Source organism: Carassius gibelio, chromosome B5 (assembly GCF_023724105.1).
Source record: "Carassius gibelio isolate Cgi1373 ecotype wild population from Czech Republic chromosome B5, carGib1.2-hapl.c, whole genome shotgun sequence".
In the NCBI taxonomy this organism is placed as follows: Eukaryota; Metazoa; Chordata; class Actinopteri; order Cypriniformes; family Cyprinidae; genus Carassius; species Carassius gibelio.
In genome coordinates this window covers 2,069,224-2,213,402 of record NC_068400.1, presented here as the reverse complement: position 1 = coordinate 2,213,402, position 144,179 = coordinate 2,069,224, and the positions used below count along the sequence as shown (strand labels likewise).

Genomic DNA, 144,179 nt, shown 5'->3' with positions numbered 1-144,179 from the left:
GATTCAGAGGAAAAAAGAATTTCCATTTTCTGGCTTACGGTTCAAAAGTTATTAGCATACAAACATTGAAAGTTTGGACAAGTGGTGGCGCTAGAGAGTAGGAGATAGAGACTTCAAATTTGCTATAGTTAATGTTGGGACTGTCCTCTATCAGTGTGCCAAATTATACAACTTTCCCGCAATCGGTTCTATGGGCTGCCATAGACTTGCGGCGGAAGAAGAAGAAGAAGAAGAAGAAGAAGAAATATAGCTGCAAGCAGCAATTACGGGGCCAAGCACTCCAACGGCAAATGTAGTAGCTAAGCATCGCATAAAGCATCACACCAAATACATTAATGAGCAATAACAGCAATTTTGGAATTATTGTATTTGAAATGGCAAAAAAAAAAAAAAACACCAATACCACCTCTAGTAGCATGATTACTTGGTTTATCAAGCTTGACCAATAGGTGACACTGTTATAAAATCAATTTGGTGTACTCTGTGTGTCTTTTCAATGACACACACAAAGTTTGGTGTCAATATGCCAAAGCATTCCAGGGATACAGCCTCAAGTGTCATTTTCTCATTGTGCCTCAAATTCGTCGATGTGGTATGCGAAAACGGTTTTGTCTATCGACTCAAAATCCATAACTTTGAATCAGTATAGCCTGAAGATCATTTGATTCGAATTTGGTGAAAATCGGACATACGGTTGATCAGGAGTTCGAAAAAGTATGTTTTCAACATAAATCAAAATGGCGGACCGGAAGTTCAGCTTACCGTGGTATATTTGGTATCTATGTTATCGGCATAAGCCAGGGAATATTTTGAGCCCAGTTTCCTTCAAATAGGCTAATGCATTAAAAAGTTATTAGCATTTTAAAAAGTGTAATTACTCATGGTTAATGAATGGTTTATTACTCTTGACCAATAGGTGGCGCTGTTACCAAATTTATGTGGCATGGTCAGTGTGAGGTGGCGATGACACATACAAAGTTTGGTGCAAATATGTCAAAGTGTTGCAGAGATACAGCCTCAAATGCATTTTGGCACCCTTCCAGCAAATTCGTTGATGCGCTAAATGAGAACCGTTACGTATATCGACACAAAATCCATAACTTTTTGCCAGCATGGTCTGAAGATGATGCACGTCAAATTTGGTGAAAATTGGGCTAACGGTCTAGGAGGAGTTCGAAAAAGTAGGTTTTCAACATTAAGCAAAATGGCGGACAGGAAGTAAGGCCAATTTTCACATTATTGGTATCAATACTCTCGGCATGACCCACAGAATATAGTGAGACCATTTTAATTTTAATAGACTAATTTATTCAAAAGTTATTAGCATTTATGTGATATTTCATTATAACTATTGGCCACAAGGTGGCGCTGCCACCAAACTTTTTGAGTACCTTCAGGGCATGGAGCCGAATATTTTTGTAATTATTTGTGAAACGATACGATGCTGCGTTCAAAAAATACAGCATTTTAAATCATAATTCAAAATGGCCGACGCCTAAAATGGCCGACACAGGAAAATTGGATATCATTTGACTCGACATGACTCACTGAATCTAAAGAGACCAGTTGTGTGATTTTTGGCCAAACCATTCAGTAGTTATAAGCCAAAATATGCATTTTTCATATCTCCTGACCACTAGGTGGCGCTGTGTCGAAACACTGCAGGTAGTCTCAGTTCATGCTTGTTATAACACACGCCAAGTTTGGTCTCAATATGACAAACCGTTGCCGGGATATAGCCTCACGTGCATGTTTGCGTGCTTTTCGTCACATTTGTTTACGTGTCATTCGACAACAGTTGGACGAATCAACTTGAATTCCATAACTTTTTGCCAGCATGGTCTGAAGATGATCTGAGCCAATTTTCGTGGCAATCGGACTAACCGTCTAGGACGAGTTCGAAAAAGTAGGTTTTTCGAATAATTGAAAATAGCGAAAAAACTAAACCTTGCGATTTTTGAATTTTGGTGTCCATTCGACTCGGCATGAGCCAAGGATTCAGAGGAAAAAAGAATTTCCATTTTCTGGCTTACGGTTCAAAAGTTATTAGCATACAAACATTGAAAGTTTGGACAAGTGGTGGCGCTAGAGAGTAGGAGATAGAGACTTCAAATTTGCTATAGTTAATGTTGGGACTGTCCTCTATCAGTGTGCCAAATTATACAACTTTCCCGCAATCGGTTCTATGGGCTACCATAGACTTGGGGTGGAAGAAGAATAATAATAATAATAATAATAATAACGCCAACAAACACAATAGGTGCCTTCGCACCTTCGGTGCTTGGCCCCTAATAATAATAACGCCAACGATTACAATAGGTGCCTACGCACCTTCGGTGCTTGGCCCCTAAATATAGCTGCAAGCAGCAATTACGGGGCCAAGCACTCCAACGGCAAATGTAGTAGCTAAGCATCGCATAAAGCATCACACCAAATACATTAATGAGCAATAACAGCAATTTTGGAATTATTGTATTTGAAATGGCAAAAAAAAAAAAAAAAACACCAATACCACCTCTAGTAGCATGATTACTTGGTTTATCAAGCTTGACCAATAGGTGACACTGTTATAAAATCAATTTGGTGTACTCTGTGTGTCTTTTCAATGACACACACAAAGTTTGGTGTCAATATGCCAAAGCATTCCAGGGATACAGCCTCAAGTGTCATTTTCTCATTGTGCCTCAAATTCGTCGATGTGGTATGCGAAAACGGTTTTGTCTATCGACTCAAAATCCATAACTTTGAATCAGTATAGCCTGAAGATCATTTGATTCGAATTTGGTGAAAATCGGACATACGGTTGATCAGGAGTTCGAAAAAGTATGTTTTCAACATAAATCAAAATGGCGGACCGGAAGTTCAGCTTACCGTGGTATATTTGGTATCTATGTTATCGGCATAAGCCAGGGAATATTTTGAGCCCAGTTTCCTTCAAATAGGCTAATGCATTAACAAGTTATTAGCATTTTAAAAAGTGTAATTACTCATGGTTAATGAATGGTTTATTACTCTTGACCAATAGGTGGCGCTGTTACCAAATTTATGTGGCATGGTCAGTGTGAGGTGGCGATGACACATACAAAGTTTGGTGCAAATATGTCAAAGTGTTGCAGAGATACAGCCTCAAATGCATTTTGGCACCCTTCCAGCAAATTCGTTGATGCGCTAAATGAGAACCGTTACGTATATCGACACAAAATCCATAACTTTTTGCCAGCATGGTCTGAAGATGATGCACGTCAAATTTGGTGAAAATTGGGCTAACGGTCTAGGAGGAGTTCGAAAAAGTAGGTTTTCAACATTAAGCAAAATGGCGGACAGGAAGTAAGGCCAATTTTCACATTATTGGTATCAATACTCTCGGCATGACCCACAGAATATAGCGAGACCATTTTAATTTTAATAGACTAATTTATTCAAAAGTTATTAGCATTTATGTGATATTTCATTATAACTATTGGCCACAAGGTGGCGCTGCCACCAAACTTTTTGAGTACCTTCAGGGCATGGAGCCGAATATTTTTGTAATTATTTGCGAAACGATACGATGCTGCGTTCAAAAAATACAGCATTTTAAATCATAATTCAAAATGGCCGACGCCTAAAATGGCCGACACAGGAAAATTGGATATCATTTGACTCGACATGACTCACTGAATCTAAAGAGACCAGTTGTGTGATTTTTGGCCAAACCATTCAGTAGTTATAAGCCAAAATATGCATTTTTCATATCTCCTGACCACTAGGTGGCGCTGTGTCGAAACACTGCAGGTAGTCTCAGTTCATGCTTGTTATAACACACGCCAAGTTTGGTCTCAATATGACAAACCGTTGCCGGGATATAGCCTCACGTGCATGTTTGCGTGCTTTTCGTCAAATTTGTTTACGTGTCATTCGACAACAGTTGGACAAATCAACTTGAATTCCATAACTTTTTGCCAGCATGGTCTGAAGATGATCTGAGCCAATTTTCGTGGCAATCGGACTAACCGTCTAGGACGAGTTCGAAAAAGTAGGTTTTTCGAATAATTGAAAATAGCGAAAAAACTAAACCTTGCGATTTTTGAATTTCGGGGTTCATTCGACTTGGCATGAGCCAAGGATTCAGAGGAAAAAAGAATTTCCATTTTCTGGCTTACGGTTCAAAAGTTATTAGCATACAAACATTGAAAGTTTGGACAAGTGGTGGCGCTAGAGAGTAGGAGATAGAGACTTCAAAATTGCTATAGTTAATGTTGGGACTGTCCTCTATCAGTGTGCCAAATTATACAACTTTCCCGCAATCGGTTCTATGGGCTGCCATAGACTTGCGGCGGAAGAAGAAGAAGAAGAAGAAGAAGAAGAAGAATAATAATAACGCCAACGATTACAATAGGTGCCTACGCACCTTCGGTGCTTGGCCCCTAATAATAACGCCAACGAACACAATAGGTGCCTTCGCACCTTCGGTGCTTGGCCCCTAAATATAGCTGCAAGCAGCAATCACGGGGCCAAGCATTCCAGCGGCAACATCAGGAGCTAAGCATCGCATGAAGCATCACACCAAATTCATTAATGAGCAATAACAGCAATTTTGGAATTATTGTAATTGAAATGGCAAAAAAAAAATCATAATACCACCTCTAGTAGCATGATTACTTGGCTTATCAAGCTTGACCAATAGGTGGCACTGTTATAAAATCAATTTGGTGTACTCTGTGTGACTTTTCAATGACACACACAAAGTTTGGTGTCAATATGCCAAAGCATTCCAGGGATACAGCCTCAAGTGTCATTTTCTCATTGTGCCTCAAATTCGTCGATGTGGTATGCGAAAACGGTTTTGTCTATCGACTCAAAAGCCATAACTTTGAGTCAGCATAGTCTGAAGATCATTTGATTCGAATTTGGTGAAAATCGGACCTACGGTTGATGAGGAGTTCGACAAAGTAGGTTTTCAACATAAATCAAAATGGCGGACCGGAAGTTCAGCTTACTATGGTATATTTGGTATCTATGTTATCAGCATAAACCAGGGAATATTTTGAGCCCAGTTCCATTCGAATGGGCTAATGCAATAAAAAGTTATTAGCATTTTTACAAGTGTAATTATTCATGGTTAATGAATGGTTTATTACTCTTGACCAATAGGTGGCGCTGTCACCAAATTTCTGTGGCATGGTCAGTGTGAGGTGGCGATGACACATACAAAATTTGGTGCAAATATGTCAAAGCGTTGCAGAGATACAGCCTCAAATGCATTTTGGCACCCTTCCAGCAAATTCGTTGATGCGCTAAATGAGAACTGTTTCGTATATCGACACGAAATCCATAACTTTTTGCCAGCATGGTCTGAAGATGATTCACGTCAAATTTGGTGAAAATTGGACTAACGGTCTAGGAGGAGTTCGAAAAAGTAGGTTTTCAACATTAAGCAAAATGGCGGACAGGAAGTATGGCCAATTTTCACATAATTGGTATCAATGCTCTCGGCATGACCCACAGAATATAGCGAGACCATTTTAATTTTAATAGTCTAAATTATTCAAAAGTTATTAGCATTTATGTGATATTTCATTATAACTATTGGCCACAAGGTGGCGCTGCCACCAAACTTTTTGAGTACCTTCAGGGCATGGAGCCGAATATTTTTGTAATTATTTGCGAAACGATACGATGCTGCGTTCAAAAAATACAGCATTTTAACACATAATTCAAAATGGCCGACGCCTAAAATGGCCGACACGGGAAAATTGGATGTCATTCGACTCGAGATGACTCACTGAATCTAAAGAGACCAGTTGTGTGATTTTTGGCCAAACCATTCAGAAGTTATAAGCCAAAATATGCATTTTTCATATCTCCTGACCACTAGGTGGCGCTGTGTCGAAACACTGCAGGTAGTCTCAGTTCATGCTTGTTAAAACACACACCAAGTTTGGTCTCAATATGACAAACTGTTGCCGAGATATAGCCTCACGTGCATTTTTGCGTGCATTTCGTCAAATTAGTTTACGTGTCATTCGACAACGGTTGGACGAATCAACTTGAATTCCATAACTTTTTGCCGGCCTGGTCTGAAGATGATCTGAGACAATTTTCGTGGCAATCAGACTAACCGTCTAGGACGAGTTCGAAAAAGTAGGTTTGTCGAATAATTGAAAATAGCGAAAAAACTAAACCTTGCGATTTTTGAATTTTGGGGTTCATTCGACTTGGCATGAGCCAAGGATTCAGAAGAAAAAAGAATTTTCATTTTCTGGCTTACGGTTCAAAAGTTATTAGCATAGAAACATTGAAAGTTTGGACAAGTGGTGGCGCTAGAGAGTTGGAGTTAGAGACTTCAAATTTGCTATAGTTAATGCTGGGACTGTCCTCTATCAGTGTGCCAAATTATACAACTTTCCCGCAATCGGTTCTATGGGCTGCCATAGACTTGCGGCGGAAGAAGAAGAAGAAGAAGCAGAATAATAATAATAACGCCAACGGAAACAATAGGTGCCTACGCACCTTCGGTGCTTGGCCCCTAAATATAGCTGCAAGCAGCAATTACGGGGCCAAGCACTCCAACGGCAAATGTAGGAGCTAAGCATCGCATGAAGCATCACACCAAATACATTAATGAGCAATAACTGCAATTTTGGAATTATTGTATTTGAAATGGCAAAAAAAAAAAAAAAAAACCAATACCACCTCTAGTAGCATGATTACTTGGCTTATCAAGCTTGACCAATAGGTGGCACTGTTATAAAATCAATTTGGTGTACTCTGTGTGACTTTTCAATGACACACACAAAGTTTGGTGTCAATATGCCAAAGCATTCCAGGGATACAGCCTCAAGTGTCATTTTCTCATTGTGCCTCAAATTCGTCGATGTGGTATGCGAAAACGGTTTTGTCTATCGACTCAAAATCCATAACTTTGAATCAGTATAGTCTGAAGATCATTTGATTCGAAATTGGTGAAAATCGGACATACGGTTGATGAGGAGTTCGAAAAAGTATGTTTTCAACATAAATCAAAATGGCGGACCGGAAGTTCAGCTTACTGTGGTATATTTGGTATCTATGTTATCGGCATAAGCCAGGGAATATTTTGAGCCCAGTTTCCTTCAAATAGGCTAATGTAATAAAAAGTTATTAGCATTTTAAAAAGTGTAATTACTCATGGTTAATGAATGGTTTATTACTCTTGACCAATAGGTGGCGCTGTTACCAAATTTATGTGGCATGGTCAGTGTGAGGTGGCGATGACACATAAAAAGTTTGGTGCAAATATGTCAAAGTGTTGCAGAGATACAGCCTCAAATGCATTTTGGCACCCTTCCAGCAAATTTGTTGATGCGCTAAATGAGAACCGTTACGTATATCGACACGAAATCCATAACTTTTTGCCAGCATGGTTTGAAGATGATTCACGTCAAATTTGGTGAAAATTGGGCTAACGGTCTAGGAGGAGTTCGAAAAAGTAGGTTTTCAACATTAAGCAAAATGGCGGACAGGAAGTATGGCCAATTTTCACATTATTGGTATCAATACTCTCGGCATGACCCACAGAATATAGTGAGACCATTTTAATTTTAATAGACTAATTTATTCAAAAGTTATTAGCATTTATGAGATATTTCCTTATAACTATTGGCCACAAGGTGGCGCTGCCACCAAACTTTTTGAGTACCTTCAGGGCATGGAGCCGAATATTTTTGTAATTATTTGCGAAACGATACGATGCTGCGTTCAAAAAATACAGCATTTTAAAATATAATTCAAAATGGCCGACGCCTAAAATGGCCGACACAGAAAAATTGGATATCATTCGACTCGACATGACTCACTGAATCTAAAGAGACCAGTTGTGTGATTTTTGGCCAAACCATTCAGTAGTTATAAGCCAAAATATGCATTTTTCATATCTCCTGACCACTAGGTGGCGCTGTGTCGAAACACTGCAGGTAGTCTCAGTTCATGCTTGTTATAACACACGCCAAGTTTGGTCTCAATATGACAAACCGTTGCCGGGATATAGCCTCACGTGCATGTTTGCGTGCTTTTCGTCAAATTTGTTTACATGTCATTCGACAACAGTTGGACGAATCAACTTGAATTCCATAACTTTTTGCCAGCATGGTCTGAAGATGATCTGAGCCAATTTTTGTGGCAATCGGACTAACCGTCTAGGACGAGTTCGAAAAAGTAGGTTTTTCGAATAATTGAAAATAGCGAAAAAACTAAACCTTGCGATTTTTGAATTTTGGGGCTCATTCGACTTGGCATGAGCCAAGGATTCAGAGGAAAAAAGAATTTCCATTTTCTGGCTTACGGTTCAAAAGTTATTAGCATACAAACATTGAAAGTTTGGACAAGTGGTGGCGCTAGAGAGTAGGAGATAGAGACTTCAAATTTGCTATAGTTAATGTTGGGACTGTCCTCTATCAGTGTGCCAAATTATACAACTTTCCCGCAATCGGTTCTATGGGCTACCATAGACTTGGGGTGGAAGAAGAATAATAATAATAATAAATATAGCTGCAAGCAGCAATTACGGGGCCAAGCACTCCAACGGCAAATGTAGTAGCTAAGCATCGCATAAAGCATCACACCAAATACATTAATGAGCAATAACAGCAATTTTGGAATTATTGTATTTGAAATGGCAAAAAAAAAAAAAAAACACCAATACCACCTCTAGTAGCATGATTACTTGGTTTATCAAGCTTGACCAATAGGTGACACTGTTATAAAATCAATTTGGTGTACTCTGTGTGTCTTTTCAATGACACACACAAAGTTTGGTGTCAATATGCCAAAGCATTCCAGGGATACAGCCTCAAGTGTCATTTTCTCATTGTGCCTCAAATTCGTCGATGTGGTATGCGAAAACGGTTTTGTCTATCGACTCAAAATCCATAACTTTGAATCAGTATAGCCTGAAGATCATTTGATTCGAATTTGGTGAAAATCGGACATACGGTTGATCAGGAGTTCGAAAAAGTATGTTTTCAACATAAATCAAAATGGCGGACCGGAAGTTCAGCTTACCGTGGTATATTTGGTATCTATGTTATCGGCATAAGCCAGGGAATATTTTGAGCCCAGTTTCCTTCAAATAGGCTAATGCATTAACAAGTTATTAGCATTTTAAAAAGTGTAATTACTCATGGTTAATGAATGGTTTATTACTCTTGACCAATAGGTGGCGCTGTTACCAAATTTATGTGGCATGGTCAGTGTGAGGTGGCGATGACACATACAAAGTTTGGTGCAAATATGTCAAAGTGTTGCAGAGATACAGCCTCAAATGCATTTTGGCACCCTTCCAGCAAATTCGTTGATGCGCTAAATGAGAACCGTTACGTATATCGACACAAAATCCATAACTTTTTGCCAGCATGGTCTGAAGATGATGCACGTCAAATTTGGTGAAAATTGGGCTAACGGTCTAGGAGGAGTTCGAAAAAGTAGGTTTTCAACATTAAGCAAAATGGCGGACAGGAAGTAAGGCCAATTTTCACATTATTGGTATCAATACTCTCGGCATGACCCACAGAATATAGCGAGACCATTTTAATTTTAATAGACTAATTTATTCAAAAGTTATTAGCATTTATGTGATATTTCATTATAACTATTGGCCACAAGGTGGCGCTGCCACCAAACTTTTTGAGTACCTTCAGGGCATGGAGCCGAATATTTTTGTAATTATTTGCGAAACGATACGATGCTGCGTTCAAAAAATACAGCATTTTAAATCATAATTCAAAATGGCCGACGCCTAAAATGGCCGACACAGGAAAATTGGATATCATTTGACTCGACATGACTCACTGAATCTAAAGAGACCAGTTGTGTGATTTTTGGCCAAACCATTCAGTAGTTATAAGCCAAAATATGCATTTTTCATATCTCCTGACCACTAGGTGGCGCTGTGTCGAAACACTGCAGGTAGTCTCAGTTCATGCTTGTTATAACACACGCCAAGTTTGGTCTCAATATGACAAACCGTTGCCGGGATATAGCCTCACGTGCATGTTTGCGTGCTTTTCGTCAAATTTGTTTACGTGTCATTCGACAACAGTTGGACGAATCAACTTGAATTCCATAACTTTTTGCCAACATGGTCTGAAGATGATCTGAGCCAATTTTCGTGGCAATCGGACTAACCATCTAGGACGAGTTCGAAAAAGTAGGTTTTTCGAATAATTGAAAATAGCGAAAAAACTAAACCTTGCGATTTTTGAATTTTGGGGTTCATTCGACTTGGCATGAGCCAAGGATTCAGAGGAAAAAAGAATTTCCATTTTCTGGCTTACGGTTCAAAAGTTATTAGCATACAAACATTGAAAGTTTGGACAAGTGGTGGCGCTAGAGAGTAGGAGATAGAGACTTCAAATTTGCTATAGTTAATGTTGGGACTGTCCTCTATCAGTGTGCCAAATTATACAACTTTCCCGCAATCGGTTCTATGGGCTGCCATAGACTTGCGGCGGAAGAAGAAGAAGAAGAAGAAGAAGAAGAATAATAATAACGCCAACGATTACAATAGGTGCCTACGCACCTTCGGTGCTTGGCCCCTAAATATAGCTGCAAGCAGCAATTACGGGGCCAAGCACTCCAACGGCAAATGTAGTAGCTAAGCATCGCATAAAGCATCACACCAAATACATTAATGAGCAATAACAGCAATTTTGGAATTATTGTATTTGAAATGGCAAAAAAAAAAAAAAAAACACCAATACCACCTCTAGTAGCATGATTACTTGGTTTATCAAGCTTGACCAATAGGTGACACTGTTATAAAATCAATTTGGTGTACTCTGTGTGTCTTTTCAATGACACACACAAAGTTTGGTGTCAATATGCCAAAGCATTCCAGGGATACAGCCTCAAGTGTCATTTTCTCATTGTGCCTCAAATTCGTCGATGTGGTATGCGAAAACGGTTTTGTCTATCGACTCAAAATCCATAACTTTGAATCAGTATAGCCTGAAGATCATTTGATTCGAATTTGGTGAAAATCGGACATACGGTTGATCAGGAGTTCGAAAAAGTATGTTTTCAACATAAATCAAAATGGCGGACCGGAAGTTCAGCTTACCGTGGTATATTTGGTATCTATGTTATCGGCATAAGCCAGGGAATATTTTGAGCCCAGTTTCCTTCAAATAGGCTAATGCATTAACAAGTTATTAGCATTTTAAAAAGTGTAATTACTCATGGTTAATGAATGGTTTATTACTCTTGACCAATAGGTGGCGCTGTTACCAAATTTATGTGGCATGGTCAGTGTGAGGTGGCGATGACACATACAAAGTTTGGTGCAAATATGTCAAAGTGTTGCAGAGATACAGCCTCAAATGCATTTTGGCACCCTTCCAGCAAATTCGTTGATGCGCTAAATGAGAACCGTTACGTATATCGACACAAAATCCATAACTTTTTGCCAGCATGGTCTGAAGATGATGCACGTCAAATTTGGTGAAAATTGGGCTAACGGTCTAGGAGGAGTTCGAAAAAGTAGGTTTTCAACATTAAGCAAAATGGCGGACAGGAAGTAAGGCCAATTTTCACATTATTGGTATCAATACTCTCGGCATGACCCACAGAATATAGCGAGACCATTTTAATTTTAATAGACTAATTTATTCAAAAGTTATTAGCATTTATGTGATATTTCATTATAACTATTGGCCACAAGGTGGCGCTGCCACCAAACTTTTTGAGTACCTTCAGGGCATGGAGCCGAATATTTTTGTAATTATTTGCGAAACGATACGATGCTGCGTTCAAAAAATACAGCATTTTAAATCATAATTCAAAATGGCCGACGCCTAAAATGGCCGACACAGGAAAATTGGATATCATTTGACTCGACATGACTCACTGAATCTAAAGAGACCAGTTGTGTGATTTTTGGCCAAACCATTCAGTAGTTATAAGCCAAAATATGCATTTTTCATATCTCCTGACCACTAGGTGGCGCTGTGTCGAAACACTGCAGGTAGTCTCAGTTCATGCTTGTTATAACACACGCCAAGTTTGGTCTCAATATGACAAACCGTTGCCGGGATATAGCCTCACGTGCATGTTTGCGTGCTTTTCGTCAAATTTGTTTACGTGTCATTCGACAACAGTTGGACAAATCAACTTGAATTCCATAACTTTTTGCCAGCATGGTCTGAAGATGATCTGAGCCAATTTTCGTGGCAATCGGACTAACCGTCTAGGACGAGTTCGAAAAAGTAGGTTTTTCGAATAATTGAAAATAGCGAAAAAACTAAACCTTGCGATTTTTGAATTTCGGGGTTCATTCGACTTGGCATGAGCCAAGGATTCAGAGGAAAAAAGAATTTCCATTTTCTGGCTTACGGTTCAAAAGTTATTAGCATACAAACATTGAAAGTTTGGACAAGTGGTGGCGCTAGAGAGTAGGAGATAGAGACTTCAAAATTGCTATAGTTAATGTTGGGACTGTCCTCTATCAGTGTGCCAAATTATACAACTTTCCCGCAATCGGTTCTATGGGCTGCCATAGACTTGCGGCGGAAGAAGAAGAAGAAGAAGAAGAAGAAGAAGAATAATAATAACGCCAACGATTACAATAGGTGCCTACGCACCTTCGGTGCTTGGCCCCTAATAATAACGCCAACGAACACAATAGGTGCCTTCGCACCTTCGGTGCTTGGCCCCTAAATATAGCTGCAAGCAGCAATCACGGGGCCAAGCATTCCAGCGGCAACATCAGGAGCTAAGCATCGCATGAAGCATCACACCAAATTCATTAATGAGCAATAACAGCAATTTTGGAATTATTGTAATTGAAATGGCAAAAAAAAAATCATAATACCACCTCTAGTAGCATGATTACTTGGCTTATCAAGCTTGACCAATAGGTGGCACTGTTATAAAATCAATTTGGTGTACTCTGTGTGACTTTTCAATGACACACACAAAGTTTGGTGTCAATATGCCAAAGCATTCCAGGGATACAGCCTCAAGTGTCATTTTCTCATTGTGCCTCAAATTCGTCGATGTGGTATGCGAAAACGGTTTTGTCTATCGACTCAAAAGCCATAACTTTGAGTCAGCATAGTCTGAAGATCATTTGATTCGAATTTGGTGAAAATCGGACCTACGGTTGATGAGGAGTTCGACAAAGTAGGTTTTCAACATAAATCAAAATGGCGGACCGGAAGTTCAGCTTACTATGGTATATTTGGTATCTATGTTATCAGCATAAACCAGGGAATATTTTGAGCCCAGTTCCATTCGAATGGGCTAATGCAATAAAAAGTTATTAGCATTTTTACAAGTGTAATTATTCATGGTTAATGAATGGTTTATTACTCTTGACCAATAGGTGGCGCTGTCACCAAATTTCTGTGGCATGGTCAGTGTGAGGTGGCGATGACACATACAAAATTTGGTGCAAATATGTCAAAGCGTTGCAGAGATACAGCCTCAAATGCATTTTGGCACCCTTCCAGCAAATTCGTTGATGCGCTAAATGAGAACTGTTTCGTATATCGACACGAAATCCATAACTTTTTGCCAGCATGGTCTGAAGATGATTCACGTCAAATTTGGTGAAAATTGGACTAACGGTCTAGGAGGAGTTCGAAAAAGTAGGTTTTCAACATTAAGCAAAATGGCGGACAGGAAGTATGGCCAATTTTCACATAATTGGTATCAATGCTCTCGGCATGACCCACAGAATATAGCGAGACCATTTTAATTTTAATAGTCTAAATTATTCAAAAGTTATTAGCATTTATGTGATATTTCATTATAACTATTGGCCACAAGGTGGCGCTGCCACCAAACTTTTTGAGTACCTTCAGGGCATGGAGCCGAATATTTTTGTAATTATTTGCGAAACGATACGATGCTGCGTTCAAAAAATACAGCATTTTAACACATAATTCAAAATGGCCGACGCCTAAAATGGCCGACACGGGAAAATTGGATGTCATTCGACTCGAGATGACTCACTGAATCTAAAGAGACCAGTTGTGTGATTTTTGGCCAAACCATTCAGAAGTTATAAGCCAAAATATGCATTTTTCATATCTCCTGACCACTAGGTGGCGCTGTGTCGAAACACTGCAGGTAGTCTCAGTTCATGCTTGTTAAAACACACACCAAGTTTGGTCTCAATATGACAAACTGTTGCCGAGATATAGCCTCACGTGCATTTTTGCGTGCATTTCGTCAAATTAGTTTACGTGTCATTCGACAACGGTTGGACGAATCAACTTGAATTCCATAACTTTTTGCCGGCCTGGTCTGAAGATGATCTGAGACAATTTTCGTGGCAATCAGACTAACCGTCTAGGACGAGTTCGAAAAAGTAGGTTTGTCGAATAATTGAAAATAGCGAAAAAACTAAACCTTGCGATTTTTGAATTTTGGGGTTCATTCGACTTGGCATGAGCCAAGGATTCAGAAGAAAAAAGAATTTTCATTTTCTGGCTTACGGTTCAAAAGTTATTAGCATAGAAACATTGAAAGTTTGGACAAGTGGTGGCGCTAGAGAGTTGGAGTTAGAGACTTCAAATTTGCTATAGTTAATGCTGGGACTGTCCTCTATCAGTGTGCCAAATTATACAACTTTCCCGCAATCGGTTCTATGGGCTGCCATAGACTTGCGGCGGAAGAAGAAGAAGAAGAAGCAGAATAATAATAATAACGCCAACGGAAACAATAGGTGCCTACGCACCTTCGGTGCTTGGCCCCTAAATATAGCTGCAAGCAGCAATTACGGGGCCAAGCACTCCAACGGCAAATGTAGGAGCTAAGCATCGCATGAAGCATCACACCAAATACATTAATGAGCAATAACTGCAATTTTGGAATTATTGTATTTGAAATGGCAAAAAAAAAAAAAAAAAAACCAATACCACCTCTAGTAGCATGATTACTTGGCTTATCAAGCTTGACCAATAGGTGGCACTGTTATAAAATCAATTTGGTGTACTCTGTGTGACTTTTCAATGACACACACAAAGTTTGGTGTCAATATGCCAAAGCATTCCAGGGATACAGCCTCAAGTGTCATTTTCTCATTGTGCCTCAAATTCGTCGATGTGGTATGCGAAAACGGTTTTGTCTATCGACTCAAAATCCATAACTTTGAATCAGTATAGTCTGAAGATCATTTGATTCGAAATTGGTGAAAATCGGACATACGGTTGATGAGGAGTTCGAAAAAGTATGTTTTCAACATAAATCAAAATGGCGGACCGGAAGTTCAGCTTACTGTGGTATATTTGGTATCTATGTTATCGGCATAAGCCAGGGAATATTTTGAGCCCAGTTTCCTTCAAATAGGCTAATGTAATAAAAAGTTATTAGCATTTTAAAAAGTGTAATTACTCATGGTTAATGAATGGTTTATTACTCTTGACCAATAGGTGGCGCTGTTACCAAATTTATGTGGCATGGTCAGTGTGAGGTGGCGATGACACATAAAAAGTTTGGTGCAAATATGTCAAAGTGTTGCAGAGATACAGCCTCAAATGCATTTTGGCACCCTTCCAGCAAATTTGTTGATGCGCTAAATGAGAACCGTTACGTATATCGACACGAAATCCATAACTTTTTGCCAGCATGGTTTGAAGATGATTCACGTCAAATTTGGTGAAAATTGGGCTAACGGTCTAGGAGGAGTTCGAAAAAGTAGGTTTTCAACATTAAGCAAAATGGCGGACAGGAAGTATGGCCAATTTTCACATTATTGGTATCAATACTCTCGGCATGACCCACAGAATATAGTGAGACCATTTTAATTTTAATAGACTAATTTATTCAAAAGTTATTAGCATTTATGAGATATTTCCTTATAACTATTGGCCACAAGGTGGCGCTGCCACCAAACTTTTTGAGTACCTTCAGGGCATGGAGCCGAATATTTTTGTAATTATTTGCGAAACGATACGATGCTGCGTTCAAAAAATACAGCATTTTAAAATATAATTCAAAATGGCCGACGCCTAAAATGGCCGACACAGAAAAATTGGATATCATTCGACTCGACATGACTCACTGAATCTAAAGAGACCAGTTGTGTGATTTTTGGCCAAACCATTCAGTAGTTATAAGCCAAAATATGCATTTTTCATATCTCCTGACCACTAGGTGGCGCTGTGTCGAAACACTGCAGGTAGTCTCAGTTCATGCTTGTTATAACACACGCCAAGTTTGGTCTCAATATGACAAACCGTTGCCGGGATATAGCCTCACGTGCATGTTTGCGTGCTTTTCGTCAAATTTGTTTACATGTCATTCGACAACAGTTGGACGAATCAACTTGAATTCCATAACTTTTTGCCAGCATGGTCTGAAGATGATCTGAGCCAATTTTTGTGGCAATCGGACTAACCGTCTAGGACGAGTTCGAAAAAGTAGGTTTTTCGAATAATTGAAAATAGCGAAAAAACTAAACCTTGCGATTTTTGAATTTTGGGGTTCATTCGACTTGGCATGAGCCAAGGATTCAGAGGAAAAAAGAATTTCCATTTTCTGGCTTACGGTTCAAAAGTTATTAGCATACAAACATTGAAAGTTTGGACAAGTGGTGGCGCTAGAGAGTAGGAGATAGAGACTTCAAATTTGCTATAGTTAATGTTGGGACTGTCCTCTATCAGTGTGCCAAATTATACAACTTTCCCGCAATCGGTTCTATGGGCTGCCATAGACTTGCGGCGGAAGAAGAAGAATAATAATAACGCCAACAAACACAATAGGTGCCTTCGCACCTTCGGTGCTTGGCCCCTAAATATAGCTGCAAGCAGCAATTACGGGGCCAAGCACTCCAACGGCAAATGTAGTAGCTAAGCATCGCATAAAGCATCACACCAAATACATTAATGAGCAATAACAGCAATTTTGGAATTATTGTATTTGAAATGGCAAAAAAAAAAAAACACCAATACCACCTCTAGTAGCATGATTACTTGGTTTATCAAGCTTGACCAATAGGTGACACTGTTATAAAATCAATTTGGTGTACTCTGTGTGTCTTTTCAATGACACACACAAAGTTTGGTGTCAATATGCCAAAGCATTCCAGGGATACAGCCTCAAGTGTCATTTTCTCATTGTGCCTCAAATTCGTCGATGTGGTATGCGAAAACGGTTTTGTCTATCGACACAAAATCCATAACTTTGAATCAGTATAGCCTGAAGATCATTTGATTCGAATTTGGTGAAAATCGGACATACGGTTGATCAGGAGTTCGAAAAAGTATGTTTTCAACATAAATCAAAATGGCGGACCGGAAGTTCAGCTTACCGTGATATATTTGGTATCTATGTTATCGGCATAAGCCAGGGAATATTTTGAGCCCAGTTTCCTTCAAATAGGCTAATGCATTAAAAAGTTATTAGCATTTTAAAAAGTGTAATTACTCATGGTTAATGAATGGTTTATTACTCTTGACCAATAGGTGGCGCTGTTACCAAATTTATGTGGCATGGTCAGTGTGAGGTGGCGATGACACATACAAAGTTTGGTGCAAATATGTCAAAGTGTTGCAGAGATACAGCCTCAAATGCATTTTGGCACCCTTCCAGCAAATTCGTTGATGCGCTAAATGAGAACCGTTACGTATATCGACACAAAATCCATAACTTTTTGCCAGCATGGTCTGAAGATGATGCACGTCAAATTTGGTGAAAATTGGGCTAACGGTCTAGGAGGAGTTCGAAAAAGTAGGTTTTCAACATTAAGCAAAATGGCGGACAGGAAGTAAGGCCAATTTTCACATTATTGGTATCAATACTCTCGGCATGACCCACAGAATATAGCGAGACCATTTTAATTTTAATAGACTAATTTATTCAAAAGTTATTAGCATTTATGTGATATTTCATTATAACTATTGGCCACAAGGTGGCGCTGCCACCAAAGTTTTTGAGTACCTTCAGGGCATGGAGCCGAATATTTTTGTAATTATTTGCGAAACGATACGATGCTGCGTTCAAAAAATACAGCATTTTAAATCATAATTCAAAATGGCCGACGCCTAAAATGGCCGACACAGGAAAATTGGATATCATTTGACTCGACATGACTCACTGAATCTAAAGAGACCAGTTGTGTGATTTTTGGCCAAACCATTCAGTAGTTATAAGCCAAAATATGCATTTTTCATATCTCCTGACCACTAGGTGGCGCTGTGTCGAAACACTGCAGGTAGTCTCAGTTCATGCTTGTTATAACACACGCCAAGTTTGGTCTCAATATGACAAACCGTTGCCGGGATATAGCCTCACGTGCATGTTTGCGTGCTTTTCGTCAAATTTGTTTACGTGTCATTCGACAACAGTTGGACGAATCAACTTGAATTCCATAACTTTTTGCCAGCATGGTCTGAAGATGATCTGAGCCAATTTTCGTGGCAATCGGACTAACCGTCTAGGACGAGTTCGAAAAAGTAGGTTTTTCGAATAATTGAAAATAGCGAAAAAACTAAACCTTGCGATTTTTGAATTTTGGGGTTCATTCGACTTGGCATGAGCCAAGGATTCAGAGGAAAAAAGAATTTCCATTTTCTGGCTTACGGTTCAAAAGTTATTAGCATACAAACATTGAAAATTTGGACAAGTGGTGGCGCTAGAGAGTTGGAGTTAGAGACTTCAAATTTGCTATAGTTAATGTTGGGACTGTCCTCTATCAGTGTGCCAAATTATACAACTTTCCCGCAATCGGTTCTATAGGCTGCCATAGACTTGCGGCGGAAGAAGAAGAAGAAGAAGAAGAATAAATATAGCTGCAAGCAGCAATTACGGGGCCAAGCACTCCAACGGCAAATGTAGTAGCTAAGCATCGCATAAAGCATCACACCAAATACATTAATGAGCAATAACAACAATTTTGGAATTATTGTATTTGAAATGGCAAAAAAAAAAACACCAATACCACCTCTAGTAGCATGATTACTTGGTTTATCAAGCTTGACCAATAGGTGACACTGTTATAAAATCAATTTGGTGTACTCTGTGTGTCTTTTCAATGACACACACAAAGTTTGGTGTCAATATGCCAAAGCATTCCAGGGATACAGCCTCAAGTGTCATTTTCTCATTGTGCCTCAAATTCGTCGATGTGGTATGCGAAAACGGTTTTGTCTATCGATTCAAAATCCATAACTTTGAATCAGTATAGCCTGAAGATCATTTGATTCGAATTTGGTGAAAATCGGACATACGGTTGATCAGGAGTTCGAAAAAGTATGTTTTCAACATAAATCAAAATGGCGGACCGGAAGTTCAGCTTACCGTGGTATATTTGGTATCTATGTTATCGGCATAAGCCAGGGAATATTTTGAGCCCAGTTTCCTTCAAATAGGCTAATGCATTAAAAAGTTATTAGCATTTTAAAAAGTGTAATTACTCATGGTTAATGAATGGTTTATTACTCTTGACCAATAGGTGGCGCTGTTACCAAATTTATGTGGCATGGTCAGTGTGAGGTGGCGATGACACATACAAAGTTTGGTGCAAATATGTCAAAGTGTTGCAGAGATACAGCCTCAAATGCATTTTGGCACCCTTCCAGCAAATTCGTTGATGCGCTAAATGAGAACCGTTACGTATATCGACAAGTGTAATTGAAACAGCCAGTAAAACTCCAGTAAAATGATGCATTATCATTTTTGGAAAATAGGTGGCGCTGTAATCAAATCGCTTTGTTGTGTTCTGTGGGAGGTGACAATGTTGTGGGCAATTTCTTTCAAAGTACTTACAGACCTTTAGGGCAATGAGTCGAACATGCCCACCGAGTTTCGTTCCGATCGACTTCCATTAACCTTGTCAAATAGGTGCTTAAAGTTGTTTGGCCAATGGCGGCCATGTTTTTTAAGATAAGTGAAATTCCTCATAGAGCACTTGTGCCACATTGGGCCATATCAATTTTCAAGTTGATTGGATCAACGGTTGCTTAGTTATAGCCATTTGATTTTTTTTCATCCTGTAGCGCCACCAAGTGGCAGATATGGAAAAAAAAATAATAATTTGACTAAAGTTTTTGTTCATGCATATGAGTTCTGAGTTTGGTGAAGAAATCTCATTTTGTTCCCGAGTTATAGCCTTTTTCGTAAAATTGGTCCACGAATTTGAATGTTTTGGGTCACCTGGTTTTTTGTTCAGTCTTGATCAAACCACTGCAATAATATTCTCTGGACTCTCTAGATCAATAATTTTCAAAAATATGTTGCATTTTGTCCTTTGGTTAGCTATAAGAGGTCATTTAGGAAAGGGCCGTGGCCACATGTAACCTAAAGCCTATAAAACTGAAACAAAAACTCAAAACTTTATGAAACTTGGTTATAACATGTGAAAGATGACCCACCAAGCATGCAAAGTTTCATTAAGATCAGAAAATAGCTGGTGCTATAACAGTTAAAATGGCCTAAAAAACTAAAGATTTCTGTTGTGAATGGCATTAAAGTGCAAAAAGAAAAGGGGTAATATAATCACACATGCATTTGATCTGTATTTTTTCTAAACAATCATGCAAAATTTAACAGATATTAGGTAAAAAAGAACACTGTAATATTTATAAAGCTTCAAAACCCAGTGTTGAATAAAAAATTGCAATTATAACCACTAGATGTCACCGGAAGACCACTAATGAGCTCACTAAAGACTAAAACATTACAGTTTATGGGCTTGTTGAGGGATTCATCTAGAAAAAATGTATATTACTATTATTTAATATTACTGTTCAAGCATTTCAGATCACATTGAGTCAAAGTTTAACAATTTATTCATACAGATATATCTAATGTTTATAATTATGCCAGATTATGATTGCAATGAAACCTGAAAAATGACATAGAAGCCCATAAAACAGAAGACTTGCAATAGGTTTTATCACCCATCATTTATTTTAATTATCTATATATATAACAAAATGTGTGCATCTGTGTGTGGGTTTAAGCATGCTTATTGAGTATTAATATAGTAGTTTAAACATTTCATGTTTGTGTGTGTCTGTAATTCTGTTCTATTCTTTTACTGTCAGCCATATCTAGGTTATTTAAAATCAGTGCAGTACTATTATCTAGACTGTGAAATTATACATAAATTGCGTATGCTTCTTTGGACTGTAATTAAGACAACATATAACAGTTATAAAGGTTAAAGAGACAGTGTTGTATGATAAATTGCATTTACGACCACTAGATGTCACTGGAAGACCACTAATGGGCTTTGCAGAGATATAGCCTCAGACTCATTTTGTGAAGATGCCTGACATCTGAAGCAGCGCTGTACAAAAACGGTTTCGTCTATTGACACGAAATCCATAACTTTTTGTCAGCACGGTCTGAAGATGATCTGATTCAATTTTGGTGAAAATCAGACAGACGGTTGAGGATGAGTTTAAAAAAAAAGGTTTTCAACATGAATCAAAATGGCGGACAGGAAGTTTTGCTTAATATGACATAATTGGTATGTATGTTGTCGGCATGTCCCAAGGAACATTTTGAGACATGTTTCATGATAATAGGCTAATGCAATCAAAAGTTATTAGCATTATTGGAAATGTAATAATTAGCGGTTATTGATTGGTTTATTACTCTTGACCAATAGGTGGCGCTGTGACCAAAATGATGTGGCGTGGTCAATGTGATGTGACAATGTCACATATTAAGTTTTGTGTAAATATCTCCAACCTTTGCAGAGATACAGCCTCAGATGCAGTTTGGCATCTTTACAGCAAATTCGTTGGTACGCTAATTGAAAACGGTTACGTGTATCGACACAAATTCCATAACTTTTTGCCAGCATGGTCTGAAGATGATCCAAATCAAATTTGGTGAAAATCTGAGTAACGGTCTAGGAGGAGTTCGAAAAAGTAGGTTTTCAACATGAATCAAAATGGCGGACAGGAAATTTTGCCAAAATTGACAAATTGGGTATCGGTGTTCTCGGCATGACCCAAGGAATCTATCAACATCAGCTTTGTTACAATAGGCTAATGTATGCAAAAGTTATTAGCATTTTTCGAAAAAATCGTTATAACTATTGACCACAAGGTGGCGCTGCCCCCAATTTTTTTGTGTACATTCAGGGCATGGAGCCGGACATTTTTGTAATTATTTGCGAAACGATACGGAACTTCATTCTTAAGATACAGCAATTTACAACTAAATCCAAAATGGCCGACGCCCAAAATGTCCGAATTGGGAAAATTTGGTATCATTCGACTCGGAATGATGCACTGAATCTAAAGACACCACTTTTGTGATTTTTGGCAAGACCGTTCAGAAGTTATGAGCAAAAACATGCATTTTTCATATCTCCTGACCACTAGGGGGCACAGCGCCGAAACACTGCAGGTAGTCCCAGGGAATGGTTGTTATAAGACCCACCAAGATTGGTCTCAATAGGCCAAACCGTTGCGGAGATATGGCCTCACGTTCACGTTTGCGTGCTTTTCGAAGAATTCGTTCATGAGCTATTCGGAAACGGTTTGAGAAATCAACTTGAATTCCATAACTTTTTGCCAGCATAGTCTGAAGATTATCTGATTCAATTTTCGTGACAATCGGTGCAACGGCCTAGGACGAGTTCGAAAAAGTAGGTTTTACGAACAATTGACGATAGCGAAAAAACTAAGCCTTGCGATTTTTGAATTTCGGTGTCCATTCGACTCAGCATGAGCCAAGGAATCACAGGAAAAAAGAATTTTCATTTTGTGGCTTACGGTTCAAGAGTTATTAGCATCAAGTTTTTGAAAGTTTAGACAATTGGTGGCGCTAGAGAGTTTGAGTTAGAGACTTCAAATTTGCTACGGTTAATGTTCAGACAGTCCTCTATTAGTGTGCCAAATTATACAACTTTCCCGCAATCGGTTCTATGGGCTACCATAGACTTGGGGTGGAAGAAGAGGAAGAATAAATATAGCTGCAAGCAGCAATCACGGGGCCAAGCATTCCAGCGGCAACATCAGGAGCTAAGCATATGTAGCATCAGACCAAATGCAACAATGAATAATGAAATTAATAATTGCATGATTGTAATTGAAATGGCTGAAAATCGTTAATAAAAGTTCCACAGCGAGGAGCTAAGCATGGCATGGAGCATCAGACCAAATGCAACGAGTAAGAAAAGCAATTATTGGAAGAGTGTAATTGAAACAGCCAGTAAAACTCCAGTAAAATGATGCATTATCATTTTTGGAAAATAGGTGGCGCTGTAATCAAATCGCTTTGTTGTGTTCTGTGGGAGGTGACAATGTTGTGGGCAATTTCTTTCAAAATACTTACAGACCTTTAGGGCAATGAGTCGAACATGCCCACCGAGTTTCGTTCCGATCGACTTCCATTAACCTTGTCAAATAGGTGCTTAAAGTTGTTTGGCCAATGGCGGCCATGTTTTTTAAGATAAGTGAAATTCCTCATAGAGCACTTGTGCCACATTGGGCCATATCAATTTTCAAGTTGATTGGATCAACGGTTGCTTAGTTATAGCCATTAGATTTTTTTTCATCCTGTAGCGCCACCAAGTGGCAGATATGGAAAAAAAAATAATAATTTGACTAAAGTTTTTGTTCATGCATATGAGTTCTGAGTTTGGTGAAGATATCTCATTTTGTTCCCGAGTTATAGCCTTTTTCGTAAAATTGGTCCACGAATTTGAATGTTTTGGGTCACCTGGTTTTTTGTTCAGTCTTGATCAAACCACTGCAATAATATTCTCTGGACTCTCTAGATCAATAATTTTCAAAAATATGTTGCATTTTGTCCTTTGGTTAGCTATAAGAGGTCATTTAGGAAAGGGCCGTGGCCACATGTAACCTAAAGCCTATACAACTGAAACAAAAACTCAAAACTTTATGAAACTTGGTTATAACATGTGAAAGATGACCCACCAAGCATGCAAAGTTTCATTAAGATCAGAAAATAGCTGGTGCTATAACAGTTAAAATGGCCTAAAAAACAAAAGATTTCTGTTGTGAATGGCATTAAACTGCATGCAAAAAAAAAAGGGGTAATATAATCACACATGCATTAGATCTGTATTTTTTCTAAACAATCATGCAAAATTTAACAGAGATTAGGTAAAAAAGAACACTGTAATATTTATAAAGCTTCAAAACCCAGTGTTGAATAAAAAATTGCAATTATAACCACTAGATGTCACCGGAAGACCACTAATGAGCTCACTAAAGACTAAAACATTACAGTTTATGGGCTTGTTGAGGGATTCATCTAGAAAAAATGTATATTACTATTATTTAATATTACTGTTCAAGCATTTCAGATCACATTGAGTCAAAGTTTACCAATTTATTCATACAGATATATCTAATGTTTATAATTATGCCAGATTATGATTGCAATGAAACCTGAAAAATGACATAGAAGCCCATAAAAACAGAAGACTTGCAATAGGTTTTATCACCCATCATTTATTTTAATTATCTATATATATAACAAAATGTGTGCATCTGTGTGTGGGTTTAAGCATGCTTATTGAGTATTAATATACTAGTTTAAACATTTCATGTTTGTGTGTGTCTGTAATTCTGTTCTATTCTTTTACTGTCAGCCATATCTAGGTTATTTAAAATCAGTGCAGTACTATTATCTAGACTGTGAAATTATACATAAATTGCGTATGCTTCTTTGGAATGAAATTAAGACAACATATAACAGTTATAAAGGTTAAAGAGACAGTGTTGTATGATAAATTGCATTTACGACCACTAGATGTCACTGGAAGACCACTAATGGGCTTTGCAGAGATATAGCCTCAGACTCATTTTGTGAAGATGCCTGACATCTGAAGCAGCGCTGTACAAAAACGGTTTCGTCTATTGACACGAAATCCATAACTTTTTGTCAGCACGGTCTGAAGATGATCTGATTCAATTTTGGTGAAAATCAGACAAACGGTTGAGGATGAGTTTAAAAAAAAAGGTTTTCAACATGAATCAAAATGGCGGACAGGAAGTTTTGCTTAATATGACATAATTGGTATGTATGTTGTCGGCATGTCCCAAGGAACATTTTGAGACATGTTTCATGATAATAGGCTAATGCAATCAAAAGTTATTAGCATTATTGGAAATGTAATAATTAGCGGTTATTGATTGGTTTATTACTCTTGACCAATAGGTGGCGCTGTGACCAAAATGAGGTGGCGTGGTCAATGTGATGTGACAATGTCACATATTAAGTTTTGTGTAAATATCTCCAACCTTTGCAGAGATACAGCCTCAGATGCAGTTTGGCATCTTTCCAGCAAATTCGTTGGTACGCTAATTGAAAACAGTTACGTGTATCGACACAAATTCCATAACTTTTTGCCAGCATGGTCTGAAGATGATCCAAATCAAATTTGGTGAAAATCTGAGCAACGGTCTAGGAGGAGTTCGAAAAAGTAGGTTTTCAACATGAATCAAAATGACGGACAGGAAATTTTGTCAAAATTGACAAATGGGGTATCGGTGTTCTCGGCATGACCCAAGGAATCTAACAACATCAGCTTTGTTACAATAGGCTAATGTATGCAAAAGTTATTAGCATTTTTCGAAAAATCGTTATAACTATTGACCACAAGGTGGCGCTGCCCCCAATTTTTTTGTGTACATTCAGGGCATGGAGCCGGACATTTTTGTAATTATTTGCGAAACGATACGGAACTTCATTCTTAAGATACAGCAATTTACAACTAAATTCAAAATGGCCGACGCCCAAAATGGCCGAATTGGGAAAATTCGGTATCATTCGACTCGGAATGATGCACTGAATCTAAAGACACCACTTTTGTGATTTTTGGCAAAACCGTTCAGAAGTTATGAGCAAAAACATGCATTTTTCATATCTCCTGACCACTAGGGGGCACAGCGCCGAAACACTGCAGGTAGTCCCAGGGAATGGTTGTTATAAGACCCACCAAGATTGGTCTCAATAGGCCAAACCGTTGCGGAGATATAGCCTCACGTTCACGTTTGCGTGCTTTCCGAAGAATTCGTTCATGAGCTATTCGGAAACGGTTTGAGAAATCAACTTGAATTCCATAACTTTTTGCCAGCATGGTCTGAAGATTATCTGATTCAATTTTCGTGACAATCGGTGCAACGGCCTAGGACGAGTTCGAAAAAGTAGGTTTTACGAACAATTGACGATAGCGAAAAAACTAAGCCTTGCGATTTTTGAATTTCGGTGTCCATTCGACTCGGCATGAGCCAAGGAATCACAGGAAAAAAGAATTTTCATTTTGTGGCTTACGGTTCAAGAGTTATTAGCATCAAGTTTTTGAAAGTTTAGACAATTGGTGGCGCTAGAGAGTTTGAGTTAGAGACTTCAAATTTGCTACGGTTAATGTTCAGACAGTCCTCTATTAGTGTGCCAAATTATACAACTTTCCCGCAATCGGTTCTATGGGCTACCATAGACTTGGGGTGGAAGAAGAAGAGGAAGAATAATAATAACGCCAACAAACACAATAGGTGCCTTCGCACCTTCGGTGCTTGGCCCCTAATAAATATAGCTGCAAGCAGCAATAACGGGGCCAAGCACTACAGAAGCAAGCTTCAGACGAACGGCAGGAATGAGTAATTAAGACAGTTTTAAGATTATTTTAGGCAAAATGGCTTGAAAACTATAAACACAACAACTAGTAATAGGATTTATTTGCTTATCACGTGTAACCAATAGGTGGCGCTGTTACCAAATTAGTTTGGAATGGTCAGTGTGAGGTGACGATGACACATACAAAGTTTGGTGCAAATATGTCAAAGCTTTGCTGAGATACACCCTCAAATGCATTTTGGAACCCTTCCAGCAGCTTCGTTGATGCGCTAAATGAGAACAGTTTCGTATATCGAAACGAAATCCATAACATTTTGCCAGCATGGTCTGAAGATGATCCACGTCAAATTTGGTGAAAATCTGACTAACGGTCTAGGAGGAGTTCGAAAAAGTAAGTTTTCAACATTAATCAAAATGGCGGACAGGAAGTTCAGCCAAATAAGGAAAACTTTGTATCTATGTTCTCGACTTGACCCAAGGAATCTAAAAAGACCAGCGTCATGTCAATAGCCAGATTTATTCAAAAGTTATTAGCCTTTATTTAAATTGAGTTATAACTGTTGACCACTAGGTGGCGGTGTTTCAAAATATTTTGAGTACCTTCAGGGGATGGTGTTGTTGGCACATTCTGAGTTTCGTAATATTACATCAATGCATTTGTTTAGTATTGCATTTTATTTCACAAAACTGTATTGAAGTCAATGATAATTTCATATTTTGTTCTATTATAGCGCCACCAAGAGGCTCAGTCCCACCATTTCTTTTTATGTGTGCTCAGAGTGAGCCCATACATATGTGTGTCAATTTTGGTGAAAATATCTCAATTCACTTCAGAGTTATAGACATTTATATGAAAAAGCACGTAAAAAATGACTGACTCTTGACTTTGATTGAATATTACTACACCTTACCATCAATATTTTGGCATTTGGGCATTGGCGCATAGCTATCGACCTATGTTTCCGAACTTCTGACGGTGGTTTCGTCTCGATCAGACAAGTGGTTTCGAAGATATAGCCAGATGTTTTTTAAGCGCTAAATCACAACGCTACACAAACCGTAAGGCGAAACCTAGCATGTTTGGTATCGTAGGACTCTGTAAGGTTTCAGGAGTCTAATTTGGTGAGTCTCGAGAAAATAAGTCGACCACACCCAAGGTTATAAGCATTTAAAAAAGGATGATCACCACTAGGTGGCGCTGTTTCGAAACTTCTCACACTCCTTCAGGACATTGTGCTGATGACCCATACCATGTTTCGTAACAATCCGTTGATGCGTTCTGAAAATACAGCATTTTAGCACAAAATTCAAAATGGCCGACAGACAAAATGGCCGAAATGGTAAAATTTGATATCAGTCGACTCGGCATGTTGCCCTGAATCTAACAAGACCAATGTTATGATTTTTGGACAAACTGTTTAGAAGTTATAAGCAAAAATAGCAATTTTTCATATCTCCGGACCAGTAGGTGGCGCTGCGCCGAAACGCAGCAAGTAGCCTCAGGTCATGCTTGTTATGACATGTACCAGGTTTGGTCTGAATACGATAAATCGTTGCAGAGATACAGCCTTACGACTGTTTTTCTAAGCGTTTCGTAAAATTTGTTTGAGCGTTTTTCAAAAACGGTTTGACGAATCAATTTGATTTGCATAACTTTTGGTCAGCACTGCCTGAAGATGATCTGGTTCAATTTTCGTGTGAATCGGACAAACCGTCTAGGACGAGTTCGAAAAAGTAGGTTTTTCAAAGAATTCAAAATGGCGGCCAAATTTCTATGACGGAAAATGACGGCATATGGTGCAATCGAATCGGCATGAGCTCAGAAATCAGAGGAAAAAAGAATTTTGTTGATTGGACTTACGGTTAAAAAGTTATTAACAAAATTAAAGTGAAATTTCGGACAGTTGGTGGCGCTAGAGGGAATGTCTTAGACACACCAAAATTGGTGTACTAAATGTTGGCACTGTCCTCTATCAGAATGTCAAACCAAAACAACTTTCCCGCATTCGGTTCTATGGGCTGCCATAGACTCCCAGTCGGAAGAATAATAATAATAAATATAGCTGCAAGCAGCAATTACGGGGCCAAGCACTCCAACGACAAATGTAGTAGCTAAGCATTGCATAAAGCATCACACCAAATACATTAATGAGCAATAACAGCAATTTTGGAATTATTGTATTTGAAATGGCAAAAAAAAAAAAAACACCAATACCACCTCTAGTAGCATGATTACTTGGTTTATCAAGCTTGACCAATAGGTGACACTGTTATAAAATCAATTTGGTGTACTCTGTGTGTCTTTTCAATGACACACACAAAGTTTGGTGTCAATGTGCCAAAGCATTCCAGGGATACAGCCTCAAGTGTCATTTTCTCATTGTGCCTCAAATTCGTCTATGTGGTATGCGAAAACGGTTTTGTCTATCGACTCAAAATCCATAACTTTGAATCAGTATAGCCTGAAGATCATTTGATTCGAATTTGGTGAAAATCGGACATACGGTTGATCAGGAGTTCGAAAAAGTATGTTTTCAACATAAATCAAAATGGCGGACCGGAAGTTCAGCTTACCATGGTATATTTGGTATCTATGTTATCGGCATAAGCCAGGGAATATTTTGAGCCCAGTTTCCTTCAAATAGGCTAATGCATTAAAAAGTTATTAGCATTTTAAAAAGTGTAATTACTCATGGTTAATGAATGGTTTATTACTCTTGACCAATAGGTGGCGCTGTTACCAAATTTATGTGGCATGGTCAGTGTGAGGTGGCGATGACACATACAAAGTTTGGTGCAAATATGTCAAAGTGTTGCAGAGATACAGCCTCAAATGCATTTTGGCACCCTTCCAGCAAATTCGTTGATGCGCTAAATGAGAACCGTTACGTATATCGACACAAAATCCATAACTTTTTGCCAGCATGGTCTGAAGATGATGCACGTCAAATTTGGTGAAAATTGGGCTAACGGTCTAGGAGGAGTTCGAAAAAGTAGGTTTTCAACATTAAGCAAAATGGCGGACAGGAAGTAAGGCCAATTTTCACATTATTGGTATCAATACTCTCGGCATGACCCACAGAATATAGCGAGACCATTTTAATTTTAATAGACTAATTTATTCAAAAGTTATTAGCATTTATGTGATATTTCATTATAACTATTGGCCACAAGGTGGCGCTGCCACCAAACTTTTTGAGTACCTTCAGGGCATGGAGCCGAATATTTTTGTAATTATTTGCGAAACGATACGATGCTGCGTTCAAAAAATACAGCATTTTAAAACATAATTCAAAATGGCCGACGCCTAAAATGGCCAACACAGGAAAATTGGATATCATTTGACTCGACATGACTCACTGAATCTAAAGAGACCAGTTGTGTGATTTTTGGCCAAACCATTCAGTAGTTATAAGCCAAAATATGCATTTTTCATATCTCCTGACCACTAGGTGGCGCTGTGTCGAAACACTGCAGGTAGTCTCAGTTCATGCTTGTTATAACACACGCCAAGTTTGGTCTCAATATGATAAACCGTTGCCGGGATATAGCCTCACGTGCATGTTTGCGTGCTTTTCGTCAAATTTGTTTACGTGTCATTCGACAACAGTTGGACGAATCAACTTGAATTCCATAACTTTTTGCCAGCATGGTCTGAAGATGATCTGAGCCAATTTTCGTGGCAATCGGACTAACCGTCTAGGACGAGTTCGAAAAAGTAGGTTTTTCGAATAATTGAAAATAGCGAAAAAACTAAACCTTGCGATTTTTGAATTTTGGGGTTCATTCGACTTGGCATGAGCCAAGGATTCAGAGGAAAAAAGAATTTCCATTTTCTGGCTTACGGTTCAAAAGTTATTAGCATACAAACATTGAAAGTTTGGACAAGTGGTGGCGCTAGAGAGTAGGAGATAGAGACTTCAAATTTGCTATAGTTAATGTTGGGACTGTCCTCTATCAGTGTGCCAAATTATACAACTTTCCCGCAATCGGTTCTATGGGCTGCCATAGACTTGCGGCGGAAGAAGAAGAATAATAATAACGCCAACGATTACAATAGGTGCCTACGCACCTTCGGTGCTTGGCCCCTAAATATAGCTGCAAGCAGCAATAACGGGGCCAAGCACTACAGAAGCAAGCTTCAGACGAACGGCAGGAATGAGTAATTAAGACAGTTTTAAGATTATTTTAGGCAAAATGGCTTGAAAACAATCAACACAACAACTAGTAATAGGATTTATTGGCTTATCACGTGTAACCAATAGGTGGTGCTGTTACCAAATTAGTTTGGAACGGTCAGTGTGAGGTGTCGATGACACATACAAAGTTTGGTGCAAATATGTCAAAGCTTTGCAGAGATACAGCCTCAAATGCATTTTGGCACCATTCAAGCAGATTTGTTGATGCGCTAAATGAGAACCGTTTCGTATGTCGACACGAAATCCATAACTTTTTGCCAGCATGTTCTGAAGATGAGCCACGTCAAATTTGGTGAAAATCTGACAAACGGTCTAGGAGGAGTTCGAAAAAGTAGGTTTTCAACATTAATCAAAATGGCGGACAGGAAGTTCAGCCAAATAAGGAAAACTTCGTATCTATGTTCTCGACTTGACCCAAGGAATCTACAAAGACCAGCGTCATGTCAATAGCCAGATTTATTCAAAAGTTATTAGCCTTTACGTAAATTGAGTTATAACTTTTGACCACTAGGTGGCGCTGTTTCAAAATATTTTTAATACCTTCAGGGGATGGTGTTGTTGGCACATTCTGAGTTTCGTAATATTACACCAATGCATTTGTTTAGTATAGCATTTTATTTCACAAAACTGTATTGAAGTCAATGAGAATTTCATGTTTTGTTCTATTATAGCGCCACCAAGAGGCTCAGTCCCACCATTTTTTTTATGTGTGCTCAGAGTGAGCCCATACATATGTGTGTCAATTTTGGTGAAAATATCTCAATTCACTTCAGAGTTATAGACATTTATATGAAAAAGCACGTAAAAAATGACTGACTCTTGACTTTGATTGAATATTACTACCCCTTACTATCAATATTTTGGCATTTGGGCATTGGCGTATAGCTATCGACCTATGTTTTCGAACTTCTGACGGTGGTTTCGTCTCGATCAGACAAGCGGTTTCGAAGATATAGCCAAATGTTTTTTAAGCGCTAAATCACAACGCTACACAAACCGAAAGGCAAAACCTAGCATGTTTGGTATCATAGGACTCGGTAAGGTTTCAGGAGTCCAATTTGATGAGTCTCGTGAAAATAAGTCAAACACACCCAAAGTTATAAGCATTTAAAAAAAGAAGATCACCACTAGGTGGCGCTGTTTTGAAACTTCTCACGCTCCTTCAGGACATTGTGCTGATGAACCATACCAAGTTTCGTAACAATCTGCTGATGCGTTCTTAAAATACAGCATTTTAGCACAAAATTCAAAATGGCCGACAGTCAAAATGGCCGAAATGGTCAAATTGGATATCAGTCGACTCGGCATGTTGCCCTGAATCTAACAAGACCAATGTTATGATTTTTGGACAAACTGTTCAGAAGTTACAAGCAAAAATAGCAGTTTTTCATATCTCCGGATCAGTAGGTGGCGCTGCGCCCAATCACAGCATGTTGCCTCAGGTCATGCTTGTTATGACATGTACCGAGTTTGGTCTGAATAGGATAAGTCGTTGCCGAGATACAGCCTTACGACTGTTTTTGTAAGCACTACATAAAATTTGTTAGAGCGTTTATCGAAAACGGTTTGACGAATCAATTTGATTTGCATAACTTGTGGTCAGCACTGCCTGAGGATGATATGGTTCAATTTTCGTGTGAATCGGACAAACCGTCTAGGACGAGTTCGAAAAAGTAGGTTTTTAAAGATATTCAAAATGGCGGTCATATTTCTATGACGGAAATGACTTCGTAGGGTGCAATCGAATCGGCATGAGCTCAGAAATTAGAGGAAAAAAGAATTTCGTTGATTGGCCTTAGGGTTAAAAAGTTATTAACAAAATTAAAGTGAAATTTTGGACAGTTGGTGGCGCTAGAGGGATTGACTTAGACACACCAAAATTGGTGTACTTAATGTTGGCACTGTCCTCTATCAGAATGTCAAACCATTACAACTTTCCCGCATTCGGTTCTATGGGCTGCCATAGACGCCCAGTCGGAAGAATAATAATAATAAATATAGCTGCAAGCAGCAATTACGGGGCCAAGCACTCCAACGGCAAATGTAGTAGCTAAGCATCGCATAAAGCATCACACCAAATACATTAATGAGCAATAACAGCAATTTTGGAATTATTGTATTTGAAATGGCAAAAAAAAAAAACACCAATACCACCTCTAGTAGCATGATTACTTGGTTTATCAAGCTTGACCAATAGGTGACACTGTTATAAAATCAATTTGGTGTTCTCTGTGTGTCTTTTCAATGACACACACAAAGTTTGGTGTCAATATGCCAAAGCATTCCAGGGATACAGCCTCAAGTGTCATTTTCTCATTGTGCCTCAAATTCGTCGATGTGGTATGCGAAAACGGTTTTGTCTATCGACTCAAAATCCATAACTTTGAATCAGTATAGCCTGAAGATCATTTGATTCGAATTTGGTGAAAATCGGACATACGGTTGATCAGGAGTTCGAAAAAGTATGTTTTCAACATAAATCAAAATGGCGGACCGGAAGTTCAGCTTACCGTGGTATATTTGGTATCTATGTTATCGGCATAAGCCAGGGAATATTTTGAGCCCAGTTTCCTTCAAATAGGCTAATGCATTAAAAAGTTATTAGCATTTTAAAAAGTGTAATTACTCATGGTTAATGAATGGTTTATTACTCTTGACCAATAGGTGGCGCTGTTACCAAATTTATGTGGCATGGTCAGTGTGAGGTGGCGATGACACATACAAAGTTTGGTGCAAATATGTCAAAGTGTTGCAGAGATACAGCCTCAAATGCATTTTGGCACCCTTCCAGCAAATTCGTTGATGCGCTAAATGAGAACCGTTACGTATATCGACACAAAATCCATAACTTTTTGCCAGCATGGTCTGAAGATGATGCACGTCAAATTTGGTGAAAATTGGGCTAACGGTCTAGGAGGAGTTCGAAAAAGTAGGTTTTCAACATTAAGCAAAATGGCGGACAGGAAGTAAGGCCAATTTTCACATTATTGGTATCAATACTCTCGGCATGACCCACAGAATATAGCGAGACCATTTTAATTTTAATAGACTAATTTATTCAAAAGTTATTAGCATTTATGTGATATTTCATTATAACTATTGGCCACAAGGTGGCGCTGCCACCAAACTTTTTGAGTACCTTCAGGGCATGGAGCCGAATATTTTTGTAATTATTTGCGAAACGATACGATGCTGCGTTCAAAAAATACAGCATTTTAAATCATAATTCAAAATGGCCGACGCCTAAAATGGCCGACACAGGAAAATTGGATATCATTTGACTCGACATGACTCACTGAATCTAAAGAGACCAGTTGTGTGATTTTTGGCCAAACCATTCAGTAGTTATAAGCCAAAATATGCATTTTTCATATCTCCTGACCACTAGGTGGCGCTGTGTCGAAACACTGCAGGTAGTCTCAGTTCATGCTTGTTATAACACACGCCAAGTTTGGTCTCAATATGACAAACCGTTGCCGGGATATAGCCTCACGTGCATGTTTGCGTGCTTTTCGTCAAATTTGTTTACGTGTCATTCGACAACAGTTGGACGAATCAACTTGAATTCCATAACTTTTTGCCAGCATGGTCTGAAGATGATCTGAGCCAATTTTCGTGGCAATCGGACTAACCGTCTAGGACGAGTTCGAAAAAGTAGGTTTTTCGAATAATTGAAAATAGCGAAAAAACTAAACCTTGCGATTTTTGAATTTTGGGGTTCATTCGACTTGGCATGAGCCAAGGATTCAGAGGAAAAAAGAATTTCCATTTTCTGGCTTACGGTTCAAAAGTTATTAGCATACAAACATTGAAAGTTTGGACAAGTGGTGGCGCTAGAGAGTAGGAGATAGAGACTTCAAATTTGCTATAGTTAATGTTGGGACTGTCCTCTATCAGTGTGCCAAATTATACAACTTTCCCGCAATCGGTTCTATGGGCTGCCATAGACTTGCGGCGGAAGAAGAAGAAGAAGAAGAAGAAGAAGAAGAATAACGCCAACGATTACAATAGGTGCCTACGCACCTTCGGTGCTTGGCCCCTAATAACGCCAACGAAAACAATAGGTGCCTACGCACCTTCGGTGCTTGGCCCCTAATAATAACGCCAACGAAAACAATAGGTGCCTACGCACCTTCGGTGCTTGGCCCCTAAATATAGCTGCAAGCAGCAATTACGGGGCCAAGCACTCCAACGGCAAATGTAGGAGCTAAGCATGGCATGAAGCATCACACCAAATACATTAATGAGCAATAACAGTAATTTTGGAATTATTGTAATTGAAATGGCAAAAAAAAAAATCATAATACCACCTCTAGTAGCATGATTACTTGGCTTATAAAGTTTGACCAATAGGTGGCACTTTTATGAAATCAATTTGGTGTGCTCTGTTTGACTTTTCAATGACACACACAAAGTTTGGTGTTAATATGCCACAGCATTCCAGAGATGCAGCCTCAAGTGTCATTTTGTCATTGTGTTTCAACTTCGTCGCTTTGGTATGCGAAAACGGTTTTGTCTATCGACACAAAATCCATAACTTTGTGTCAACATAGTCTGAAGATCATCTGATTCGAATTTGGTGAAAATTGGACCTACGGTTCATGAGGAGTTTGAAAAAGTAGGTTTTCCACATAAATCAAAATGGTGGACCGGAACTTCAGTAAACACTGGCATATTTGGTATCTATGTTATCGGCATAAGCCAGGGAATATTTTGAGCCCAGTTTCGTTGCAATAGGCTAATGGACTAAAAAGTTATTAGCATTTTTAAAAGTGTAAATATTCATTGTTAATGAATGGTTTATTACTCTTGACCAATAGGTGGCGCTGTTACCAAATTTATGTGGCATTGTCAGTCTGAGGTGGCGATGACACATACAAAGTTTGGTGCAAATATGTCAAAGCGTTGCAGAGATACAGCCTCAAATGCATTTTGGCACCTTTCCAGCAAATTCGTTGATGCGTTAAATGACAACCGTTTCGTATATCGACACGAAATCCATAACTTTTTGCCAGCATGGTCTGACGATGATTCACGTCAAATTTGGTGAAAATCGGACTAACGGTCTAGGAGGAGTTCGAAAAAGTAGGTTTTCAACATTAAGCAAAATGGCGGACAGGAAGTAAAGCCAATTTTCACATTATTGGTATCAATGCTCTCGGCATGACCCACAGAATAAAGGGAGACCATTTTAATTTTAATAGTCTAATTTATTCAAAAGTTATTAGCATTTATGTGATATTTCATTATAACTATTGGCCACAAGGTGGCGCTGCCACCAAACTTTTTGAGTACCTTCAGGGCATGGAGCCGAATATTTTTGTAATTATTTGCGAATCGATACGATGCTGCGTTCAAAAAATACAGCATTTTAAAACATAATTCAAAATGGCCGACGCCTAAAATGGCCGACACAGGAAAATTGGATATCATTCGACTCGACATGACTCACTGAATCTAAAGAGACAAGTTGTGTGATTTTTGGCCAAACCATTCAGAAGTTATAAGCCAAAATATGCATTTTTCATATCTCCTGACCACTAGGTGGCGCTGTGTCGAAACACTGCAGGTAGTCTCAGGTCAGGGTTATTATAACACACACCAAGTTTGGTCTCAATATGACAAACCGTTGCCGAGATATAGCCTCACGTGTATTTTTGCATGCTTTTCGTAAAATTTGTACACGTGTCATTCGACAACGGTTGGACGAATCAACTTGAATTCCATAACTTTTTGCCATCATGGTCTGAAGATGATCGGAGCCAATTTTCGTGAAAATCGGACTAACCGTCTAGGACGAGTTCGAAAAAGTAGGTTTTTCGAAAAATTGAAAATAGCGAAAAAACTAAACCTTGCGATTTTTGAATTTCGGGATGAAAAGCACTACAGAAGCAAGCTTCAGACGAACGGCAGGAATGAGTAATTAAGACAGTTTTAAGATTATTTTAGGCAAAATGGCTTGAAAACAATCAACACAACAACTAGTAATAGGATTTATTGGCTTATCACGTGTAACCAATAGGTGGTGCTGTTACCAAATTAGTTTGGAACGGTCAGTGTGAGGTGTCGATGACACATACAAAGTTTGGTGCAAATATGTCAAAGCTTTGCAGAGATACAGCCTCAAATGCATTTTGGCACCATTCAAGCAGATTTGTTGATGCGCTAAATGAGAACCGTTTCGTATGTCGACACGAAATCCATAACTTTTTGCCAGCATGTTCTGAAGATGAGCCACGTCAAATTTGGTGAAAATCTGACAAACGGTCTAGGAGGAGTTCGAAAAAGTAGGTTTTCAACATTAATCAAAATGGCGGACAGGAAGTTCAGCCAAATAAGGAAAACTTCGTATCTATGTTCTCGACTTGACCCAAGGAATCTACAAAGACCAGCGTCATGTCAATAGCCAGATTTATTCAAAAGTTATTAGCCTTTACGTAAATTGAGTTATAACTTTTGACCACTAGGTGGCGCTGTTTCAAAATATTTTTAATACCTTCAGGGGATGGTGTTGTTGGCACATTCTGAGTTTCGTAATATTACACCAATGCATTTGTTTAGTATAGCATTTTATTTCACAAAACTGTATTGAAGTCAATGAGAATTTCATGTTTTGTTCTATTATAGCGCCACCAAGAGGCTCAGTCCCACCATTTTTTTTATGTGTGCTCAGAGTGAGCCCATACATATGTGTGTCAATTTTGGTGAAAATATCTCAATTCACTTCAGAGTTATAGACATTTATATGAAAAAGCACGTAAAAAATGACTGACTCTTGACTTTGATTGAATATTACTACCCCTTACTATCAATATTTTGGCATTTGGGCATTGGCGTATAGCTATCGACCTATGTTTTCGAACTTCTGACGGTGGTTTCGTCTCGATCAGACAAGCGGTTTCGAAGATATAGCCAAATGTTTTTTAAGCGCTAAATCACAACGCTACACAAACCGAAAGGCAAAACCTAGCATGTTTGGTATCATAGGACTCGGTAAGGTTTCAGGAGTCCAATTTGATGAGTCTCGTGAAAATAAGTCAAACACACCCAAAGTTATAAGCATTTAAAAAAAGAAGATCACCACTAGGTGGCGCTGTTTTGAAACTTCTCACGCTCCTTCAGGACATTGTGCTGATGAACCATACCAAGTTTCGTAACAATCTGCTGATGCGTTCTTAAAATACAGCATTTTAGCACAAAATTCAAAATGGCCGACAGTCAAAATGGCCGAAATGGTCAAATTGGATATCAGTCGACTCGGCATGTTGCCCTGAATCTAACAAGACCAATGTTATGATTTTTGGACAAACTGTTCAGAAGTTACAAGCAAAAATAGCAGTTTTTCATATCTCCGGATCAGTAGGTGGCGCTGCGCCCAATCACAGCATGTTGCCTCAGGTCATGCTTGTTATGACATGTACCGAGTTTGGTCTGAATAGGATAAGTCGTTGCCGAGATACAGCCTTACGACTGTTTTTGTAAGCACTACATAAAATTTGTTAGAGCGTTTATCGAAAACGGTTTGACGAATCAATTTGATTTGCATAACTTGTGGTCAGCACTGCCTGAGGATGATATGGTTCAATTTTCGTGTGAATCGGACAAACCGTCTAGGACGAGTTCGAAAAAGTAGGTTTTTAAAGATATTCAAAATGGCGGTCATATTTCTATGACGGAAATGACTTCGTAGGGTGCAATCGAATCGGCATGAGCTCAGAAATTAGAGGAAAAAAGAATTTCGTTGATTGGCCTTAGGGTTAAAAAGTTATTAACAAAATTAAAGTGAAATTTTGGACAGTTGGTGGCGCTAGAGGGATTGACTTAGACACACCAAAATTGGTGTACTTAATGTTGGCACTGTCCTCTATCAGAATGTCAAACCATTACAACTTTCCCGCATTCGGTTCTATGGGCTGCCATAGACGCCCAGTCGGAAGAATAATAATAATAAATATAGCTGCAAGCAGCAATTACGGGGCCAAGCACTCCAACGGCAAATGTAGTAGCTAAGCATCGCATAAAGCATCACACCAAATACATTAATGAGCAATAACAGCAATTTTGGAATTATTGTATTTGAAATGGCAAAAAAAAAAAACACCAATACCACCTCTAGTAGCATGATTACTTGGTTTATCAAGCTTGACCAATAGGTGACACTGTTATAAAATCAATTTGGTGTTCTCTGTGTGTCTTTTCAATGACACACACAAAGTTTGGTGTCAATATGCCAAAGCATTCCAGGGATACAGCCTCAAGTGTCATTTTCTCATTGTGCCTCAAATTCGTCGATGTGGTATGCGAAAACGGTTTTGTCTATCGACTCAAAATCCATAACTTTGAATCAGTATAGCCTGAAGATCATTTGATTCGAATTTGGTGAAAATCGGACATACGGTTGATCAGGAGTTCGAAAAAGTATGTTTTCAACATAAATCAAAATGGCGGACCGGAAGTTCAGCTTACCGTGGTATATTTGGTATCTATGTTATCGGCATAAGCCAGGGAATATTTTGAGCCCAGTTTCCTTCAAATAGGCTAATGCATTAAAAAGTTATTAGCATTTTAAAAAGTGTAATTACTCATGGTTAATGAATGGTTTATTACTCTTGACCAATAGGTGGCGCTGTTACCAAATTTATGTGGCATGGTCAGTGTGAGGTGGCGATGACACATACAAAGTTTGGTGCAAATATGTCAAAGTGTTGCAGAGATACAGCCTCAAATGCATTTTGGCACCCTTCCAGCAAATTCGTTGATGCGCTAAATGAGAACCGTTACGTATATCGACACAAAATCCATAACTTTTTGCCAGCATGGTCTGAAGATGATGCACGTCAAATTTGGTGAAAATTGGGCTAACGGTCTAGGAGGAGTTCGAAAAAGTAGGTTTTCAACATTAAGCAAAATGGCGGACAGGAAGTAAGGCCAATTTTCACATTATTGGTATCAATACTCTCGGCATGACCCACAGAATATAGCGAGACCATTTTAATTTTAATAGACTAATTTATTCAAAAGTTATTAGCATTTATGTGATATTTCATTATAACTATTGGCCACAAGGTGGCGCTGCCACCAAACTTTTTGAGTACCTTCAGGGCATGGAGCCGAATATTTTTGTAATTATTTGCGAAACGATACGATGCTGCGTTCAAAAAATACAGCATTTTAAATCATAATTCAAAATGGCCGACGCCTAAAATGGCCGACACAGGAAAATTGGATATCATTTGACTCGACATGACTCACTGAATCTAAAGAGACCAGTTGTGTGATTTTTGGCCAAACCATTCAGTAGTTATAAGCCAAAATATGCATTTTTCATATCTCCTGACCACTAGGTGGCGCTGTGTCGAAACACTGCAGGTAGTCTCAGTTCATGCTTGTTATAACACACGCCAAGTTTGGTCTCAATATGACAAACCGTTGCCGGGATATAGCCTCACGTGCATGTTTGCGTGCTTTTCGTCAAATTTGTTTACGTGTCATTCGACAACAGTTGGACGAATCAACTTGAATTCCATAACTTTTTGCCAGCATGGTCTGAAGATGATCTGAGCCAATTTTCGTGGCAATCGGACTAACCGTCTAGGACGAGTTCGAAAAAGTAGGTTTTTCGAATAATTGAAAATAGCGAAAAAACTAAACCTTGCGATTTTTGAATTTTGGGGTTCATTCGACTTGGCATGAGCCAAGGATTCAGAGGAAAAAAGAATTTCCATTTTCTGGCTTACGGTTCAAAAGTTATTAGCATACAAACATTGAAAGTTTGGACAAGTGGTGGCGCTAGAGAGTAGGAGATAGAGACTTCAAATTTGCTATAGTTAATGTTGGGACTGTCCTCTATCAGTGTGCCAAATTATACAACTTTCCCGCAATCGGTTCTATGGGCTGCCATAGACTTGCGGCGGAAGAAGAAGAAGAAGAAGAAGAAGAAGAAGAATAACGCCAACGATTACAATAGGTGCCTACGCACCTTCGGTGCTTGGCCCCTAATAACGCCAACGAAAACAATAGGTGCCTACGCACCTTCGGTGCTTGGCCCCTAATAATAACGCCAACGAAAACAATAGGTGCCTACGCACCTTCGGTGCTTGGCCCCTAAATATAGCTGCAAGCAGCAATTACGGGGCCAAGCACTCCAACGGCAAATGTAGGAGCTAAGCATGGCATGAAGCATCACACCAAATACATTAATGAGCAATAACAGTAATTTTGGAATTATTGTAATTGAAATGGCAAAAAAAAAAATCATAATACCACCTCTAGTAGCATGATTACTTGGCTTATAAAGTTTGACCAATAGGTGGCACTTTTATGAAATCAATTTGGTGTGCTCTGTTTGACTTTTCAATGACACACACAAAGTTTGGTGTTAATATGCCACAGCATTCCAGAGATGCAGCCTCAAGTGTCATTTTGTCATTGTGTTTCAACTTCGTCGCTTTGGTATGCGAAAACGGTTTTGTCTATCGACACAAAATCCATAACTTTGTGTCAACATAGTCTGAAGATCATCTGATTCGAATTTGGTGAAAATTGGACCTACGGTTCATGAGGAGTTTGAAAAAGTAGGTTTTCCACATAAATCAAAATGGTGGACCGGAACTTCAGTAAACACTGGCATATTTGGTATCTATGTTATCGGCATAAGCCAGGGAATATTTTGAGCCCAGTTTCGTTGCAATAGGCTAATGGACTAAAAAGTTATTAGCATTTTTAAAAGTGTAAATATTCATTGTTAATGAATGGTTTATTACTCTTGACCAATAGGTGGCGCTGTTACCAAATTTATGTGGCATTGTCAGTCTGAGGTGGCGATGACACATACAAAGTTTGGTGCAAATATGTCAAAGCGTTGCAGAGATACAGCCTCAAATGCATTTTGGCACCTTTCCAGCAAATTCGTTGATGCGTTAAATGACAACCGTTTCGTATATCGACACGAAATCCATAACTTTTTGCCAGCATGGTCTGACGATGATTCACGTCAAATTTGGTGAAAATCGGACTAACGGTCTAGGAGGAGTTCGAAAAAGTAGGTTTTCAACATTAAGCAAAATGGCGGACAGGAAGTAAAGCCAATTTTCACATTATTGGTATCAATGCTCTCGGCATGACCCACAGAATAAAGGGAGACCATTTTAATTTTAATAGTCTAATTTATTCAAAAGTTATTAGCATTTATGTGATATTTCATTATAACTATTGGCCACAAGGTGGCGCTGCCACCAAACTTTTTGAGTACCTTCAGGGCATGGAGCCGAATATTTTTGTAATTATTTGCGAATCGATACGATGCTGCGTTCAAAAAATACAGCATTTTAAAACATAATTCAAAATGGCCGACGCCTAAAATGGCCGACACAGGAAAATTGGATATCATTCGACTCGACATGACTCACTGAATCTAAAGAGACAAGTTGTGTGATTTTTGGCCAAACCATTCAGAAGTTATAAGCCAAAATATGCATTTTTCATATCTCCTGACCACTAGGTGGCGCTGTGTCGAAACACTGCAGGTAGTCTCAGGTCAGGGTTATTATAACACACACCAAGTTTGGTCTCAATATGACAAACCGTTGCCGAGATATAGCCTCACGTGTATTTTTGCATGCTTTTCGTAAAATTTGTACACGTGTCATTCGACAACGGTTGGACGAATCAACTTGAATTCCATAACTTTTTGCCATCATGGTCTGAAGATGATCGGAGCCAATTTTCGTGAAAATCGGACTAACCGTCTAGGACGAGTTCGAAAAAGTAGGTTTTTCGAAAAATTGAAAATAGCGAAAAAACTAAACCTTGCGATTTTTGAATTTCGGGATTCATTCGACTTGGCTTGAGCCAAGGATTCAGAGGAAAAAAGAATTTCCATTTTCTGGCTTACGGTTCAAAAGTTATTAGCATATAAACATTGAAAATTTGGACAAGTGGTGGCGCTAGAGAGTTGGAGTTAGAGACTTCAAATTTGCTATAGTTAATGGTGGGACTGTCCTCTATCAGTGTGCCAAATTATACAACTTTCCCGCAATCGGTTCTATGGGCTGCCATAGACTTGCGGCGGAAGAAGAAGAAGAAGAAGAAGAAGAAGAAGAAGAAGAAGAAGAAGAAGCAGAAATATAGCTGCAAGCAGCAATTACGGGGCCAAGCACTCCAACGGCATATGTAGTAGCTAAGCATCGCATAAAGCATCACACCAAATACATTAATGAGCAATAACAGCAATTTTGGAATTATTGTATTTGAAATGGCAAAAAAAAAAAAAAAAACACCAATACCACCTCTAGTAGCATGATTACTTGGTTTATCAAGCTTGACCAATAGGTGACACTGTTATAAAATCAATTTGGTGTACTCTGTGTGACTTTTCAATGACACACACAAAGTTTGGTGTCAATATGCCAAAGCATTCCAGGGATACAGCCTCAAGTGTCATTTTCTCATTGTGCCTCAAATTCGTCGATGTGGTATGCGAAAACGGTTTTGTCTATCGACTCAAAATCCATAATTTTGAATCAGTATAGCCTGAAGATCATTTGATTCGAATTTGGTGAAAATCGGACAAACGGTTGATCAGGAGTTCGAAAAAGTATGTTTTCAACATAAATCAAAATGGCGGACCGGAAGTTCAGCTTACCGTGGTATATTTGGTATCTATGTTATCGGCATAAGCCAGGGAATATTTTGAGCCCAGTTTCCTTCAAATAGGCTAATGCATTAAAAAGTTATTAGCATTTTAAAAAGTGTAATTACTCATGGTTAATGAATGGTTTATTAATCTCGACCAATAGGTGGCGCAGTTACCAAATTTATGTGGCATGGTCAGTGTGAGGTGGCGATGACACATACAAAGTTTGGTGCAAATATGTCAAAGTGTTGCAGAGATACAGCCTCAAATGCATTTTGGCACCCTTCCAGCAAATTCGTTGATGCGCTAAATGAGAACCGTTACGTATATCGACACAAAATCCATAACTTTTTGCCAGCATGGTCTGAAGATGATTCACGTCAAATTTGGTGAGAATTGGGCTAACGGTCTAGGAGGAGTTCGAAAAAGTAGGTTTTCAACATTAAGCAAAATGGCGGACAGGAAGTAAGGCCAATTTTCACATTATTGGTATCAATACTCTCGGCATGACCCACAGAATATAGCGAGTCCATTTTAATTTTAATAGACTAATTTATTCAAAAGTTATTAGCATTTATGTGATATTTCATTATAACTATTGGCCACAAGGTGGCGCTGCCACCAAACTTTTTGAGTACCTTCAGGGCATGGAGCCGAATATTTTTGTAATTATTTGCGAAACGATACGATGCTGCGTTCAAAAAATACAGCATTTTAAATCATAATTCAAAATGGCCGACGCCTAAAATGGCCGACACGGGAAAATTGGATATCATTTGACTCGACATGACTCACTGAATCTAAAGAGACCAGTTGTGTGATTTTTGGCCAAACCATTCAGTAGTTATAAGCCAAAATATGCATTTTTCATATCTCCTGACCACTAGGTGGCGCTGTTTCGAAACACTGCAGGTAGTCTCAGTTCATGCTTGTTATAACACACGGCAAGTTTGGTCTCAATATGACAAACCGTTGCCGGGATATAGCCTCACGTGCATGTTTGCGTGCTTTTCGTCAAATTTGTTTACGTGTCATTCGACAACAGTTGGACGAATCAACTTGAATTCCATAACTTTTTGCCAGCATGGTCTGAAGATGATCTGAGCCAATTTTCGTGGCAATCGGACTAACCGTCTAGGACGAGTTCGAAAAAGTAGGTTTTTCGAATAATTGAAAATAGCGAAAAAACTAAACCTTGCGATTTTTGAATTTTGGGGTTCATTCGACTTGGCATGAGCCAAGGATTCAGAAGAAACAAGAATTTTCATTTTCTGGCTTACGGTTCAAAAGTTATTAGCATAGAAACATTGAAAGTTTGGACAAGTGGTGGCGCTAGAGAGTTGGAGTTAGAGACTTCAAATTTGCTATAGTTAATGCTGGGACTGTCCTCTATCAGTGTGCCAAATTATACAACTTTCCCGCAATCGGTTCTATGGGCTGCCATAGACTTGCGGCGGAAGAAGAAGAAGAAGAAGCAGAATAATAATAATAACGCCAACGGAAACAATAGGTGCCTACGCACCTTCGGTGCTTGGCCCCTAATAATAATAACGCCAACGATTACAATAGGTGCCTACGCACCTTCGGTGCTTGGCCCCTAATAATAATAAGAACGCCAACAAAAACAAGAGGGTCCTACGCACCTTCGGTGCTTGGCCCCTAATAACGCCAACAAACACAATAGGTGCCTTCGCACCTTCGGTGCTTGGCCCCTAATAACGCCAACGATTACAATAGGTGCCTACGCACCTTCGGTGCTTGGCCCCTAAATATAGCTGCAAGCAGCAATTACGGGGCCAAGCACTCCAACGGCAAATGTAGGAGCTAAGCATGGCATGAAGCATCACACCAAATACATTAATGAGCAATAACAGTAATTTTGGAATTATTGTAATTGAAATGGCAAAAAAAAAATCATAATACCACCTCTAGTAGCATGATTACTTGGCTTATAAAGTTTGACCAATAGGTGGCACTGTTATGAAATCAATTTGGTGTACTCTGTTTGACTTTTCAATGACACACACAAAGTTTGGTGTTAATATGCCACAGCATTCCAGAGATGCAGCCTCAAGTGTCATTTTGTCATTGTGTTTCAACTTCGTCGCTTTGGTATGCGAAAACAGTTTTGTCTATCGACACAAAATCCATAACTTTGTGTCAACATAGTCTGAAGATCATCTGATTCGAATTTGGTGAAAATTGGACCTACGGTTCATGAGGAGTTCGAAAAAGTAGGTTTTCCACATAAATCAAAATGGTGGACTGGAACTTCAGTAAACACTGGCATATTTGGTATCTATGTTATCGGCATAAGCCAGGGAATATTTTGAGCCCAGTTTCGTTGCAATAGGCTAATGGACTAAAAAGTTATTAGCATTTTTAAAAGTGTAAATATTCATTGTTAACGAATGATTTATTACTCTTGACCAATAGGTGGCGCTGTTACCAAATTTATGTGGCATTGTCAGTCTGAGGTGGCGATGACACATACAAAGTTTGGTGCAAATATGTCAAAGCGTTGCAGAGATACAGCCTCAAATGCATTTTGGCACCTTTCCTGCAAATTCGTTGATGCGTTAAATGACAACCGTTTCGTATATCGACACGAAATCCATAACTTTTTGCCAGCATGGTCTGACGATGATTCACGTCAAATTTGGTGAAAATCGGACTAACGGTCTAGGAGGAGTTCGAAAAAGTAGGTTTTCAACATTAAGCAAAATGGCGGACAGGAAGTAAGGCCAATTTTCACATTATTGGTATCAATGCTCTCGGCATGACCCACAGAATAAAGCGAGACCATTTTAATTTTAATAGTCTAATTTATTCAAAAGTTATTAGCATTTATGTGATATTTCATTATAACTATTGGCCACAAGGTGGCGCTGCCACCAAACTTTTTGAGTACCTTCAGGGCATTGAGCCGAATATTTTTGTAATTATTTGCGAATCGATACGATGCTGCGTTCAAAAAATACAGCATTTTAAAACATAATTCAAAATGGCCGACGCCTAAAATGGCCGACACAGGAAAATTGGATATCATTCGACTCGACATGACTCACTGAATCTAAAGAAACAAGTTGTGTGATTTTTGGCCAAACCATTCAGAAGTTATAAGCCAAAATATGCATTTTTCATATCTCCTGACCACTAGGTGGCGCTGTGTCGAAACACTGCAGGTAGTCTCAGGTCAGGGTTATTATAACACACACCAAGTTTGGTCTCAATATGACAAACCGTTGCCGAGATATAGCCTCACGTGTATTTTTGCGTGCTTTTCGTCAAAGTTGTTTACGTGTCATTCGAAAACGTTTGGACGAATCAACTTGAATTCCATAACTTTTTGCCTGCCTGGTCTGAAGATGATCTGAGAAAATTTTCGTGGCAATCGGACTAACCGTCTAGGACGAGTTCGAAAAAGTAGGTTTTTCGAATAATTGAAAATAGCGAAAAAACTAAACCTTGCGATTTTTGAATTTCGGGATTCATTCGACTTGGCTTGAGCCAAGGATTCAGAGGAAAAAAGAATTTCCATTTTCTGGCTTACGATTCAAAAGTTATTAGCATATAAACATTGAAAGTTTGGACAAGTGGTGGCGCTAGAGAGTTGGAGTTAGAGACTTGAAATTTGCTATAGTTAATGTTAGGACTGTCCTCTATCAGTGTGCCAAATTATACAACTTTCCCGCAATCGGTTCTATGGGCTGCCATAGACTTGCGGCGGAAGAAGAAGAAGAAGAAGAAATATAGCTGCAAGCAGCAATTACGGGGCCAAGCACTCCAACGGCAATGTAGTAGCTAAGCATCGCATAAAGCATCACACCAAATACATTAATGAGCAATAACAGCAATTTTGGAATTATTGTATTTGAAATGGCAAAAAAAAAAAAACACCAATACCACCTCTAGTAGCATGATTACTTGGTTTATCAAGCTTGACCAATAGGTGACACTGTTATAAAATCAATTTGGTGTACTCTGTGTGACTTTTCAATGACACACACAAAGTTTGGTGTCAATATGCCAAAGCATTCCAGGGATACAGCCTCAAGTGTCATTTTCTCATTGTGCCTCAAATTCGTCGATGAGGTATGCGAAAACGGTTTTGTCTATCGACTCAAAATCCATAACTTTGAATCAGTATAGCCTGAAGATCATTTGATTCGAATTTGGTGAAAATCGGACATACGGTTGATCAGGAGTTCGAAAAAGTATGTTTTCAACATAAATCAAAATGGCGGACCGGAAGTTCAGCTTACCGTGGTATATTTGGTATCTATGTTATCGGCATAAGCCAGGGAATATTTTGAGCCCAGTTTCCTTCAAATAGGCTAATGCATTAAAAAGTTATTAGCATTTTAAAAAGTGTAATTACTCATGGTTAATGAATGGTTTATTACTCTTGACCAATAGGTGGCGCTGTTACCAAATTTATGTGGCATGGTCAGTGTGAGGTGGCGATGACACATACAAAGTTTGGTGCAAATATGTCAAAGTGTTGCAGAGATACAGCCTCAAATGCATTTTGGCACCCTTCCAGCAAATTCGTTGATGCGCTAAATGAGAACCGTTACGTATATCGACACAAAATCCATAACTTTTTGCCAGCATGGTCTGAAGATGATTCACGTCAAATTTGGTGAAAATTGGGCTAACGGTCTAGGAGGAGTTCGAAAAAGTAGGTTTTCAACATTAAGCAAAATGGCGGACAGGAAGTAAGGCCAATTTTCACATTATTGGTATCAATACTCTCTGCATGACCCACAGAATATAGCGAGACCATTTTAATTTTAATAGACTAATTTATTCAAAAGTTATTAGCGTTTATGTGATATTTCATTATAACTATTGGCCACAAGGTGGCGCTGCCACCAAACTTTTTGAGTACCTTCAGGGCATGGAGCCGAATATTTTTGTAATTATTTGCGAAACGATACGATGCTGCGTTCAAAAAATACAGCATTTTGAAACATAATTCAAAATGGCCGACGCCTAAAATGGCCGACACAGGAAAATTGGATATCATTCGACTCGACATGACTCACTGAATCTAAAGAGACCAGTTGTGTGATTTTTGGCCAAACCATTCAGTAGTTATAAGCCAAAATATGCATTTTTCATATCTCCTGACCACTAGGTGGCGCTGTGTCGAAACACAGCAGGTAGTGTCAGTTCATGCTTGTTATAACACACGCCAAGTTTGGTCTCAATATGACAAACCGTTGCCGGGATATAGCCTCACGTGCATGTTTGCGTGCTTTTCGTCAAATTTGTTTACGTGTCATTCGACAACAGTTGGACGAATCAACTTGAATTCCATAACTTTTTGCCAGCATGGTCTGAAGATGATCTGAGCCAATTTTCGTGGCAATCGGACTAACCGTCTAGGACGAGTTCGAAAAAGTAGGTTTTTCGAATAATTGAAAATAGCGAAAAAACTAAACCTTGCGATTTTTGAATTTTGGGGTTCATTCGACTTGGCATGAGCCAAGGATTCAGAGGAAAAAAGAATTTCCATTTTCTGGCTTACGGTTCAAAAGTTATTAGCATACAAACATTGAAAGTTTGGACAAGTGGTGGCGCTAGAGAGTAGGAGATAGAGACTTCAAATTTGCTATAGTTAATGTTGGGACTGTCCTCTATCAGTGTGCCAAATTATACAACTTTCCCGCAATCGGTTCTATGGGCTGCCATAGACTTGCGGCGGAAGAAGAAGAAGAAGAAGAAGAAATATAGCTGCAAGCAGCAATCACGGGGCCAAGCATTCCAGCGGCAACATCAGGAGCTAAGCAGACCAAATGCAACAATGAATAATGAAATTAATAATTGCATGATTGTAATTGAAATGGCTGAAAATCGTTAATAAAAGTTCCACAGCGAGGAGCTAAGCATGGCATGGAGCATCAGACCAAATGCAACGAGTAAGAAAAGCAATTATTGGAAGAGTGTAATTGAAACAGCCAGTAAAACTCCAGTAAAATGATGCATTATCATTTTTGGAAAATAGGTGGCGCTGTAATCAAATCGCTTTGTTGTGTTCTGTGGGAGGTGACAATGTTGTGGGCAATTTCTTTCAAAATACTTACAGACCTTTAGGGCAATGAGTCGAACATGCCCACCGAGTTTCGTTCCGATCGACTTCCATTAACCTTGTCAAATAGGTGCTTAAAGTTGTTTGGCCAATGGCGGCCATGTTTTTTAAGATAAGTGAAATTCCTCATAGAGCACTTGTGCCACATTGGGCCATATCAATTTTCAAGTTGATTGGATCAACGGTTGCTTAGTTATAGCCATTTGATTTTTTTTCATCCTGTAGCGCCACCAAGTGGCAGATATGGAAAAAAATAATAATTTGACTAAAGTTTTTGTTCATGCATATGAGTTCTGAGTTTGGTGAAGATATCTCATTTTGTTCCCGAGTTATAGCATTTTTCGTAAAATTGGTCCACGAATTTGAATGTTTTGGGTCCCCTGGTTTTTTGTTCAGTCTTGATCAAACCACTGCAATAATATTCTCTGGACTCTCTAGATCAATAATTTTCAAAAATATGTTGCATTTTGTCCTTTGGTTAGCTATAAGAGGTCATTTAGGAAAGGGCCGTGGCCACATGTAACCTAAAGCCTATAAAACTGAAACAAAAACTCAAAACTTTATGAAACTTGGTTATAACATGTGAAAGATGACCCACCAAGCATGCAAAGTTTCATTAAGATCAGAAAATAGCTGGTGCTATAACAGTTAAAATGGCCAAAAACAAAAGATTTCTGTTGTGAATGGCATTAAACTGCAAAAAAAAAGGGGTAATATAATCACACATGCATTAGATCTGTATTTTTTCTAAACAATCATGCAAAATTTAACAGAGATTAGGTAAAAAAGAACACTGTAATATTTATAAAGCTTCAAAACCCAGTGTTGAATAAAAAATTGCAATTATAACCACTAGATGTCACCGGAAGACCACTAATGAGCTCACTAAAGACTAAAACATTACAGTTTATGGGCTTGTTGAGGGATTCATCTAGAAAAAATGTATATTACTATTATTTAATATTACTGTTCAAGCATTTCAGATCACATTGAGTCAAAGTTTACCAATTTATTCATACAGATATATCTAATGTTTATAATTATGCCAGATTATGATTGCAATGAAACCTGAAAAATGACATAGAAGCCCATAAAAACAGAAGACTTGCAATAGGTTTTATCACCCATCATTTATTTTAATTATCTATATATATAACTAAATGTGTGCATCTGTGTGTGGGTTTAAGCATGCTTATTGAGTATTAATATACTAGTTTAAACATTTCATGTTTGTGTGTGTCTGTAATTCTGTTCTATTCTTTTACTGTCAGCCATATCTAGGTTATTTAAAATCAGTGCAGTACTATTATCTAGACTGTGAAATTATACATAAATTGCGTATGCTTCTTTGGAATGAAATTAAGACAACATATAACAGTTATAAAGGTTAAAGAGACAGTCTTGTATGATAAATTGCATTTACGACCACTAGATGTCACTGGAAGACCACTAATGGGCTCACTAAAGACTAAAACATTACAGTTCATTGTCTCGATGATTGATTCATCTAGAAAAATATATATTACTATTATTTAATATTACTGTTCAAGCATTTAAGATCACATTGAGTGAAAGTTCAACAATTTATTCATACATGTATATCAAATGTTTACTATTATGTCAGAATATGAATGCAATGAAACCTGACATAGAAATGTAAGAAAAGAAGTCTTTCTGTGAGTTGTGTGTCACCTATAATTTATTTCAAATATCTACATACAACAAAATGTGTGGGCATGTACTTCTCTCTCTGTGTGTGTGTGTGTATATACAGAGATAGAGCCTCAGACTCATTTTGTGAAGATGCCTGACATCTGAAGCAGCGCTGTACAAAAACGGTTTCGTCTATTGACACGAAATCCATAACTTTTTGTCAGCACGGTCTGAAGATGATCTGATTCAATTTTGGTGAAAATCAGACAAACGGTTGAGGATGAGTTTAAAAAAAAAGGTTTTCAACATGAATCAAAATGGCGGACAGGAAGTTTTGCTTAATATGACATAATTGGTATGTATGTTGTCGGCATGTCCCAAAGAACATTTTGAGACATGTTTCATGATAATAGGCTAATGCAATCAAAAGTTATTAGCATTATTGGAAATGTAAAAATTAGCGGTTATTGATTGGTTTATTACTCTTGACCAATAGGTGGCGCTGTGACCAAAATGATGTGGCGTGGTCAATGTGATGTGACAATGTCACATATTAAGTTTTGTGTAAATATCTCCAACCTTTGCAGAGATACAGCCTCAGATGCAGTTTGGCATCTTTCCAGCAAATTCGTTGCTACGCTAATTGAAAACGGTTACGTGTATCGACACAAATTCCATAACTTTTTGCCAGCATGGTCTGAAGATGATCCAAATCAAATTTGGTGAAAATCTGAGCAACGGTCTAGGAGGAGTTCGAAAAAGTAGGTTTTCAACATGAATCAAAATGGCGGACAGGAAATTTTGCCAAAATTGACAAATGGGGTATCGGTGTTCTCGTCATGACCCAAGGAATCTATCAACATCAGCTTTGTTACAATAGGCTAATGTATGCAAAAGTTATTAGCATTTTTCGAAAAAATCGTTATAACTATTGACCACAAGGTGGCGCTGCCCCCAATTTTTTTGTGTACATTCAGGGCATGGAGCCGGACATTTTTGTAATTATTTGCGAAACGATACGGAACTTCATTCTTAAGATACAGCAATTTACAACTAAATTCAAAATGGCCGACGCCCAAAATGGCCGAGTTGGGAAAATTCGGTATCATTCGACTCAGAATGATGCACTGAATCTAAAGACACCACTTTTGTGATTTTTGGCAAAACCGTTCAGAAGTTATGAGCAAAAACATGCATTTTTCATATCTCCTGACCACTAGGGGGCACAGCGCCGAAACACTGCAGGTAGTCCCAGGGAATGGTTGTTATAAGACCCACCAAGATTGGTCTCAATAGGCCAAACCGTTGCGGAGATATAGCCTCACGTTCACGTTTGCGTGCTTTTCGAAGAATTCGTTCATGAGATATTCGGAAACGGTTTGAGAAATCAACTTGAATTCCATAACTTTTTGCCAGCATGGTCTGAAGATTATCTGATTCAATTTTCGTGACAATCGGTGCAACGGCCTAGGACGAGTTCGAAAAAGTAGGTTTTACGAACAATTGACGATAGCGAAAAAACTAAGCCTTGCGATTTTTGAATTTTGGTGTCCATTCGACTCGGCATGAGCCAAGGAATCACAGGAAAAAAGAATTTTCATTTTGTGGCTTACGGTTCAAGAGTTATTAGCATCAAGTTTTTGAAAGTTTAGACAATTGGTGGCGCTAGAGAGTTTGAGTTAGAGACTTCAAATTTGCTACGGTTAATGTTCAGACAGTCCTCTATTAGTGTGCCAAATTATACAACTTTCCCGCAATCGGTTCTATGGGCTACCATAGACTTGGGGTGGAAGAAGAAGAATAATAATAATAATAATAATAACGCCAACGAACACAATAGGTGCCTTCGCACCTTCGGTGCTTGGCCCCTAATAAATATAGCTGCAAGCAGCAATTACGGGGCCAAGCACTCCAACGGCAAATGTAGGAGCTAAGCATCGCATGAAGCATCACACCAAATTCATTAATGAGCAATAACAGCAATTTTGGAATTATTGTAATTGAAATGGCAAAAAAAAATCATAATACCACCTCTAGTAGCATGATTACTTGGCTTATCAAGCTTGACCAATAGGTGGCACTGTTATAAAATCAATTTGGTGTACTCTGTGTGACTTTTCAATGACACACACAAAGTTTGGTGTCAATATGCCAAAGCATTCCAGGGATACAGCCTCAAGTGTCATTTTCTCATTGTGCCTCAAATTCGTCGATGTGGTATGCGAAAACGGTTTTGTCTATCGACTCAAAAGCCATAACTTTGAGTCAGCATAGTCTGAAGATCATTTGATTCGAATTTGGTGAAAATCGGACCTACGGTTGATGAGGAGTTCGACAAAGTAGGTTTTCAACATAAATCAAAATGGCGGACCGGAAGTTCAGCTTACTATGGTATATTTGGTATCTATGTTATCGGCATAAACCAGGGAATATTTTGAGCCCGGTTCCATTCGAATGGGCTAATGCAATAAAAAGTTATTAGCATTTTTACAAGTGTAATTATTCATGGTTAATGAATGGTTTATTACTCTTGACCAATAGGTGGCGCTGTCACCAAATTTCTGTGGCATGGTCAGTGTGAGGTGGCGATGACACATACAAAATTTGGTGCAAATATGTCAAAGCGTTGCAGAGATACAGCCTCAAATGCATTTTGGCACCCTTCCAGCAAATTCGTTGATGCGCTAAATGAGAACTGTTTCGTATATCGACACGAAATCCATAACTTTTTGCCAGCATGGTCTGAAGATGATTCACGTCAAATTTGGTGAAAATTGGACTAACGGTCTAGGAGGAGTTCGAAAAAGTAGGTTTTCAACATTAAGCAAAATGGCGGACAGGAAGTATGGCCAATTTTCACATAATTGGTATCAATGCTCTCGGCATGACCCACAGAATATAGCGAGACCATTTTAATTTTAATAGACTAATTTATTCAAAAGTTATTAGCATTTATGTGATATTTCATTATAACTATTGGCCACAAGGTGGCGCTGCCACCAAACTTTTTGAGTACCTTCAGGGCATGGAGCCGAATATTTTTGTAATTATTTGCGAAACGATACGATGCTGCGTTCAAAAAATACAGCATTTTAAATCATAATTCAAAATGGCCGACGCCTAAAATGGCCGACACAGGAAAATTGGATATCATTTGACTCGACATGACTCACTGAATCTAAAGAGACCAGTTGTGTGATTTTTGGCCAAACCATTCAGTAGTTATAAGCCAAAATATGCATTTTTCATATCTCCTGACCACTAGGTGGCGCTGTGTCGAAACACTGCAGATAGTCTCAGGTCATGCTTGTTATAACACACGCCAAGTTTGGTCTCAATATGACAAACCGTTGCCGGGATATAGCCTCACGTGCATGTTTGCGTGCTTTTCGTCAAATTTGTTTACGTGTCATTCGACAACAGTTGGACGAATCAACTTGAATTCCATAACTTTTTGCCAGCATGGTCTGAAGATGATCTGAGCCAATTTTCGTGGCAATCGGACTAACCGTCTAGGAAGAGTTCGAAAAAGTAGGTTTTTCGAATAATTGAAAATAGCGAAAAAACTAAACCTTGCGATTTTTGAATTTTGGGGTTCATTCGACTTGGCATGAGCCAAGGATTCAGAGGAAATAAGAATTTCCATTTTCTGGCTTACGGTTCAAAAGTTATTAGCATACAAACATTGAAAGTTTGGACAAGTGGTGGCGCTAGAGAGTAGGAGATAGAGACTTCAAATTTGCTATAGTTAATGTTGGGACTGTCCTCTATCAGTGTGCCAAATTATACAACTTTCCCGCAATCGGTTCTATGGGCTGCCATAGACTTGCGGCGGAAGAAGAAGAATAATAATAACGCCAACAAACACAATAGGTGCCTTCGCACCTTCGGTGCTTGGCCCCTAAATATAGCTGCAAGCAGCAATTACGGGGCCAAGCACTCCAACGGCAAATGTAGGAGCTAAGCATGGCATGAAGCATCACACCAAATACATTAATGAGCAATAACAGTAATTTTGGAATTATTTTAATTGAAATGGCAAAAAAAAAATCATAATACCACCTCTAGTAGCATGATTACTTGGCTTATAAAGTTTGACCAATAGGTGGCACTGTTATGAAATCAATTTGGTGTACTCTGTTTGACTTTTCAATGACACACACAAAGTTTGGTGTTAATATGCCACAGCATTCCAGAGATGCAGCCTCAAGTGTCATTTTGTCATTGTGTTTCAACTTCGTCGCTTTGGTATGCGAAAACGGTTTTGTCTATCGACACAAAATCCATAACTTTTTGTCAACATAGTCTGAAGATCATCTGATTCGAATTTGGTGAAAATTGGACATACGGTTCATGAGGAGTTCGAAAAAGTAGGTTTTCCACATAAATCAAAATGGTGGACCGGAACTTCAGTAAACACTGGCATATTTGGTATCTATGTTATCGGCATAAGCCAGGGAATATTTTGAGCCCAGTTACGTTGCAATAGGCTAATGGACTAAAAAGTTATTAGCATTTTAAAAAGTGTAATTACTCATGGTTAATGAATGGTTTATTACTCTTGACCAATAGGTGGCGCTGTTACCAAATTTATGTGGCATGGTCAGTGTGAGGTGGCGATGACACATACAAAGTTTGGTGCAAATATGTCAAAGTGTTGCAGAGATACAGCCTCAAATGCATTTTGGCACCCTTCCAGCAAATTCGTTGATGCGCTAAATGAGAACCGTTACGTATATCGACACAAAATCCATAACTTTTTGCCAGCATGGTCTGAAGATGATTCACGTCAAATTTGGTGAAAATTGGGCTAACGGTCTAGGAGGAGTTCGAAAAAGTAGGTTTTCAACATTAAGCAAAATGGCGGACAGGAAGTAAGGCCAATTTTCACATTATTGGTATCAATACTCTCGGCATGACCCACAGAATATAGCGAGACCATTTTAATTTTAATAGACTAATTTATTCAAAAGTTATTAGCGTTTATGTGATATTTCATTATAACTATTGGCCACAAGGTGGCGCTGCCACCAAACTTTTTGAGTACCTTCAGGGCATGGAGCCGAATATTTTTGTAATTATTTGCGAAACGATACGATGCTGCGTTCAAAAAATACAGCATTTTGAAACATAATTCAAAATGGCCGACGCCTAAAATGGCCGACACAGGAAAATTGGATATCATTCGACTCGACATGACTCACTGAATCTAATGAGACCAGTTGTGTGATTTTTGGCCAAACCATTCAGTAGTTATAAGCCAAAATATGCATTTTTCATATCTCCTGACCACTAGGTGGCGCTGTGTCGAAACACAGCAGGTAGTCTCAGTTCATGCTTGTTATAACACACGCCAAGTTTGGTCTCAATATGACAAACCGTTGCCGGGATATAGCCTCACGTGCATGTTTGCGTGCTTTTCGTCAAATTTGTTTACGTGTCATTCGACAACAGTTGGACGAATCAACTTGAATTCCATAACTTTTTGCCAGCATGGTCTGAAGATGATCTGAGCCAATTTTCGTGGCAATCGGACTAACCGTCTAGGACGAGTTCGAAAAAGTAGGTTTTTCGAATAATTGAAAATAGCGAAAAAACTAAACCTTGCGATTTTTGAATTTTAGGGTTCATTCGACTTGGCCTGAGCCAAGGATTCAGAGGAAAAAAGAATTTCCATTTTCTGGCTTACGGTTCAAAAGTTATTAGCATACAAACATTGAAAGTTTGGACAAGTGGTGGCGCTAGAGAGTAGGAGTTAGAGGCTTCAAATTTGCTATAGTTAATGTTGGGACTGTCCTCTATCAGTGTGCCAAATTATACAACTTTCCCGCAAACGGTTCTATGGGCTGCCATAGACTTGCGGCGGAAGAAGAAGAAGAAGAAATATAGCTGCAAGCAGCAATCACGGGGCCAAGCATTCCAGCGGCAACATCAGGAGCTAAGCATATGTAGCATCAGACCAAATGCAACAATGAATAATGAAATTAATAATTGCATGATTGTAATTGAAATGGCTGAAAATCGTTAATAAAAGTTCCACAGCGAGGAGCTAAGCATGGCATGGAGCATCAGACCAAATGCAACGAGTAAGAAAAGCAATTATTGGAAGAGTGTAATTGAAACAGCCAGTAAAACTCCAGTAAAATGATGCATTATCATTTTTGGAAAATAGTTGGCGCTGTAATCAAATTGCTTTGTTGTGTTCTGTGGGAGGTGACAATGTTGTGGGCAATTTCTTTCCAAATACTTACAGACCTTTAGGGCAATGAGTCGAACATGCCCACCGAGTTTCGTTCCGATCGACTTCCATTAACCTTGTCAAATAGGTGCTTAAAGTTGTTTGGCCAATGGCGGCCATGTTTTTTAAGATAAGTGAAATTCCTCATAGACACTTATGCCACATTGGGCCATACCAATTTTCAAGTTGATTGGATCAGCGGTTGCTTAGTTATAGCCATTTTAGTTTTTTTTTTTTCATCCTGTAGCGCCACCAAGTGGCAGATATGGAAAAAAAAAATAATTTGACTAAAGTTTTTGTTCATGCATATGAGTTCTGAGTTTGGTGAAGATGTCTCATTTTGTTCCCGAGTTATAGCCTTTTTCGTAAAATTGGTCCACGAATTTGAATGTTTTGGGTCACCTGGTTTTTTGTTCAGTCTTGATCAAACCACTGCAGTAATATTCTCAGGACTCTCTAGATCAATAACTTTGAAAAAATATGTTGTATTTTGTCCTTTGGTTAGATAACATTTAAACAGGCCTAAAAAACAAAAGATTTCTGTTGTGAATGGCATTAAACTGCAAAAAAAAAAGGGGTAATATAATCACACATGCATTAGATCTGTATTTTTTCTAAACAATCATGCAAAATTTAACAGAGATTAGGTAAAAAAGAACACTGTAATATTTATAAAGCTTCAAAACCCAGTGTGGAATAAAAAATTGCAATTATAACCACTAGATGTCACCGAAAGACCACTAATGAGCTCACTAAAGACTAAAACATTACAGTTTATGGGCTTGTTGAGGGATTCATCTAGAAAAAATGTATATTACTATTATTTAATATTACTGTTCAAGCATTTCAGATCACATTGAGTCAAAGTTTACCAATTTATTCATACAGATATATCTAATGTTTATAATTATGCCAGATTATGATTGCAATGAAACCTGAAAAATGACATAGAAGCCCATAAAAACAGAAGACTTGCAATAGGTTTTATCACCCATCATTTATTTTAATTATCTATATATATAACAAAATGTGTGCATCTGTGTGTGGGTTTAAGCATGCTTATTGAGTATTAATATACTAGTTTAAACATTTCATGTTTGTGTGTGTCTGTAATTCTGTTCTATTCTTTTACTGTCAGCCATATCTAGGTTATTTAAAATCAGTGCAGTACTATTATCTAGACTGTGAAATTATACATAAATTGCGTATGCTTCTTTGGAATGAAATTAAGACAACATATAACAGTTATAAAGGTTAAAGAGACAGTGTTGTATGATAAATTGCATTTACGACCACTAGATGTCACTGGAAGACCACTAATGGGCTCACTAAAGACTAAAACATTACAGTTCATTGTCTCGATGATTGATTCATCTAGAAAAATATATATTACTATTATTTAATATTACTGTTCAAGCATTTAAGATCACATTGAGTGAAAGTTCAACAATTTATTCATACATGTATATCAAATGTTTACTATTATGTCAGAATATGAATGCAATGAAACCTGACATAGAAATGTAAGAAAAGAAGTCTTTCTGTGAGTTGTGTGTCACCTATAATTTATTTCAAATATCTACATACAACAAAATGTGTGGGCATGTACTTCTCTCTGTGTGTGTGTGTGTGTGTGTGTGTAATCATGCTTATTGATTATTCATATAATAGTTGAACCATTTCATTTCTGTGTGTGAGTGTCTGTGAGCCTATTCTCCATGTTAGACAATGGCACACACAAGTTTGGCTTAATTACAACAAAGCTTTGCAGAGATATAACCTCAGACTCATTTTGTGAAGATGCCTGACATCTGAAGCAGCGCTGTACAAAAACGGTTTCGTCTATTGACACGAAATCCATAACTTTTTGTCAGCACGGTCTGAAGATGATCTGATTCAATTTTGGTGAAAATCAGACAAACGGTTGAGGATGAGTTAAAAAAAAAAGGTTTTCAACATGAATCAAAATGGCGGACAGGAAGTTTTGCTTAATATGACATAATTGGTATGTATGTTGTCGGCATGTCCCAAGGAACATTTTGAGACATGTTTCATGATAATAGGCTAATGCAATCAAAAGTTATTAGCATTATTGGAAATGTAATAATTAGCAGTTATTGATTGGTTTATTACTCTTGACCAATAGGTGGCGCTGTGACCAAAATGATGTGGCGTGGTCAATGTGATGTGACAATGTCACATATTAAGTTTTGTGTAAATATCTCCAACCTTTGCAGAGATACAGCCTCAGATGCAGTTTGGCATCTTTCCAGCAAATTCGTTGGTACGCTAATTGAAAACGGTTACGTGTATCGACACAAATTCCATAACTTTTTGCCAGCATGGTCTGAAGATGATCCAAATCAAATTTGGTGAAAATATGAGCAACGGTCTAGGAGGAGTTCGAAAAAGTAGGTTTTCAACATGAATCAAAATGGCGGACAGGAAATTTTGCCAAAATTGACAAATGGGGTATCGTTGTTCTCGGCATGACCCAAGGAATCTATCAACATCAGTTTTGTTACAATAGGCTAATGTATGCAAAAGTTATTAGCATTTTTCGAAAAATCGTTATAACTATTGACCACAAGGTGGCGCTGCCACCAATTTTTTTTGTGTACATTCAGGGCATGGAGCCGGACATTTTTGTAATTATTTGCGAAACGATACGGAACTTCATTCTTAAGATACAGCAATTTACAACTAAATTCAAAATGGCCGACGCCCAAAATGGCCGAATTGGGAAAATTCGGTATCATTCGACTCGGAATGATGCACTGAATCTAAAGACACCACTTTTGTGATTTTTGGCAAAACCGTTCAGAAGTTATGAGCAAAAACATGCATTTTTCATATCTCCTGACCACTAGGGGGCACAGCGCCGAAACACTGCAGGTAGTCCCAGGGAATGGTTGTTATAAGACCCACCAAGATTGGTCTCAATAGGCCGAACCGTTGCGGAGATATAGCCTCACGTTCATGTTTGCGTGCTTTTCGAAGAATTCGTTCATGAGCTATTCGGAAACGGTTTGAGAAATCAACTTGAATTCCATAACTTTTTGCCAGCATGGTCTGAAGATTATCTGATTCAATTTTCGTGACAATCGGTGCAACGGCCTAGGACGAGTTCGAAAAAGTAGGTTTTACGAACAATTGACGATAGCGAAAAAACTAAGCCTTGCGATTTTTGAATTTCGGTGTCCATTCGACTCGGCATGAGCCAAGGAATCACAGGAAAAAAGAATTTTCATTTTGTGGCTTACGGTTCAAGAGTTATTAGCATCAAGTTTTTGAAAGTTTAGACAATTGGTGGCGCTAGAGAGTTTGAGTTAGAGACTTCAAATTTGCTACGGTTAATGTTCAGACAGTCCTCTATTAGTGTGCCAAATTATACAACTTTCCCGCAATCGGTTCTATGGGCTACCATAGACTTGGGGTGGAAGAAGAGGAAGAATAATAATAATAAATATAGCTGCAAGCAGCAATTACGGGGCCAAGCACTCCAACGGCAAATGCAGTAGCTAAGCATCGCATAAAGCATCACACCAAATACATTAATGAGCAATAACAGCAATTTTGGAATTATTGTATTTGAAATGGCAAAAGAAAAAAAACACCAATACCACCTCTAGTAGCATGATTACTTGGTTTATCAAGCTTGACCAATAGGTGACACTGTTATAAAATCAATTTGGTGTACTCTGTGTGACTTTTCAATGACACACACAAAGTTTGGTGTCAATATGCCAAAGCATTCCAGGGATACAGCCTCAAGTGTCATTTTCTCATTGTGCCTCAAATTCGTCGATGTGGTATGCGAAAACGGTTTTGTCTATCGACTCAAAATCCATAACTTTGAATCAGTATAGCCTGAAGATCATTTGATTCGAATTTGGTGAAAATCGGACATACGGTTGATGAGGAGTTCGAAAAAGTATGTTTTCAACATAAATCAAAATGGCGGACCGGAAGTTCAGCTTACCGTGGTATATTTGGTATCTATGTTATCGGCATAAGCCAGGGAATATTTTGAGTCCAGTTTCCTTCAAATAGGCTAATGCATTAAAAAGTTATTAGCATTTTAAAAAGTGTAATTACTCATGGTTAATGAATGGTTTATTACTCTTGACCAATAGGTGGCGCTGTTACCAAATTTATGTGGCATGGTCAGTGTGACGTGGCGATGACACATACAAAGTTTGGTGCAAATATGTCAAAGTGTTGCAGAGATACAGCCTCAAATGCATTTTGGCACCCTTCCAGCAAATTCGTTGATGCGCTAAATGAGAACCGTTACGTATATCGACACAAAATCCATAACTTTTTGCCAGCATGGTCTGAAGATGATTCACGTCAAATTTGGTGAAAATTGGGCTAACGGTCTAGGAGGAGTTCGAAAAAGTAGGTTTTCAACATTAAGCAAAATGGCGGACAGGAAGTAAGGCCAATTTCCACATTATTGGTATCAATACTCTCGGTATAACCCACAGAATATAGCGAGACCATTTTAATTTTAATAGACTAATTTATTCAAAAGTTATTAGCATTTATGTGATATTTCATTATAACTATTGGCCACAAGGTGGCGCTGCCACCAAACTTTTTGAGTACCTTCAGGGCATGGAGCCGAATATTTTTGTAATTATTTGCGAAACGATACGATGCTGCGTTCAAAAAATACAGCATTTTAAAACATAATTCAAAATGGCCGACGCCTAAAATGGCCGACACGGGAAAATTGGATATCATTCGACTCGCCATGACTCACTGAATCTAAAGAGACCAGTTGTGTGATTTTTTGCCAAACCAATCAGAAGTTATAAGCCAAAATATGCATTTTTCATATCTCCTGACCACTAGGTGGCGCTGTGTTGAAACACTGCAGGTAGTCTCAGGTCATGCTTATTATAACACACACCAAGTTTGGTCTCAATATGACAAACCGTTGCTGAGATATAGCCTCACGTGTATTTTTGCGTGCTTTTCATCATATTTTTTCACGTGTCATTCGAGAACGGTTGGAGGAATCAACTTGAATTCCATAACTTTTAGCCAACATGGTCTGTAGATGATCTGAGCCAATTTTCGTGAAAATCGGACAAACCGTCTAGGACGAGTTCGAAAAAGTATGTTTTTCTAACAATCGAAAATAGCTGAAAAACTAAACCTTGCGATTTTTGAATTTTGGGGTTCATTCGACTTGGCATGAGCCAAGGATTCAGAGGAAAAAAGAATTTCCATTTTCTGGCTTACGGTTCAAAAGTTATTAGCATACAAACATTGAAAGTTTGGACAAGTGGTGGCGCTAGAGAGTAGGAGTTAGAGACTTCAAATTAGCTATAGTTAATGTTGGGACTGTCCTCTATCAGTGTGCCAAATTATACAACTTTCCCGCAATCGGTTCTATGGGCTGCCATAGACTTGCGGCGGAAGAAGAAGAAGAAGAATAATAACGCCAACGAAAACAATAGGTGCCTACGCACCTTCGGTGCTTGGCCCCTAAATATAGCTGCAAGCAGCAATAACGGGGCCAAGCACTACAGAAGCAAGCTTCAGACGAACGGCAGGAATGAGTAATTAAGACAGTTTTAAGATTATTTTAGCCAAATTGGCTTGAAAACAATAAACACAACAACTAATAATAGGATTTATTGGCTTATCACGTGTAACCAATAGGTGGCGCTGTTACCAAATTAGTTTGGAATGGTCAGTGTGAGGTGACGATGACACATACAAAGTTTGGTGCAAATATGTCAAAGCTTTGCAGAGATACAGCCTCAAATGAATGTTGGCATCATTCCAGCAAATTGGTTGATGCGCTAAATGAGAACCGTTTCATATATAGACATGAAATCCATAACATTGGATGTCATGTTGGAACATTGAATGTCTGAAGATGATCCAAGTCAAATTTGGTGAAAATCTGACTAACGGTCTAGGAGGAGTTCGAAAAAGTAGGTTTTCAACATTAATCAAAATGGCGGACAGTAAGTTCAGCCAAATAAGGAAAACTTGGTATCTATGTTCTTGGCTTGACCCAAGGAATCTATTAAGATCAGCATCATGTCAATAGGCAGATTTATTAAAAAGTTATTAGCCTTTATGTACATTGAGTTATTACTTTTGACCACTAGGTGGCGCTGTTTCAAAATAATTTGAGTACCTTCAGGGGATGGTGTTGTTGGCACATTCTGAGTTTCGGAATATAACACCAATGCATTTGATTAGCATAGCCTTTTATTTCACATAAGTGTATTGAAGTCAATGGGAATTTCATGTTTTGTTCTATTATAGCGCCACCAAGAGGCTCAGTCCCACCATTTTTTTTATGTGTCATCAGAGTGCGCCCATACATATGCGTGTCAATTTTGGTGAAAATATCTCAATTCACATCAGAGTTATAGACATTTACATGAAAAAACACATAAAAATTGACTGACTCTTGACTTTGATTGAATATTACTACCCCTTACTATCAATATTTTTGCATTAGGGCATTGGTGTATAGCTATCGACCTATGTTTCCTTCTTCTGACGGTGGTTTCGTCTCGATCAGACAAGCGGTTTCGAAGATATAGCCAAATGTTTTTTAAGCGCTAAATCACAACGCTACACAAACCGTAAGGCGAAACCTAGCATGTTTGGTATCGTAGGACTCGGTAAGGTTTCAAGAGTCTAATTTGATGAGTCTCGTGAAAATAAGTCGACCACACCCAGAGTTATAAGCGTTTAAACAAAGAAGATCACCACTAGGTGGCGCTGTTTCGAAACTTCTCACACTCCTTCAGGACATTGTGCTGATGACCCATACCAAGTTTCGTAACAATCCGTTGCTGCGTTCTTAAAATACAGCATTTTAGCACAAAATTCAATATGGCTGACAGTCAAAATGGCCGAGATGGTAAAATTGGATATCAGTCGACTCGGCATGTTGCCCTGAATCTAACAAGACCAATTTTATGATTTTTGGACAAACTGTTTAGAAGTTATGAGCAAAAATAACAATTTTTCATATCTCCAGACCAGTAGGTGGCACTGGGCCGAAACGCAGCAAGTAGCCTCAGGTCATGCTTATTATGACATGTACCAGGTTTGGTCTGAATACGATAAATCGTTGCAGAGATACAGCCTTGCGACTGTTTTTGTAAGCGTTACGTAAAATTTGTTTGAGCGTTTATCGAAAACAGTTTGACGAATCAATTTGATTTGCATAACTTTTGGTCAGCACTGCCTGAAGATAATCTGGTTCAATTTTCGTGTGAATCGGACAAACCGTCTAGGACGAGTTCGAAAAAGTAGGTTTTTTAAAAAATTCAAAATGGCGGCCATATTTCTATGACAGAAAATGACGTCATAGGATGCAATCGAATCGGCATAAGCTCAGAAATCAGAGGAAAAAAGATTTTTGTTGATTGGCCTTAGGGTTAAAAAGTTATTAACAAAATAAAAGTGAAACTTTGGACAGTTGGTGGCGCTAGAGGCAATGTATTAGACCCACCAAAATTGGTGTACTTAATGTTGGCACTGTCCTCTATCAGAATGTCAAACCATTACAACTTTCCCGCATTTGGTTCTATGGGCTGCCATAGACTCCCAGTCGGAAGAATAATAATAATAATAATAATAATAATAAGAACGCCAACAAAAACAATAGGTGCCTCGCACCTTCGGTGCTTGGCCCCTAATAACGCCAACAAACACAATAGGTGCCTTCGCACCTTCGGTGCTTGGCCCCTAATAATAACGCCAACAAACACAATAGGTGCCTTCGCACCTTCGGTGCTTGGCCCCTAATAATAACGCCAACAAACACAATAGGTGCCTTCGCACCTTCGGTGCTTGGACCCTAAATATAGCTGCAAGCAGCAATCACGGGGCCAAGCATTCCAGCGGCAACATCAGGAGCTAAGCATATGTAGCATCAGACCAAATGCAACAATGAATAATGAAATTAATAATTGCATGATTGTAATTGAAATGGCTGAAAATCGTTAATAAAAGTTCCACAGCGAGGAGCTAAGCATGGCATGGAGCATCAGACCAAATGCAACGAGTAAGAAAAGCAATTATTGGAAGAGTGTAATTGAAACAGCCAGTAAAACTCCAGTAAAATGATGCATTATCATTTTTGGAAAATAGTTGGCGCTGTAATCAAATCGCTTTGTTGTGTTCTGTGGGAGGTGACAATGTTGTGGGCAATTTCTTTCAAAATACTTACAGACCTTTAGGGCAATGAGTCGAACATGCCCACCGAGTTTCGTTCCGATCGACTTCCATTAACCTTGTCAAATAGGTGCTTAAAGTTGTTTGGCCAATGGCGGCCATGTTTTTTAAGATAAGTGAAATTCCTCATAGACACTTATGCCACATTGGGCCATACCAATTTTCAAGTTGATTGGATCAGCGGTTGCTTAGTTATAGCCATTTTAGGTTTTTTTTCATCCTGTAGCGCCACCAAGTGGCAGATATGGAAAAAATAATAATTTGACTAAAGTTTTTGTTCATGCATATGAGTTCTGAGTTTGGTGAAGATATCTCATTTTGTTCCCGAGTTATAGCCTTTTTCATAAAATTGGTCCACGAATTTGAATGTTTTGGGTCACCTGATTTTTTGTTCAGTCTTGATCAAACCACTGCAGTAATATTCTCAGGACTCTCTAGATCAATAACTTTGAAAAAATATGTTGTATTTTGTCCTTTGGTTAGATAACATTTAAACAGGCCTAAAAAACAAAAGATTTCTGTTGTGAATGGCATTAAACTGCAAAAAAAAGGGGTAATATAATCACACATGCATTAGATCTGTATTTTTTCTAAACAATCATGCAAAATTTAACAGAGATTAGGTAAAAAAGAACACTGTTATATTTATAAAGCTTCAAAACCCAGTGTTGAATAAAAAAATGCAATTATAACCACTAGATGTCACCGGAAGACCACTAATGAGCTCAGTAAAAACTAAAACATTACAGTTTATGGGCTTGTTGAGGGATTCATCTAGAAAAAATGTATATTACTATTATTTAATATTACTGTTCAAGCATTTCAGATCACATTGAGTCAAAGTTTACCAATTTATTCATACAGATATATCTAATGTTTATAATTATGCCAGATTATGATTGCAATGAAACCTGAAAAATGACATAGAAGCCCATAAAAACAGAAGACTTGCAATAGGTTTTATCACCCATCATTTATTTTAATTATCTATATATATAACAAAATGTGTGCATCTGTGTGTGGGTTTAAGCATGCTTATTGAGTATTAATATACTAGTTTAAACATTTCATGTTTGTGTGTGTCTGTAATTCTGTTCTATTCTTTTACTGTCAGCCATATCTAGGTTATTTAAAATCAGTGCAGTACTATTATCTAGACTGTGAAATTATACATAAATTGCGTATGCTTCTTTGGAATGAAATTAAGACAACATATAACAGATATAAAGGTTAAAGAGACAGTGTTGTATGATAAATTGCATTTACGACCACTAGATGTCACTGGAAGACCACTAATGGGCTCACTAAAGACTTAAACATTACAGTTCATTGTCTCGATGATTGATTCATCTAGAAAAATATATATTACTATTATTTAATATTACTGTTCAAGCATTTAGGATCACATTGAGTGAAAGTTCAACAATTTATTCATACATGTATATCAAATGTTTACTATTATGTCAGAATATGAATGCAATGAAACCTAAGAAAAGAATGCAATGAAATGTAAGAAAAGAAGTCTTTCTGTGAGTTGTGTGTCACCTATAATTTATTTCAAATATCTACATACAACAAAATGTGTGGGCATGTACTTCTCTCTCTGTGTGTGTGTGTGTGTAATCATGCTTATTGATTATTCATATAATAGTTGAACCATTTCATTTCAGTTTGTGAGTGTCTGTGAGCCTATTCTCCATGTTAGACAATGGCACACACAAGTTTGGCTTAATTACAACAAAGCTTTGCAGAGATATAGCCTCAGACTCATTTTGTGAAGATGCCTGACATCTGAAGCAGCGCTGTACAAAAACGGTTTTGTCTATTGACACGAAATCCATAACTTTTTGTCAGCACGGTCTGAAGATGATCTGATTCAATTTTGGTGAAAATCAGACAAACGGTTGAGGATGAGTTTAAAAAAAAAGGTTTTCAACATGAATCAAAATGGCGGACAGGAAGTTTTGCTTAATATGACATAATTGGTATGTATGTTGTCGGCATGTCCCAAGGAACATTTTGAGACATGTTTCATGATAATAGGCTAATGCAATCAAAAGTTATTAGCATTATTGGAAATGTAATAATTAGCGGTTATTGATTGGTTTATTACTCTTGACCAATAGGTGGCGCTGTGACCAAAATGATGTGGCGTGGTCAATGTGATGTGACAATGTCACATATTAAGTTTTGTGTAAATATCTCCAACCTTTGCAGAGATACAGCCTCAGATGCAGTTTGGCATCTTTCCAGCAAATTCGTTGGTACGCTAATTGAAAACGGTTACGTGTATCGACACAAATTCCATAACTTTTTGCCAGCATGGTCTGAAGATGATCCAAATCAAATTTGGTGAAAATCTGAGCAACGGTCTAGGAGGAGTTCGAAAAAGTAGGTTTTCAACATGAATCAAAATGGCGGACAGGAAATTTTGCCAAAATTGACAAATGGGGTATCGGTGTTCTCGGCATGACCCAAGGAATCTATCAACATCAGCTTTGTTACAATAGGCTAATGTATGCAAAAGTTATTAGCATTTTTCGAAAAAATCGTTATAACTATTGACCACAAGGTGGCGCTGCCCCCAATTTTTTTGTGTACATTCAGGGCATGGAGCCGGACATTTTTGTAATTATTTGCGAAACGATACGGAACTTCATTCTTAAGATACAGCAATTTACAACTAAATCCAAAATGGCCGACGCCCAAAATGGCCGAATTGGGAAAATTCGGTATCATTCGACTCGGAATGATGCACTGAATCTAAAGACACCACTTTTGTGATTTTTGGCAAAACCGTTCAGAAGTTATGAGCAAAAACATGCATTTTTCATATCTCCTGACCACTAGGGGGCACAGCGCCGAAACACTGCAGGTAGTCCCAGGGAATGGTTGTTATAAGACCCACCAAGATTGGTCTCAATAGGCCAAACCGTTGCGGAGATATAGCCTCACGTTCACGTTTGCGTGCTTTTTGAAGAATTCGTTCATGAGCTATTCGGAAACGGTTTGAGAAATCAACTTGAATTCCATAACTTTTTGCCAGCATGGTCTGAAGATTATCTGATTCAATTTTCGTGACAATCGGTGCAACGGCCTAGGACGAGTTCGAAAAAGTAGGTTTTACGAACAATTGACGATAGCGAAAAAACTAAGCCTTGCGATTTTTGAATTTCGGTGTCCATTCGACTCGGCATGAGCCAAGGAATCACAGGAAAAAAGAATTTTCATTTTGTGGCTTACGGTTCAAGAGTTATTAGCATCAAGTTTTTGAAAGTTTAGACAATTGGTGGCGCTAGAGAGTTTGAGTTAGAGACTTCAAATTTGCTACGGTTAATGTTCAGACAGTCCTCTATTAGTGTGCCAAATTATACAACTTTCCCGCAATCGGTTCTATGGGCTACCATAGACTTGGGGTGGAAGAAGAAGAATAATAATAATAATAAATATAGCTGCAAGCAGCAATCACGGGGCCAAGCATTCCAGCGGCAACATCAGGAGCTAAGCATATGTAGCATCAGACCAAATGCAACAATGAATAATGAAATTAATAATTGCATGATTGTAATTGAAATGGCTGAAAATCGTTAATAAAAGTTCCACAGCGAGGAGCTAAGCATGGCATGGAGCATCAGACCAAATGCAACGAGTAAGAAAAGCAATTATTGGAAGAGTGTAATTGAAACAGCCAGTAAAACTCCAGTAAAATGATGCATTATCATTTTTGGAAAATAGGTGGCGCTGTAATCAAATCGCTTTGTTGTGTTCTGTGGGAGGTGACAATGTTGTGGGCAATTTCTTTCAAAATACTTACAGACCTTTAGGGCAATGAGTCGAACATGCCCACCGAGTTTCGTTCCGTTCGACTTCCATTAACCTTGTCAAATAGGTGCTTAAAGTTGTTTGGCCAATGGCGGCCATGTTTTTTAAGATAAGTGAAATTCCTCCTAGAGCACTTGTGCCACATTGGGCCATATCAATTTTCAAGTTGATTGGATCAACGGTTGCTTAGTTATAGCCATTTGATTTTTTTTCATCCTGTAGCGCCACCAAGTGGCAGATATGTAAAAAAAATAATAATTTGACTAAAGTTTTTGTTCATGCATATGAGTTCTGAGTTTGGTGAAGATATCTCATTTTGTTCCCGAGTTATAGCCTTTTTCGTAAAATTGGTCCACGAATTTGAATGTTTTGGGTCACCTGGTTTTTTGTTCAGTCTTGATCAAACCACTGCAATAATATTCTCTGGACTCTCTAGATCAATAATTTTCAAAAATATGTTGCATTTTGTCCTTTGGTTAGCTATAAGAGGTCATTTAGGAAAGGGCCATGGCCACATGTAACCTAAAGCCTATAAAACTGAAACAAAAACTCAAAACTTTATGAAACTTGGTTATAACATGTGAAAGATGACTCACCAAGCATGCAAAGTTTCATTAAGATCAGAAAATAGCTGGTGCTATAACAGTTAAAATGGCCTAAAAAACAAAAGATTTCTGTTGTGAATGTCATTAAACTGCAAAAAAAAAAAGGGGTAATATAATCACACATGCATTAGATCTGTATTTTTTCTAAACAATCATGCAAAATTTAACAGAGATTAGGTAAAAAAAGAACACTGTAATATTTATAAAGCTTCAAAACCCAGTGTTGAATAAAAAATTGCAATTATAACCACTAGATGTCACCGGAAGACCACTAATGAGCTCACTAAAGACTAAAACATTACAGTTTATGGGCTTGTTGAGGGATTCATCTAGAAAAAATGTATATTACTATTATTTAATATTACTGTTCAAGCATTTCAGATCACATTGAGTCAAAGTTTACCAATTTATTCATACAGATATATCTAATGTTTATAATTATGCCAGATTATGATTGCAATGAAACCTGAAAAATGACATAGAAGCCCATAAAAACAGAAGACTTGCAATAGGTTTTATCACCCATCATTTATTTTAATTATCTATATATATAACAAAATGTGTGCATCTGTGTGTGGGTTTAAGCATGCTTATTGAGTATTAATATAGTAGTTTAAACATTTCATGTTTGTGTGTGTCTGTAATTCTGTTCTATTCTTTTACTGTCAGCCATATCTAGGTTATTTAAAATCAGTGCAGTACTATTATCTAGACTGTGAAATTATACATAAATTGCGTATGCTTCTTTGGAATGAAATTAAGACAACATATAACAGTTATAAAGGTTAAAGAGACAGTGTTGTATGATAAATTGCATTTACGACCACTACATGTCACTGGAAGACCACTAATGGGCTCACTAAAGACTAAAACATTACAGTTCATTGTCTCGATGATTGATTCATCTAGAAAAATATATATTACTATTAATTAATATTACTGTTCAAGCATTTAAGATCACATTGAGTGAAAGTTCAACAATTTATTCATACATGTATATCAAATGTTTACTATTATGTCAGAATATGAATGCAATGAAACCTGACATAGAAATGTAAGAAAAGAAGTCTTTCTGTGAGTTGTGTGTCACCTATAATTTATTTCAAATATCTACATACAACAAAATGTGTGGGCATGTACTTCTCTGTGTGTGTGTGTGTGTGTGTGTGTGTGTGTGTAATCATGCTTATTGATTATTCATATAATAGTTGAACCATTTCATTTCTGTGTGTGAGTGTCTGTGAGCCTATTCTCCATGTTAGACAATGGCACACACAAGTTTGGCTGAATTACAACAAAGCTTTGCAGAGATATAGCCTCAGACTCATTTTGTGAAGATGCCTGACATCTGAAGCAGCGCTGTACAAAAACGGTTTCGTCTATTGACACGAAATCCATAACTTTTTGTCAGTACGGTCTGAAGATGATCTGATTCAATTTTGGTGAAAATCAGACAAACGGTTGAGGATGAGTTTAAAAAAAAAGGTTTTCAACATGAATCAAAATGGCGGACAGGAAGTTTTGCTTAATATGACATAATTGGTATGTATGTTGTCGGCATGTCCCAAGGAACATGTTGAGACATGTTTCATGATAATAGGCTAATGCAATCAAAAGTTATTAGCATTATTGGAAATGTAATAATTAGCGGTTATTGATTGGTTTATTACTCTTGACCAATAGGTGGCGCTGTGACCAAAATGATGTGGCGTGGTCAATGTGATGTGACAATGTCACATATTAAGTTTTGTGTAAATATCTCCAACCTTTGCAGAGATACAGCCTCAGATGCAGTTTGGCATATTTCCAGCAAATTCGTTGGTACGCTAATTGAAAACGGTTACGTGTATCGACACAAATTCCATAACTTTTTGCCAGCATGGTCTGAAGATGATCCAAATCAAATTTGGTGAAAATCTGAGCAACGGTCTAGGAGGAGTTCGAAAAAGTAGGTTTTCAACATGAATCAAAATGGCGGACAGGAAATTTTGCCAAAATTGACAAATGGGGTATCGGTGTTCTCGGCATGACCCAAGGAATCTATCAACATCAGCTTTGTTACAATAGGCTAATGTATGCAAAAGTTATTAGCATTTTTCGAAAAAATCGTTATAACTATTGACCACAAGGTGGCGCTGCCCCCAATTTTTTTGTGTACATTCAGGGCATGGAGCCGGACATTTTTGTAATTATTTGCGAAACGATACGGAACTTCATTCTTAAGATACAGCAATTTACAACTAAATCCAAAATGGCCGACGCCCAAAATGGCCGAATTGGGAAAATTCGGTATCATTCGACTCGGAATGATGCACTGAATCTAAAGACACCACTTTTGTGATTTTTGGCAAAACCGTTCAGAAGTTATGAGCAAAAACATGCATTTTTCATATCTCCTGACCACTAGGGGGCACAGCGCCGAAACACTGCAGGTAGTCCCAGGGAATGGTTGTTATAAGACCCACCAAGATTGGTCTCAATAGGCCAAACCGTTGCGGAGATATAGCCTCACGTTCACGTTTGCGTGCTTTTCGAAGAATTCGTTCATGAGCTATTCGGAAACGGTTTGAGAAATCAACTTGAATTCCATAACTTTTTGCCAGCATGGTCTGAAGATTATCTGATTCAATTTTCGTGACAATCGGTGCAACGGCCTAGGACGAGTTCGAAAAAGTAGGTTTTACGAACAATTGACGATAGCGAAAAAACTAAGCCTTGCGATTTTTGAATTTCGGTGTCCATTCGACTCGGCATGAGCCAAGGAATCACAGGAAAAAAGAATTTTCATTTTGTGGCTTACGGTTCAAGAGTTATTAGCATCAAGTTTTTGAAAGTTTAGACAATTGGTGGCGCTAGAGAGTTTGAGTTAGAGACTTCAAATTTGCTACGGTTAATGTTCAGACAGTCCTCTATTAGTGTGCCAAATTATACAACTTTCCCGCAATCGGTTCTATGGGCTACCATAGACTTGGGGTGGAAGAAGAAGAATAATAATAAATATAGCTGCAAGCAGCAATTACGGGGCCAAGCACTCCAACGGCAAATGTAGTAGCTAAGCATCGCATAAAGCATCACACCAAATACATTAATGAGCAATAACAGCAATTTTGGAATTATTGTATTTGAAATGGCAAAAAAAAACCACCAAAACCACCTCTAGTAGCATGATTACTTGGTTTATCAAGCTTGACCAATAGGTGACACTGTTATAAAATCAATTTGGTGTACTCTGTGTGACTTTTCAATGACACACACAAAGTTTGGTGTCAATATGCCAAAGCATTCCAGGGATACAGCCTCAAGTGTCATTTTCTCATTGTGCCTCAAATTCGTCGATGTGGTATGCGAAAACGGTTTTGTCTATCGACTCAAAATCCATAACTTTTAATCAGTATAGCCTGAAGATCATTTGATTCGAATTTGGTGAAAATCGGACATACGGTTGATGAGGAGTTCGAAAAAGTATGTTTTCAACATAAATCAAAATGGCGGACCGGAAGTTCAGCTTACCGTGGTATATTTGGTATCTATGTTATCGGCATAAGCCAGGGAATATTTTGAGCCCAGTTTCCTTCAAATAGGCTAATGCATTAAAAAGTTATTAGCATTTTAAAAAGTGTAATTACTCATGGTTAATGAATGGTTTATTACTCTTCACCAATAGGTGGCGCTGTTACCAAATTTATGTGGCATGGTCAGTGTGAGGTGGCGATGACACATACAAAGTTTGGTGCAAATATGTCAAAGTGTTGCAGAGATACAGCCTCAAATGCATTTTGGCACCCTTCCAGCAAATTCGTTGATGCGCTAAATGAGAACTGTTACGTATATCGACACAAAATCCATAACTTTTTGCCAGCATGGTCTGAAGATGATGCACGTCAAATTTGGTGAAAATTGGGCTAACGGTCTAGGAGGAGTTCGAAAAAGTAGGTTTTCAACATTAAGCAAAATGGCGGACAGGAAGTAAGGCCAATTTTCACATTATTGGTATCAATACTCTCGGCATGACCCACAGAATATAGCGAGACCATTTTAATTTTAATAGACTAATTTATTCAAAAGTTATTAGCATTTATGTGATATTTCATTATAACTATTGGCCACAAGGTGGCGCTGCCACCAAACTTTTTGAGTACCTTCAGGGCATGGAGCCGAATATTTTTGTAATTATTTGCGAAACGATACGATGCTGCGTTCAAAAAATACAGCATTTTAAATCATAATTCAAAATGGCCGACGCCTAAAATGGCCGACACAGGAAAATTGGATATCATTTGACTCGACATGACTCACTGAATCTAAAGAGACCAGTTGTGTGATTTTTGGCCAAACCATTCAGTAGTTATAAGCCAAAATATGCATTTTTCATATCTCCTGACCACTAGGTGGCGCTGTGTCGAAACACTGCAGGTAGTCTCAGTTCATGCTTGTTATAACACACGCCAAGTTTGGTCTCAATATGACAAACCGTTGCCGGGATATAGCCTCACGTGCATGTTTGCGTGCTTTTCGTCAAATTTGTTTACGTGTCATTCGACAACAGTTGGACGAATCAACTTGAATTCCATAACTTTTTGCCAGCATGGTCTGAAGATGATCTGAGCCAATTTTCGTGGCAATCGGACTAACCGTCTAGGACGAGTTCGAAAAAGTAGGTTTTTCGAATAATTGAAAATAGCGAAAAAACTAAACCTTGCGATTTTTGAATTTTGGGGTTCATTCGACTTGGCATGAGCCAAGGATTCAGAGGAAAAAAGAATTTCCATTTTCTGGCTTACGGTTCAAAAGTTATTAGCATACAAACATTGAAAGTTTGGACAAGTGGTGGCGCTAGAGAGTAGGAGATAGAGACTTCAAATTTGCTATAGTTAATGTTGGGACTGTCCTCTATCAGTGTGCCAAATTATACAACTTTCCCGCAATCGGTTCTATGGGCTGCCATAGACTTGCGGCGGAAGAAGAAGAAGAAGAAGAAGAAGAAGAATAATAATAACGCCAACGATTACAATAGGTGCCTACGCACCTTCGGTGCTTGGCCCCTAATAATAATAACGCCAACGATTACAATAGGTGCCTACGCACCTTCGGTGCTTGGCCCCTAAATATAGCTGCAAGCAGCAATTACGGGGCCAAGCACTCCAACGGCAAATGTAGGAGCTAAGCATGGCATGAAGCATCACACCAAATACATTAATGAGCAATAACAGTAATTTTGGAATTATTGTAATTGAAATGGCAAAAAAAAAAATCATAATACCACCTCTAGTAGCATGATTACTTGGCTTATAAAGTTTGACCAATAGGTGGCACTGTTATGAAATCAATTTGGTGTACTCTGTTTGACTTTTCAATGACACACACAAAGTTTGGTGTCAATATGCCAAAGCATTCCAGGGATACAGCCTCAAGTGTCATTTTGTCATTGTGTTTCAACTTCGTCGCTTTGGTATGCGAAAACGGTTTTGTCTATCGACACAAAATCCATAACTTTGTGTCAACATAGTCTGAAGATCATCTGATTCGAATTTGGTGAAAATTGGACATACGGTTCATGAGGAGTTCGAAAAAGTAGGTTTTCCACATAAATCAAAATGGTGGACCGGAACTTCAGTAAACACTGGCATATTTGGTATCTATGTTATCGGCATAAGCCAGGGAATATTTTGAGCCCAGTTTCGTTGCAATAGGCTAATGGACTAAAAAGTTATTAGCATTTTAAAAAGTGTAATTACTCATGGTTAATGAATGGTTTATTACTCTTGACCAATAGGTGGCGCTGTTACCAAATTTATGTGGCATGGTCAGTGTGAGGTGGCGATGACACATACAAAGTTTGGTGCAAATATGTCAAAGTGTTGCAGAGATACAGCCTCAAATGCATTTTGGCACCCTTCCAGCAAATTCGTTGATGCGCTAAATGAGAACCGTTACGTATATCGACACAAAATCCATAACTTTTTGCCAGCATGGTCTGAAGATGATTCACGTCAAATTTGGTGAAAATTGGGCTAACGGTCTAGGAGGAGTTCGAAAAAGTAGGTTTTCAACATTAAGCAAAATGGCGGACAGGAAGTAAGGCCAATTTTCACATTATTGGTATCAATACTCTCGGCATGACCCACAGAATATAGCGAGACCATTTTAATTTAAATAGACTAATTTATTCAAAAGTTATTAGCGTTTATGTGATATTTCATTATAACTATTGGCCACAAGGTGGCGCTGCCACCAAACTTTTTGAGTACCTTCAGGGCATGGAGCCGAATATTTTTGTAATTATTTGCGAAATGATACGATGCTGCGTTCAAAAAATACAGCATTTTGAAACATAATTCAAAATGGCCGACGCCTAAAATGGCCGACACAGGAAAATTGGATATCATTCGACTCGACATGACTCACTGAATCTAAAGAGACCAGTTGTGTGATTTTTGGCCAAACCATTCAGTAGTTATAAGCCAAAATATGCATTTTTCATATCTCCTGACCACTAGGTGGCGCTGTGTCGAAACACAGCAGGTAGTCTCAGTTCATGCTTGTTATAACACACGCCAAGTTTGGTCTCAATATGACAAACCGTTGCCGGGATATAGCCTCACGTGCATGTTTGCGTGCTTTTCGTCAAATTTGTTTACGTGTCATTCGACAACAGTTGGACGAATCAACTTGAATTCCATAACTTTTTGCCAGCATGGTCTGAAGATGATCTGAGCCAATTTTCGTGGCAATCGGACTAACCGTCTAGGACGAGTTCGAAAAAGTAGGTTTTTCGAATAATTGAAAATAGCGAAAAAACTAAACCTTGCGATTTTTGAATTTTAGGGTTCATTCGACTTGGCCTGAGCCAAGGATTCAGAGGAAAAAAGAATTTCCATTTTCTGGCTTACGGTTCAAAAGTTATTAGCATACAAACATTGAAAGTTTGGACAAGTGGTGGCGCTAGAGAGTAGGAGTTAGAGGCTTCAAATTTGCTATAGTTAATGTTGGGACTGTCCTCTATCAGTGTGCCAAATTATACAACTTTCCCGCAAACGGTTCTATGGGCTGCCATAGACTTGCGGCGGAAGAAGAAGAAGAAGAATAATAAATATAGCTGCAAGCAGCAATCACGGGGCCAAGCATTCCAGCGGCAACATCAGGAGCTAAGCATATGTAGCATCAGACCAAATGCAACAATGAATAATGAAATTAATAATTGCATGATTGTAATTGAAATGGCTGAAAATAGTTAATAAAAGTTCCACAGCGAGGAGTTAAGCATGGCATGGAGCATCAGACCAAATGCAACGAGTAAGAAAAGCAATTATTGGAAGAGTGTAATTGAAACAGCCAGTAAAACTCCAGTAAAATGATGCATTATCATTTTTGGAAAATAGGTGGCGCTGTAATCAAATCGCTTTGTTGTGTTCTGTGGGAGGTGACAATGTTGTGGGCAATTTCTTTCAAAATACTTACAGACCTTTAGGGCAATGAGTCGAACATGCCCACCGAGTTTCGTTCCGATCGACTTCCATTAACCTTGTCAAATAGGTGCTTAAAGTTGTTTGGCCAATGGCGGCCATGTTTTTTAAGATAAGTGAAATTCCTCATAGAGCACTTGTGCCACATTGGGCCATATCAATTTTCAAGTTGATTGGATCAACGGTTGCTTAGTTATAGCCATTTGATTTTTTTTCATCCTGTAGCGCCACCAAGTGGCAGATATGGAAAAAAAATAATAATTTGACTAAAGTTTTTGTTCATGCATATGAGTTCTGAGTTTGGTGAAGATATCTCATTTTGTTCCCGAGTTATAGCCTTTTTCGTAAAATTGGTCCACGAATTTGAATGTTTTGGGTCACCTGGTTTTTTGTTCAGTCTTGATCAAACCACTGCAATAATATTCTCAGGACTCTCTAGATCAATAATTTTCAAAAATATGTTGCATTTTGTTCTTTGGTTAGCTATAAGAGGTCATATAGGAAAGGGCCGTGGCCACATGTAACCTAAAGCCTGTAAAACTGAAACAAAAACTCAAAACTTTATGAAACTTGGTTATAACATGTGAAAGATGACCCACCAAGCATGCAAAGTTTCATTAAGATCAGAAAATAGCTGGTGCTATAACAGTTAAAATGGCCTAAAAAACAAAAGATTTCTGTTGTGAATGGCATTAAACTGCAAAAAAAAAAGGGGTAATATAATCACACATGCATTAGATCTGTATTTTTTCTAAACAATCATGCAAAATTTAACAGAGATTAGGTAAAAAAGAACACTGTAATATTTATAAAGCTTCAAAACCCAGTGTTGAATAAAAAATTGCAATTATAACCACTAGATGTCACCGGAAGACCACTAATGAGCTCAGTAAAGACTAAAACATTACAGTTTATGGGCTTGTTGAGGGATTCATCTAGAAAAAATGTATATTACTATTATTTAATATTACTGTTCAAGCATTTCAGATCACATTGAGTCAAAGTTTACCAATTTATTCATACAGATATATCTAATGTTTATAATTATGCCAGATTATGATTGCAATGAAACCTGAAAAATGACATAGAAGCCCATAAAAACAGAAGACTTGCAATAGGTTTTATCACCCATCATTTATTTTAATTATCTATATATATAACAAAATGTGTGCATCTGTGTGTGGGTTTAAGCATGCTTATTGAGTATTAATATACTAGTTTAAACATTTCATGTTTGTGTGTGTCTGTAATTCTGTTCTATTCTTTTACTGTCAGCCATATCTAGGTTATTTAAAATCAGTGCAGTACTATTATCTAGACTGTGAAATTATACATAAATTGCGTATGCTTCTTTGGAATGAAATTAAGACAACATATAACAGTTATAAAGGTTAAAGAGACAGTGTTGTATGATAAATTGCATTTACGACCACTAGATGTCACTGGAAGACCACTAATGGGCTCACTAAAGACTAAAACATTACAGTTCATTGTCTCGATGATTGATTCATCTAGAAAAATATATATTTCTATTATTTAATATTACTGTTCAAGCATTTAAGATCACATTGAGTGAAAGTTCAACAATTTATTCATACATGTATATCAAATGTTTACTATTATGTCAGAATATGAATGCAATGAAACCTGACATAGAAATATAAGAAAAGAAGTCTTTCTGTGAGTTGTGTGTCACCTATAATTTATTTCAAATATCTACATACAACAAAATGTGTGGGCATGTACTTCTCTCTGTGTGTGTGTGTGTGTAATCATGCTTATTGATTATTCATATAATAGTTGAACCATTTCATTTCTGTGTGTGAGTGTCTGTGAGCCTATTCTCCATGTTAGACAATGGCACACACAAGTTTGGCTTAATTACAACAAAGCTTTGCAGAGATATAGCCTCAGACTCATTTTGTGAAGATGCCTGACATCTGAAGCAGCGCTGTACAAAAACGGTTTCGTCTATTGACACGAAATCCATAACTTTTTGTCAGCACGGTCTGAAGATGATCTGATTCAATTTTGGTGAAAATCAGACAAACGGTTGAGGATGAGTTTAAAAAAAAAGGTTTTCAACATGAATCAAAATGGCGGACAGGAAGTTTTGCTTAATATGACATAATTGGTATGTATGTTGTCGGCATGTCCCAAGGAACATTTTGAGACATGTTTCATGATAATAGGCTAATGCAATCAAAAGTTATTAGCATTATTGGAAATGTAATAATTAGCGGTTATTGATTGGTTTATTACTCTTGACCAATAGGTGGCGCTGTGACCAAAATGATGTGGCGTGGTCAATGTGATGTGACAATGTCACATATTAAGTTTTGTGTAAATATCTCCAACCTTTGCAGAGATACAGCCTCAGATGCAGTTTGGCATCTTTCCAGCAAATTCGTTGGTACGCTAATTGAAAACGGTTACGTGTATCGACACAAATTCCATAACTTTTTGCCAGCATGGTCTGAAGATGATCCAAATCAAATTTGGTGAAAATCTGAGCAACGGTCTAGGAGGAGTTCGAAAAAGTAGGTTTTCAACATGAATCAAAATGGCGGACAGGAAATTTTGCCAAAATTGACAAATGGGGTATCGGTGTTCTCGGCATGACCCAAGGAATCTATCAACATCAGCTTTGTTACAATAGGCTAATGTATGCAAAAGTTATTAGCATTTTTCGAAAAATCGTTATAACTATTGACCACAAGGTGGCGCTGCCCCCGATTTTTTTGTGTACATTCAGGGCATGGAGCCGGACATTTTTGTAATTATTTGCGAAACGATACGGAACTTCATTCTTAAGATACAGCAATTTACAACTAAATTCAAAATGGCCGACGCCCAAAATGGCCGAATTGGGAAAATTCGGTATCATTCGACTCGGAATGATGCACTGAATCTAAAGACACCACTTTTGTGATTTTTGGCAAAACCGTTCAGAAGTTATGAGCAAAAACATGCATTTTTCATATCTCCTGACCACTAGGGGGCACAGCGCCGAAACACTGCAGGTAGTCCCAGGGAATGGTTGTTATAAGACCCACCAAGATTGGTCTCAATAGGCCAAACCGTTGCGGAGATATAGCCTCACGTTCACGTTTGCGTGCTTTTCGAAGAATTCGTTCATGAGCTATTCGGAAACGGTTTGAGAAATCAACTTGAATTCCATAACTTTTTGCCAGCATGGTCTGAAGATTATCTGATTCAATTTTCGTGACAATCGGTGCAACGGCCTAGGACGAGTTCGAAAAAGTAGGTTTTACGAACAATTGACGATAGCGAAAAAACTAAGCCTTGCGATTTTTGAATTTCGGTGTCCATTCGACTCGGCATGAGCCAAGGAATCACAGGAAAAAAGAATTTTCATTTTGTGGCTTACGGTTCAAGAGTTATTAGCATCAAGTTTTTGAAAGTTTAGACAATTGGTGGCGCTAGAGAGTTTGAGTTAGAGACTTCAAATTTGCTACGGTTAATGTTCAGACAGTCCTCTATTAGTGTGCCAAATTATACAACTTTCCCGCAATCGGTTCTATGGGCTACCATAGACTTGGGGTGGAAGAAGAGGAAGAATAATAATAATAAATATAGCTGCAAGCAGCAATTACGGGGCCAAGCACTCCAACGGCAAATGTAGTAGCTAAGCATCGCATAAAGCATCACACCAAATACATTAATGAGCAATAAAAGCAATTTTGGAATTATTGTATTTGAAATGGCAAAAAAAACACCAATACCACCTCTAGTAGCATGATTACTTGGTTTATCAAGCTTGACCAATAGGTGACACTGTTATAAAATCAATTTGGTGTACTCTGTGTGTCTTTTCAATGACACACACAAAGTTTGGTGTCAATATGCCAAAGCATTCCAGAGATGCAGCCTCAAGTGTCATTTTGTCATTGTGTTTCAACTTCGTCGCTTTGGTATGCGAAAACGGTTTTGTCTATCGACACAAAATCCATAACTTTGTGTCAACATAGTCTGAAGATCATCTGATTCGAATTTGGTGAAAATTGGACATACGGTTCATGAGGAGTTCGAAAAAGTAGGTTTTCCACATAAATCAAAATGGTGGACCGGAACGTCAGTAAACACTGGCATATTTGGTATCTATGTTATCGGCATAAGCCAGGGAATATTTTGAGCCCAGTTTCGTTGCAATAGGCTAATGGACTAAAAAGTTATTAGCATTTTAAAAAGTGTAATTACTCATGGTTAATGAATGGTTTATTACTCTTGACCAATAGGTGGCGCTGTTACCAAATTTATGTGGCATGGTCAGTGTGAGGTGGCGATGACACATACAAAGTTTGGTGCAAATATGTCAAAGTGTTGCAGAGATACAGCCTCAAATGCATTTTGGCACCCTTCCAGCAAATTCGTCGATGCGCTAAATGAGAACCGTTACGTATATCGACACAAAATCCATAACTTTTTGCCAGCATGGTCTGAAGATGATTCACGTCAAATTTGGTGAAAATTGGGCTAACGGTCTAGGAGGAGTTCGAAAAAGTAGGTTTTCAACATTAAGCAAAATGGCGGACAGGAAGTAAGGCCAATTTTCACATTATTGGTATCAATACTCTCGGCATGACCCACAGAATATAGCGAGACCATTTTAATTTTAATAGACTAATTTATTCAAAAGTTATTAGCGTTTATGTGATATTTCATTATAACTATTGGCCACAAGGTGGCGCTGCCACCAAACTTTTTGAGTACCTTCAGGGCATGGAGCCAAATATTTTTGTAATTATTTGCGAAACGATACGATGCTGCGTTCAAAAAATACAGCATTTTGAAACATAATTCAAAATGGCCGACGCCTAAAATGGCCGACACAGGAAAATTGGATATCATTCGACTCGACATGACTCACTGAATCTAAAGAGACCAGTTGTGTGATTTTTGGCCAAACCATTCAGTAGTTATAAGCCAAAATATGCATTTTTCATATCTCCTGACCACTAGGTGGCGCTGTGTCGAAACACAGCAGGTAGTCTCAGTTCATGCTTGTTATAACACACGCCAAGTTTGGTCTCAATATGACAAACCGTTGCCGGGATATAGCCTCACGTGCATGTTTGCGTGCTTTTCGTCAAATTTGTTTACGTGTCATTCGACAACAGTTGGACGAATCAACTTGAATTCCATAACTTTTTGCCAGCATGGTCTGAAGATGATCTGAGCCAATTTTCGTGGCAATCGGACTAACCGTCTAGGACGAGTTCGAAAAAGTAGGTTTTTCGAATAATTGAAAATAGCGAAAAAACTAAACCTTGCGATTTTTGAATTTTAGGGTTCATTCGACTTGGCCTGAGCCAAGGATTCAGAGGAAAAAAGAATTTCCATTTTCTGGCTTACGGTTCAAAAGTTATTAGCATACAAACATTGAAAGTTTGGACAAGTGGTGGCGCTAGAGAGTAGGAGTTAGAGGCTTCAAATTTGCTATAGTTAATGTTGGGACTGTCCTCTATCAGTGTGCCAAATTATACAACTTTCCCGCAAACGGTTCTATGGGCTGCCATAGACTTGCGGCGGAAGAAGAAGAAGAATAATAATAATAACGCCAACGAAAACAATAGGTGCCTACGCACCTTCGGTGCTTGGCCCCTAAATATAGCTGCAAGCAGCAATTACGGGGCCAAGCACTCCAACGGCAAATGTAGGAGCTAAGCATGGCATGGAGCATCACACCAAATGCATTAATGAGCAATAACAGCAATTTTAGGATGATTGTAATTGAAATGGCTAAAAAATCATAAATACAACCTCTAGTAGCATGATTTACTGGCTTATCAAAATTGACCAACAGGTGGTGCTGTTATCAAGTCAATTTGGTGTACTCTGTGTGACTTTTCAATGACACAAACAAAGTTTGGTGTCAATATGCCAAAGCATTGCAGAGATACAGCCTCAAGTGTCATTTTGGCATTGTGCCTCAAATTCGTCGCTGTGGTATGCGAAAACGGTTTTGTCTATCGATACAAAATCCATAACATTTTGTCAGTACAGTCTACAGATCATCTGAGTCAATTTTGGTGAAAATCGGACTAACGGTTGATGAGGAGTTCGAAAAAGTAGGTTTTTAACATAAATCAAAATGGCGGACTGGAAGTTCGGCTTACTCTGGCATATATGGTATCTATGTTGTCGGCATAAGCCAGGGAATATTTTGAGGCCAGTTTCATTACAATAGGCTAATGCATTAAAAAGTTACTAGCATTTTTATAAGTGTAATTATTCATAGTTAATGAATGGTTAATTACTCTTGACCAATAGGTGGCGCTGTTACCAAATTTATGTGGCATGGTCAGTGTCAGGTGGCGATGACACATACAAAGTTTGGTGCAAAAATGTCAAAGCGTTGCAGAGATACAGCCTCAAATGCATTTTGGCACCCTTCCAGCAAATTCGTTGATGCGCTAAATCAGAACCGTTTTGTATATCGACACGAAATCCATAACTTTTTGCCAGCATGGTCTGAAGATGATTCACGTCAAATTTGGTGAAAATCGGACTAACGGTCTAGGAGGAGTTCGAAAAAGTAGGTTTTCAACATTAATCAAAATGGCGGACAGGAAGTATGGCCAATTTTGGCATAATTGGTATCTATGTTCTCGGCATGACCCAAAGAATACGGGGAGACCATTTGCATTTCAATTGTCTAATTTACTCAAAAGTTATTAGCATTTTTGTGATAATTCATTATAACTCTTGACCACAAGGTGGCGCTGCCACCAAGCTTTTTGAGTACATTCAGGGCATGGAGCCGAATATTTTTGTAATTATTTGCGAAACGATACGATGCTGCGTTGAAAAAATACAGCATTTTAAAACATAATTCAAAATGGCCGACGCCTAAAATGGCTGACACGGGAAATTTGCATATCATACGACTCGACATGACTCACTGAATCTAAAGAGACAAGTTGTGTGATTTTTGGCCAAACCATTCAGAAGATATAAGCCAAAATATGCATTTTTCATATCTCCTGACCACTAGGTGGCGCTGTGTCGAAACACTGCAGGTAGTCTCAGGTCATGCTTATTATAACACACACCAAGTTTGGTCTCAATATGCCAAACCGTTGCTGAGATATAGCCTCAAGTGCATTTTTGCGTGCTTTTCGTCAAATTTGTTTACGTGTCATTCGACAATGGTTGGACGAATCAACTTGAATTCCATAACTTTTTGCTAGCATCGTCTGAAGATGATCTGAGCCAATTTTCGTGGCAATCGGACTAACCGTCTAGCACGAGTTTGAAAAAGTAGGTTTTTCGAAAAATTGAAAATAGCGAAAAAACTAAACCTTGCGATTTTTGAATTTTGGGGTTCATTCGACTTGGCATGAGCCAAGGATTCAGAGGAAAAAAGAATTTCCATTTTCTGGCTTACGGTTCAAAAGTTATTAGCATACAAACATTGAAAGTTTGGACAAGTGGTGGCGCTAGAGAGTAGGAGTTAGAGACTTCAAATTAGCTATAGTTAATGATGGGACTGTCCTCTATCAGTGTGCCAAATTATACAACTTTCCCGCAATCGGTTCTATGGGCTGCCATAGACTTGCGGCGGAAGAAGAAGAAGAAGAAGAAGAAGCAGAATAATAATAACGCCAACGATTACAATAGGTGCCTACGCACCTTCGGTGCTTGGCCCCTAATAACGCCAACGAACACAATAGGTGCCTTCGCACCTTCGGTGCTTGGCCCCTAAATATAGCTGCAAGCAGCAATAACGGGGCCAAGCACTACAGAAGCAAGCTTCAGACGAACTGCAGGAATGAGTAATTAAGAAAGTTTTAAGATTATTTTAGGCAAAATGGCTTGAAAACAATAAACACAACAACTAGTAATAGGATTTATTTGCTTATCACGTGTAACCAATAGGTGGCGCTGTTACCAAATTAGTTTGGAATGGTCAGTGTGAGGTGACGATGACACATACAAAGTTTGGTGCAAATATGTCAAAGCTTTGCTGAGATACAGCCTCAAATGCATTTTGGAACCCTTCCAGCAGCTTCGTTGATGCGCTAAATGAGAACAGTTTCGTATATCGAAACGAAATCCATAACATTTTGCCAGCATGGTCTGAAGATGATCCACGTCAAATTTGGTGAAAATCTGACTAACGGTCTAGGAGGAGTTCGAAAAAGTAAGTTTTCAACATTAATCAAAATGACGGACAGGAAGTTCAGCCAAATAAGGAAAACTTTGTATCTATGTTCTCGACTTGACCCAAGGAATCTAAAAAGACCAGCGTCATGTCAATAGCCAGATTTATTCGAAAGTTATTAGCCTTTATTTAAATTGAGATATAACTGTTGACCACTAGGTGGCGGTGTTTCAAAATATTTTGAGTACCTTCAGGGGATGGTGTTGTTGGCACATTCTGAGTTTCGTAATATTACATCAATGCATTTGTTTAGTATTGCATTTTATTTTTACAAAACTGTATTGAAGTCAATGAGAATTTCATATTTTGTTCTATTATAGCGCCACCAAGAGGCTCAGTCCCACCATTTCTTTTTATGTGTGCTCAGAGTGAGCCCATACATATGTGTGCCAATTTTGGTGAAAATATCTCAATTCACTTCAGAGTTATAGACATTTATATGAAAAAGCACGTAAAAAATGACTGACTCTTGACTTTGATTGAATATTACTACACCTTACCATCAATATTTTGGCATTTGGGCATTGGCATATAGCTATCGACCTATGTTTCCGAACTTCTGACGGTGGTTTCGTCTCGATCAGACAAGTGGTTTCGAAGATATAGCCAGATGTTTTTTAAGCGCTAAATCACAACGCTACACAAACCGTAAGGCGAAACCTAGCATGTTTGGTATCGTAGGACTCTGTAAGGTTTCAGGAGTCTAATTTGGTGAGTCTCGAGAAAATAAGTCGACCACACACAAGGTTATAAGCATTTAAAAAAGGATGATCACCACTAGGTGGCGCTGTTTCGAAACTTCTCACACTCCTTCAGGACATTGTGCTGATGACCCATACCATGTTTCGTAACAATCCGTTAATGCGTTCTGAAAATACAGCATTTTAGCACAAAATTCAAAATGGCCGACAGACAAAATGGCCGAAATTGTAAAATTTGATATCAGTCGACTCGGCATGTTGCCCTGAATCTAACAAGACCAATGTTATGATTTTTGGACAAACTGTTTAGAAGTTATAAGCAAAAATAGCAATTTTTCATATCTCCGGACCAGTAGGTGGCGCTGCGCCGAAACGCAGCAAGTAGCCTCAGGTCATGCTTGTTATGACATGTACCAGGTTTGGTCTGAATACGATAAATCGTTGCAGAGATACAGCCTTACGACTGTTTTTCTAAGCGTTTCGTAAAATTTGTTTGAGCGTTTTTCGAAAACGGTTTGACGAATCAATTTGATTTGCATAACTTTTGGTCAGCACTGCCTGAAGATGATCTGGTTCAATTTTCGTGTGAATCGGACAAACCGTCTAGGACGAGTTCGAAAAAGTAGGTTTTTCAAAGAATTCAAAATGGCGGCCATATTTCTATGACGGAAAATGACGGCATAGGGTGCAATCGAATTGGCATGAGCTCAGAAATCAGAGGAAACAAGAATTTTGTTGATTGGACTTACGGTTAAAAAGTTATTAACAAAATTAAAGTGAAATTTCGGACAGTTGGTGGCGCTAGAGGGAATTTCTTAGACACACCAAAATTGGTGTACTAAATGTTGGCACTGTCCTCTATCAGAATGTCAAACCAAAACAACTTTCCCGCATTCGGTTCTATGGGCTGCCATAGACTCCCAGTCGGAAGAATAATAATAATAATAATAATAATAATAAGAACCGGAACAAAAACAATAGGTGCCTCGCACCTTCGGTGCTTGGCCCCTAATAACGCCAACGAAAACAATAGGTGCCTACGCACCTTCGGTGCTTGGCCCCTAATAATAACGCCAACAAACACAATAGGTGCCTTCGCACCTTCGGTGCTTGGCCCCTAAATATAGCTGCAAGCAGCAATTACGGGGCCAAGCACTCCAACGGCAAATGTAGGAGCTAAGCATCGCATGAAGCATCACACCAAATTCATTAATGAGCAATAACAGCAATTTTGGAATTATTGTAATTGAAATGGCAAAAAAAAATTATAATACCACCTCTAGTAGCATGATTACTTGGCTTATCAAACTTGACCAATAGGTGGCACTGTTATAAAATCAATTTGGTGTACTCTGTGTGACTTTTCAATGACACACACAAAGTTTGGTGTCAATATGCCAAAGCATTCCAGGGATACAGCCTCAAGTGTCATTTTCTCATTGTGCCTCAAATTCGTCGATGTGGTATGCGAAAACGGTTTTGTCTATCGACTCAAAAGCCATAACTTTGAGTCAGCATCGTCTGAAGATCATTTGATTCGAATTTGGTGAAAATCGGACCTACGGTTGATGAGGAGTTCGACAAAGTAGGTTTTCAACATAAATCAAAATGGCGGACCGGAAGTTCAGCTTACTATGGTATATTTGGTATCTATGTTATCGGCATAAACCAGGGAATATTTTGAGCCCAGTTCCATTCGAATGGGCTAATGCAATAAAAAGTTATTAGCATTTTTACAAGTGTAATTATTCATGGTTAATGAATGGTTTATTACTCTTGACCAATAGGTGGCGCTGTCACCAAATTTCTGTGGCATGGTCAGTGTGAGGTGGCGATGACACATACAAAATTTGGTGCAAATATGTCAAAGCGTTGCAGAGATACAGCCTCAAATGCATTTTGGCACCCTTCCAGCAAATTCGTTGATGCGCTAAATGAGAACTGTTTCGTATATCGACACGAAATCCATAACTTTTTGCCAGCATGGTCTGAAGATGATTCACGTCAAATTTGGTGAAAATTGGACTAACGGTCTAGGAGGAGTTCGAAAAAGTAGGTTTTCAACATTAAGCAAAATGGCGGACAGGAAGTATGGCCAATTTTCACATAATTGGTATCAATGCTCTCGGCATGACCCACAGAATATAGCGAGACCATTTTAATTTTAATAGTCTAAATTATTCAAAAGTTATTAGCATTTATGTGATATTTCATTATAACTATTGGCCACAAGGTGGCGCTGCCACCAAACTTTTTGAGTACCTTCAGGGCATGGAGCCGAATATTTTTGTAATTATTTGCGAAACGATACGATGCTGCGTTCAAAAAATACAGCATTTTAACACATAATTCAAAATGGCCAACGCCTAAAATGGCCGACACGGGAAAATTGGATATCATTCGACTCGAGATGACTCACTGAATCTAAAGAGACCAGTTGTGTGATTTTTGGCCAAACCATTCAGAAGTTATAAGCCAAAATATGCATTTTTCATATCTCCTGACCACTAGGTGGCGCTGTGTCGAAACACTGCAGGTAGTCTCAGTTCATGCTTGTTAAAACACACACCAAGTTTGGTCTCAATATGACAAACTGTTGCCGAGATATAGCCTCACGTGCATTTTTGCGTGCACTTCGTCAAATTAGTTTACGTGTCATTCGACAACGGTTGGACGAATCAACTTGAATTCCATAACTTTTTGCCGGCCTGGTCTGAAGATGATCTGAGACAATTTTCGTGGCAATCAGACTAACCGTCTAGGACGAGTTCGAAAAAGTAGGTTTGTCGAATAATTGAAAATAGCGAAAAAACTAAACCTTGCGATTTTTGAATTTTGGGGTTCATTCGACTTGGCATGAGCCAAGGATTCAGAAGAAAAAAGAATTTTCATTTTCTGGCTTACAGTTCAAAAGTTATTAGCATAGAAACATTGAAAGTTTGGACAAGTGGTGGCGCTAGAGAGTTGGAGTTAGAGACTTCAAATTTGCTATAGTTAATGCTGGGACTGTCCTCTATCAGTGTGCCAAATTATACAACTTTCCCGCAATCGGTTCTATGGGCTGCCATAGACTTGCGGCGGAAGAAGAAGAAGAAGAAGAAGCAGAAATATAGCTGCAAGCAGCAATCACGGGGCCAAGCATTCCAGCGGCAACATCAGGAGCTAAGCATATGTAGCATCAGACCAAATGCAACAATGAATAATGAAATTAATAATTGCATGATTGTAATTGAAATGGCTGAAAATCGTTAATAAAAGTTCCACAGCGAGGAGCTAAGCATGGCATGGAGCATCAGACCAAATGCAACGAGTAAGAAAAGCAATTATTGGAAGAGTGTAATTGAAACAGCCAGTAAAACTCCAGTAAAATGATGCATTATCATTTTTGGAAAATAGGTGGCGCTGTAATCAAATCGCTTTGTTGTGTTCTGTGGGAGGTGACAATGTTGTGGGCAATTTCTTTCAAAATACTTACAGACCTTTAGGGCAATGAGTCGAACATGCCCACCGAGTTTCGTTCCGATCGACTTCCATTAACCTTGTCAAATAGGTGCTTAAAGTTGTTTGGCCAATGGCGGCCATGTTTTTTAAGATAAGTGAAATTCCTCATAGAGCACTTGTGCCACATTGGGCCATATCAATTTTCAAGTTGATTGGATCAACGGTTGCTTAGTTATAGCCATTTGATTTTTTTTCATCCTGTAGCGCCACCAAGTGGCAGATATGGAAAAAAAATAATAATTTGACTAAAGTTTTTGTTCATGCATATGAGTTCTGAGTTTGGTGAAGATATCTCATTTTGTTCCCGAGTTATAGCCTTTTTCGTAAAATCGGTCCACGAATTTGAATGTTTTGGGTCACCTGGTTTTTTGTTCAGTCTTGATCAAACCACTGCAATAATATTCTCTGGACTCTCTAGATCAATAATTTTAAAAAATATGTTGCATTTTGTCCTTTGGTTAGCTATAAGAGGTCATTTAGGAAAGGGCCGTGGCCACATGTAACCTAAAGCCTATAAAACTGAAACAAAAACTCAAAACTTTATGAAACTTGGTTATAACATGTGAAAGATGACCCACCAAGCATGCAAAGTTTCATTAAGATCAGAAAATAGCTGGTGCTATAACAGTTAAAATGGCCTAAAAAACAAAAGATTTCTGTTGTGAATGGCATTAAACTGCAAAAAAAAGGGGTAAAATAATCACACATGCATTAGATCTGTATTTTTTCTAAACAATCATGCAAAATTTAACAGAGATTAGGTAAAAAAGAACACTGTAATATTTATAAAGCTTCAAAACCCAGTGATGAATAAAAAATTGCAATTATAACCACTAGATGTCACCGGAAGACCACTAATGAGCTCACTAAAGACTAAAACATTACAGTTTATGGGCTTGTTGAGGGATTCATCTAGAAAAAATGTATATTACTATTATTTAATATTACTGTTCAAGCATTTCAGATCACATTGAGTCAAAGTTTACCAATTTATTCATACAGATATATCTAATGTTTATAATTATGCCAGATTATGATTGCAATGAAACCTGAAAAATGACATAGAAGCCCATAAAAACAGAAGACTTGCAATAGGTTTTATCACCCATCATTTATTTTAATTATCTATATATATAACAAAATGTGTGCATCTGTGTGTGGGTTTAAGCATGCTTATTGAGTATTAATATACTAGTTTAAACATTTCATGTTTGTGTGTGTCTGTAATTCTGTTCTATTCTTTTACTGTCAGCCATATCTAGGTTATTTAAAATCAGTGCAGTACTATTATCTAGACTGTGAAATTATACATAAATTGCGTATGCTTCTTTGGAATGAAATTAAGACAACATATAACAGTTATAAAGGTTAAAGAGACAGTGTTGTATGATAAATTGCATTTACGACCACTAGATGTCACCGGAAGACCACTAATGGGCTCACTAAAGACTAAAACTTTACAGTTCATTGTCTCGATGATTGATTCATCTAGAAAAATATATATTACTATTATTTAATATTACTGTTCAAGCATTTAAGATCACATTGAGTGAAAGTTCAACAATTTATTCATACATGTATATCAAATGTTTACTATTATGTCAGAATATGAATGCAATGAAACCTGACATAGAAATGTAAGAAAATAAGTCTTTCTGTGAGTTGTGTGTCACCTATAATTTATTTCAAATATCTACATACAACAAAATGTGTGGGCATGTACTTCTCTGTGTATGTGTGTGTGTGTGTGTAATCATGCTTATTGATTATTCATATAATAGTTGAACCATTTCATTTCTGTGTGTGAGTGTCTGTGAGCCTATTCTCCATGTTAGACAATGGCACACACAAGTTTGGCTTAATTACAACAAAGCTTTGCAGAGATATAGCCTCAGACTCATTTTGTGAAGATGCCTGACATCTGAAGCAGCGCTGTACAAAAACGGTTTCGTCTATTGACACGAAATCCATAACTTTTTGTCAGCACGGTCTGAAGATGATCTGATTCAATTTTGGTGAAAATCAGACAAACGGTTGAGGATGAGTTTAAAAAAAAAGGTTTTCAACATGAATCAAAATGGCGGACAGGAAGTTTTGCTTAATATGACATAATTGGTATGTATGTTGTCGGCATGTCCCAAGGAACATTTTGAGACATGTTTCATGATAATAGGCTAATGCAATCAAAAGTTATTAGCATTATTGGAAATGTAATAATTAGCGGTTATTGATTGGTTTATTACTCTTGACCAATAGGTGGCGCTGTGACCAAAATGATGTGGCGTGGTCAATGTGATGTGACAATGTCACATATTAAGTTTTGTGTAAATATCTCCAACCTTTGCAGAGATACAGCCTCAGATGCAGTTTGGCATCTTTCCAGCAAATTCGTTGGTACGCTAATTGAAAACGGTTACGTGTATCGACACGAAGAATTCTTTTCGAAGAATTCGTTCATGAGCTATTCGGAAACGGTTTGAGAAATCAACTTGAATTCCATAACTTTTTGCCAGCATGGTCTGAAGATGATCCAAATCAAATTTGGTGAAAATCTGAGCAACGGTCTAGGAGGAGTTCGAAAAAGTAGGTTTTCAACATGAATCAAAATGGCGGACAGGAAATTTTGCCAAAATTGACAAATGGGGTATCGGTGTTCTCGGCATGACCCAAGGAATCTATCAACATCAGTTTTGTTACAATAGGCTAATGTATGCAAAAGTTATTAGCATTTTTCGAAAAATCGTTATAACTATTGACCACAAGGTGGCGCTGCCCCCAATTTTTTTGTGTACATTCAGGGCATGGAGCCGGACATTTTTGTAATTATTTGCGAAACGATACGGAACTTCATTCTTAAGATACAGCAATTTACAACTAAATTCAAAATGGCCGACGCCCAAAATGGCCGAATTGGGAAAATTCGGTATCATTCGACTCGGAATGATGCACTGAATCTAAAGACACCACTTTTGGCAAAACCGTTCAGAAGTTATGAGCAAAAACATGCATTTTTCATATCTCCTGACCACTAGGGGGCACAGCGCCGAAACACTGCAGGTAGTCCCAGGGAATGGTTGTTATAAGACCCACCAAGATTGGTCTCAATAGGCCAAACCGTTGCGGAGATATAGCCTCACGTTCACGTTTGCGTGCTTTTCGAAGAATTCGTTCATGAGCTATTCGGAAACGGTTTGAGAAATCAACTTGAATTCCATAACTTTTTGCCAGCATGGTCTGAAGATTATCTGATTCAATTTTCGTGACAATCGGTGCAACGGCCTAGGACGAGTTCGAAAAAGTAGGTTTTACAAACAATTGACGATAGCGAAAAAACTAAACCTTGCGATTTTTGAATTTCGGTGTCCATTCGACTCGGCATGAGCCAAGGAATCACAAGAAAAAAGAATTTTCATTTTGTGGCTTACGGTTCAAGAGTTATTAGCATCAATTTTTTGAAAGTTTAGACAATTGGTGGCGCTAGAGAGTTTGAGTTAGAGACTTCAAATTTGCTACGGTTAATGTTCAGACAGTCCTCTATTAGTGTGCCAAATTATACAACTTTCCCGCAATCGGTTCTATGGGCTACCATAGACTTGGGGTGGAAGAAGAAGAATAATAAATATAGCTGCAAGCAGCAATTACGGGGCCAAGCACTCCAACGGCAAATGTAGGAGCTAAGCATGGCATGGAGCATCACACCAAATGCATTAATGAGCAATAACAGCAATTTTTGGATTATTGTAACTGAAATGGCTAAAAAAATCATAAATACAACCTCTAGTAGCATGATTTACTTGCTTATCAAAATTGACCAATAGGTGGTGCTGTTATCAAATCAATTTGGTGTACTCTGTGTTACTTTTCAATGACACACAGAAAGTTTGGTGTTAATATGCCAAAGCATTCCAGAGATACAGCCTCAAGTGTCATTTTCTTATTGTGCCTCAAATTCATCGCTGTGGTATGCGAAAACGGTTTCGTCTATCATCACAAAATCCATAACTTTGTGTCAGCATAGTCTGAAGATCATCTGATTCGAATTTGGTGAAAATCGGACATACGGTTGATGAGGAGTTCAAAAAAGTATGTTTTCAACATAAATCAAAATGGCGGACCGGAAGTTCAGCTTACTCTGGCATATTTGGTATCTATGTTATCGGCATAAGCCAGGGAATATTTTGAGCCCATTTTCATTCAAATGGGCTAATGCAATAAAAAGTTATTAGCATTTTAAAAAGTGTAATTATACATGGTTAATGAATGGTTTATTACTCTTGACCAATAGGTGGCGCTGTTACCAAATTTATGTGGCATGGTCAGTGTGAGGTGGCGATGACACATACAAAGTTTGGTGCAAATATATCAAAGCGATGCAGAGATACAGCCTCAAATGCATTTTGGCACCCTTCCAGCAAATTCGTTGATGCGCTAAATGAGAACCGTTTCGTATATCGACACGAAATCCATAACTTTTTGCCAGCATGGTCTGAAGATGATTCACGTCAAATTTGGTGAAAATCGGACTAACGGTCTAGGAGGAGTTCGAAAAAGAAGGTTTTCAAAATTAATCAAAATGGCGGACAGGAAGTATGGCCAATTTTCACTTAATTGGTATCAATGCTCTCGGCATGACACACAGAATGTAGTGAGACCATTTTAATTTTAATAGTCTAATGTATTCAAAAGTTATTAGCATTTTTGTGATATTTCATTATAACTCTTGACCACAAGGTGGCGCTGCCTCCAAGATTTTTGAGTACCTTCAGGGCATGGGCCCGAAGATTTTTGTAATTATTTGCGAAACGATACGATGCTGCGTTGAAAAAATACAGCATTTTAAAACATAATTCAAAATGGCCGACGCCTAAAATGGCTGACACGGGAAATTTGCATATCATACGACTCGACATGACTCACTGAATCTAAAGAGACCAGTTGTGTGATTTTTGGCCAAACCATTCAGAAGATATAAGCCAAAATATGCATTTTTCATATCTCCTGACCACTAGGTGGCGCTGTGTCGAAACACTGCAGGTAGTCTCAGGTCATGCTTATTATAACACACACCAAGTTTGGTCTCAATATGCCAAACCGTTGCTGAGATATAGCCTCAAGTGCATTTTTGCGTGCTTTTCGTCAAATTTGTTTACGTGTCATTCGACAACGGTTGGACGAATCAACTTGAATTCCATAACTTTTTGCCAGCATGGTCTGAAGATGATCTGAGCCAATTTTCGTGGCAATCGGACTAACCGTCTAGGACGAGTTCGAAAAAGCAGGTTTTTCGAAAAATTGAAAATAGCGAAAAAACTAAACCTTGCGATTTTTGAATTTTGGGGTTCATTCGACTTGGCATGAGCCAAGGATTCAGAGGAAAAAAGAATTTCCATTTTCTGGCTTACGGTTCAAAAGTTATTAGCATACAAACATTGAAAGTTTGGACAAGTGGTGGCGCTAGAGAGTAGGAGTTAGAGACTTCAAATTAGCTATAGTTAATGGTGGGACTGTCCTCTATCAGTGTGCCAAATTATACAACTTTCCCGCAATCGGTTCTATGGGCTGCCATAGACTTGCGGCGGAAGAAGAAGAAGAATAATAATAAATATAGCTGCAAGCAGCAATTACGGGGCCAAGCACTCCAACGGCAAATGTAGGAGCTAAGCATCGCATGAAGCATCACACCAAATTCATTAATGAGCAATAACAGCAATTTTGGAATTATTGTAATTGAAATGGCAAAAAAAAATCATAATACCACCTCTAGTAGCATGATTACTTGGCTTATCAAGCTTGACCAATAGGTGGCACTGTTATAAAATCAATTTGGTGTACTCTGTGTGACTTTTCAATGACACACACAAAGTTTGGTGTCAATATGCCAAAGCATTCCAGGGATACAGCCTCAAGTGTCATTTTCTCATTGTGCCTCAAATTCGTCGATGTGGTATGCGAAAACGGTTTTGTCTATCGACTCAAAAGCCATAACTTTGAGTCAGCATAGTCTGAAGATCATTTGATTCGAATTTGGTGAAAATCGGACCTACGGTTGATGAGGAGTTCGACAAAGTAGGTTTTCAACATAAATCAAAATGGCGGACCGGAAGTTCAGCTTACTATGGTATATTTGGTATCTATGTTATCGGCATAAACCAAGGAATATTTTGAGCCCAGTTCCATTCGAATGGACTAATGCAATAAAAAGTTATTAGCATTTTTAGAAGTGTAATTATTCATGGTTAATGAATGGTTTATTACTCTTGACCAATAGGTGGCGCTGTCACCAAATTTCTGTGGCATGGTCAGTGTGAGGTGGCGATGACACATACAAAATTTGGTGCAAATATGTCAAAGCGTTGCAGAGATACAGCCTCAAATGCATTTTGGCACCCTTCCAGCAAATTCGTTGATGCGCTAAATGAGAACTGTTTCGTATATCGACACGAAATCCATAACTTTTTGCCAGCATGGTCTGAAGATGATTCACGTCAAATTTGGTGAAAATTGGACTAACGGTCTAGGAGGAGTTTGAAAAAGTAGGTTTTCAACATTAAGCAAAATGGCGGACAGGAAGTATGGCCAATTTTCACATAATTGGTATCAATGCTCTCGGCATGACCCACAGAATATAGCGAGACAATTTTAATTTTAATAGACTAATTTATTCAAAAGTTATTAGCATTTATGTGATATTTCATTATAACTATTGGCCACAAGGTGGCGCTGCCACCAAACTTTTTGAGTACCTTCAGGGCATGGAGCCGAATATTTTTGTAATTATTTGCGAAACGATACGATGCTGCGTTCAAAAAATACAGCATTTTAAATCATAATTCAAAATGGCCGACGCCTAAAATGGCCGACACAGGAAAATTGGATATCATTTGACTCGACATGACTCACTGAATCTAAAGAGACCAGTTGTGTGATTTTTGGCCAAACCATTCAGTAGTTATAAGCCAAAATATGCATTTTTCATATCTCCTGACCACTAGGTGGCGCTGTGTCGAAACACTGCAGGTAGTCTCAGTTCATGCTTGTTATAACACACGCCAAGTTTGGTCTCAATATGACAAACCGTTGCCGGGATATAGCCTCACGTGCATGTTTGCGTGCTTTTCGTCAAATTTGTTTACATGTCATTTGACAACAGTTGGACGAATCAACTTGAATTCCATAACTTTTTGCCAGCATGGTCTGAAGATGATCTGAGCCAATTTTCGTGGCAATCGGACTAACCGTCTAGGACGAGTTCGAAAAAGTAGGTTTTTCGAATAATTGAAAATAGCGAAAAAACTAAACCTTGCGATTTTTGAATTTTGGGGTTCATTCGACTTGGCATGAGCCAAGGATTCAGAGGAAAAAAGAATTTCCATTTTCTGGCTTACGGTTCAAAAGTTATTAGCATACAAACATTAAAAGTTTGGACAAGTGGTGGCGCTAGAGAGTAGGAGATAGAGACTTCAAATTTGCTATAGTTAATGTTGGGACTGTCCTCTATCAGTGTGCCAAATTATACAACTTTCCCGCAATCGGTTCTATGGGCTGCCATAGACTTGCGGCGGAAGAAGAAGAATAATAAATATAGCTGCAAGCAGCAATTACGGGGCCAAGCACTCCAACGGCAAATGTAGGAGCTAAGAATGGCATGAAGCATCACACCAAATACATTAATGAGCAATAACAGTAATTTTGGAATTATTGTAATTGAAATGGCAAAAAAAAAATCATAATACCACCTCTAGTAGCATGATTACTTGGCTTATAAAGTTTGACCAATAGGTGGCACTGTTATGAAATCAATTTGGTGTACTCTGTTTGACTTTTCAATGACACACACAAAGTTTGGTGTTAATATGCCACAGCATTCCAGAGATGCAGCCTCAAGTGTCATTTTGTCATTGTGTTTCAACTTCGTCGCTTTGGTATGCGAAAACGGTTTTGTCTATCGACACAAAATCCATAACTTTGTGTCAACATAGTCTGAAGATCATCTGATTCGAATTTGGTGAAAATTGGACATACGGTTCATGAGGAGTTCGAAAAAGTAGGTTTTCCACATAAATCAAAATGGTGGACCGGAACTTCAGTAAACACTGGCATATTTGGTATCTATGTTATCGGCATAAGCCAGGGAATATTTTGAGCCCAGTTTCGTTGCAATAGGCTAATGGACTAAAAAGTTATTAGCATTTTAAAAAGTGTAATTACTCATGGTTAATGAATGGTTTATTACTCTTGACCAATAGGTGGCGCTGTTACCAAATTTATGTGGCATGGTCAGTGTGAGGTGGCGATGACACATACAAAGTTTGGTGCAAATATGTCAAAGTGTTGCAGAGATACAGCCTCAAATGCATTTTGGCACCCTTCCAGCAAATTCGTTGATGCGCTAAATGAGAACCGTTACGTATATCGACACAAAATCCATAACTTTTTGCCAGCATGGTCTGAAGATGATTCACGTCAAATTTGGTGAAAATTGGGCTAACGGTCTAGGAGGAGTTCGAAAAAGTAGGTTTTCAACATTAAGCAAAATGGCGGACAGGAAGTAAGGCCAATTTTCACATTATTGGTATCAATACTCTCGGCATGACCCACAGAATATAGCGAGACCATTTTAATTTTAATAGACTAATTTATTCAAAAGTTATTAGCGTTTATGTGATATTTCATTATAACTATTGGCCACAAGGTGGCGCTGCCACCAAACTTTTTGAGTACCTTCAGGGCATGGAGCCGAATATTTTTGTAATTATTTGCGAAACGATACGATGCTGCGTTCAAAAAATACAGCATTTTGAAACATAATTCAAAATGGCCGACGCCTAAAATGGCCGACACAGGAAAATTGGATATCATTCGACTCGACATGACTCACTGAATCTAAAGAGACCAGTTGTGTGATTTTTGGCCAAACCATTCAGTAGTTATAAGCCAAAATATGCATTTTTCATATCTCCTGACCACTAGGTGGCGCTGTGTCGAAACACAGAAGGTAGTCTCAGTTCATGCTTGTTATAACACACGCCAAGTTTGGTCTCAATATGACAAACCGTTGCCGGGATATAGCCTCACGTGCATGTTTGCGTGCTTTTCGTCAAATTTGTTTACGTGTCATTCGACAACAGTTGGACGAATCAACTTGAATTCCATAACTTTTTGCCAGCATGGTCTGAAGATGATCTGAGCCAATTTTCGTGGCAATCGGACTAACCGTCTAGGACGAGTTCGAAAAAGTAGGTTTTTCGAATAATTGAAAATAGCGAAAAAACTAAACCTTGCGATTTTTGAATTTTAGGGTTCATTCGACTTGGCCTGAGCCAAGGATTCAGAGGAAAAAAGAATTTCCATTTTCTGGCTTACGGTTCAAAAGTTATTAGCATACAAACATTGAAAGTTTGGACAAGTGGTGGCGCTAGAGAGTAGGAGTTAGAGGCTTCAAATTTGCTATAGTTAATGATGGGACTGTCCTCTATCAGTGTGCCAAATTATACAACTTTCCCGCAAACGGTTCTATGGGCTGCCATAGACTTGCGGCGGAAGAAGAAGAAGAATAATAATAATAACGCCAACGAAAACAATAGGTGCCTACGCACCTTCGGTGCTTGGCCCCTAATAACGCCAACGAAAACAATAGGTGCCTACGCACCTTCGGTGCTTGGCCCCTAATAACGCCAACAAACACAATAGGTGCCTTCGCACCTTCGGTGCTTGGCCCCTAATAATAATAATAACGCCAACGGAAACAATAGGTGCCTACGCACCTTCGGTGCTTGGCCCCTAATAATAATAACGCCAACGAAAACAATAGGTGCCTACGCACCTTCGGTGCTTGGCCCCTAAATATAGCTGCAAGCAGCAATTACGGGGCCAAGCACTCCAACGGCAAATGTAGTAGCTAAGCATCGCATAAAGCATCACACCAAATACATTAATGAGCAATAACAGCAATTTTGGAATTATTGTATTTGAAATGGCAAAAAAAAAAAAAAACACCAATACCACCTCTAGTAGCATGATTACTTGGTTTATCAAGCTTGACCAATAGGTGACACTGTTATAAAATCAATTTGGTGTACTCTGTGTGACTTTTCAATGACACACACAAAGTTTGGTGTCAATATGCCAAAGCATTCCAGGGATACAGCCTCAAGTGTCATTTTCTCATTGTGCCTCAAATTCGTCGATGTGGTATGCGAAAACGGTTTTGTCTATCGACTCAAAATCCATAACTTTGAATCAGTATAGCCTGAAGATCATTTGATTCGAATTTGGTGAAAATCGGACATACGGTTGATGAGGAGTTCGAAAAAGTATGTTTTCAACATAAATCAAAATGGTGGACCGGAAGTTCAGCTTACCGTGGTATATTTGGTATCTATGTTATCGGCATAAGCCAGGGAATATTTTGAGCCCAGTTTCCTTCAAATAGGCTAATGGACTAAAAAGTTATTAGCATTTTAAAAAGTGTAATTACTCATGGTTAATGAATGGTTTATTACTCTTGACCAATAGGTGGCGCTGTTACCAAATTTATGTGGCATGGTCAGTGTGAGGTGGCGATGACACATACAAAGTTTGGTGCAAATATGTCAAAGTGTTGCAGAGATACAGCCTCAAATGCATTTTGGCACCCTTCCAGCAAATTCGTTGAAGCGCTAAATGAGAACCGTTACGTATATCGACACAAAATCCATAACTTTTTGCCAGCATGGTCTGAAGATGATTCACGTCAAATTTGGTGAAAATTGGGCTAACGGTCTAGGAGGAGTTCGAAAAAGTAGGTTTTCAACATTAAGCAAAATGGCGGACAGGAAGTAAGGCCAATTTTCACATTATTGGTATCAATACTCTCGGCATGACCCACAGAATATAGCGAGACCATTTTAATTTTAATAGACTAATTTATTCAAAAGTTATTAGCGTTTATGTGATATTTCATTATAACTATTGGCCACAAGGTGGCGCTGCCACCAAACTTTTTGAGTACCTTCAGGGCATGGAGCCGAATATTTTTGTAATTATTTGCGAAACGATACGATGCTGCGTTCAAAAAATACAGCATTTTGAAACATAATTCAAAATGGCCGACGCCTAAAATGGCCGACACAGGAAAATTGGATATCATTCGACTCGACATGACTCACTGAATCTAAAGAGACCAGTTGTGTGATTTTTGGCCAAACCATTCAGTAGTTATAAGCCAAAATATGCATTTTTCATATCTCCTGACCACTAGGTGGCGCTGTGTCGAAACACAGCAGGTAGTCTCAGTTCATGCTTGTTATAACACACGCCAAGTTTGGTCTCAATATGACAAACCGTTGCCGGGATATAGCCTCACGTGCATGTTTGCGTGCTTTTCGTCAAATTTGTTTACATGTCATTCGACAACAGTTGGACGAATCAACTTGAATTCCATAACTTTTTGCCAGCATGGTCTGAAGATGATCTGAGCCAATTTTCGTGGCAATCGGACTAACCGTCTAGGACGAGTTCGAAAAAGTAGGTTTTTCGAATAATTGAAAATAGCGAAAAAACTAAACCTTGCGATTTTTGAATTTTAGGGTTCATTCGACTTGGCCTGAGCCAAGGATTCAGAGGAAAAAAGAATTTCCATTTTCTGGCTTACGGTTCAAAAGTTATTAGCATACAAACATTGAAAGTTTGGACAAGTGGTGGCGCTAGAGAGTAGGAGTTAGAGGCTTCAAATTTGCTATAGTTAATGTTGGGACTGTCCTCTATCAGTGTGCCAAATTATACAACTTTCCCGCAAACGGTTCTATGGGCTGCCATAGACTTGCGGCGGAAGAAGAAGAAGAAGAAGAAGAAGAAGAATAATAACGCCAACGAAAACAATAGGTGCCTACGCACCTTCGGTGCTTGGCCCCTAATAACGCCAACGAAAACAATAGGTGCCTACGCACCTTCGGTGCTTGGCCCCTAAATATAGCTGCAAGCAGCAATCACGGGGCCAAGCATTCCAGCGGCAACATCAGGAGCTAAGCATATGTAGCATCAGACCAAATGCAACAATGAATAATGAAATTAATAATTGCATGATTGTAATTGAAATGGCTGAAAATCGTTAATAAAAGTTCCACAGCGAGGAGCTAAGCATGGCATGGAGCATCAGACCAAATGCAACGAGTAAGAAAAGCAATTATTGGAAGAGTGTAATTGAAACAGCCAGTAAAACTCCAGTAAAATGATGCATTATCATTTTTGGAAAATAGGTGGCGCTGTAATCAAATCGCTTTGTTGTGTTCTGTGGGAGGTGACAATGTTGTGGGCAATTTCTTTCAAAATACTTACAGACCTTTAGGGCAATGAGTCGAACATGCCCACCGAGTTTCGTTCCGATCGACTTCCATTAACCTTGTCAAATAGGTGCTTAAAGTTGTTTGGCCAATGGCGGCCATGTTTTTTAAGATAAGTGAAATTCCTCATAGAGCACTTGTGCCACATTGGGCCATATCAATTTTCAAGTTGATTGGATCAACGGTTGCTTAGTTATAGCCATTTGATTTTTTTTCATCCTGTAGCGCCACCAAGTGGCAGATATGGAAAAAAAATAATAATTTGACTAAAGTTTTTGTTCATGCATATGAGTTCTGAGTTTGGTGAAGATATCTCATTTTGTTCCCGAGTTATAGCCTTTTTCGTAAAATTGGTCCACGAATTTGAATGTTTTGGGTCACCTGGTTTTTTGTTCAGTCTTGATCAAACCACTGCAATAATATTCTCTGGACTCTCTAGATCAATAATTTTCAAAAATATGTTGCATTTTGTCCTTTGGTTAGCTATAAGAGGTCATTTAGGAAAGGGCCGTGGCCACATGTAACCTAAAGCCTATAAAACTGAAACAAAAACTCAAAACTTTATGAAACTTGGTTATAACATGTGAAAGATGACCCACCAAGCATGCAAAGTTTCATTAAGATCAGAAAATAGCTGGTGCTATAACAGTTAAAATGGCCTAAAAAACAAAAGATTTCTGTTGTGAATGGCATTAAACTGCAAAAAAAAAAGGGGTAATATAATCACACATGCATTAGATCTGTATTTTTTCTAAACAATCATGCAAAATTTAACAGAGATTAGGTAAAAAAGAACACTGTAATATTTATAAAGCTTCAAAACCCAGTGTTGAATAAAAAATTGCAATTATAACCACTAGATGTCACCGGAAGACCACTAATGAGCTCACTAAAGACTAAAACATTACAGTTTATGGGCTTGTTGAGGGATTCATCTAGAAAAAATGTATATTACTATTATTTAATATTACTGTTCAAGCATTTCAGATCACATTGAGTCAAAGTTTACCAATTTATTCATACAGATATATCTAATGTTTATAATTATGCCAGATTATGATTGCAATGAAACCTGAAAAATGACATAGAAGCCCATAAAAACAGAAGACTTGCAATAGGTTTTATCACCCATCATTTATTTTAATTATCTATATATATAACAAAATGTGTGCATCTGTGTGTGGGTTTAAGCATGCTTATTGAGTATTAATATAGTAGTTTAAACATTTCATGTTTGTGTGTGTCTGTAATTCTGTTCTATTCTTTTACTGTCAGCCATATCTAGGTTATTTAAAATCAGTGCAGTACTATTATCTAGACTGTGAAATTATACATAAATTGCGTATGCTTCTTTGGAATGAAATTAAGACAACATATAACAGTTATAAAGGTTAAAGAGACAGTGTTGTATGATAAATTGAATTTACGACCACTAGATGTCACTGGAAGACCACTAATGGGCTCACTAAAGACTAAAACATTACAGTTCATTGTCTCGATGATTGATTCATCTAGAAAAATATATATTACTATTATTTAATATTACTGTTCAAGCATTTAAGATCACATTGAGTGAAAGTTCAACAATTTATTCATACATGTATATCAAATGTTTACTATTATGTCAGAATATGAATGCAATGAAACCTGACATAGAAATGTAAGAAAAGAAGTCTTTCTGTGAGTTGTGTGTCACCTATAATTTATTTCAAATATCTACATACAACAAAATGTGTGGGCATGTACTTCTCTCTGTGTGTGTGTGTGTGTGTAATCATGCTTATTGATTATTCATATAATAGTTGAACCATTTCATTTCTGTGTGTGAGTGTCTGTGAGCCTATTCTCCATGTTAGACAATGGCACACACAAGTTTGGCTTAATTACAACAAAGCTTTGCAGAGATATAGCCTCAGACTCATTTTGTGAAGATGCCTGACATCTGAAGCAGCGCTGTACAAAAACGGTTTCGTCTATTGACACGAAATCCATAACTTTTTGTCAGCACGGTCTGAAGATGATCTGATTCAATTTTGGTGAAAATCAGACAAACGGTTGAGGATGAGTTTAAAAAAAAAGGTTTTCAACATGAATCAAAATGGCGGACAGGAAGTTTTGCTTAATATGACATAATTGGTATGTATGTTGTCGGCATGTCCCAAGGAACATTTTGAGACATGTTTCATGATAATAGGCTAATGCAATCAAAAGTTATTAGCATTATTGGAAATGTAATAATTAGCGGTTATTGATTGGTTTATTACTCTTGACCAATAGGTGGCGCTGTGACCAAAATGATGTGGCGTGGTCAATGTGATGTGACAATGTCACATATTAAGTTTTGTGTAAATATCTCCAACCTTTGCAGAGATACAGCCTCAGATGCAGTTTGGCATCTTTCCAGCAAATTCGTTGGTACGCTAATTGAAAACGGTTACGTGTATCGACACAAATTCCATAACTTTTTGCCAGCATGGTCTGAAGATGATCCAAATCAAATTTGGTGAAAATCTGAGCAACGGTCTAGGAGGAGTTCGAAAAAATAGGTTTTCAACATGAATCAAAATGGCGGACAGGAAATTTTGCCAAAATTGACAAATGGGATATCGGTGTTCTCGGCATGACCCAAGGAATCTATCAACATCAGCTTTGTTACAATAGGCTAATGTATGCAAAAGTTATTAGCATTTTTCGAAAAATCGTTATAACTATTGACCACAAGGTGGCGCTGCCCCCAATTTTTTTGTGTACATTCAGGGCATGGAGCCGGACATTTTTGTAATTATTTGCGAAACGATACGGAACTTCATTCTTAAGATACAGCAATTTACAACTAAATTCAAAATGGCCGACGCCCAAAATGGCCGAATTGGGAAAATTCGGTATCATTCGACTCGGAATGATGCACTGAATCTAAAGACACCACTTTTGTGATTTTTGGCAAAACCGTTCAGAAGTTATGAGCAAAAACATGCATTTTTCATATCTCCTGACCACTAGGGGGCACAGCGCCGAAACACTGCAGGTAGTCCCAGGGAATGGTTGTTATAAGACCCACCAAGATTGGTCTCAATAGGCCAAACCGTTGCGGAGATATAGCCTCACGTTCACGTTTGCGTGCTTTTTGAAGAATTCGTTCATGAGCTATTCGGAAACGGTTTGAGAAATCAACTTGAATTCCATAACTTTTTGCCAGCATGGTCTGAAGATTATCTGATTCAATTTTCGTGACAATCGGTGCAACGGCCTAGGACGAGTTCGAAAAAGTAGGTTTTACGAACAATTGACGATAGCGAAAAAACTAAACCTTGCGATTTTTGAATTTCGGTGTCCATTCGACTCGGCATGAGCCAAGGAATCACAGGAAAAAAGAATTTTCATTTTGTGGCTTACGGTTCAAGAGTTATTAGCGTCAAGTTTTTGAAAGTTTAGACAATTGGTGGCGCTAGAGAGTTTGAGTTAGAGACTTCAAATTTGCTACGGTTAATGTTCAGACAGTCCTCTATTAGTGTGCCAAATTATACAACTTTCCCGCAATCGGTTCTATGGGCTACCATAGACTTGGGGTGGAAGAAGAAGAATAATAACGCCAACAAACACAATAGGTGCCTTCGCACCTTCGGTGCTTGGCCCCTAAATATAGCTGCAAGCAGCAATTACGGGGCCAAGCACTCCAACGGCAAATGTAGGAGCTAAGCATGGCATGAAGCATCACACCAAATACATTAATGAGCAATAACAGTAATTTTGGAATTATTGTAATTGAAATGGCAAAAAAAAAATCATAATACCACCTCTAGTAGCATGATTACTTGGCTTATAAAGTTTGACCAATAGGTGGCACTGTTATGAAATCAATTTGGTGTACTCTGTTTGACTTTTCAATGACACACACAAAGTTTGGTGTTAAAATGCCACAGCATTCCAGAGATGCAGCCTCAAGTGTCATTTTGTCATTGTGTTTCAACTTCGTCGCTTTGGTATGCGAAAACGGTTTTGTCTATCGACACAAAATCCATAACTTTGTGTCAACATAGTCTGAAGATCATCTGATTCGAATTTGGTGAAAATTGGACATACGGTTCATGAGGAGTTCGAAAAAGTAGGTTTTCCACATAAATCAAAATGGTGGACCGGAACTTCAGTAAACACTGGCATATTTGGTATCTATGTTATCGGCATAAGCCAGGGAATATTTTGAGACCAGTTTCGTTGCAATAGGCTAATGCATTAAAAAGTTATTAGCATTTGTATAAGTGTAATTATTCATGGGTAATGAATGGTTTATTACTCTTGACCAATAGGTGGCGCTGTTACCAAATTTATGTGGCATGGTCAGTGTGAGGTAGCGATGACACGTACAAAGTTTGGTGTAAATATGTCAAAGCGTTGCAGAGATACAGCCTCAAATGCATTTTGGCACCCTTCCAACAAATTCGTTGATGCGCTTAATGAGAACCGTTTCGTATATCGACACGAAATCCATAACTTTTTGCCAGCATGGTCTGAAGATGATACACGTCAAATTTGGTGAAAATCGGACTAACGGTCTAGGAGGAGTTCGAAAAAGTAGGTTTTCAACATTAATCAAAATGGCGGACAGGAAGTATGGCCAATATTCGCATAATTGGTATCAATGCTCTCGGCTTTACCCACAGAATATAGGGAGGCCATTTTAATTTTAATAGTCTAATTTATTCAAAAGTTATTAGCATTTATGTGATATTTCATTATAACTATTGGCCACAAGGTGGCGCTGCCACCAAACTTTTTGAGTATCTTCAGGGCATGGAGCCGAATATTTTTGTAATTATTTGCGAAACGATACGATGATGCGTTCAAAAAACACAGCATTTTGAAATTTGATAATTCAAAATGGCCGACGCCTAAAATGGCCGACACGGGAAAATTGGATATCAATCGACTCGACATGACGCACTGAATCTACAGAGACCGGTTTTGTAATTTTTGGCCAAACCATTCAGAAGTTATAAGCCAAAATATGCATTTTTCATATCTCCTGACCACTAGGTGGCGCTGTGTCGAAACACTGCAGGTAGTCTCAGGTCATGCTTATTATAACACACACCAAGTTTGGTCTCAATACGCCAAACCGTTACGGAGATATAGCCTCATGTGTATTTTTGCGTGCTTTTCATCATATTTTTTCACGTGTCATTCGAGAACGGTTGGACGAATCAACTTGAATTCCATAACTTTTTGCCGGCATGGTCTGTTGATGATCTGAGCCAATTTTCGTGAAAATCGGACAAACCGTCTAGGACGAGTTCGAAAAAGTAAGTTTTTCGAAAAGTTGAAAATAGCGAAAAAACTAAACCTTGCGATTTTTGAATTTTAGGGTTCATTCGACTTGGCTTGAGCCAAGGATTAAGAGGAAAAAAGAATTTCCATTTTCTGGCTTACGGTTCAAAAGTTATTAGCATACAAACATTGAAAGTTTGGACAAGTGGTGGCGCTAGAGAGTAGGAGTTAGAGGCTTCAAATTTGCTATAGTTAATGTTGGGACTGTCCTCTATCAGTGTGCCAAATTATACAACTTTCCCGCAAACGGTTCTATGGGCTGCCATAGACTTGCGGCGGAAGAAGAAGAAGAAGAAATATAGCTGCAAGCAGCAATCACGGGGCCAAGCATTCCAGCGGCAACATCAGGAGCTAAGCAGACCAAATGCAACAATGAATAATGAAATTAATAATTGCATGATTGTAATTGAAATGGCTGAAAATCGTTAATAAAAGTTCCACAGCGAGGAGCTAAGCATGGCATGGAGCATCAGATCAAATGCAACGAGTAAGAAAAGCAATTATTGGAAGAGTGTAATTGAAACAGCCAGTAAAACTCCAGTAAAATGATGCATTATCATTTTTGGAAAATAGGTGGCGCTGTAATCAAATCGCTTTGTTGTGTTGCATTTTGTCCTTTGGTTAGCTATAAGAGGTCATTTAGGAAAGGGCCGTTGCCACATGTAACCTAAAGCCTATAAAACTGAAACAAAAACTCAAAACTTTATGAAACTTGGTTATAACATGTGAAAGATGACCCACCAAGCATGCAAAGTTTCATTAAGATCAGAAAATAGCTGGTGCTATAACAGTTAAAATGGCCTAAAAAACTAAAGATTTCTGTTGTGAATGGCATTAAACTGCAAAAAAAAAAGGGGTAATATAATCACACATGCATTAGATCTGTATTTTTTCTAAACAATCATGCAAAATTTAACATTTCAATGTTTGTATGCTAATAACTTTTGAACCGTAAGCCAGAAAATGGAAATTCTTTTTTCCTCTTAATCCTTGGCTCAAGCCAAGTCGAATGAACCCTAAAATTCAAAAATCGCAAGGTTTAGTTTTTTCGCTATTTTCAACTTTTCGAAAAACTTACTTTTTCGAACTCGTCCTAGACGGTTTGTCCGATTTTCACGAAAATTGGCTCAGATCATCAACAGACCATGCCGGCAAAAAGTTATGGAATTCAAGTTGATTCGTCCAACCGTTCTCGAATGACACGTGAAAAAATATGATGAAAAGCACGCAAAAATACACATGAGGCTATATCTCCGCAACGGTTTGGCGTATTGAGACCAAACTTGGTGTGTGTTATAATAAGCATGACCTGAGACTACCTGCAGTGTTTCGACACAGCGCCACCTAGTGGTCAGGAGATATGAAAAATGCATATTTTGGCTTATAACTTCTGAATGGTTTGGCCAAAAATTACAAAACCGGTCTCTGTAGATTCAGTGCGTCATGTCGAGTCGATTGATATCCAATTTTCCCGTGTCGGCCATTTTAGGCGTCGGCCATTTTGAATTATAAAGGTTAAAGAGACAGTGTTGTATGATAAATTGCATTTACGACCACTAGATGTCACTGGAAGACCACTAATGGGCTCACTAAAGACTAAAACATTACAGTTCATTGTCTCGATGATTGATTCATCTAGAAAAATATATATTACTATTATTTAATATTACTGTTCAAGCATTTAAGATCACATTGAGTGAAAGTTCAATCATTTATTCATACATGTATATCAAATGTTTACTATTATGTCAGAATATGAATGCAATGAAACCTGACATAGAAATGTAAGAAAAGAAGTCTTTCTGTGAGTTGTGTGTCACCTATAATTTATTTCAAATATCTACATATAACAAAATGTGTGGGCATGTACTTCTCTGTGTGTGTGTGTGTGTGTGTGTGTAATCATGCTTATTGATTATTCATATAATAGTTGAACCATTTCATTTCTGTGTGTGAGTGTCTGTGAGCCTATTCTCCATGTTAGACAATGGCACACACAAGTTTGGCTTAATTACAACAAAGCTTTGCAGAGATATAGCCTCAGACTCATTTTGTGAAGATGCCTGACATCTGAAGCAGCGCTGTACAAAAACGGTTTCATCTATTGACACGAAATCCATAACTTTTTGTCAGCACGGTCTGAAGATGATCTGATTCAATTTTGGTGAAAATCAGACAAACGGTTGAGGATGAGTTTAAAAAAAAAGGTTTTCAACATGAATCAAAATGGCGGACAGGAAGTTTTGCTTAATATGACATAATTGGTATGTATGTTGTCGGCATGTCCCAAGGAACATTTTGAGACATGTTTCATGATAATAGGCTAATGCAATCAAAAGTTATTAGCATTATTGGAAATGTAATAATTAGCGGTTATTGATTGGTTTATTACTCTTGACTAATAGGTGGCGCTGTGACCAAAATGATGTGGCGTGGTCAATGTGATGTCACAATGTCACATATTAAGTTTTGTGTAAATATCTCCAACCTTTGCAGAGATACAGCCTCAGATGCAGTTTGGCATCTTTCCAGCAAATTCGTTGGTACGCTAATTGAAAACGGTTCCGTGTATCGACACAAATTCCATAACTTTTTGCCAGCATGGTCTGAAGATGATCCAAATCAAATTTGGTGAAAATCTGAGCAACGGTCTAGGAGGAGTTCGAAAAAGTAGGTTTTCAACATGAATCAAAATGGCGGACAGGAAATTTTGCCAAAATTGACAAATGGGGTATCGTTGTTCTCGGCATGACCCAAGGAATCTATCAACATCGGTTTTGTTACAATAGGCTAATGTATGCAAAAGTTATTAGCATTTTTTAAAAAATCGTTATAACTATTGACCACAAGATGGCGCTGCCCCCAATTTTTTTGTGTACATTCAGGGCATGGAGCCGGACATTTTTGTAATTATTTGCGAAACGATACGGAACTTCATTCTTAAGATACAGCAATTTACAACTAAATCCAAAATGGCCGACGCCCAAAATGGTCGAATTGGGAAAATTCGGTATCATTCGACTCGGAATGATACACTGAATCTAAAGACACCACTTTTGTGATTTTTGGCAAAACCGTTCAGAAGTTATGAGCAAAAACATGCATTTTTCATATCTCCTGACCACTAGGGGGCACAGCGCCGAAACACTGCAGGTAGTCCCAGGGAATGGTTGTTATAAGACCCACCAAGATTGGTCTCAATAGGCCAAACCGTTGCGGAGATATAGCCTCACGTTCACGTTTGCGTGCTTTTCGAAGAATTCGTTCATGAGCTATTCGGAAACGGTTTGAGAAATCAACTTGAATTCCATAACTTTTTGCCAGCATGGTCTGAAGATTATCTGATTCAATTTTCGTGACAATCGGTGCAACGGCCTAGGACGAGTTCGAAAAAGTAGGTTTTACGAACAATTGACGATAGCGAAAAAACTAAACCTAGCTGGTGTCCATTCGACTCGGCATGAGCCAAGGAATCACAGGAAAAAAGAATTTTCATTTTGTGGCTTACGGTTCAAGAGTTATTAGCATCAAGTTTTTGAAAGTTTAGACAATTGGTGGCGCTAGAGAGTTTGAGTTAGAGACTTCAAATTTGCTACGGTTAATGTTCAGACAGTCCTCTATCAGTGTGCCAAATTATACAACTTTCCCGCAATCGGTTCTATGGGCTACCATAGACTTGGGGTGGAAGAAGAAGAATAATAAATATAGCTGCAAGCAGCAATCACGGGGCCAAGCATTCCAGCGGCAACATCAGGAGCTAAGCATATGTAGCATCAGACCAAATGCAGCAATGAATAATGAAATTAATAATTGCATGATTGTAATTGAAATGGCTGAAAATCGTTAATAAAAGTTCCACAGCGAGGAGCTAAGCATGGCATGGAGCATCAGACCAAATGCAACGAGTAAGAAAAGCAATTATTGGAAGAGTGTAATTGAAACAGCCAGTAAAACTCCAGTAAAATGATGCATTATCATTTTTGGAAAATAGTTGGCGCTGTAATCAAATCGCTTTGTTGTGTTCTGTGGGAGGTGACAATGTTGTGGGCAATTTCTTTCAAAATACATACAGACCTTTAGGGCAATGAGTCGAACATGCCCACCGAGTTTCGTTCCGATCGACTTCTATTAACCTTGTCAAATAGGTTCTTAAAGTTGTTTGGCCAATGGCGGCCATGTTTTTTAAGATAAGTGAAATTCCTCATAGAGCACTTGTGCCACATTGGGCCATATCAATTTTCAAGTTGATTGGATCAACTGTTGCTTAGTTATAGCCATTTGATTTTTTTTCATCCTGTAGCGCCACCAAGTGGCAGATATGGAAAAAAAATAATAATTTGACTAAAGTTTTTGTTCATGCATATGAGTTCTGAGTTTGGTGAAGATATCTCATTTTGTTCCCGAGTTATAGCCTTTTTCATAAAATTGGTCCACGAATTTGAATGTTTTGGGTCACCTGGTTTTTTGTTCAGTCTTGATCAAACCACTGCAGTAATATTCTCAGGACTCTCTAGATCAATAACTTTGAAAAAATATGTTGTATTTTGTCCTTTGGTTAGATAACATTTAAACAGGCCTAAAAAACAAAAGATTTCTGTTGTGAATGGCATTAAACTGCAAAAAAAAAAGGGGGTAATATAATCACACATGCATTAGATCTGTATTTTTTCTAAACAATCATGCAAAATTTAACAGATATTAGGTAAAAAAAGAACACTGTAATATTTATAAAGCTTCAAAACCCAGTGTTGAATAAAAAATTGCAATTATAACCACTAGATGTCACCGGAAGACCACTAATGAGCTCAGTAAAGACTAAAACATTACAGTTTATGGGCTTGTTGAGGGATTCATCTAGAAAAAATGTATATTACTATTATTTAATATTACTGTTCAAGCATTTCAGATCACATTGAGTCAAAGTTTACCAATTTATTCATACAGATATATCTAATGTTTATAATTATGCCAGATTATGATTGCAATGAAACCTGAAAAATGACATAGAAGCCCATAAAAACAGAAGACTTGCAATAGGTTTTATCACCCATCATTTATTTTAATTATCTATATATATAACAAAATGTGTGCATCTGTGTGTGGGTTTAATCATGCTTATTGAGTATTAATATACTAGTTTAAACATTTCATGTTTGTGTGTGTCTGTAATTCTGTTCTATTCTTTTACTGTCAGCCATATCTATGTTATTTAAAATCAGTGCAGTACTATTATCTAGACTGTGAAATTATACATAAATTGCGTATGCTTCTTTGGAATGAAATTAAGACAACATATAACAGTTATAAAGGTTAAAGAGACAGTGTTGTATGATAAATTGCATTTACGACCACTAGATGTCACTGGAAGACCACTAATGGGCTTTGCAGAGATATAGCCTCAGACTCATTTTGTGAAGATGCCTGACATCTGAAGCAGCGCTGTACAAAAACGGTTTCGTCTATTGACACGAAATCCATAACTTTTTGTCAGCACGGTCTGAAGATGATCTGATTCAATTTTGGTGAAAATCAGACAAACGGTTGAGGATGAGTTTAAAAAAAAAGGTTTTCAACATGAATCAAAATGGCGGACAGGAAGTTTTGCTTAATATGACATAATTGGTATGTATGTTGTCGGCATGTCCCAAGGAACATTTTGAGACATGTTTCATGATAATAGGCTAATGCAATCAAAAGTTATTAGCATTATTGGAAATGTAATAATTAGCGGTTATTGATTGGTTTATTACTCTTGACCAATAGGTGGCGCTGTGACCAAAATGATGTGGCGTGGTCAATGTGATGTGACAATGTCACATATTAAGTTTTGTGTAAATATCTCCAACCTTTGCAGAGATACAGCCTCAGATGCAGTTTGGCATCTTTCCAGCAAATTCGTTGGTACACTAATTGAAAACGGTTACGTGTATCGACACAAATTCCATAACTTTTTGCCAGCATGGTCTGAAGATGATCCAAATCAAATTTGGTGAAAATCTGAGCAACGGTCTAGGAGGAGTTCGAAAAAGTAGGTTTTCAACATGAATCAAAATGGCGGACAGGAAATTTTGCCAAAATTGACAAATGGGGTATCGGTGTTCTCGGCATGACCCAAGGAATCTATCAACATCAGCTTTGTTACAATAGGCTAATGTATGCAAAAGTTATTAGCATTTTTCGAAAAAATCGTTATAACTATTGACCACAAGGTGGCGCTGCCCCCAATTTTTTTGTGTACATTTAGGGCATGGAGCCGGACATTTTTGTAATTATTTGCGAAACGATACGGAACTTCATTCTTAAGATACAGCAATTTACAACTAAATCCAAAATGGCCGACGCCCAAAATGGCCGAATTGGGAAAATTCGGTATCATTCGACTCGGAATGATGCACTGAATCTAAAGACACCACTTTTGTGATTTTTGGCAAAACCGTTCAGAAGTTATGAGCAAAAACATGCATTTTTCATATCTCCTGACCACTAGGGGGCACAGCGCCGAAACACTGCAGGTAGTCCCAGGGAATGGTTGTTATAAGACCCACCAAGATTGGTCTCAATAGGCCAAACCGTTGCGGAGATATAGCCTCACGTTCACGCTTGCGTGCTTTTCGAAGAATTCGTTCATGAGCTATTCGGAAACGGTTTGAGAAATCAACTTGAATTCCACAACTTTTTGCCAGAATGGATTGAAGATTATCTGATTCAATTTTCGTGACAATCGGTGCAACGGCCTAGGACGAGTTCGGAAAAGTAGGTTTTACGAACAATTGACGATAGCGAAAAAACTAAGCCTTGCGATTTTTGAATTTCGGTGTCCATTCGACTCAGCATGAGCCAAGGAATCACAGGAAAAAAGAATTTTCATTTTGTGGCTTACGGTTCAAGAGTTATTAGCATCAAGTTTTTGAAAGTTTAGACAATTGGTGGCGCTAGAGAGTTTGAGTTAGAGACTTCAAATTTGCTACGGTTAATGTTCAGACAGTCCTCTATTAGTGTGCCAAATTATACAACTTTCCCGCAATCGGTTCTATGGGCTACCATAGACTTGGGGTGGAAGAAGAAGAATAATAATAATAAATATAGCTGCAAGCAGCAATTACGGGGCCAAGCACTCCAACGGCAAATGTAGTAGCTAAGCATCGCATAAAGCATCACACCAAATACATTAATGAGCAATAACAGCAATTTTGGAATTATTGTATTTGAAATGGCAAAAAAAAAACACCAATACCACCTCTAGTAGCATGATTACTTGGTTTATCAAGCTTGACCAATAGGTGACACTGTTATAAAATCAATTTGGTGTACTCTGTGTGACTTTTCAATGACACACACAAAGTTTGGTGTCAATATGCCAAAGCATTCCAGGGATACAGCCTCAAGTGTCATTTTCTCATTGTGCCTCAAATTCGTCGATGTGGTATGCGAAAACGGTTTTGTCTATCGACTCAAAATCCATAACTTTGAATCAGTATAGCCTGAAGATCATTTGATTCGAATTTGGTGAAAATCGGACATACGGTTGATCAGGAGTTCGAAAAAGTATGTTTTCAACATAAATCAAAATGGCGGACCGGAAGTTCAGCTTACCGTGGTATATTTGGTATCTATGTTATCGGCATAAGCCAGGGAATATTTTGAGCCCAGTTTCCTTCAAATAGGCTAATGCATTAAAAAGTTATTAGCATTTTAAAAAGTGTAATTACTCATGGTTAATGAATGGTTTATTACTCTTGACCAATAGGTGGCGCTGTTACCAAATTCATGTGGCATGGTCAGTGTGAGGTGGCGATGACACATACAAAGTTTGGTGCAAATATGTCAAAGTGTTGCAGAGATACAGCCTCAAATGCATTTTGGCACCCTTCCAGCAAATTCGTTGATGCGCTAAATGAGAACCGTTACGTATATCGACACAAAATCCATAACTTTTTGCCAGCATGGTCTGAAGATGATTCACGTCAAATTTGGTGAAAATTGGGCTAACGGTCTAGGAGGAGTTCGAAAAAGTAGGTTTTCAACATTAAGCAAAATGGCGGACAGGAAGTAAGGCCAATTTTCACATTATTGGTATCAATACTCTCGGCATGACCCACAGAATATAGCGAGACCATTTTAATTTTAATAGACTAATTTATTCAAAAGTTATTAGCATTTATGTGATATTTTATTATAACTATTGGCCACAAGGTGGCGCTGCCACCAAACTTTTTGAGTACCTTCAGGGCATGGAGCCGAATATTTTTGTAATTATTTGCGAAACGATACGATGCTGCGTTCAAAAAATACAGCATTTTAAATCATAATTCAAAATGGCCGACGCCTAAAATGGCCGACACAGGAAAATTGGATATCATTTGACTCGACATGACTCACTGAATCTAAAGAGACCAGTTGTGTGATTTTTGGCCAAACCATTCAGTAGTTATAAGCCAAAATATGCATTTTTCATATCTCCTGACCACTAGGTGGCGCTGTGTCGAAACACTGCAGGTAGTCTCAGTTCATGCTTGTTATAACACACGCCAAGTTTGGTCTCAATATGACAAACCGTTGCCGGGATATAGCCTCACCTGCATGTTTGCGTGCTTTTCGTCAAATTTGTTTACGTGTCATTCGACAACAGTTGGACGAATCAACTTGAATTCCATAACTTTTTGCCAGCATGGTCTGAAGATGATCTGAGCCAATTTTCGTGGCAATCGGACTAACCGTCTAGGACGAGTTCGAAAAAGTAGGTTTTTCGAATAATTGAAAATAGCGAAAAAACTAAACCTTGCGATTTTTGAATTTTGGGGTTCATTCGACTTGGCATGAGCCAAGGATTCAGAGGAAAAAAGAATTTCCATTTTCTGGCTTACGGTTCAAAAGTTATTAGCATACAAACATTGAAAGTTTGGACAAGTGGTGGCGCTAGAGAGTAGGAGATAGAGACTTCAAATTTGCTATAGTTAATGTTGGGACTGTCCTCTATCAGTGTGCCAAATTATACAACTTTCCCGCAATCGGTTCTATGGGCTGCCATAGACTTGCGGCGGAAGAAGAAGAAGAATAATAAATATAGCTGCAAGCAGCAATTACGGGGCCAAGCACTCCAACGGCAAATGTAGGAGCTAAGCATGTCATGAAGCATCACACCAAATACATTAATGAGCAATAACAGTAATTTTGGAATTATTGTAATTGAAATGGAAAAAAAAAAAATCATAATACCACCTCTAGTAGCATGATTACTTGGCTTATAAAGTTTGACCAATAGGTGGCACTGTTATGAAATCAATTTGGTGTACTCTGTTTGACTTTTCAATGACACACACAAAGTTTGGTGTTAATATGCCACAGCATTCCAGAGATGCAGCCTCAAGTGTCATTTTGTCATTGTGTTTCAACTTCGTCGCTTTGGTATGCGAAAACGGTTTTGTCTATCGACACAAAATCCATAACTTTGTGTCAACATAGTCTGAAGATCATCTGATTCGAATTTGGTGAAAATTGGACATACGGTTCATGAGGAGTTCGAAAAAGTAGGTTTTCCACATAAATCAAAATGGTGGACCGGAACTTCAGTAAACACTGGCATATTTGGTATCTATGTTATCGGCATAAGCCAGGGAATATTTTGAGCCCAGTTTCGTTGCAATAGGCTAATGGACTAAAAAGTTATTAGCATTTTAAAAAGTGTAATTACTCATGGTTAATGAATGGTTTATTACTCTTGACCAATAGGTGGCGCTGTTACCAAATTTATGTGGCATGGTCAGTGTGAGGTGGCGATGACACATACAAAGTTTGGTGCAAATATGTCAAAGTGTTGCAGAGATACAGCCTCAAATGCATTTTGGCACCCTTCCAGCAAATTCGTTGATGCGCTAAATGAGAACCGTTACGTATATCGACACAAAATCCATAACTTTTTGCCAGCATGGTCTGAAGATGATTCACGTCAAATTTGGTGAAAATTGGGCTAACGGTCTAGGAGGAGTTCGAAAAAGTAGGTTTTCAACATTAAGCAAAATGGCGGACAGGAAGTAAGGCCAATTTTCACATTATTGGTATCAATACTCTCGGCATGACCCACAGAATATAGCGAGACCATTTGCATTTCAATTGTCTAATTTACTCAAAAGTTATTAGCATTTTTGTGATAATTCATTATAACTCTTGACCACAAGGTGGCGCTGCCACCAAGCTTTTTGAGTACATTCAGGGCATGGAGCCGAATATTTTTGTAATTATTTGCGAAACGATACGATGCTGCGTTGAAAAAATACAGCATTTTAAAACATAATTCAAAATGGCCGACGCCTAAAATGGCTGACACGGGAAATTTGCATATCATACACCTCGACATGACTAACTGAATCTAAAGAGACCAGTTGTGTGATTTTTGGCCAAACCATTCAGAAGATATAAGCCAAAATATGCATTTTTCATATCTCCTGACCACTAGGTGGCGCTGTGTCGAAACACTGCAGGTAGTCTCAGGTCATGCTTATTATAACACACACCAAGTTTGGTCTCAATATGCCAAACCGTTGCTGAGATATAGCCTCATGTGCATTTTTGCGTGCTTTTCGTCAAATTTGTTTACGTGTCATTCGACAATGGTTGGACGAATCAACTTGAATTCCATAACTTTTTGCCAGCATGGTCTGAAGATGATCTGAGCCAATTTTCGTGGCAATCGGACTAACCGTCTAGCACGAGTTCGAAAAAGTAGGTTTTTCGAAAAATTGAAAATAGCGAAAAAACTAAACCTTGCGATTTTTGAATTTTGGGGTTCATTCGACTTGGCATGAGCCAAGGATTCAGAGGAAAAAAGAATTTCCATTTTCTGGCTTACGGTTCAAAAGTTATTAGCATACAAACATTGAAAGTTTGGACAAGTGGTGGCGCTAGAGAGTAGGAGTTAGAGACTTCAAATTAGCTATAGTTAATGTTGGGACTGTCCTCTATCAGTGTGCCAAATTATACAACTTTCCCGCAATCGGTTTTATGGGCTGCCATAGACTTGCGGCGGAAGAAGAAGAAGAAGAAGAAGAAGCAGAATAATAATAACGCCAACGATTACAATAGGTGCCTACGCACCTTCGGTGCTTGGCCCCTAATAATAACGCCAACGATTACAATAGGTGCCTACGCACCTTCGGTGCTTGGCCCCTAATAACGCCAACAAACACAATAGGTGCCTTCGCACCTTCGGTGCTTGGCCCCTAATAACGCCAACAAACACAATAGGTGCCTTCGCACCTTCGGTGCTTGGCCCCTAAATATAGCTGCAAGCAGCAATCACGGGGCCAAGCATTCCAGCGGCAACATCAGGAGCTAAGCATATGTAGCATCAGACCAAATGCAACAATGAATAATGAAATTAATAATTGCATGATTGTAATTGAAATGGCTGAAAATCGTTAATAAAAGTTCCACAGCGAGGAGCTAAGCATGTCATGGAGCATCAGACCAAATGCAACGAGTAAGAAAAGCAATTATTGGAAGAGTGTAATTGAAACAGCCAGTAAAACTCCAGTAAAATGATGCGTTATCATTTTTGGAAAATAGGTGGCGCTGTAATCAAATCGCTTTGTTGTGTTCTGTGGGAGGTGACAATGTTGTGGTCAATTTCTTTCAAAATACTTACAGACCTTTAGGGCAATGAGTCGAACATGCCCACCGAGTTTCATTCCGATTGACTTCCATTAACCTTGTCAAATAGGTGCTTAAAGTTGTTTGGCCAATGGCGGCCATGTTTTTTAAGATAAGTGAAATTCCTCATAGACACTTATGCCACATTGGGCCATACCAATTTTCAAGTTGATTGGATCAGCGGTTGCTTAGTAATAGCCATTTTAGTTTTTTTTTCATCCTGTAGCGCCACCAAGTGGCAGATATGGAAAAAAATATAATTTGACTAAAGTTTTTGTTCATGCATATGAGTTCTGAGTTTGGTGAAGATATCTCATTTTGTTCCCGAGTTATTGCCTTTTTCATAAAATTGGTCCACGAATTTGAATGTTTTGGGTCACCTGGTTTTTTGTTCAGTCTTGATCAAACCACTGCAGTAATATTCTCAGGACTCTCTAGATCAATAACTTTGAAAAAATATGTTGTATTTTGTCCTTTGGTTAGATAACATTTAAACAGGCCTGAAAAACAAAAGATTTCTGTTGTGAATGGCATTAAACTGCAAAAAAAAAAGGGGTAATATAATCACACATGCATTAGATCTGTATTTTTTCTAAACAATCATGCAAAATTTAACAGAGATTAGGTAAAAAAGAACACTGTAATATTTATAAAGCTTCAAAACCCAGTGTTGAATAAAAAATTGCAATTATAACCACTAGATGTCACCGGAAGACCACTAATGAGCTCACTAAAGACTAAAACATTACAGTTTATGGGCTTGTTGAGGGATTCATCTAGAAAAAATGTATATTACTATTATTTAATATTACTGTTCAAGCATTTCAGATCACATTGAGTCAAAGTTTACCAATTTATTCATACAGATATATCTAATGTTTATAATTATGCCAGATTATGATTGCAATGAAACCTGAAAAATGACATAGAAGCCCATAAAAACAGAAGACTTGCAATAGGTTTTATCACCCATCATTTATTTTAATTATCTATATATATAACAAAATGTGTGCATCTGTGTGTGGGTTTAAGCATGCTTATTGGGTATTAATATACTAGTTTAAACATTTCATGTTTGTGTGTGTCTGTAATTCTGTTCTATTCTTTTACTGTCAGCCATATCTAGGTTATTTAAAATCAGTGCAGTACTATTATCTAGACTGTGAAATTATACATAAATTGCGTATGCTTCTTTGGAATGAAATTAAGACAACATATAACAGTTATAAAGGTTAAAGAGACAGTGTTGTATGATAAATTGCATTTACGACCACTAGATGTCACTGGAAGACCACTAATGGGCTTTGCAGAGATATAGCCTCAGACTCATTTTGTGAAGATGCCTGACATCTGAAGCAGCGCTGTACAAAAACGGTTTCGTCTATTGACACGAAATCCATAACTTTTTGTCAGCACGGTCTGAAGATGATCTGATTCAATTTTGGTGAAAATCGGACAAACGGTTGAGGATGAGTTTAAAAAAAAAGGTTTTCAACATGAATCAAAATGGCGGACAGGAAGTTTTGCTTAATATGACATAATTGGTATGCATGTTGTCGGCATGTCCCAAGGAACATTTTGAGACATGTTTCATGATAATAGGCTAATGCAATCAAAAGTTATTAGCATTATTGGAAATGTAATAATTAGCGGTTATTGATTGGTTTATTACTCTTGACCAATAGGTGGCGCTGTGACCAAAATGATGTGGCGTGGTCAATGTGATGTGACAATGTCACATATTAAGTTTTGTGTAAATATCTCCAACCTTTGCAGAGATACAGCCTCAGATGCAGTTTGGCATCTTTCCAGCAAATTCTTTGGTACGCTAATTGAAAACGGTTACGTGTATCGACACAAATTCCATAACTTTTTGCCAGCATGGTCTGAAGATGATCCAAATCAAATTTGGTGAAAATCTGAGCAACGGTCTAGGAGGAGTTCGAAAAAGTAGGTTTTCAACATGAATCAAAATGGCGGACAGGAAATTTTGCCAAAATTGACAAATGGGGTATCGGTGTTCTCGGCATGACCCAAGGAATCTATCAACATCAGCTTTGTTACAATAGGCTAATGTATGCAAAAGTTATTAGCATTTTTCGAAAAAATCGTTATAACTATTGACCACAAGGTGGCGCTGCCCCCAATTTTTTTGTGTACATTCAGGGCATGGAGCCGGACATTTTTGTAATTATTTGCGAAACAATACGGAACTTCATTCTTAAGATACAGCAATTTACAACTAAATCCAAAATGGCCGACGCCCAAAATGGCCGAATTGGGAAAATTCGGTATCATTCGACTCGGAATGATGCACTGAATCTAAAGAAACCACTTTTGTGATTTTTGGCAAAACCGTTCAGAAGTTATGAGCAAAAACATGCATTTTTCATATCTCCTGACCACTAGGGGGCACAGCGCCGAAACACTGCAGGTAGTCCCAGGGAATGGTTGTTATAAGACCCACCAAGATTGGTCTCAATAGGCCAAACCGTTGCGGAGATATAGCCTCACGTTCACGCTTGCGTGCTTTTCGAAGAATTCGTTCATGAGCTATTCGGAAACGCTTTGAGAAATCAACTTGAATTCCATAACTTTTTGCCAGCATGGTCTGAAGATTATCTGATTCAATTTTCGTGACAATCGGTGCAACGGCCTAGGACGAGTTCGAAAAAGTAGGTTTTACGAACAATTGACGATAGCGAAAAAACTAAGCCTTGCGATTTTTGAATTTCGGTGTCCATTCGACTCGGCATGAGCCAAGGAATCACAGGAAAAAAGAATTTTCATTTTGTGGCTTACGGTTCAAGAGTTATTAGCATCAAGTTTTTGAAAGTTTAGACAATTGGTGGCGCTAGAGAGTTTGAGTTAGAGACTTCAAATTTGCTACGGTTAATGTTCAGACAGTCCTCTATTAGTGTGCCAAATTATACAAGTTTCCCGCAATCGGTTCTATGGGCTACCATAGACTTGGGGTGGAAGAAGAGGAAGAATAATAATAAATATAGCTGCAAGCAGCAATTACGGGGCCAAGCACTCCAACGGCAAATGTAGTAGCTAAGCATCGCATAAAGCATCACACCAAATACATTAATGAGCAATAACAGCAATTTTGGAATTATTGTATTTGAAATGGCAAAAAAAAAAAACACCAATACCACCTCTAGTAGCATGATTACTTGGTTTATCAAGCTTGACCAATAGGTGACACTGTTATAAAATCAATTTGGTGTACTCTGTGTGTCTTTTCAATGACACACACAAAGTTTGGTGTCAATATGCCAAAGCATTCCAGGGATACAGCCTCAAGTGTCATTTTCTCATTGTGCCTCAAATTCGTCGATGTGGTATGCGAAAACGGTTTTGTCTATCGACTCAAAATCCATAACTTTGAATCAGTATAGCCTGAAGATCATTTGATTCGAATTTGGTGAAAATCGGACATACGGTTGATCAGGAGTTCGAAAAAGTATGTTTTCAACATAAATCAAAATGGCGGACCGGAAGTTCAGCTTACCGTGGTATATTTGGTATCTATGTTATCGGCATAAGCCAGGGAATATTTTGAGCCCAGTTTCCTTCAAATAGGCTAATGCATTAAAAAGTTATTAGCATTTTAAAAAGTGTAATTACTCATGGTTAATGAATGGTTTATTACTCTTGACCAATAGGTGGCGCTGTTACCAAATTTATGTGGCATGGTCAGTGTGAGGTGGCGATGACACATACAAAGTTTGGTGCAAATATGTCAAAGTGTTGCAGAGATACAGCCTCAAATGCATTTTGGCACCCTTCCAGCAAATTCGTTGATGCGCTAAATGAGAACCGTTACGTATATCGACACAAAATCCATAACTTTTTGCCAGCATGGTCTGAAGATGATGCACGTCAAATTTGGTGAAAATTGGGCTAACGGTCTAGGAGGAGTTCGAAAAAGTAGGTTTTCAACATTAAGCAAAATGGCGGACAGGAAGTAAGGCCAATTTTCACATTATTGGTATCAATACTCTCGGCATGACCCACAGAATATAGCGAGACCATTTTAATTTTAATAGACTAATTTATTCAAAAGTTATTAGCATTTATGTGATATTTCATTATAACTATTGGCCACAAGGTGGCGCTGCCACCAAACTTTTTGAGTACCTTCAGGGCATGGAGCCGAATATTTTTGTAATTATTTGCGAAACGATACGATGCTGCGTTCAAAAAATACAGCATTTTAAACCATAATTCAAAATGGCCGACGCCTAAAATGGCCGACACAGGAAAATTGGATATCATTTGACTCGACATGACTCACTGAATCTAAAGAGACCAGTTGTGTGATTTTTGGCCAAACCATTCAGTAGTTATAAGCCAAAATATGCATTTTTCATATCTCCTTACCACTAGGTGGCGCTTTGTCGAAACACTGCAGGTAGTCTCAGTTCATGCTTGTTATAACACACGCCAAGTTTGGTCTCAATATGACAAACCGTTGCCGGGATATAGCCTCACGTGCATGTTTGCGTGCTTTTCGTCAAATTTGTTTACGTGTCATTCGAAAACAGTTGGACGAATCAACTTGAATTCCATAACTTTTTGCCAGCATGGTCTGAAGATGATCTGAGCCAATTTTCGTGGCAATCGGACTAACCGTCTAGGACGAGTTCGAAAAAGTAGGTTTTTCGAATAATTGAAAATAGCGAAAAAACTAAACCTTGCGATTTTTGAATTTTGGGGTTCATTCGACTTGGCATGAGCCAAGGATTCAGAGGAAAAAAGAATTTCCATTTTCTGGCTTACGGTTCAAAAGTTATTAGCATACAAACATTGAAAGTTTGGACAAGTGGTGGCGCTAGAGAGTAGGAGATAGAGACTTCAAATTTGCTATAGTTAATGTTGGGACTGTCCTCTATCAGTGTGCCAAATTATACAACTTTCCCGCAATCGGTTCTATGGGCTGCCATAGACTTGCGGCGGAAGAAGAAGAAGAAGAAGAAGAAGAATAAATATAGCTGCAAGCAGCAATTACGGGGCCAAGCACTCCAACGGCAAATGTAGGAGCTAAGCATGGCATGAAGCATCACACCAAATACATTAATGAGCAATAACAGTAATTTTGGAATTATTGTAATTGAAATGGCAAAAAAAAAATCATAATACCACCTCTAGTAGCATGATTACTTGGCTTATAAAGTTTGACCAATAGGTGGCACTGTTATGAAATCAATTTGGTGTACTCTGTTTGACTTTTCAATGACACACACAAAGTTTGGTGTTAATATGCCACAGCATTCCAGAGATGCAGCCTCAAGTGTCATTTTGTCATTGTGTTTCAACTTCGTCGCTTTGGTATGCGAAAACGGTTTTGTCTATCGACACAAAATCCATAACTTTGTGTCAACATAGTCTGAAGATCATCTGATTCGAATTTGGTGAAAATTGGACATACGGTTCATGAGGAGTTCGAAAAAGTAGGTTTTCAACATAAATCAAAATGGTGGACCGGAACTTCAGTAAACACTGGCATATTTGGTATCTATGTTATCGGCATAAGCCAGGGAATATTTTGAGCCCAGTTTCGTTGCAATAGGCTAATGGACTAAAAAGTTATTAGCATTTTAAAAAGTGTAATTACTCATGGTTAATGAATGGTTTATTACTCTTGACCAATAGGTGGCGCTGTTACCAAATTTATGTGGCATGGTCAGTGTGAGGTGGCGATGACACATACAAAGTTTGGTGCAAATATGTCAAAGTGTTGCAGAGATACAGCCTCAAATGCATTTTGGCACCCTTCCAGCAAATTCGTTGATGCGCTAAATAAGAACCGTTACGTATATCGACACAAAATCCATAACTTTTTGCCAGCATGGTCTGAAGATGATTCACGTCAAATTTGGTGAAAATTGGGCTAACGGTCTAGGAGGAGTTCGAAAAAGTAGGTTTTCAACATTAAGCAAAATGGCGGACAGGAAGTAAGGCCAATTTTCACATTATTGGTATCAATACTCTCGGCATGACCCACAGAATATAGCAAGACCATTTTAATTTTAATAGACTAATTTATTCAAAAGTTATTAGCGTTTATGTGATATTTCATTATAACTATTGGCCACAAGGTGGCGCTGCCACCAAACTTTTTGAGTACCTTCAGGGCATGGAGCCGAATATTTTTGTAATTATTTGCGAAACGATACGATGCTGCGTTCAAAAAATACAGCATTTTGAAACATAATTCAAAATGGCCGACGCCTAAAATGGCCGACACAGGAAAATTGGATATCATTCGACTCGACATGACTCACTGAATCTAAAGAGACCAGTTGTGTGATTTTTGGCCAAACCATTCAGTAGTTATAAGCCAAAATATGCATTTTTCATATCTCCTGACCACTAGGTGGCGCTGTGTCGAAACACAGCAGGTAGTCTCAGTTCATGCTTGTTATAACACACGCCAAGTTTGGTCTCAATATGACAAACCGTTGCCGGGATATAGCCTCACGTGCATGTTTGCGTGCTTTTCGTCAAATTTGTTTACGTGTCATTCGACAACAGTTGGACGAATCAACTTGAATTCCATAACTTTTTGCCAGCATGGTCTGAAGATGATCTGAGCCAATTTTCGTGGCAATCGGACTAACCGTCTAGGACGAGTTTGAAAAAGTAGGTTTTTCGAATAATTGAAAATAGCGAAAAAACTAAACCTTGCGATTTTTGAATTTTAGGGTTCATTCGACTTGGCCTGAGCCAAGGATTCAGAGGAAAAAAGAATTTTCATTTTCTGGCTTACGGTTCAAAAGTTATTAGCATACAAACATTGAAAGTTTGGACAAGTGGTGGCGCTAGAGAGTAGGAGTTAGAGGCTTCAAATTTGCTATAGTTAATGTTGGGACTGTCCTCTATCAGTGTGCCAAATTATACAACTTTCCCGCAAACGGTTCTATGGGCTGCCATAGACTTGCGGCGGAAGAAGAAGAAGAATAATAATAATAACGCCAACGAAAACAATAGGTGCCTACGCACCTTCGGTGCTTGGCCCCTAATAACGCCAACGATTACAATAGGTGCCTACGCACCTTCGGTGCTTGGCCCCTAATAACGCCAACGGAAACAATAGGTGCCTACGCACCTTCGGTGCTTGGCCCCTAATAATAACGCCAACGATTACAATAGGTGCCTACGCACCTTCGGTGCTTGGCCCCTAAATATAGCTGCAAGCAGCAATCACGGGGCCAAGCATTCCAGCGGCAACATCAGGAGCTAAGCATATGTAGCATCAGACCAAATGCAACAATGAATAATGAAATTAATAATTGCATGATTGTAATTGAAATGGCTGAAAATCGTTAATAAAAGTTCCACAGCGAGGAGCTAAGCATGGCATGGAGCGTCAGACCAAATGCAACGAGTAAGAAAAGCAATTATTGGAAGAGTGTAATTGAAACAGCCAGTAAAACTCCAGTAAAATGATGCATTATCATTTTTGGAAAATAGGTGGCGCTGTAATCAAATCGCTTTGTTGTGTTCTGTGGGAGGTGACAATGTTGTGGGCAATTTCTTTCAAAATACTTACAGACCTTTAGGGCAATGAGTCGAACATGCCCACCGAGTTTCGTTCCGATCGACTTCCATTAACCTTGTCAAATAGGTGCTTAAAGTTGTTTGGCCAATGGCGGCCATGTTTTTTAAGATAAGTGAAATTCCTCATAGAGCACTTGTGCCACATTGGGCCATATCAATTTTCAAGTTGATTGGATCAACGGTTGCTTAGTTATAGCCATTTGATTTTTTTTCATCCTGTAGCGCCACCAAGTGGCAGATATGGAAAAAAAATAATAATTTGACTAAAGTTTTTGTTCATGCATATGAGTTCTGAGTTTGGTGAAGATATCTCATTTTGTTCCCGAGTTATAGCCTTTTTCGTAAAATTGGTCCACGAATTTGAATGTTTTGGGTCACCTGGTTTTTTGTTCAGTCTTGATCAAACCACTGCAGTAATATTCTCTGGACTCTCTAGATCAATAATTTTCAAAAATATGTTGCATTTTGTCCTTTGGTTAGCTATAAGAGGTCATTTAGGAAAGGGCCGTGGCCACATGTAACCTAAAGCCTATAAAACTGAAACAAAAACTCAAAACTTTATGAAACTTGGTTATAACATGTGAAAGATGACCCACCAAGCATGCAAAGTTTCATTGAGATCAGAAAATAGCTGGTGCTATAACAGTTAAAATGGCCTAAAAGACAAAAGATTTCTGTTGTGAATGGCATTAAACTGCAAAAAAAAAAGGGGTAATATAATCACACATGCATTAGATCTGTATTTTTTCTAAACAATCATGCAAAATTTAACAGAGATTAGGTAAAAAAGAACACTGTAATATTTATAAAGCTTCAAAACCCAGTGTTGAATAAAAAATTGCAATTATAACCACTAGATGTCACCGGAAGACCACTAATGAGCTCACTAAAGACTAAAACATTACAGTTTATGGGCTTGTTGAGGGATTCATCTAGAAAAAATGTATATTACTATTATTTAATATTACTGTTCAAGCATTTCAGATCACATTGAGTCAAAGTTTACCAATTTATTCATACAGATATATCTAATGTTTATAATTATGCCAGATTATGATTGCAATGAAACCTGAAAAATGACATAGAAGCCCATAAAAACAGAAGACTTGCAATAGGTTTTATCACCCATCATTTATTTTAATTATCTATATATATAACAAAATGTGTGCATCTGTGTGTGGGTTTAAGCATGCTTATTGAGTATTAATATAGTAGTTTAAACATTTCATGTTTGTGTGTGTCTGTAATTCTGTTCTATTCTTTTACTGTCAGCCATATCTAGGTTATTTAAAATCAGTGCAGTACTATTATCTAGACTGTGAAATTATACATAAATTGCGTATGCTTCTTTGGAATGAAATTAAGACAACATATAACAGTTATAAAGAGACAGTGTTGTATGATAAATTGCATTTACGACCACTAGATGTCACTGGAAGACCACTAATGGGCTCACTAAAGACTAAAACATTACAGTTAATTGTCTCGATGATTGATTCATCTAGAAAAATATATATTACTATTATTTAATATTACTGTTCAAGCATTTAAGATCACATTGAGTGAAAGTTCAACAATTTATTCATGCATGTATATCAAATGTTTACTATTATGTCAGAATATGAATGCAATGAAACCTGACATAGAAATGTAAGAAAAGAAGTCTTTCTGTGAGTTGTGTGTCACCTATAATTTATTTCAAATATCTACATACAACAAAATGTGTGGGCATGTACTTCTCTCTGTGTGTGTGTGTGTGTAATCATGCTTATTGATTATTCATATAATAGTTGAACCATTTCATTTCTGTGTGTGAGTGTCTGTGAGCCTATTCTCCATGTTAGACAATGGCACACACAAGTTTGGCTTAATTACAACAAAGCTTTGCAGAGATATAGCCTCAGACTCATTTTGTGAAGATGCCTGACATCTGAAGCAGCGCTGTACAAAAACGGTTTCGTCTATTGACACGAAATCCATAACTTTTTGTCAGCACGGTCTGAAGATGATCTGATTCAATTTTGGTGAAAATCAGACAAACGGTTGAGGATGAGTTTAAAAAAAAAGGTTTTCAACATGAATCAAAATGGCGGACAGGAAGTTTTCCTTAATATGACATAATTGATATGTATGTTGTCGGCATGTCCCAAGGAACATTTTGAGACATGTTTCATGATAATAGGCTAATGCAATCAAAAGTTATTAGCATTATTGGAAATGTAATAATTAGCGGTTATTGATTGGTTTATTACTCTTGACCAGTAGGTGGCGCTGTGACCAAAATGATGTGGCGTGGTCAATGTGATGTGACAATGTCACATATTAAGTTTTGTGTAAATATCTCCAACCTTTGCAGAGATACAGCCTCAGATGCAGTTTGGCATCTTTCCAGCAAATTCGTTGGTACGCTAATTGAAAACGGTTACGTGTATCGACACAAATTCCATAACTTTTTGCCAGCATGGTCTGAAGATGATCCAAATCAAATTTGGTGAAAATCTGAGCAACGGTCTAGGAGGAGTTCGAAAAAGTAGGTTTTCAACATGAATCAAAATGGCGGACAGGAAATTTTGCCAAAATTGACAAATGGGGTATCGGTGTTCTCGGCATGACCCAAGGAATCTATCAACATCAGTTTTGTTACAATAGGCTAATGTATGCAAAAGTTATTAGCATTTTTCGAAAAATCGTTATAACTATTGACCACAAGGTGGCGCTGCCCCCAATTTTTTTGTGTACATTCAGGGCATGGAGCCGGACATTTTTGTAATTATTTGCGAAACGATACGGAACTTCATTCTTAAGATACAGCAATTTACAACTAAATTCAAAATGGCCGACGCCCAAAATGGCCGAATTGGGAAAATTCGGTATCATTCGACTCGGAATGATGCACTGAATCTAAAGACACCACTTTTGTGATTTTTGGCAAAACCGTTCAGAAGTTATGAGCAAAAACATGCATTTTTCATATCTCCTGACCACTAGGGGGCACAGCGCCGAAACACTGCAGGTAGTCCCAGGGAATGGTTGTAATAAGACCCACCAAGATTGGTCTCAATAGGCCAAACCCTTGCGGAGATATAGCCTCACGTTCACGTTTGCGTGCTTTTCGAAGAATTCGTTCATGAGCTATTCGGAAACGGTTTGAGAAATCAACTTGAATTCCATAACTTTTTGCCAGCATGGTCTGAAGATTATCTGATTCAATTTTCGTGACAATCGGTGTAACGGCCTAGGACGAGTTCGAAAAAGTAGGTTTTACGAACAATTGACGATAGCGAAAAAACTAAGCCTTGCGATTTTTGAATTTCGGTGTCCATTCGACTCGGCATGAGCCAAGGAATCACAGGAAAAAAGAATTTTCATTTTGTGGCTTACGGTTCAAGAGTTATTAGCATCAAGTTTTTGAAAGTTTAGACAATTGGTGGCGCTAGAGAGTTTGAGTTAGAGACTTCAAATTTGCTACGGTTAATGTTCAGACAGTCCTCTATTAGTGTGCCAAATTATACAACTTTCCCGCAATCGGTTCTATGGGCTACCATAGACTTGGGGTGGAAGAAGAGGAAGAATAATAAATATAGCTGCAAGCAGCAATCACGGGGCCAAGCATTCCAGCGGCAACATCAGGAGCTAAGCATATGTAGCATCAGACCAAATGCAACAATGAATAATGAAATTAATAATTGCATGATTGTAATTGAAATGGCTGAAAATAGTTAATAAAAGTTCCACAGCGAGGAGTTAAGCATGGCATGGAGCATCAGACCAAATGCAACGAGTAAGAAAAGCAATTATTGGAAGAGTGTAATTGAAACAGCCAGTAAAACTCCAGTAAAATGATGCATTATCATTTTTGGAAAATAGGTGGCGCTGTAATCAAATCGCTTTGTTGTGTTCTGTGGGAGGTGACAATGTTGTGGGCAATTTCTTTCAAAATACTTACAGACCTTTAGGGCAATGAGTCGAACATGCCCACCGAGTTTCGTTCCGATCGACTTCCATTAACCTTGTCAAATAGGTGCTTAAAGTTGTTTGGCCAATGGCGGCCATGTTTTTTAAGATAAGTGAAATTCCTCATAGAGCACTTGTGCCACATTGGGCCATATCAATTTTCAAGTTGATTGGATCAACGGTTGCTTAGTTATAGCCATTTGATTTTTTTTCATCCTGTAGCGCCACCAAGTGGCAGATATGGAAAAAAAATAATAATTTGACTAAAGTTTTTGTTCATGCATATGAGTTCTGAGTTTGGTGAAGATATCTCATTTTGTTCCCGAGTTATAGCCTTTTTCGTAAAATTGGTCCACGAATTTGAATGTTTTGGGTCACCTGGTTTTTTGTTCAGTCTTGATCAAACCACTGCAATAATATTCTCAGGACTCTCTAGATCAATAATTTTCAAAAATATGTTGCATTTTGTTCTTTGGTTAGCTATAAGAGGTCATATAGGAAAGGGCCGTGGCCACATGTAACCTAAAGCCTGTAAAACTGAAACAAAAACTCAAAACTTTATGAAACTTGGTTATAACATGTGAAAGATGACCCACCAAGCATGCAAAGTTTCATTAAGATCAGAAAATAGCTGGTGCTATAACAGTTAAAATGGCCTAAAAAACAAAAGATTTCTGTTGTGAATGGCATTAAACTGCAAAAAAAAAAAGGGGTAATATAATCACACATGCATTAGATCTGTATTTTTTCTAAACAATCATGCAAAATTTAACAGAGATTAGGTAAAAAAGAACACTGTAATATTTATAAAGCTTCAAAACCCAGTGTTGAATAAAAAATTGCAATTATAACCACTAGATGTCACCGGAAGACCACTAATGAGCTCAATAAAGACTAAAACATTACAGTTTATGGGCTTGTTGAGGGATTCATCTAGAAAAAATGTATATTACTATTATTTAATATTACTGTTCAAGCATTTCAGATCACATTGAGTCAAAGTTTACCAATTTATTCATACAGATATATCTAATGTTTATAATTATGCCAGATTATGATTGCAATGAAACCTGAAAAATGACATAGAAGCCCATAAAAACAGAAGACTTGCAATAGGTTTTATCACCCATCATTTATTTTAATTATCTATATATATAACAAAATGTGTGCATCTGTGTGTGGGTTTAAGCATGCTTATTGAGTATTAATATACTAGTTTAAACATTTCATGTTTGTGTGTGTCTGTAATTCTGTTCTATTCTTTTACTGTCAGCCATATCTAGGTTATTTAAAATCAGTGCAGTACTATTATCTAGACTGTGAAATTATACATAAATTGCGTATGCTTCTTTGGAATGAAATTAAGACAACATATAACAGTTATAAAGGTTAAAGAGACAGTGTTGTATGATAAATTGCATTTACGACCACTAGATGTCACTGGAAGACCACTAATGGGCTCACTAAAGACTAAAACATTACAGTTCATTGTCTCGATGATTGATTCATCTAGAAAAATATATATTTCTATTATTTAATATTACTGTTCAAGCATTTAAGATCACATTGAGTGAAAGTTCAACAATTTATTCATACATGTATATCAAATGTTTACTATTATGTCAGAATATGAATGCAATGAAACCTGACATAGAAATATAAGAAAAGAAGTCTTTCTGTGAGTTGTGTGTCACCTATAATTTATTTCAAATATCTACATACAACAAAATGTGTGGGCATGTACTTCTCTCTGTGTGTGTGTGTGTGTAATCATGCTTATTGATTATTCATATAATAGTTGAACCATTTCATTTCTGTGTGTGAGTGTCTGTGAGCCTATTCTCCATGTTAGACAATGGCACACACAAGTTTGGCTTAATTACAACAAAGCTTTGCAGAGATATAGCCTCAGACTCATTTTGTGAAGATGCCTGACATCTGAAGCAGCGCTGTACAAAAACGGTTTCGTCTATTGACACGAAATCCATAACTTTTTGTCAGCACGGTCTGAAGATGATCTGATTCAATTTTGGTGAAAATCAGACAAACGGTTGAGGATGAGTTTAAAAAAAAAGGTTTTCAACATGAATCAAAATGGCGGACAGGAAGTTTTGCTTAATATGACATAATTGGTATGTATGTTGTCGGCATGTCCCAAGGAACATTTTGAGACATGTTTCATGATAATAGGCTAATGCAATCAAAAGTTATTAGCATTATTGGAAATGTAATAATTAGCGGTTATTGATTGGTTTATTACTCTTGACCAATAGGTGGCGCTGTGACCAAAATGATGTGGCGTGGTCAATGTGATGTGACAATGTCACATATTAAGTTTTGTGTAAATATCTCCAACCTTTGCAGAGATACAGCCTCAGATGCAGTTTGGCATCTTTCCAGCAAATTCGTTGGTACGCTAATTGAAAACGGTTACGTGTATCGACACAAATTCCATAACTTTTTGCCAGCATGGTCTGAAGATGATCCAAATCAAATTTGGTGAAAATCTGAGCAACGGTCTAGGAGGAGTTCGAAAAAGTAGGTTTTCAACATGAATCAAAATGGCGGACAGGAAATTTTGCCAAAATTGACAAATGGGGTATCGGTGTTCTCGGCATGACCCAAGGAATCTATCAACATCAGCTTTGTTACAATAGGCTAATGTATGCAAAAGTTATTAGCATTTTTCGAAAAATCGTTATAACTATTGACCACAAGGTGGCGCTGCCCCCGATTTTTTTGTGTACATTCAGGGCATGGAGCCGGACATTTTTGTAATTATTTGCGAAACGATACGGAACTTCATTCTTAAGATACAGCAATTTACAACTAAATTCAAAATGGCCGACGCCCAAAATGGCCGAATTGGGAAAATTCGGTATCATTCGACTCGGAATGATGCACTGAATCTAAAGACACCACTTTTGTGATTTTTGGCAAAACCGTTCAGAAGTTATGAGCAAAAACATGCATTTTTCATATCTCCTGACCACTAGGGGGCACAGCGCCGAAACACTGCAGGTAGTCCCAGGGAATGGTTGTTATAAGACCCACCAAGATTGGTCTCAATAGGCCAAACCGTTGCGGAGATATAGCCTCACGTTCACGTTTGCGTGCTTTTCGAAGAATTCGTTCATGAGCTATTCGGAAACGGTTTGAGAAATCAACTTGAATTCCATAACTTTTTGCCAGCATGGTCTGAAGATTATCTGATTCAATTTTCGTGACAATCGGTGCAACGGCCTAGGACGAGTTCGAAAAAGTAGGTTTTACGAACAATTGACGATAGCGAAAAAACTAAGCCTTGCGATTTTTGAATTTCGGTGTCCATTCGACTCGGCATGAGCCAAGGAATCACAGGAAAAAAGAATTTTCATTTTGTGGCTTACGGTTCAAGAGTTATTAGCATCAAGTTTTTGAAAGTTTAGACAATTGGTGGCGCTAGAGAGTTTGAGTTAGAGACTTCAAATTTGCTACGGTTAATGTTCAGACAGTCCTCTATTAGTGTGCCAAATTATACAACTTTCCCGCAATCGGTTCTATGGGCTACCATAGACTTGGGGTGGAAGAAGAGGAAGAATAATAATAATAAATATAGCTGCAAGCAGCAATTACGGGGCCAAGCACTCCAACGGCAAATGTAGTAGCTAAGCATCGCATAAAGCATCACACCAAATACATTAATGAGCAATAACAGCAATTTTGGAATTATTGTATTTGAAATGGCAAAAAAAAAAAACACCAATACCACCTCTAGTAGCATGATTACTTGGTTTATCAAGCTTGACCAATAGGTGACACTGTTATAAAATCAATTTGGTGTACTCTGTGTGTCTTTTCAATGACACACACAAAGTTTGGTGTCAATATGCCAAAGCATTCCAGGGATACAGCCTCAAGTGTCATTTTCTCATTGTGCCTCAAATTCGTCGATGTGGTATGCGAAAACGGTTTTGTCTATCGACTCAAAATCCATAACTTTGAATCAGTATAGCCTGAAGATCATTTGATTCGAATTTGGTGAAAATCGGACATACGGTTGATCAGGAGTTCGAAAAAGTATGTTTTCAACATAAATCAAACTGGCGGACCGGAAGTTCAGCTTACCGTGGTATATTTGGTATCTATGTTATCGGCATAAGCCAGGGAATATTTTGAGCCCAGTTTCCTTCAAATAGGCTAATGCATTAAAAAGTTATTAGCATTTTAAAAAGTGTAATTACTCATGGTTAATGAATGGTTTATTACTCTTGACCAATAGGTGGCGCTGTTACCAAATTTATGTGGCATGGTCAGTGTGAGGTGGCGATGACACATACAAAGTTTGGTGCAAATATGTCAAAGTGTTGCAGAGATACAGCCTCAAATGCATTTTGGCACCCTTCCAGCAAATTCGTTGATGCGCTAAATGAGAACCGTTACGTATATCGACACAAAATCCATAACTTTTTGCCAGCATGGTCTGAAGATGATGCACGTCAAATTTGGTGAAAATTGGGCTAACGGTCTAGGAGGAGTTCGAAAAAGTAGGTTTTCAACATTAAGCAAAATGGCGGACAGGAAGTAAGGCCAATTTTCACATTATTGGTATCAATACTCTCGGCATGACCCACAGAATATAGCGAGACCATTTTAATTTTAATAGACTAATTTATTCAAAAGTTATTAGCATTTATGTGATATTTCATTATAACTATTGGCCACAAGGTGGCGCTGCCACCAAACTTTTTGAGTACCTTCAGGGCATGGAGCCGAATATTTTTGTAATTATTTGCGAAACGATACGATGCTGCGTTCAAAAAATACAGCATTTTAAATCATAATTCAAAATGGCCGACGCCTAAAATGGCCGACACAGGAAAATTGGATATCATTCGACTCGACATGACTCACTGAATCTAAAGAGACCAGTTGTGTGATTTTTGGCCAAACCATTCAGTAGTTATAAGCCAAAATATGCATTTTTCATATCTCCTGACCACTAGGTGGCGCTGTGTCGAAACACTGCAGGTAGTCTCAGTTCATGCTTGTTATAACACACGCCAAGTTTGGTCTCAATATGACAAACCGTTGCCGGGATATAGCCTCACGTGCATGTTTGCGTGCTTTTCATCAAATTTGTTTACGTGTCATTCGACAACAGTTGGACGAATCAACTTGAATTCCATAACTTTTTGCCAGCATGGTCTGAAGATGATCTGAGCCAATTTTCGTGGCAATCGGACTAACCGTCTAGGACGAGTTCGAAAAAGTAGGTTTTTCGAATAATTGAAAATAGCGAAAAAACTAAACCTTGCGATTTTTGAATTTTGGGGTTCATTCGACTTGGCATGAGCCAAGGATTCAGAGGAAAAAAGAATTTCCATTTTCTGGCTTACGGTTCAAAAGTTATTAGCATACAAACATTGAAAGTTTGGACAAGTGGTGGCGCTAGAGAGTAGGAGATAGAGACTTCAAATTTGCTATAGTTAATGTTGGGACTGTCCTCTATCAGTGTGCCAAATTATACAACTTTCCCGCAATCGGTTCTATGGGCTGCCATAGACTTGCGGCGGAAGAAGAAGAAGAAGAAGAAGAAATATAGCTGCAAGCAGCAATCACGGGGCCAAGCATTCCAGCGGCAACATCAGGAGCTAAGCATATATAGCATCAGACCAAATGCAACAATGAATAATGAAATTAATAGTTGCATGATTGTAATTGAAATGGCTGAAAATCGTTAATAAAAGTTCCACAGCGAGGAGCTAAGCATGGCATGGAGCATCAGACCAAATGCAACGAGTAAGAAAAGCAATTATTGGAAGAGTGTAATTGAAACAGCCAGTAAAACTCCAGTAAAATGATGCATTATCATTTTTGGAAAATAGTTGGCGCTGTAATCAAATCGCTTTGTTGTGTTCTGTGGGAGGTGACAATGTTGTGGGCAATTTCTTTCAAAATACTTACAGACCTTTAGGGCAATGAGTCGAACATGCCCACCGAGTTTCGTTCCGATCGACTTCCATTAACCTTGTCAAATAGGTGCTTAAAGTTGTTTGGCCAATGGCGGCCATGTTTTTTATGATAAGTGAAATTCCTCATAGAGCACTTGTTCCACATTGGGCCATATCAATTTTCAAGTTGATTGGATCAACGGTTGCTTAGTTATAGCCATTTGATTTTTTTTCATCCTGTAGCGCCACCAAGTGGCAGATATGGAAAAAAAATAATAATTTGACTAAAGTTTTTGCTCATGCATACGAGTTCTGAGTTTGGTGAAGATATCTCATTTTGTTCCCGAGTTATAGCCTTTTTCGTAAAATTGGTCCACGAATTTGAATGTTTTGGGTCACCTGGTTTTTTGTTCAGTCTTGATCAAACCACTGCAATAATATTCTCTGGACTCTCTAGATCAATAATTTTCAAAAATATGTTGCATTTTGTCCTTTGGTTAGCTATAAGAGGTCATTTAGGAAAGGGCCGTGGCCACATGTAACCTAAAGCCTATAAAACTGAAACAAAAACTCAAAACTTTATGAAACTTGGTTATAACATGTGAAAGATGACCCACCAAGCATGCAAAGTTTCATTAAGATCAGAAAATAGCTGGTGCTATAACAGTTAAAATGGCCTAAAAAACAAAAGATTTCTGTTGTGAATGGCATTAAACTGCAAAAAAAAGGGGTAATATAATCACACATGCATTAGATCTGTATTTTTTCTAAACAATCATGCAAAATTTAACAGAGATTAGGTAAAAAAGAACACTGTAATATTTATAAAGCTTCAAAAACCAGTGTTGAATAAAAAATTGCAATTATAACCACTAGATGTCACCGGAAGACCACTAATGAGCTCACTAAAGACTAAAACATTACAGTTTATGGGCTTGTTGAGGGATTCATCTAGAAAAAATGTATATTACTATTATTTAATATTACTGTTCAAGCATTTCAGATCACATTGAGTCAAAGTTTACCAATTTATTCATACAGATATATCTAATGTTTATAATTATGCCAGATTATGATTGCAATGAAACCTGAAAAATGACATAGAAGCCCATAAAAACAGAAGACTTGCAATAGGTTTTATCACCCATCATTTATTTTAATTAACTATATATATAACAAAATGTGTGCATCTGTGTGTGGGTTTAAGCATGCTTATTGAGTATTAATATACTAGTTTAAACATTTCATGTTTGTGTGTGTCTGTAATTCTGTTCTATTCTTTTACTGTCAGCCATATCTAGGTTATTTAAAATCAGTGCAGTACTATTATCTAGACTGTGAAATTATACATAAATTGCGTATGCTTCTTTGGAATGAAATTAAGACAACATATAACAGTTATAAAGGTTAAAGAGACAGTGTTGTATGATAAATTGCATTTAAGACCACTAGATGTCACTGGAAGACCACTAATGGGCTCACTAAAGACTAAAACATTACAGTTCATTGTCTCGATGATTGATTCATCTAGAAAAATATATATTACTATTATTTAATATTACTGTCCAAGCATTTAAGATCACATTGAGTGAAAGTTCAACAATTTATTCATACATGTATATCAAATGTTTACTATTATGTCAGAATATGAATGCAATGAAACCTGACATAGAAATGTAAGAAAATAAGTCTTTCTGTGAGTTGTGTGTCACCTATAATTTATTTCAAATATCTACATACAACAAAATGTGTGGGCATGTACTTCTCTCTGTGTCTGTGTGTGTGTGTGTGTGTGTGTGTGTGTAATCATGCTTATTGATTATTCATATAATAGTTGAACCATTTCATTTCTGTGTGTGAGTGTCTGTGAGCCTATTCTCCATGTTAGACAATGGCACACACAAGTTTGGCTTAATTACAACAAAGCTTTGCAGAGATATAGCCTCAGACTCATTTTGTGAAGATGCCTGACATCTGAAGCAGCGCTGTACAAAAACGGTTTCGTCTATTGACACGAAATCCATAACTTTTTGTCAGCACGGTCTGAAGATGATCTGATTCAATTTTGGTGAAAATCAGACAAACGGTTGAGGATGAGTTTAAAAAAAAAGGTTTTCAACATGAATCAAAATGGCGGACAGGAAGTTTTGCTTAATATGACATAATTGGTATGTATGTTGTCGGCATGTCCCAAGGAACATTTTGAGACATGTTTCATGATAATAGGCTAATGCAATCAAAAGTTATTAGCATTATTGGAAATGTAATAATTAGCGGTTATTGATTGGTTTATTACTCCTGACCAATAGGTGGCGCTGTGACCAAAATGATGTGGCGTGGTCAATGTGATGTGACAATGTCACATATTAAGTTTTGTGTAAATATCTCCAACCTTTGAAGAGATACAGCCTCAGATGCAGTTTGGCATCTTTCCAGCAAATTCGTTGGTACGCTAATTGAAAACGGTTACGTGTATCGACACAAATTCCATAACTTTTTGCCAGCATGGTCTGAAGATGATCCAAATCAAATTTGGTGAAAATCTGAGCAACGGTCTAGGAGGAGTTCGAAAAAGTAGGTTTTCAACATGAATCAAAATGGCGGACAGGAAATTTTGCCAAAATTGACAAATGGGGTATCGGTGTTCTCGGCATGACCCAAGGAATCTATCAACATCAGCTTTGTTACAATAGGCTAATGTATGCAAAAGTTATTAGCATTTTTCGAAAAATCGTTATAACTATTGACCACAAGGTGGCGCTGCCCCCAATTTTTTTGTGTACATTCAGGGCATGGAGCCGGACATTTTTGTAATTATTTGCGAAACGATACGGAACTTCATTCTTAAGATACAGCAATTTACAACTAAATTCAAAATGGCCGACGCCCAAAATGGCCGAATTGGGAAAATTCGGTATCATTCGACTCGGAATGATGCACTGAATCTAAAGACACCACTTTTGTGATTTTTGGCAAAACCGTTCAGAAGTTATGAGCAAAAACATGCATTTTTCATATCTCCTGACCACTAGGGGGCACAGCGCCGAAACACTGCAGGTAGTCCCAGGGAATGGTTGTTATAAGACCCACCAAGATTGGTCTCAATAGGCCAAACCGTTGCGGAGATATAGCCTCACGTTCACGTTTGCGTGCTTTTCGAAGAATTCGTTCATGAGCTATTCGGAAACGGTTTGAGAAATCAACTTGAATTCCATAACTTTTTGCCAGCATGGTCTGAAGATTATCTGATTCAATTTTCGTGACAATCGGTGCAACGGCCTAGGACGAGTTCGAAAAAGTAGGTTTTACGAACAATTGACGATAGCGAAAAAACTAAACCTTGCGATTTTTGAATTTCGGTGTCCATTTGACTCGGCATGAGCCAAGGAATCACAGGAAAAAAGAATTTTCATTTTGTGGCTTACGGTTCAAGAGTTATTAGCATCAAGTTTTTGAAAGTTTAGACAATTGGTGGCGCTAGAGAGTTTGAGTTAGAGACTTCAAATTTGCTACGGTTAATGTTCAGACAGTCCTCTATTAGTGTGCCAAATTATACAACTTTCCCGCAATCGGTTCTATGGGCTACCATAGACTTGGGGTGGAAGAAGAGGAAGAATAATAATAATAATAACGCCAACGAACACAATAGGTGCCTTCGCACCTTCGGTGCTTGGCCCCTAATAATAATAACGCCAACGATTACAATAGGTGCCTACGCACCTTCGGTGCTTGGCCCCTAAATATAGCTGCAAGCAGCAATTACGGGGCCAAGCACTCCAACGGCAAATGTAGGAGCTAAGCATGGCATGGAGCATCACACCAAATGCATTAATGAGCAATAACAGCAATTTTAGGATGATTGTAATTGAAATGGCTAAAAAATCATAAATACAACCTCTAGTAGCATGATTTACTGGCTTATCAAAATTGACCAACAGGTGGTGCTGTTATCAAGTCAATTTGGTGTACTCTGTGTGACTTTTCAATGACACAAACAAAGTTTGGTGTCAATATGCCAAAGCATTGCAGAGATACAGCCTCAAGTGTCATTTTGGCATTGTGCCTCAAATTCGTCGCTGTGGTATGCGAAAACGGTTTTGTCTATCGATACAAAATCCATAACATTTTGTCAGTACAGTCTACAGATCATCTGAGTCAATTTTGGTGAAAATCGGACTAACGGTTGATGAGGAGTTCGAAAAAGTAGGTTTTCAACATAAATCAAAATGGCGGACTGGAAGTTCGGCTTACTCTGGCATATATGGTATCTATGTTGTCGGCATAAGCCAGGGAATATTTTGAGGCCAGTTTCATTACAATAGGCTAATGCATTAAAAAGTTACTAGCATTTTTATAAGTGTAATTATTCATAGTTAATGAATGGTTAATTACTCTTGACCAATAGGTGGCGCTGTTACCAAATTTATGTGGCATGGTCAGTGTCAGGTGGCGATGACACATACAAAGTTTGGTGCAAAAATGTCAAAGCGTTGCAGAGATACAGCCTCAAATGCATTTTGGCACCCTTCCAGCAAATTCGTTGATGCGCTAAATCAGAACCGTTTTGTATATCGACACGAAATCCATAACTTTTTGCCAGCATGGTCTGAAGATGATTCACGTCAAATTTGGTGAAAATCGGACTAACGGTCTAGGAGGAGTTCGAAAAAGTAGGTTTTCAACATTAATCAAAATGGCGGACAGGAAGTATGGCCAATTTTGGCATAATTGGTATCTATGTTCTCGGCATGACCCAAAGAATACGGGGAGACCATTTGCATTTCAATTGTCTAATTTACTCAAAAGTTATTAGCATTTTTGTGATAATTCATTATAACTCTTGACCACAAGGTGGCGCTGCCACCAAGCTTTTTGAGTACATTCAGGGCATGGAGCCGAATATTTTTGTAATTATTTGCGAAACGATACGATGCTGCGTTGAAAAAATACAGCATTTTAAAACATAATTCAAAATGGCCGACGCCTAAAATGGCTGACACGGGAAATTTGCATATCATACGACTCGACATGACTCACTGAATCTAAAGAGACAAGTTGTGTGATTTTTGGCCAAACCATTCAGAAGATATAAGCCAAAATATGCATTTTTCATATCTCCTGACCACTAGGTGGCGCTGTGTCGAAACACTGCAGGTAGTCTCAGGTCATGCTTATTATAACACACACCAAGTTTGGTCTCAATATGCCAAACCGTTGCTGAGATATAGCCTCAAGTGCATTTTTGCGTGCTTTTCGTCAAATTTGTTTACGTGTCATTCGACAATGGTTGGACGAATCAACTTGAATTCCATAACTTTTTGCTAGCATCGTCTGAAGATGATCTGAGCCAATTTTCGTGGCAATCGGACTAACCGTCTAGCACGAGTTTGAAAAAGTAGGTTTTTCGAAAAATTGAAAATAGCGAAAAAACTAAACCTTGCGATTTTTGAATTTTGGGGTTCATTCGACTTGGCATGAGCCAAGGATTCAGAGGAAAAAAGAATTTCCATTTTCTGGCTTACGGTTCAAAAGTTATTAGCATACAAACATTGAAAGTTTGGACAAGTGGTGGCGCTAGAGAGTAGGAGTTAGAGACTTCAAATTAGCTATAGTTAATGATGGGACTGTCCTCTATCAGTGTGCCAAATTATACAACTTTCCCGCAATCGGTTCTATGGGCTGCCATAGACTTGCGGCGGAAGAAGAAGAAGAAGAAGAAGAAGCAGAATAATAATAACGCCAACGATTACAATAGGTGCCTACGCACCTTCGGTGCTTGGCCCCTAATAACGCCAACGAACACAATAGGTGCCTTCGCACCTTCGGTGCTTGGCCCCTAAATATAGCTGCAAGCAGCAATAACGGGGCCAAGCACTACAGAAGCAAGCTTCAGACGAACTGCAGGAATGAGTAATTAAGAAAGTTTTAAGATTATTTTAGGCAAAATGGCTTGAAAACAATAAACACAACAACTAGTAATAGGATTTATTTGCTTATCACGTGTAACCAATAGGTGGCGCTGTTACCAAATTAGTTTGGAATGGTCAGTGTGAGGTGACGATGACACATACAAAGTTTGGTGCAAATATGTCAAAGCTTTGCTGAGATACAGCCTCAAATGCATTTTGGAACCCTTCCAGCAGCTTCGTTGATGCGCTAAATGAGAACAGTTTCGTATATCGAAACGAAATCCATAACATTTTGCCAGCATGGTCTGAAGATGATCCACGTCAAATTTGGTGAAAATCTGACTAACGGTCTAGGAGGAGTTCGAAAAAGTAAGTTTTCAACATTAATCAAAATGACGGACAGGAAGTTCAGCCAAATAAGGAAAACTTTGTATCTATGTTCTCGACTTGACCCAAGGAATCTAAAAAGACCAGCGTCATGTCAATAGCCAGATTTATTCGAAAGTTATTAGCCTTTATTTAAATTGAGATATAACTGTTGACCACTAGGTGGCGGTGTTTCAAAATATTTTGAGTACCTTCAGGGGATGGTGTTGTTGGCACATTCTGAGTTTCGTAATATTACATCAATGCATTTGTTTAGTATTGCATTTTATTTTTACAAAACTGTATTGAAGTCAATGAGAATTTCATATTTTGTTCTATTATAGCGCCACCAAGAGGCTCAGTCCCACCATTTCTTTTTATGTGTGCTCAGAGTGAGCCCATACATATGTGTGCCAATTTTGGTGAAAATATCTCAATTCACTTCAGAGTTATAGACATTTATATGAAAAAGCACGTAAAAAATGACTGACTCTTGACTTTGATTGAATATTACTACACCTTACCATCAATATTTTGGCATTTGGGCATTGGCATATAGCTATCGACCTATGTTTCCGAACTTCTGACGGTGGTTTCGTCTCGATCAGACAAGTGGTTTCGAAGATATAGCCAGATGTTTTTTAAGCGCTAAATCACAACGCTACACAAACCGTAAGGCGAAACCTAGCATGTTTGGTATCGTAGGACTCTGTAAGGTTTCAGGAGTCTAATTTGGTGAGTCTCGAGAAAATAAGTCGACCACACACAAGGTTATAAGCATTTAAAAAAGGATGATCACCACTAGGTGGCGCTGTTTCGAAACTTCTCACACTCCTTCAGGACATTGTGCTGATGACCCATACCATGTTTCGTAACAATCCGTTAATGCGTTCTGAAAATACAGCATTTTAGCACAAAATTCAAAATGGCCGACAGACAAAATGGCCGAAATTGTAAAATTTGATATCAGTCGACTCGGCATGTTGCCCTGAATCTAACAAGACCAATGTTATGATTTTTGGACAAACTGTTTAGAAGTTATAAGCAAAAATAGCAATTTTTCATATCTCCGGACCAGTAGGTGGCGCTGCGCCGAAACGCAGCAAGTAGCCTCAGGTCATGCTTGTTATGACATGTACCAGGTTTGGTCTGAATACGATAAATCGTTGCAGAGATACAGCCTTACGACTGTTTTTCTAAGCGTTTCGTAAAATTTGTTTGAGCGTTTTTCGAAAACGGTTTGACGAATCAATTTGATTTGCATAACTTTTGGTCAGCACTGCCTGAAGATGATCTGGTTCAATTTT

The 144,179-nt window shown here is 38.1% G+C and overlaps 3 long non-coding RNA genes across 4 annotated transcripts; 1 reads left to right on the top strand and 2 right to left on the bottom strand.

Annotated features, from left to right (window-relative positions):
• The first annotated feature begins 40,891 nt into the window (after positions 1 to 40,891).
• Positions 40,892 to 65,946, top strand: LOC127958036 (uncharacterized). Of its 2 annotated transcripts, none has more exons than XR_008153938.1 (4): positions 40,892 to 41,037; positions 45,332 to 45,600; positions 55,487 to 57,574; positions 65,781 to 65,946. It is a non-coding gene; the product is annotated as an uncharacterized LOC127958036 (long non-coding RNA). The 2 variants fall into 2 exon arrangements; XR_008153937.1 differs by having other exon boundaries at positions 55,487 to 57,325; positions 65,531 to 65,944.
• LOC127958037 (uncharacterized) lies at positions 64,433 to 112,556 on the bottom strand. Its single transcript, XR_008153939.1, has 3 exons — positions 111,570 to 112,556; positions 101,781 to 102,172; positions 64,433 to 65,068 (listed from the first exon to the last, which is right to left on the bottom strand). It is a non-coding gene; the product is annotated as an uncharacterized LOC127958037 (long non-coding RNA).
• LOC127958039 (uncharacterized) lies at positions 86,050 to 95,982 on the bottom strand. Its single transcript, XR_008153940.1, has 3 exons — positions 95,612 to 95,982; positions 87,454 to 87,629; positions 86,050 to 87,397 (listed from the first exon to the last, which is right to left on the bottom strand). It is a non-coding gene; the product is annotated as an uncharacterized LOC127958039 (long non-coding RNA).
• Positions 112,557 to 144,179: the final 31,623 nt, after the last annotated feature.